Below are 121896 nucleotides of genomic sequence, written 5' to 3'. Positions count from 1 at the left end.
CAAATAACACACAAGGGGATTCCCATATGATAACAGCTGATCTTTCTTTAATAGAAACTCTTCAGGGTAGGAGGGAATGGCAGGACATAGTTAAAGTGATGAAAGAAAATAACCCGCAGCCCACATTACTGTTCCCAGCAAGGATCTCATTCAAATATGAAGGAGAAATCAAAATCTTTACAGACAAGAAAAAGCTGAGAGAATTCAGCACCACCAAACTAGCTCTCAAACAAATGCTAAAGGATCTTCTCTAGACAGGAAACACAACAAGGGTGTATAAACTCAAACCCAAAACAATAAAGTAAATGGCAACGGGATCATTAGTTCAGTTCAGTCACTTAGTCGTGTCCGACTCTTTGTGAGCCCATGAATCGCAGCACACCAGGCCTCTCTGTCCATCACCAACTCCCGGAGTTCACTGAGACTCACGTCCATTGAGTCAGTGATGCCATCCAGCCATCTCATAGGGACACAGTCCACCTCACCTCCGTAGGTTGCCCTTCAACACTGTGTTGATCTCTGGCCTGCTATGCGGGCAGCTTAGATTCTAATTTGGTCCTACTCCTGTGTCTGCTTGCTTCCAATGTCCACAGCTATCAGAACTAGCACATTTTCTTATGTAGGAGCTCTCAGGGTCCTTTTATATATTCCATAGACAGAGAATCTGCCTAGTTGATTGTGTGGATTTAATCTGCAGCTTGTACAGCTGGTGGGATGGTTTTGGGTCTTCCTTAGCCACACTGCCCCTGGGTTTCAATTGTGGTTTTATTTCCACCTCTGCAGGTGGGTCGTCCACTGCACTTTACTCCTGAGGCTGCACTGGAGGACTTGGGTCAGCCCCAGTGAGGGCCAGGTATGGAGGTGGTGCAGCTGCTTGGGTCACAGGGGTTCTGGTAGCACCAGATACTCAGGGGAGTTGGCAGCTAGGGCAGCAGGAGGTATAGTACTCTAGAAGACTATGGGGAACCAGTATTGGCCAATACACTCCAGTATTCTTGCCTGGAGAACCCCACTGACAGAGAAACCTGGCAGGCCACAGCCCACAGGGTCTCAAAGAGGTGGACACAACCAAAGTGACACTGTGTGCATAGATGCAGAGCCTGTGGAAGCTCTGCCCCAGTGAGGGTTGAACATGAAGGTGATGCAGCTGCTTGGGTCACGGGGACCCTGATGACACCAAATCTGCAGGGACACAGACTGCCTCAGCCACGGGAGTTATGGCCCTATCAGAGTTTGTTTTTGTTTGTTTGTTTGTTTGTTGAGCCTCTGGTAGCTAGCAATCAGAAGGCCTCTTTGGCTAGTCTTTCTCCATAGCTCTGCGGGTTCAGGCATTTAGACAGTTCCCTTGCCTGGGGTCGTTCTCTGTTGTTCCATGTCAGGCACATAGAGGACCCCCTCCTGCCCCCACTGGGGTCCTACTCTGTGGATCGGCGCGTCAGGCATTTAAAGGGGCATCCTGGGTGGGGTCCTACTTTGTAGATCTGAATGTCAGGCACATAGAGGGTCCCCGCCCCCCTGCTGGGGTCCTACTCTGTGGATCAGCGTGTCAGGCACTTAAAGGGGCACCCTGAGTGGGGTACTACTCTGTACTTCGGTGGGTGATAGGCCAGCCTTGCTATTGTTCAGCTGAACAAGAGGAACTCTCATTCATTGTTAATGGGGATGCAAAATGGTACAGTCATTTTGGAAGCAATGTCTTACTTAGCTAAACACTGTCATACCCTATGACCTAGCAATTTTGCTCCTAGATAGTTCACCAAATGATTTGAAAGCTAATGCCCACACAAAAACATGCACATGAGTTCTCCAGGCCAGAATACTGGAGTGGGTAGCCTTTCCCTTCTCCAGGGGATCTTCCCAAGCCAGGGATCGAACGCAGGTCTCTCAGTCTGGAAAACACTGCATGATACCAATTATACCACATTCTGGAAAAGGTAAAACTGTAGCGCGAAGAAAAAATATCAGAGGCTTTTTTCCTTTTGCTGCAAAATACTTTTATTAGTTTGGATACAGTTTGTCAACACTCAACTATTCTTCTTCTTTGATGCGAAAATCCACTTCATCGGGGGCTCGGGTGTCCCATATCTCATATATCGTAATGTTATTCCATCCGTCAGCAAGAACCTGGATATTGGGACATTGTCGTTGATCACCGGTTGCAGCAGTGAGTTTCAGACTCCGGACCCTGGACACAAGGTTCACCAGTGTCGTCTCGACCTGGGTTAAGGCACCGCACATAGAGTCTTTGTAGGGGGAAGCCCTTATCTTCTTTCTTCCTGGAGAGCCAGATGAACAGCCCTGACAGCCAGGAGGAGTGCCCGCGATACTTTTGTCATCGCCTCCAGGAAACTTCAGGATCACCAAAAACATGAGGAAGATTAACAGCCAGTGCGACTTGCTCCCAAACCAGCCTGGGACATGCTCTGGTTGATTCTGCCGAACGCGGAAGTGCTTTCCACTGGGCATCATCCACGGCAGTTCTTCGGCTTCATCTCTCAGAACATAAAACACATAGGCAAAGACAAATGAGATAAACGTAGGCCAAAAAAATAACCATATTACAGAGCGCATCGTGAGCTGAGACCAAGTGGCTCCTGGTGCGCTGGTCTGCGCTGGCACCTGGAGACTGAGGACCAGGCAGGGCTGGGCCCTTGGTGACATCACAGAGGGCCCCACCCCCACCAGAACCCATGTGGCCAGGGTATGACTTCAGGGCAGAGGGTAAGGAGGCCTGCAGGGGTCAACCGGGAGTAGGGTTTAGAGGGACATGGGGACATTTCCAGTGGGCAATTGAAAACGAGGCGAGGAGTGACAGAGTGCCATCCCCATGCCAGTGTATTCTTTCTGAACCTGGTGTTCTACTGGGAGGGTGGGTCCATCTTCTATTTTTATTTTTCCATTTGTTGAATCCAGACACTGTGGTGAGCAGAGCAGAACCAGGGGCATGTGCCCCTGTGGAGCAGAAAGCCAAGTGGGAAAGAAAGATATTAAACCAGAGGCCACAAACTAGGAGCCACTGATGTTTTGTGCGGCCTACCACTGTCCTAAAAATGATTGTGCTCAGTGCTAAGTCCTGTCTGACTCTTTGCCACCCCATGGACTGTAGCCTGCCAGGTTCCTCTGGAGAAGGAAAGTCAGGGGCATCACCAGTGATGCAGTAGGGGTGGGCAATGAGGTAGGTACTCTCTAAGATCCCTCCCAGATCAGAGGTTCTATGATCCTGCATGGCAATTTCCCAGAGGGCAGGGATGCACCTCCCGGGCAACAAGCAGTGGAACTGGCACATCTCTGGGGAGTTGCTGAGTTGGCAAAACTACACTGTCTCTGATGCACCTGTGGATGAGCAAGTACTGGCTGCACTCCTCCTCCCCGTCTGTGCATGTCTAACTGCCACATGTGTTGGAAGGTGACCTTGCTCTGCAGGTGTGGCTTGAGAGCTGTGTTCCTTCCTTCTCTAGGAAGACGACCCTTCTTTGTGCTGTGCGAGTTGACAGTCCGAATGCATGTGTATGGCTGCAGCACTTGGCACTTTGCCTTTCTGTCTGGGCCGGTTGTTTTCAGACTTGAGTGTGTATCAGGGTCACCTAGAGGGCTTGCAAAGTCCCATTTTGCTGGATCTCAGTCCCCAGTCAGTCCTGGGTGGGACTTGAAGACTGCCACTTCTGCAGGTCTCTGGGCAACACTGAGAACCACCCTCCAGACAATGGCTTCACTCACAAAGACGTGGCTTCCCTCTGACTGCTGTGCACTGAACCTGAGGGGCCAGTGGGAGTGGAGTGGCAGCAAGAGCACCGAACTGGAGCCTGAAGACCAGGGTTCTACATTGCACCTGCCCTCTTGCGAGCTGTGTGACCTTAGGCAAGCCTCAGCACCTCTCTGTGCCTGTAGCTGCCTCACAGGCACAAGGATGCGATGAAGTTGGTGACTGCTACTCTGGATGTTTCTGCAATTCAGAGTTGGTCTGTGACTCTTGTCCTGAGCCTAGTCTTCCCAATTGGGAAGCCAGATACTCCCACAGCACCCCACCCCCAAGCATCCAAGTGCCCACTTCTGTCCACAATCACTCCCAGCTGGAGTGGTCCACTTGCTTGGGGGTCTCCTCCTACAGCCAGCCGTGTATGGAGCCCAAAGGGTGAAACTGGTGTCTCCCTCTTAGAGATCCACGTCTACCACTTGGGGGTATGTGTGTCTTGAGTGTGCTATTTCAAACGCCTTTTAGCACAGAGATAAGGATACAGAATCCTAGAGCTAGTCTCCTGCTGGTAAACTCTGATGCTAACGACTTACTGTGTTACCTTGGGCAAGTTAGTTAACATCTCTGAGCCTCACATACCCAACTTTAAAATGGAAAAACAGTACCTACTTCATGGGATTGCTGTGAGGACTAAATGAGATCATGTACGCCAGGCCTTTACTCCTGGAAGATAGTAAGTGCTTAACATGCTAGCTTTTGTTTCTCTAAATGAAGCTATTGGCCCTCTTTATAACACCAGACATTAAAACTACATTAAACAATGGAAACAATGACAGACTTTATTTTCTTGTGCTCCAAAATCACAGCAGAGGTGACTGCAGGTCAGCTCAGTCGCTCAGTGGTGTCCGACTCTTTGCTACCCCATGAATCGCAGCACGGCAGGCCTCCCTGTCCATCACCAACTCCCGGAGTTCACCCAGACTCACGTCCATTGAGTCAGTGATGCCATCCAGCCATCTCATCCTCTGTCATCCCCTTCTCCTCCTGCCCCCAATCTCTCCCAGCATCAGTCTTTTCCAATGAGTCAACTCTTCGCATGAGGTGGCCAAAGTACTGGAGTTTCAGCTTTAGCATCATTCCTTCCAAAGAAATCCCAGGGCTGATCTCCTTCAGAATGGACTGGTTGGATCTCCTTGCAGTCCAAGGGACTCTCAAGAGTCTTCTCCAACACCACAGTTCAAAAGCATCAATTCTTCGGTGCTCAGCCTTCTTCAAAGTCCAACTCTCACATCCATACATGACCACAGGAAAAACCATAGCCTTGACTAGACGAACCTTTGTTGGCAAAGTAATGTCTCTGTTTTTGAATATGCTATCTAGGTTGGACATAACTTTTCTTCCAAGGAGTTAGCGTCTTTTAAATTCACGGCTGCAGTCACCATCTGTAGTGATTTTGGAGCCCAGAAAAATAAAGTCTGACACTGTTTCCACTATTTCCCCATCTATTTCCCATGAATTGGTGGGACCGGATGCCAAGATCTTCATTTTCTGAATGTTGAGCTTTAAGCCAACTTTTTCACTCTCCACTTTCACCTTCATCAAGAGGCTTTTGAGTTCCTCTTCACTTTCTGCCATAAGGGTGGTGTCATCTGCATATCTGAGGTTATTTATATTTCTCCTGGAAATCTTGATTCCAGCTTGTGTTTCTTCCAGCCCAGCGTTTCTCCTGATGTACTCTGCATAGAAGTTAAATAAGCAGGGTGACAATATACAGCCTTGATGTACTCCTTTTCCTATTTGGAACCAGTCTGTTGTTCCATGTCCAGTTCTAACTGTTGCTTCCTGACCGGCATACAAATTTCGCAAGAGGCAGATCAGGTGGTGTGGTATTCCCATCTCTTTCAGAATTTTCCACAGTTTATTGTGATCCACACAGTTAAAGGCATTGGCAAAGTCAATAAAGCAGAAATAGATGTTTTTCTGGAACTCTCTTGCTTTTTCTATGATCCAGCGGATGTTGGCAATTTGATCTCTGGTTCCTCTGCCTTTTGTAAAACCTGCTTGAACATCAGGAAGTTCACGGTTCACATATTGCTGAAGCCTGGCTTGGAGAATTTTGAGCATTACTTTACTAGCGTGTGAGATGAGTGCAATTGTGCGGTAGTTTGAGCATTCTTTGGCCTTGCCTTTCTCTGGGATTGGAATGAAAACTGACCTTTTCCAGTCCTGTGGCCACTGCTGACTTTTCCAAATTTGCTGGCATATTGAGTGCAACACTTTCACAGCATCATCTTTCAGGATTTGGAATAGCTCAACTGGAATTCCAACACCTCCACTAGCTTTGTTTGTAGTGATGCTTTCTAAGGCCCACTTGACTTCACATTCCTGGATGTCTGGCTCTAGGTCAGTGATCACACCATCGTGATTATCTTGGTCGTGAAGATCTTTTTTGTACAGTTCTTCTGTGTATTGTTGCCATCTTTTCTTAATATCTTCTGCTCCTGTTAGGTCCATACCATTTCTGTCCTTTATCGAGCTCATCTTTGCATGAAATGTTCCTTTGGTATCTCTGATTTTCTTGAAGAGATCCCTAGTCTTTCCCATTCTGTTGTTTTCCTCTATTTCTTTGCATTGATCGCTGAAGAAGGCTTTCTTATCTCTTCTTGCTATTCTTTGGAACTCTGCATTCGGATGCTTATATCTTTCCTTTTCTCCTTTGCTTTTCGCTTCTCTTCTTTTCACAGCTATTTGTAATGGCTCTCTCTCCCCAGAGAGCCATTTTGCTTTTTTGCATTTCTTTTCTATGGGAATGGTCTTGATCCCTGTTTCCTGTACAATGTCATGAACCTCATTCCATAGTTCATCAGGCACTCTATCTATGAGAATTAGGCCCTTAAATCTATTTCTCTCTTGCACTGTATAATCATAAGGGATTTGATTTAGGTCATACCTGAATGGTCTAGTGGTTTTCCCTATTTTCTTCAATTTAAGTCTGAATTTGGCAATAAGGAGTTCATGGTCTGAGCCACAGTCAGTTCCTGGTCTTGTTTTTGCTGACTGTATAGAGCTTCTCCATCTTTGGCTGCAAAGAATATAATCAGTCTGATTTCGGTGTTGACCACCTGGTGATGTCCATGTATAGAGTCTTCTCTTGTGTTGTTGGAAGAGGGTGTTTGTTATGACCAGCACATTTTCTTGGCAAAACTCTATTAGCCTTTGCCCTGCTTCATTCCGTATTCCAAGGCCAAATTTGCCTGTTACTCCAGGTGTTTCTTAACTTCCTACTTTTGCATTCCAGTCCCCTATAATGAAAAGGACATCTTTTTTGGGTTTTATTCTAAAAGGTCTTGTAGGTCTTCATAGAACCGTTCAACTTCAGCTTCTTCAGCATTACTGGTTGGGGCATAGACTTGGATTACTGTAATATTGAATGATTTGCCTTGGAAACGAACAGAGATCATTCTGTTGTTTTTGAGATTGCATCCAAGTACTGCATTTTGGACTCTTTTGTTGACCATGATGGCCACTCCATTTCTTCTGAGGGATTCCTGCCCGCAGTAGTAGATATAATGGTCATCTGAGTTAAATTCACCCATTCCAGTCCATTTCAGTTCACTGATTCCTAGAATGTCGACATTCACTCTTGCCATCTCTTGTTTGACCACTTCCAATTTGCCCTGATTCATGGACCTGACATTCCAGGTTGCTATGCAATTTTGCTCTTTACAGCATCGGCCCTTGCTTCTATCACCAATCACATCCACAGCTGGTTATTGTTTTTGCTTTGGCTCCATCTCTTCATTCTTTCTGGAGTTATTTCTCCACTGATCTCCAGTAGCATATTGGGCACCTACTGACCTTGGGAGTTTCTCTTTCAGTATCCTATCATTTTGCCTTTTCATACTGTTCATGGGATTCTCAAGGCAAGAATACTGAAGTGGTTTGCCATTCCCTTCTCCAGTGGACCACATTCTGTCAAATCTCTCCACCATGACCCACCCATCTTGGGTTGCCCCACGGGCATGGCTTAGTTTCATTGAGTTAGACAAGGCTGTGGTCCTAGTGTGATTAGATTGACTAGTTTTCTGTGAGTATGGTTTCAGTGTGTTTGCCCTCTGATGCCCTCTTGCAACACCTACCGTCTTACTTGGGTTTCTCTTACCTTGGGCGTGGGGTATCTCTTCACGGCTGCTCCAGCAAAGCGCAGCCATTGCTGCTTACCTTGGACGAGGATGTGACTGCAGCCTTGAAATTAAAAGATGCTTGCTTCTTGGAAGAAAAGCTATGACCAACGTAGACAGCATATTAAAAAGCAGAGACATTAGTTTGCCAACAATGGTCCGTCTAGTCAAAGTTATGGTTTTTTCAGTAGTCATGTATGGATGTGAGAGTTGGACTATAAAGAAAGCTGAGCACCAAAGAATTGATGCTTTTGAACTATGATGTTGGAGAAGACTCTTGAGAGTCCCTTGGACTGAAAGGAGATCCAACCAGTCAATCCTAAAGGAAATCAGTCCTGAATATTCGTTGGAAGGACTGATGTTGAAGCTGAAACTCCAATACTTTGGCCACCTAATGCAAGGAACTGACTCATTAGAACAGACCCTGATGCTGGGAAAGATTGAAGGTGGGAGGAGAAGGGGACGACAGAGGATGAGATGGTTGCATGGCATCACCAACTCGATGGACATGAGTTTGAGCAGGCTCTGGGATTTGGTGATGGACAGGGAAGCCTGATGTGCTACAGTCCATGGGGTCGCAAAGAATCAGACATGACTGAGAGACTGAACTGAACTGATTGCATTAGACATGCAGGGAAGCTGAAAACACTATGGCTACAGGTATCCTACTTTCTTAATACCTCCTATGGTACATATTAAAAATGATAAAACACTATGGCTACAAGTGTCCAACTTTCTTAATACCTCCTATGGTACATAATAAAAATGATAATACCTATAGTAACACTAGGGCTTCCCAGGTGACCCTAGTGGTAAAGACACCTGCCAATGCAGGACACATAAGAGACTGGGATGTGACCCCTCAGGATTCGATCCCTGCATCAGGAAGATCTCCTGGAGACGGGAATGGCAACCTACTCCAGTATTCTTGCCTGAAGAATCCGTATGGACAGAGGATCCTGGCAGGCTACAGTCCATGCGGTCGCAAAGTGTCAGACACACATGAGGCGACTTATCCACTGCAAGACATGGATTCATGTACAAGTATTCTCAGTTCAGTTCAGTCACTGATAGTGGCTGGCATGGGGCAGAAGCTGCACTGGCTTGAAGGCTCCAGGTTGCAACAGACTAGATACCACTCCTGTCACCCTTCTGACTTCCAGCTCTCCTAAGGGCAGTCTTTTCCAGGTTCATGTGATAATAGGCCATGGTCCTCTCCAGGACACTCTTCATCCCAACTAAATTGCCTTCTGGTACTTGGTGGCAATAGGATAGTATGAGTAGAAAACTGAAATAGTACCCAGTGGCAGGCGGGAATTGCCATTTACCCTTAAGGGTTCAGGGGATCCCTTTCCAGATTAGTGGAATTCTTTCTTGCCAGACTCCACACAGATGCCCTAGACAGGCAGAAAGAGGCCAAGGAGTTCTCCATTTGTCAAACATTCATTTACCAGTGCGAGTGCTGCTGTGGCAGGTCCACAGCTGCCTGAGCCAAGGATTTGATGGTGTAGAGAAGCAGTAAAGATGAAGCCTGAATACAGGGGGTCTCATGAGATCTGGTTCATCAGCTGTTTGAAAAGCTGTTGTGCAAGCTGCAGGCTGTCATCAGATGCAGGAACTGTCTGAAATAGCGGAGGGTTTTGGTCACCCTCCGAGATTTGATCAGGGGTGTCAGTGACCTGGAAGTCTAACTCTGCATAGCCTTGGATCCCATGGGGCTTTGTCTGGGAAGTTGGGAATTAACAAAATTGAGAACGTTTCCATATGGTTACAGAACTGACACTGCAGACAGAGTTCTGGCAGAATTAGGTGCTTAGTGTTGCAGTTGTATCCGACTCTTTGCGACCCCATGGACGGGGGCCCACCAGTCTCCTCTGTCCATGGAGTTCTCCAGGCAGGAATACTGGAGTGAGTTGCCATTTCCTTCTCTAGGGGATCTTCCCAACCCAGGGATCGAACTTGAGTCTCCTGAATTGGCAGGCAGATTCTTTACCACTGAGCCACCAGAGTCAGAGTTGTTGATTTTTCTTTCTACAAAGACTATTCTTTGTATATATTCTTTGTATACCTTCTGGGGAGGTAGAGGATCTGGTGAAGCTTGGCAAAAACTCATGCTGGAATGTTTGTGGAGGCAAATGTGAGCAAAATCCTGAGATGTACAGGATGCAGTTGCCCTGAGGATGGTAGAAGTTTGGCTTTATAGTCAGAGGAAGTCAGGGATGAAGAAGCAGGGTGGAGCTGAGAGATAAAGTTTGCAAGTGACACGATATCTAGCCAGAACATTTGCATAATGCCACATGTGAACTTTTTCCTATACCTCATGGGAGAAATGATGCTTCAGTCCACCGGGTTCCTCTGTTCATGGGATTCTCCAGTCAAGAATACTGGAGTAGGTTGCCATTTCCTCCTACAGAGGATCTTCCTAACCCAGGCATTGAACCCGCATCTCCTGCTGCTCCTGCATTGCAAGCAGATTCTTTACCACTGAGCCACTGGGCAAGCCCCTTGCTATACCTCAGTGATCCTTATTTTTCTGAATCATAGAGTGGGGTTCACCCACACTGGGGCTGGTTTAAACCATGTGAATTGGCTGGGCAGGGTCCACAGAGTGTTCCAAAACCTTTTAGTCTATCAGAAATTTGGAAGTAGTTACCATATGTCCTGGGATGTGCCAGTGTCTGACACACTGTGACTGAGGGCATAGGGATGCTAGGTCTCTGTTGGCATCCAGAGCTGGATTCGGCTTGGTTAACCCTTTGCCAGCAGGACGGGCTGGTCTTCCTGATGGGCAGACTTGCTACATCTAGGGCACAAGAAAGTTCAACTTCAAAGACTGGAATTTCACATTCAGGAAATCTAGAAATGTCACTGGAAGTTCAGCAGAATCATTTACAGTTTAGTTTTGCTTTTGTTTTAAATTGCATATGAGGTAGACATCATAGTCTTTTGCATGCTTTCAGGTCTCTGAGGGTCCTAAGTGGGCCTGGACAACAAGCCCAACAGCTTGGGAACAGTGACTGTATTAGACTGGATTACAATTATGAAAGCCTTTGGCATGGCAGCCCCTCCTGGCCACCGGCACCTACAATGGTGCCATCTGGTGGCATATGCCGTGCCATGGGGAATGAGTTTGAACCTGCCACAGAGCTGTTCCAGCTTCCTGGAGGAGGGAAGATGGGCTCCTATGGCAACGGTGAGGAGGTGAGGCCTGGCCTTGTGGTGTGGTGGTCAGCTCCACACCTGAGTTTCTATTCTGTTCTGCCTGCAGACTTGTTCCTTTCACAGCATCCCAGCACCCAGCATGAGCCCTAAGCACAGATACATCCATCTAGTTCCTGGGCCAGAGTCACACAGAATTCCTAAGAGCTGGGAGTTTGACTTTGGGGTGCCATGGAAACCTTTAGTAGACCTATGAACCTGACAGAACCTCTGTTTAGAACCATTTTTTAAAGTTTAATTTTATGGAAGTATAGTTGATTTACAATGTTGCATTAGTTTCTACTTTACAGCAGTGATTCAGTTACACACATATTTATGTATGTATATACATTTTTAATATTCTTTTCCACTATGGTTTATTACAAGATATTGAGTATAGTTCCCTGTGCTATATAATAGGACCTGTTGTTTATACATTCTGTGTATAATATTTTTCATCTGCTAATCCCAAACTCCCAGTCCATCCCTTCCCCTACCACCCCCGCCCCCAGCAATCACGAGTCTGTGTCTGTTTCTGTTTCGTAGGTAGGTTCATTTGTGTCATATTTTAGATTCCAAATATAAGTGATATATGATACTTGTCTTTGTCTGACTTACTTCACTTAGTGTGATAATCTCTAGGTCCATGTCGCTGCAGATGGCATTATTTCATTCTTTTTTATGGATGAGTAGTATTTCATTGTATATTTGTACATCTTCTTTATCCATTCATCTGTCAATGGACATTTAGGTTGCTTCCATGTCTTAGCTATTGTGAATAGTGCTGCTATGAACATAGGGGTGCCTATATCTTTTAGAATTAAAGTTTTGTCAGGATATATGCCCAGGAATGGGATGGCAGGATCATATGGCAACTCTATTTTTAGCTTTGTAAGGAAACTCCATACTGTTTTCCATAATGTCTGCACCAATTTACATTCCCACCAACAATGTAGAAAGATAGAACCATGTTTTTAAATGCATAAGACAAACTATATAGAAATAAAAAGAAAACCTATTATACTGAAATACAGTTATAAACTATTGAAAATGAATTTGTGATATACCAATATCTGTGCTTCTTTATGACACATTAAGCAACAAGATCTAGTGGAAGGTCTCGTTACTACCATGTTTTCAAAGCAGTGATGAGCACAAACATTACTTGAAGAGATCTGCAGCTGTTGTAATGCAATATGCAACCATCTGTGACTTCCACTGATGACAAAGTCCCAGGTACTGCTAATACCACTGTGGGTTGTTGCTTATGTTTATAACCGAAGGAAATGCTACGTTGAATTAAAGGAAATTGAAGTTAGAGATTAGTGATGACAAGGATGCATTTTCTGCACCCAAATTATCATATCCTCTCTGTGGATGAATCCCGTGTCTGGAGGCCAGGTTAAGAAGTCATGCACTGGGCTTCCCTGGTGGCTCAGTGGTAAAAAAAAAATCCGTCTGCCAATGCAGGAGATACAGGTTCGATCCCTGATCCGGGAAGATCCCAAGTGCCATGAAGCAACTAAGCCCATGTGCCACACTATTGAGCCTGTGCTCTAGAGCCAGGGAGCTGGTTCTGAGCCCAGGTGCCACAACTACTGAAGCCCATGCATCCTAGAGCAGGTGCTCTGCAACAAGAGAAGCCATCGTGATGAGAAATCTACACACAGCAACTAGAGTGTAGCCCTTGCACACCACAACTAGAGAAAAAGCCTGCACAGCAATGAAGACCCAGAACAGCCCAAAATAAATAAATAAAATAAAATGATAAAAAAAGAAGCCCTGTATTAGAACATCCTGGAGCCAGGAATTGCAGATTGCAGCTCTGGCTAACCCCTCTCAGGCAAGCTCCTAGAAGAGGAGGATCTAGAAATCCACAGAATGCCCTGAAAGGGAGCCGACTGGTTACTAGAACAACACCCACCCTCTGCTTCTTATTCCCCTGTATTCCAGGCTCCTGCACAAAGTGGGAAAGCTGGGGCAGGGGGCCCGATGTTGCTCCAGCTTTAGATTCTCTTTACTTTTTTTTTTCCCCCCTGAGATCACTTCCTCTTTTCTCCAGAGGGTGGCGTGAGGGTGGAGTAAGGGCAAGGTTGAGGTCCCTTGGCGGCTGCACTCTGAGGCGTCACCACCCACAGAGGAGCAGCTCTGGCCAATCTGTGGCCAGCTGAGCTGTTAGGAGGAAGCACCATCAAGAGAAATCGGACTTTTTTTTTTTCTCCCCAGACGGCAGGTGAAAGCTCTGCAAAGCAGCCCAGAGTTGGAGGCAACTTATTCAAGTCCCCATTCTATGGGACTTAGAGGTGGAGACCAGCCCACCCAGGAAGAGGGGAAAGCAGCCCAGGTTTGGTCCTGCAGCCCTGGACGGAGAGTGGCCATTCCTGCTAATACAAGCTGGACCACAAAACTTGGAGAACCACCTGGGAGGGGTTCCTTCGGAGAACAATAAAGGTGGGATACTAGAAAGACTCAGTACCAAACCCAAGTTTAAGGTCCAGAGGTTGCACAAGAAGCCAATCAAGGGATTGAAATGCCAGAAGGCTGTAGCCTGGCAGGGCTGGAGGAGAGCAGTCTGCAGAGCAATTCCCGTGATGCGATCTGGGTCATGCAGCTGGCCGCTGAGTATCAGCAGGCATGTCAGTTGGCCTCAGAGGTTTAGCATGAGGGATTTGTGGGACACAGGAAAGCATTTGGGGTTGACAAAGTTGCTCTGACAGAGGAGGTTCTAGCCAGGACACACCAGCAGTGGTTCTGTGTGAATTCAGCATTTGTGAGGCTCAAAGCTTTAAGACTCTTATTTATGTGCTTCATTGGTGCTAGTGGTAAAGAGCTCACCTGCAATGCAGGAGATGTAAGAGATGTAGGTTCAGTGCCTGGGCTGGGAAAATCCCTTGGAGGAGTGTATGGCAACTCACTCCGGTATTCTTGCCTGGAGAATCTTGTAGACAGAGGAGCCTGGTGGCTATGGTCCATAGGGTTGCAAACAGTCATACGTGGCTGAAGTGATTTAACATGACAGCATATCTTCTTAAGGAGGCCACATGCACTGTGTGTAAGCATGCCAACCCTGAAGCCACTGTGCCCAGCTTTCAATCCTGGCTTTGCTTGTTACCAGCTGTGTGATCTTGGGCAAGTTGCTTAACCTCTCTGTGCCTCTGCTTCTTCATCTACAAATGGAGATTAAAATAATAATACCCATCTCCACAGGTTACGGGCTTCCCTGGTGGCTCAGACAGTAAAAGAATCCACCTGCAATGTGGGAGACCTGGGTTCAATCCCTGGGTTGGGAAGATCCCCTGGAAGAGGACATGGCAACCCACTCCAGTATTCTTGCCTGGAGAATCCCCATGGACAGAGGAGCCTGGTGGGCTACAGTCCATGGGGAAGCAAAGAGTCAAACACAACTGAGCAACTAAGCACAGCTCACCACAGGTTACAGTCAGTTAAAATCAGGCAAAGCACGTAACATGATTATGATAGTGCCTGGCACATAGTGTAAGGGCTCCCCTGGTGGCTCAGTCAGTAAAGAGTTTTCCTGCAATACAGGAGAGCCGTGTTCAATCCCTTAGTTGGGAAAATCCCCTGGAGAAGAAAATGGCAACCCACTACAGTAGTCTTGCCTGGAGAATTCCATGAACAGAGGAGCCCAGTGGGCTACAGACCATGGGGTCACAAAGAGTCAGACATGATTGAGTGACTAACACTGGCACATAGTGTAAATCTGATACATAGTAGCTGTCATGATTTCAGCAAATCAAATTATTTATTCTCTCTTACCCTCTGTTTCCTTATCTGTAACATGGGAATAATAGTATTACCTAACCTCACAGAAAAAGATCTTCACAATCCAGATAATCATGATGGTGTGATCACTCACCTAGAGCCAGATCCTGGAATGTGAAGTCAAGTGGGCCGTAGAAAGCATCACTACAAGCAAAGCTACTGTAGGTGATGGAATTCCAGTTGAGCTATTTCAAATCCCGAAAGATGAGGCTGTGAAAGTGGTGCATCAATATGCCAGCAAATTTGGAAAACTCAGCAGTGGCCACAGGACTGGAAAAGGTCAGTTTTCATTCCAATCCCAAAGAAAGGCAACACCAAAGAATGCTGAAACTACCGCACAATTGCACTCATCTCACACGCTAGTAAAGTAATGCTCAAAATTCTCCAAGCCAGGCTTCAGCAATACATGAACCGTGAACTTCCAGATGTTCAAGCTGGTTTTAGAAAAAGTAAAGGAACCAGAGATCAAATTACCAACATCCACTGGATCATCAAAAAAGCAAGAGAGTTCCAGAAAAACATCTATTTCTGCTTTATTGACTATGCCAAAGCCTTTGACTGTGTGGATCACAATAAACTGTGGAAAATTCTTCAAGAGATGGGAATACCAGACCACCTGACCTGCCTCTTGAACAACCTATATGCAGGTCAGGAAGCAACAGTTAGAACTGGATATGGAACAACAGACTGGTTCCAAATAGGAAAAGGAGTATGTCAAGGCTGTATATTGTCACCCTGCTTATTTAACTTATATGCAGAGTTCATCATGAGAAACGCTGGGGTGGATGAAGCACAAGCTGGAATCAAGATTGCTGGGAGAAATATCAATAACCTCAGATATGCAGATGACACCACCCTTATGGCAGAAATTGAAGAAGAACTAAAGAGCCTCTTGATGAAAGTGAAAGAGGAGAGTGAAAAAGTTGGCTTAAAACTCAACATTCAGAAAACTGAGATCATGGCATCCAGTCCCATCACTTCATGGCAAATAGATGGGGAAATAGTGGAAACAGTGTCAGACTTTATTTTTCTGGGCTCTAGAATCACTGCAGATGGTGATTGCAACCATGAAATTAAATGACACTTGCTCCTTGGAAGGAAAGTTATGACCAACCTAGACAGCATACTAAAAAGCAGAGACATTACCTTGTCAACAAAAGTCCATCTAGTCAAGGCTACGGTTTTTCCAATGGCCGGGTATGGATGTGAGGGTTGGACTATAAAGAAAGCTGAGCACCAAAGAATTGATGCTTTTGAACTGTGGTGTTGGAGAAGACTCTTGAGAGTCCTTGGACTGCAAGGTGATCCAACCTAGTCCATCCTAAAGGAGATCAGTCCTGGGTATTCGTTGGAAGGACTGATGTTGAAGCTGAAACTTCAATCCTTTGCCCACCTGATGGGAAGAGCTAACTCATTTGAAAAGACCCTGATGCTGGGAAAGATTGAAGGCGGGAGGAGAAGGGGATGACAGAGGATGAGATGGCTGGATGGCATCACCGACTCAATGGACATGGTTTTGTGTGGACTCTGGGAGTTGGTGATGGACAGGGAGGCCTGGCATGCTGCGGTTCATTTGGTCACAAAGAGTCGGACACAACTGAGCAACTGAACTGAACTGATCTGATGTATAAATTTATATTATAAATTGAGTCCTATAGCAGAAAAATTTTGGTTTTATTTTTTTTGTTTGTTTTAAAGGATGATATTGGCATAATTGATGAAATTTGAAAGAAGGTTTTTGATTACATGATAATGTTATATCAATATTAATTTCCTGATTTTAATAATTTTACAGTGGCTACATAAGAGAATTACCCTTCTTTTGTTTAGAAAATAAACACTGAATTACTTAAGGATAAAGGGGCATGATGCCTGCAACTTACTCTCAAATGGTTCGGAAAAAAATAATTGTGTATGTGAGCATAAATATTCATTAAAAGAGAAAAGGATGAAGCAAATGTTAGAAAATGTTAACATTTGAGGAATCTGAGTGAAAAGTATATGAAAATTCTTTATACTACGCTTCTACACTTTGTATTAGTAGAACTTGAGATGAGAATCACAACCCTGGCTGACACCTTTTCAGCCCAGAGAGACCCTGAGCAGAAGATCCAGGTGTACCATGCCTGGACTTCAGACTCACGCATGGGAACTGTGAGATTATAAATTGTGTGTCTGTGTGTGTGTTTAATTCAATCAACAGGAGGTTTCCCAGGTGGCTCAGTGGTAGAGAATCCATCTGCCACTGCCAGAGACACAGGAGATATGGGTTTGATCCCTGGGTCAGGAAGATCCCCTGGAGAAGCGAATGGCAACCCACTCCAGTATTCTTGCTGGAGGATCCGATGGACAGAGGAGCCTGGCAGCTTACAGTCCATGGGAGTTGCAAAGAGCTGGACATGACTGAGCATGCACACATGTGTAACAAGCATTTGAAATGGAAGAAGGGGTAGACTCAAGAGACAGTGTAGATAGGAAATCACCACAATTTGGTGCCTGAACACATGAGGTCAGAGAGAGTAGTTGGAGAGAATCCTGAAGGTAGGAGCTTGGGAATGGGGATTAACTGACAGAAAGAGGCAAATTGAGATGGAGAGCTGGTTGGTGAAAAAATAACCTCTTGGCATGTTAAGTTTGAGTAACTAGGCGACATGAGTGGAAAGGAACTATCCAGTAGAAAGGAGTTAGTTAAGACTGACACCAAATAGGTCAAGGCTGGAGCCAGAGATGTGGGAGTCATCACAATGATTCTGGATACATCTCATGTGAAGGGAAGAAAGGCTGAAAACAAGGGTGTTCCCACGTCTAGCATGGCACACTCAACTGATTATGAGTACTTGCTCTGATATCAGACAGGTATGGGTTTAAAACCCCAGCTTTGCTCACTGCTAGCTGTGGGCCCTCAAACAAGTTCCTTCATGTCTCTGAGCCTCATTTTTTGCAACTATGAAACAGTGATCTGCACCACACCTGCCTTCCTATGAGAGTTAATCTGTTTAGAGCTCTTAGCCCTGTGCTTGGCACATGGTTGGAGCTGGAGAAACCAGACCTACAATTGTTATTGATTGATATTTCCTTTCCTGTGCTTGTCCTCATTAAGTAACCCTTCTCCTCAAAGGCCTGTACAGATCAGTTCAGGTTGCTGTGGTTTGCTGACTAGAAAGAGGCAAAGGTAAACCAGCCTGGTGTCTTCTGCTTATGGGAGCCAGGTCTACAACCTGTCACTGCAGAAGGCAGACTGCTTTTCTCTTCTGGAAATATGGACAAATTAAGAAAAAGGTGCAAGAGACTCTAGGAAGTAAGTGTCCGAGCTGATGGAGCAAGGGCAGGCCCCGAAGACTTATCCATAAAGATGTTATGGAAAAGCACAAACGAACCTTTGGCCAACCCAGTACTTGGCTCACCATGAGTGATTAGTTCTTCAAGAGTCTTCCCTAAGCCATCTGGAGAAAGGGCTATTTGGAGGAAAGGATAGTCTGATCGAATCTGAAGAATGGGCGCAGTGTGCAAGGGGGTAATTTAATGAAAGCTATCTGGTGCCTACTGGTAAAGAGCCCACCTGTCAGTGCAGGACTTGTAAAAGATGTGGGTTCGATCCCTGGGTTGGGAAGATCCCCTGGAGGAGGGCATGGCAACCCACTCCAGTATTCTTGCCTGGAGAACATTCTTCCCTACGGACAGAAGAGCCTGGTGAGCTCCATGGAGCCAGAGGAGTCCATGGGGTTGCAAAGAGTCAGACATGACTGAAATGATTTAGCATGGAGCATAGATGACCTGATACACTTCTAGGGAGGAAGTGGGTTCTAAGGGAGTGTGACTGGCTCAGAAATGAAGAGATCTGGCTTCATCTACTGGCATTAATTCTCCCTATGGAAGATGTCTGGCTTTGTGACCCCATGGACTGTAGCTCGCCAGGCTCCTCTGTCCATGGGATTTCCCAGACAAGAATGTTGGAGTGGGTTGCCATTTCCTTCTCCAGGGGATCTTCCCAACCCAGGGAGCAAACTCGCATCTCCTGAGTCTCCTGCACTGGCAGGTGGATTCTTTATCAGCTGAGCCACTGGCTTGAAGGCTAGTGGGCATTAGGAAGATGGAGCTCTGGGCATTAGACTTCCAGGTTCATTCCCCCTCCCTGCTGCTGTAACACTGATCAATCTGTAGTCTTCTGCTACTGGATGTTAATGCAATCAAAGAGATCACAGTGACCTTAAGATTTCCTGATTAATCCCCCTGCCCCAGTCAACATTACTTTCTTTAATTTCTCAGTGCTAGACTCATTTTCTCAGCTCACTTGGCTCTGCTCCACATACCTTTCTCCTGTCACGGGGAGAGGGTTAGGGTGAAGCTGTGAAACTCTGGGCGATTTCTTGGTGGCAGCAGATGGAGAATCCTTGTCCTTGAATGAAGGTGTATGCCCCAAAGTGGAAGGTTTTCAGGTCATGACAAAGAGTGATCAGATAAAAAGCAACATTGGGAAATGATAAATGTGTGTGTGTGTGTGTGTGAGCACGCACGTGAGCATGTGCATGTATGTGAGAGAGACTGAGAAGTATCAGGATCCTGTAAATAAATGAAGAATCTTGGAAAACTGGTAGGAACAAACTGAAATCATTATTTCATCTTCGGCCAAAGGAGGCACAAAAAGAAACCTGCTGAGCCAAAGATAAGGAGCAGGGATTACCAATTTTCCAGAGGCCCCTCATGCTTTGAGATCCTCAGTGGGAAGGAACTTAAGATACAGAAACTGACAGATCAGCTGCTTACCTGGGCAGCCAGAGTCGATGCACTGTTCAAAGTACGACTTATAATTTTTCGCCTACAATGTTCCTCTTCCTCTCAGCCACACATAGTGTATTGACCCTTTGCTTGAAATCTTCCATTTATTTCCCAGTGTTCTTAGGATGAAGATAAAACTCCTCACCTGGCCTGAAAGGCTCTACTGATCTGGCCCCTGCCTTCCTCTGCAGTCTCATCTCACACCGCCCTTTTCCCATGCCCCAACCCCCACCCCAGCCTTACTGGCTTTAGATCTCCGGATCATGAGAGCTCATCCCTGTCTCATTCATTGTATTTCTTGTCTGCATACCGTGCACCCCCTCCGACCCTTCTAGAGTGTTTACACTATGAAGCAAGGACTTTATCTTGTTCACTAGTATCTCATCACCTAGTACAGTGCCTGCCGTGTAATAGGTGGTCAATAAATATTTGCTGAGTGAATAAACAGCAGGGCAGCAACTGGAAAATGGGCAGCTTCAACCCACCCAAATGGCTCCAAGATGCACTTCAGCTCAACCTCATCGCTAGTGTGCTTTTAGATCCTCTGGTGAAATGAGAGGGCTTCCCTGGTGGATCAGTTGGTAAAGAATCTGCATACACTGTGGGGGACCTGGGTTGGAAGATCCCTTGGAGAAAGGAACAGCTACCCACTCCAGTATTCTATCCTGGAGAATTCCATGGGCTATTCCATGGGGTCGCAAATAGTCAGACACAACTGAGTGACTTTCACTCAGGTGAAATGAGATGACCAGAAAATGCTGGTTAGAGACTGGTTTGGCCAAGAGAAATTATAATAGTCAGCATAACTGCAGTTATTGAGGCATTAGCATGTGGTGGGGCATTGCTTTAGGCACTTTACCCATTTACTCTCCACAATAACCTTTGGAGGTATTATTAATATTATTCCCATTTGACGATGAGCAACCTGAGACCCAGGAGAGTCCGTAACTTGATTCAAATGGTGGCGGTTTGACTGAAGTGCATCTGCTGTACTGTGGAAGGGTGAGAGTATTTTTATTTCCTCTGTTTTTTTTTTTTAAATGCCCTGGAACTGTTTCCCTTATGCAATCTCATCATCTTGAACCCAGCCCCAGGAAGCAGGTGGGAGAGGTGCCCATGCTGTGTTGGCAAAACCGCAGCAAGTGCTGATCTAGTTAGCATCCCCTTGGGGAAGGAGCCACTTTGGTGATTGACAATGTAAATTAAAAAGCTGAGATCTTTTCTACTTTCTTGATATTGAAATCTATAAAACCATCAAATCCTAAGCCAGCCTCCCCCAACTAAAAAGGAGTTGCAATCACAAAGCAAATTTAACACCTCTTCCAATTTTTCTGACATCAAGTGGAGTGCTTCTGTGGAGGTGAGACTGGCATTAACTTGAAGCTCTGCGTGGCTGTAACCTCGGCTATTACAGGGCCAGATTGCTCCCTGCACCTTCACCTGGGATGTGAAACTGACACACAGGGAAGAGGCAACTGACTAGGCAGGCTTTGCAACCACGTGTAGAGAGAACAAAAAGTAAAGCAAGAGACAGAAAAAAGGGAGTGACCTTCGTTGTTAGGATGTTAGCCCGATCATGGGCATGGTAGAAATGTTTCTTTTTTTTCTTTATCCCACCTTTTGGACCCCCTTTAACAAAAGACAACTGTTTAAAACACAATTTGAAATCAGTTTGCCCCTCCCTGCTCAGATCCTGAGTCACATTTGTGGGCTATATGTAGGGCTTTACCTACATACTTTATCCGCACCCTAGAACTAGAGAAGGGACCTAACAGACCATTTGGTTTAACTCATTGACTTTATGTGGGCTTCCCAGGTGGTGCATGGTAAAGAGCCTGCCTGCCAGTGCAGGAGACACAGGAAACTCGGGTTCGATCCCTGGGTCGGGAAGATCCCCTAGAGAAGGAAATGACAACCCACTCCAGTATTCTTGTCTGGAGAATCCCATGGACAGAGGAGCCTGGCGGGGTATAGTCCAGCCTGGCGGGTTACAGAGTCGAACATGACTTAGCTGCTAAGCAACAATAATTGACTTTAGAGATGGGGAGACGGAGGCCAAGAGAAGGATGGCTTGCTTTTATTTTCACCAAATAGTGTGTGTGTTAGATGATCCTTGGGATTTGTTAAGGGGAGAGAGGGAACAACCTGCATGGTGAAGGGGAAGGAGTGAAGAAAAATGTTAGAATCAATAAGAGTGTTTGATAAAGAGCTAGTCATGTGTCACATAAATGTATACACATTGCGAACAACACCCCTTTCTGTGGCAGAAACAGAAGGGATGTTCTCAACAGAGGAAGGGTCTCAGCCAAGGAAGCTAAATGGGGGTCATTCATCCCTCCAGCCCCTTTCTGCCATCACAGAGATTGATCCACTCCACCGCCTTGGCTTTCTGTGGGCTCACAACATTTTGCTCGGCAGTGACTTCCAACCACTGCCTCACTCTTGGCTGGTGGCATTTACCTTGTGTGGGAGGGATAATGCCTTTTCCTTTCATCCTTGAATCCATTAGTTTTCTTTGAAGCATGGTGCAGAGTTTTCTGTTTCCAAATTATATGGCAAAAACAGAAATACTGCCAGTTTTCAGTACAGCCTTGTGTAGGCGGTTTGGGGCAACCTGTCCCTCAGGCAGTGTGTATACAGAGTGTGCTCATTTCAGAAGTTGATAGTAAATCCTGTAAAGAGGGAGGCAGAAAGTACCAGGTCTTCTTCCTTTTCTACTTTAAAGGGAGATAGACTTGAAGTGGGGTGGATCTAGAAACCCTGGAGAAAGCCAGCCCAAGAGCAGTAGTAGACCCTGCCTGGGGAGTCGGTAGTAGACCCTGCCTGGGATAGCTTTTCTTTGATTTGCTGTCAGACCTTGGGTAAGTCACTTCCCCTCTTTGTGTCTCTGTATTTTTTTTTTTCTGCCTCTTCTGCCATCTTCCCTGGCGGCTCAGATGGTAAAGAATCTGCCTGCAATGCAGGAGGCCTGGGTTTGATACCTGGGGTGTGAAGATCCTCTGGAGAAGGGAATGGCTACCCACTCCAGTATTCTTACCTGGAGAATTCCATGGACGGAGGAGCCTGGCGGGCTACAGTCCATGGGGTTGCAAAGAGTCAGACACAACTGAGCAGCTAACACTTTGACTAACACTTTCTGCCTCACAGGATACCTGAAAGGAATAAATGTGGAGAAAATAGACACACATATGCTTTGGACAGTCAAAATTCAATATAAGTGCAACTCTTATTGTTTTGTTTTACACCTTTTCTTGCCTTTGTTGGTTGGAACCCTTGGGGTATGGTCTTGAACTTGAATTGGTATAGAACATCTAGCATAGATCCAAGGTCTCTGGAACTACAGAGGGGAGAGGGTGGAGGGATCAGTAAGGATGGAAACAGAGCCCCCATGAATCATAGCCCCACCACTTCCTTGACCTCTCTATCTATGTCTCTGAGCTCAGTTCCTCATCTATAAAGTGGAGACTCTCTGAGCCTCAGTTTCCTCATCTATAAAGTGGAGTTGCTCTGAGGATTTAAGTGAGTCAATGAATGGAAAGTGCTTATGCTGGCAGCACTGGCATGAAGTAGGTGTTTGATAGTAATGACTGTGATTGCTGTTATTTGCTTCTACGTCTTGAGGAGAACTGTGATGTCTTAATGCCAGTGTATGGCTGGTCCTTGGTAAAAGAAAATATAGATTCTTAGGTCTCACGCTGAAGAAATTCTGATTCTGTAGGTTTGGAAGGGAGCAGAAGTATATGTATTTAACAAGGACTCCAAGGGACTCTGATGTGGCACCAGATTTGGGAACCATTAGTCTGAAACAGTGTTTTTCAAGCTGCCAATTATTACCTACAGTTAAGGATATCAATTTAGTGAGTAGTGATCAGGATTAAAAAAAGGAGGGGGGGATGAACTGGGAAATAATAATGCACAATACACACAATAAGGGTAAGGATTGCTTCATGATATGTTTATTGTCTATCTACATATATATATATATATATATATATATATATATATATGTTTAGTAATGTGTGCTATATGAATGACAAACATATTTCTTACTGTAGATCATGACCCAAAATGTTGGAGTGTACTAATGGGTGCTATGTTCCATTTAGAAACACTGGTATCCAGAGAAATCACCTGTCAGGTCCCAGCCCAGACAATAAATGGCCAACAAGAGAATGGAGTAGGATCCATTTCTCCTCTTCACGTCTCTGCCATGCTGTGCTTGGGTTGACAGAGTTGGTTGTTTTCTGATTAGAATGAGTTCTGATACCTTGTAATGGCCCTGGCCTGAGATGTAAGGGCAAGGCAGGATATTGCTACAGGTATCAGGCTAATTGCTTTGACCCCCATTAGACAGAAAATGCATCTGGGTGAATGACAGTGTTTAGTTGCTCTTGATTAGCGAATGCTTTGTAAATACAATTTGCTTGTCTCCTTCTCTCAGACTTTGATACTTATTTTACCACTTGAAACTCTTTTGTTGCCTTTGTGAAATCAAAAAATAAGCTTAAAATTGTGTTTAAATTCACATCAGCCAAGGTCAGTGTCTTCTTACTCCCTACTTGGTATGTGAAGGGCATTAGCACTCCTAAACCTTTCCCTACACGCGCCATCTAAAGGGAGCCGAAACACCTGGACTCCAGCCCACTGTGGTCCTGGGAATAGCTTCCTTTGGCAGTGAGGCTTTCTCAGAGCAGCTTCTGTTAACTGCAGGCCTTGCTGGATTCCCCTGCCCTACTACTTCAGAACTCCCTATCTGCTTTATATTTTCTCTGTGCTACTTATCAAAACCTATCATGTTATATTGTAAAGAATAAACAATGTACAAAAATAATCACGTATATCCAGATATTGTTTTCTAGAAAGACTGGAAATCAAATTTTATGTAAAGTCTTCCACTTTTTTAATGTTGCCAGGTCTTCCTATTTTTTTCTAGAAAGCTTGGAAACTGAATATTTCTATAAAATCTTCTGATTTTTAAGTGTTGCTTACCAGATCAAAACAATTTTAAACAGTATTTGGGCCCAAGAAAATACGTTCCTGGCCCAAATTTGGTTTGTGGATCACCAGTTCGTGGAACACAGGGTCTATGAGAGGCTTTGTCATGGGACATCGACTAGTGAGGAAGGAAGTACAGCCTCAGAGAGGCTGGTCACCTTCCCTGTGGTCACACAGCTAGATAGGATCAGAGCGGGATCTTGAACCCACCTTTCTTGCTTCTTAGTGCTCTCTCTCATTCACCCCGTGCCTGCTGGACTGCCCCACTTCTGCTGAGGATTGAGCCACGCTGGCCTTTGTGGAGGACAACGTTTTGTTCAGTCCCAAGTGTCCTCCTCACAGGGGATATAACACAGTCATCACCACCCATCTGATAAGCACCAGGCACTTCTCGGCACAGAGTGTGTGAATTTACCTGCCTTCCCAATCTCAACCGTGGATATGGCCTCTTGTCACTCTTTATTGCTTTCGCTCCAGTGATAGGATCAAGACAAGGTCTTTATAGGAATGTTATTAGCATTACTCCCAGCCAGCGGTACCTTCCAGTAGAATCAGTGTGTTCTAGGATAAAGAATCTGGGGCTTCGAGTCCAGAGGGCTGGGCTGAATTCTGAGATGTGTGACCTGAGACAGCTTACTTAGCCTCCCTGGCCTTCAACTTACTTTACTGTGAAAATGAGAAAAGTAAAATCTTGTTTGTCTCCTTTGAAGCAAAAGTGAGACAATATGTATGAGACCTATTGGAAAAGACAATGTTTTACAGCTGTGAGGTGAGATTATCATTATGAAATCAGCAAAATAATTACTGAGCACCTACTAAGGGGAAGCTAAGAGACCATTTATTCAGGGCATGCCAAGAAACTCAAGACCTAGCTGCCTCTGTGAGCTCTAGTCTAACTGAGAAAAAGGGACATATGTGAGTTGAAGGAGAGCCAGCACTACCAAGCCAGAGATGATCAGGCTGAATGAAATGTACAGGCTGTATAATAAGAGAGATTGTGGTGGAAAGGGCTGATCACTGAAGGATTCCTGGAGGGAGTTGCATTTGAGCTGTGTTTGGAAAAAAAAATTAGTAGGATTGTGGTGAAAGAGGAAAGAAGGACATTCTAGAAAGGGACAACAGCACAGTTATCTATGTTGGAGACCTAATCTCCATAGAGTGGAGGGTTCAAGTAGTGACTGGCAGATAATCACTTCTTCACTTGGCTGGAATACAGAAGAGACAATCAAGAAAAGTATGATTCTCATGAAATCAAAATAGAGTCCAGGTGGGGCAGTGGACATGGTTGATTACGTTACAGAAGGGGCTGATACTGTACAATGGTCATAATAATAGTTCCCACTTTAAGGGACTGTTCTGAGCATTGAAGGAGGTCATGTTTTGGAAACAGCACAGAACCTTATACAAATAAATGGTAAAGAATCTGCCTGCAGTGTGAGAGACCCGGGTTCAATCCCTGGGGTAAGAAGATCCCCTGGAGAAGGGAATGGCAAGCCACTCCATTATTCTTGCCTGGAGAATCCCATGGACAGAGGAGCCTGGAGAGCTATAGTCCATGGGGTCACAAAGACTCAGACATGACTGAGTGACTAACACATATTATACATGATTAGGACTAAAGAAATGTTAGTTGTCATTCTCATCGTAATCATTTTTCATCTTACATTGATGTCAGGGGGTAAAAACATGGCCTTTGAATTCTGCCTGATATTAGTTGTATCACCTTGGGCAAGTCATATCACCTCCCTGTTTCTCAGTTTCCTGGTCTTTAAAATGGGAGTAATACTAGTGCCAACTGAAAAGGCTATTGTGAGCTTAAATGAATTAATCCAAGTAAAGTGCTTATCCCCATGCCTGGCACAAGGAAAGCACTCAGTAGATGTTAGCTATTACAATGACGATGGCTAGGTAATGCAATATGATTGCATAAAAAAAATTGGGGAAATGGAGAAACAAACAAAATCACCTGGAATCCTACTACTAAGATACAACTGCTTGTTATTATTGTGAGATCTGGTTCTTAAATCTGAAATGTCTTTTATTGAGAAAATTAAAACTTCTGAAAATGATGTCAATTTGGGATGCACTAGTCATTTCGTTCAGAGAAGGCAATGGCACCCCACTCCAGTACTCTTGCCTGGAAAATCCCATGGATGGAGGAGCCTGGTAGGCTGCAGTCCATGGGGTGGCTAAGAGTTGGACACGACTGAGCGACTTCACTTTCACTTTTCACTTTCATGCATTGGAGGAGGAAATGGCAACCCACTCCAGTGTTCTTGCCTGGAGAATCCCAGGGACGGGGGGGCCTGGTGGGCTGCCGTCTATGGGGTCACACAGAGTCGGACACGACTGAAGCGACTTAGCAGCAGCAGCAGCACTCATTTGGTTAAATATTTACTGAGCACCTACCATCTGCTACTGATATTCCAGAGGTTGAGAGTTAGCCAAAAACAGGACATACAGGATCCCTGCTTATACTTATAGCCCATTAGATGAGGATAGGAAACAAAACTAAATAAGTCAAATAAAAATATAAGATAAGCAGTGAGTTTTGCCCACCCAGGTCTTGGATAACAATAAGCAAGAGGGGACAGCCTCAGTAGTTCCTGTCCAGCTGTCCTTACCACTCTGTAGACCACAGAGAGAGGCTCATTGATCCAGGGAGGACATGGCGATCTCATAGGAGAAAGATGTAATCTTTTAAAGCTGAAAGGGCCCTGGTTACTGTGATTCTGCCACTGGGTATCTGTTCATCCATCCTTGTCTTAAAATAACAGTCTTACCAGGCTACTCCACGTCCTGCAGGACCCTCTCAAGGTCAGAAATCCTTTTTTGACAGGTTTACTGAAAAATCTGCCTCCTTGCTACCACTAGGTGGCAGTAGTCCTAGTTCTGTCACCTGAGCAACCCAGTTAAGTACGTATATGGGAATGCTTCCGAGATTTGAAAGCATGCGGGTATCCTATATGGGATGTTTCTCTTTTTTAGACCCTGTGTCTCTGGTCCCTTCAAGAGCCACTCTTGTTATGGGATGGTTTTCAGCTCCTTTGTCAAGTTCGTGACCATCCTCTGGAGATGTTTCCCTTTGTTAATGATCCTCTTGCAATGTGGGGCATAGATTGGAACAGGAGACTCTGGGAGAGAACAGCAGAGACTGAAGTGTGACAATTATATTCTGGGGTCTAGAAACCATACTTTAATTAATACAACCTAAAATGTGCTCCATTTTTAGCAGCTACATAATTTAGTTACATTATGCTATGGGTCAACTTGAACTGCTAGATCTTTTCTGAATTGCCTGTTTTTATGTGACCTGCTGCCAAGCCATGCTTCCCTTATTCTGGCCTCACAAAATAGACTTTTAAATTTTTGAGAATATTTTTCTTTATCTTATAATTTTCACCTTATTTCTTCTTTTAATTTTAGCCCTGTACTCCAGCCATTCTGAGCTCATTTTGAATCTCAGTTCTGTTCTTCAACAAATTTGATATCCCCGCCAGTTTTGGGTCATCTTCAGACGTGGTAAGTACGTTTTCTGTGTCATCTAAGTCTGGGATCCCCAGCCTCTGGGCCACAGACTGGTACCTCCTGTCAGATCAGCAGCACCATTACATTAGAAATAAAGTGCACAATAAATGTTATGCGCGTGCTTCATCCTGAAACTATTTCGCCCCCCAACTCCCTAGTCCATGGAAGAATGGTCTTCTGGGAAATCAGTCCCTGGTGCCAAAAAGGTTGGGGATCACTGATCTAAGTTACTAGTAAAAGTGGAAAAGCCCTGTGGCCTTTCTCTGGTGACTTTTCTCCTGCTTGCTACCTATGTTTTGTGTAAAATTTTTGATCAATTGCCAGTCTATTTCACCTGTGTTATAACCTGGTTAATATATCGCTGTCTTGTCTTAAGTCATTTGTGGGAAAGTGGTAGGATATAATTTCAGATGCACTGCTGAACCTAAGATATGTTGTAGTTACAAAAGTCAGGATGGATGGAAGGTGATCCAAGAAAGTTTCTTTTGTTTTGTAAAATGGAAACTATTGTACTTTTTCCAATGATAAAAGTAATATAAGCATGTAAAGGTCAGCAGCATTCAAAAGTATATGAATTAGAAAGTCCTTCTGTAATTCTTTGTGATGACCAACTTCTGGATAACTGTGGTTCGTGGTTTTGTGTATTCATAAACACAGATCTGTGATATAAATCGAATCATGCTACAGAGAATGTTGTGTGACCTACTTTTTTACCTTATAAGCTTTTGGAAATGTCTTTCTTTGTCAGAATATATAGTTTCACTTCATCCTTTTGAACAACACAGTGTTCTTTTCTGCAGATGCATCCTAACTTAACTCATCAATCCCATATTGATGGAGGTTTACATCACTGGCAAATTTTTGCTGTTGTGTAAGCAGTGATGCATGATGAACTTTCTTTGCTGGCTTGAGATGTGGTGTTGGTTGCTGGGTTTTGCCTCCCCTGGATTCCCTGTCCGTCTGGGATCTTGTTTTCAATGTTATGAATGTCAAAGGCTGCTTCTACCGAAGACATAAACTAAAGAAGGGTCTGCCAACTCCTTGCTCATCATGTTTTGAGTTTGCAAATCTAAACCTTATCCTTCTTTGAAGGGTAGTTAAAGATGTTTGAACTCTCTGGGGCCTTAGGAGAACCAAGAACCAAGGTACCCCAAGACCAAGTCTGGAGTGATAGGTTCTCCCCATCACATACCGCCAGCTCTGCCAAGTGAGGCCAGTTGCCAGGCCCTGTATAGTTTCTTTCCTTCTCATCTTCACACTTTCTCTCTTCCATGGAGTCTTCCTCCCTATACACATGTACCTCCCAGACTAAGTTAGAAGCCACCTGCTCTGAACTTCCAGAACATGTTAAGAGTGTGGGCTTGAGAGTCAAACCTGTGTTTGAATATCACAGCTGTACCTTCCCAGTTCTGTTATCTTATATAAGTCACCTATCCTTTCAGGGCCTGATTATCCTCATCTGTAGAATGGAAATAAAACTATATAAGATATTTCAAAACACCTAACCCAATGCCTGGCTGATATAAAGCACTTAATAAATGTTAGCTGCTATTATAGCATCATGGGTGATCATATTACCTATTCCATAGACTTATGACTATTACAGGAGAATGTATGTAAAACTTAACACAGTGCTTCACATACATTGAGTGTTAAATAAATGACAATTATTTATTGTATTTCTATCTCCCTTTGGATACTTAACCTCAATATATTTTGTGTGATTTCTGTTTGTGTTCATGTCTTGATCTCCTCCTCTAATGTATAAGCTCCCTTGTGAGCTGAGTTCTCTCTCTCCCATTCTCTCTTTCTTCTCCTCCCTAGCACCTAGCACCCTACCAACTAGAAAGCATAAAAGACCCAGTGCTGGGGATTAGTGGGGCTCTTTAAAATTTCGATGAATGAATGCTGCTATCACATCTTAAAATCTCTTTATCACTGTATTGTGTTCTTGTTAGTAACCATCTTTCCCATTAACTGATCAAGGGGGCCTTACTGATCAAGGGGGCCTTGTCCGTAGGGCTGGACATGGCATACATATTCCAACCACTGAGCCACTGGTCACAGAGCTAGCAATCTATGGAATCATAGCTTTGGGAAGGTTTCCAGAAAACAGTGGCCTTGAGTCTGTGTTTATCTGGGCAGAATTTGTATTTTGCTCTCAGGTTTCTGTCTAAATGGAAAGGGACATCAGGCACCAGCTTAGTTTAGGTCACCCTGAAGTTGTTTCTCTTCTTTCACTCATGCCCTCCACATAGCAGCAAGAGCTATATTCAGTTCAGTTCAGTTCAGGTGCTCAGTCGTGTCCGATTTTTGCAACCCCATGAATCGCAGCACGCCAGGCCTCCCTGTCCATCACCAACTCCTGGAGTCCACTCAGACTCACGTCCATCAAGTCAGTGATGCCATCTAGCCATCTCATCCTCTGTCATCCCCTTCTCCTCCTGCCCCCAATCCCTCCCAGCACCAGAGTCTTTTCCAATGAGTCAACTCTTCGCATGAGGTGGCCAAAGTACTGGAGTTTCAGCTTTAGCATCATTCCTTCCAAAGAAATCCCAGGGCTGATCTCCTTCAGAATGGACTGGTTGGATCTCCTTGCAGTCCAAGGGACTCTCAAGAGTCTTCTCCAACACCACAGTTCAAAAGCATCAATTCTTCGGCGCTCAGCCTTCTTCACAGTCCAAATTTCACATCCATACATGACCACTGGAAAAACCATAGCCTTGACTACACGGACCTTTGTTGGCAAAGTAATGGCTCTGCTTTTCAATATGCTATCTAGGTAGGTCATAACTTTCCTTCCAAGGAGTAAGCGTCTTTTAATTTCATGGCTGCAGTAACCATCTGCAGTGATTTTGGAGCCCCCAAAAATAAAGTCTGACACTGTTTCCACTGTTTCCCCATCTATTTCCCATGAAGCAATGGGACCAGATGCCATGGTCTTCATTTTCTGAATGTTGAGCTTTAAGCCAACTTTTTCACTCTCCTCTTTCACCTTCATCAAGAGGCTTTTTAGTTCCCCTTCACTTTCTGCCATAAGGGTGGTGTCATCTGCATATCTGAGGTTATTGATATTAGACAATAGTAAATCAGATCATCTTGGAAGAAAAGCTATGATGAACCTAGACAGCATATTCAAAAGCAAAGATATCACTTTGCCGACAAAGTTCCGTATACTCAAACTATGGTTTTGCCAGTAGTCATGTATGGATGTGAGAGTTGGACCATAAAGAAGACTGAGCATCGAAGAATTGATACTTTTGAACTGTGGTGCTGGAGGATACTTTTGAGAGTCCATTGGATAGCCAGGAGATCAAACCAGTCAATCCTAAAGGAAATCAACCCTGCATATTCATTGGATAGACTGATGCTGAAGCTGAAGCTCCAATACTTTGGCCACCTGATATAAAAAACTGACTCACTTTCAGTTAGGTGTTTTGAAATATCTTATATAGTTTTATTTCCATTCTACAGATAAGGATAATCAGGCCCTGAAAAGATCGGTGACTTATTTAAGATCACAGAACTGGGAGGGTACAGCTGTGATATTCAAACACAGGTTTGACTCTCAAGCCCCGACTCTTAACAAGTTCTGGAAGTTCAGAGCAGGTGGCTTCTAACTTAGTCTGGGAGGTACATGTGTACAGGGGGGAAGACTCCATGGAAGAGGGAAAAGAGCCTGATGCTGGGAAAGATTGAGGGCAGGAGAAGCAGGGGGCAACAGAGGATGAGGTGATTGAATGGCATCATCAACTTAATAGACATGAGTTTGAGCAAACTCCAGGAGATAATGAAGGACAGGGAAGCCTGGCATGCTGCATTCTATCATGCTGGAAAGAGTTGGACATGACTGAGCAACTAAACAACAAGAAGGAGGGGGAGGAGAGAACTTGGAGACAATAAGTATAAACAGCTGCTTCAAGGTTTTAATATAAGGAGCAGGGCAGCAGTGGGGCAGTAGTAGTATCTGGAGGTGGGGTTAGAGTTGAAGAGAAATAAATAATATGAATGATCTAGTCTCAGACCTCAGAATGTAAGTTCCTTGAGGGCAGGGATTTTGTCTCATGTGTCTGTGCCACCTCCCACAGTGCCTAGCACGGAGTTGGAATTCCATAACTGTTGTTGAGACATAGAGAGAGACTTGTGGTTGTTGAAGGGAGGGAATGAGGAAGGGACACATTAGGAGTTTGGAATTAGCAGATGTAAGCTCTAATATATAGGATGGGTCAACAACAAGGTCCTACTGTATAGCACAGGGAACTATATCCAATATCCTGTAATAAGCCATAATGGAAAAGAAGATGAAAAAGAACATACATATCTATATATAACTGAATCACTTTGCTGTACACCAGAAACTAACACAACATGGTAAATCAACTACATACTTCAATGACAATGAACATTTTAAAATCTTGTTGATTAAGTGAATGATCAAATGTTTGAAAGAATTAATGGAACTAGGGACTTCTCTGGTGATCTGGTGACTATGACTCTTTGCTCCCAAATGCAGGGATCCAGGTTTGATCCCTGGTCAGGGAACTAGATACTGCATGCCTGAACTAAGATCCCACATGATGCAATTAAGACCCAATGCAGCCAAACAAATAGTAAACAGAAAAAATCAACGGAAGTAAATGTTAAAGCATTGAATAAGAAGTAATAGCAGGATAAAGTGGCAGGTGAATTGCATAGAACCTTGGCTTGAGTCCCAGTCATTCCTGCCACACTCCTGGCACACCAAGCTTACCTAAGAGCCAGACAGCCTAGACATGGGTTGGCATGACACAACTCCCTTTGCTGAGAGGGCATGCTGTATCTCTGCAATCCTCTGCTCCACGAAGCAGACAGGCTTTGGGACTGTAAGAACTGGGTGCAGCCAGATGAGACAGCAAAGCTCAGGAGCGTGCCAGAAGAGAAACCCCTGTGCTTCATCACCATTCTCTGGGCGTGGTCAATCTGTAGCACAGGGCACATTTGAGACATGGGTCGCAGTGCTATCCCAGTCTGCCCCTCCTGGCTGGAGGGTGATTCATAACCTCCTGTTGCTCATGCCAAGGAATAGCTAAACCAGAGTCCAAGGAGAAGCCGATGGCCAAGCAGCCACCAGAAGCCTTGGACCTGGCTCCTCCCAGTTGCCACATTGCATAATCCTCACAGAGTAAGGTGATGGTCAGCGCACTGGGGCTTCCCCCAGGGTTCTTGTGACTCAGCCGTTGCTGGAAAGATGGCATGGCCCAGTATCGGACTAGCACACAGGAGGCACTTTTGAATGAATGGACCCTTTGGGACTCTGGGAACTAATACGAATGGTGAGGAAAGAGTGCTTCTTTATCCATGCCTTCCCTGTCATCTCACTCAGTGCCCAGACATAGTCCTGTGCAGCGATACAGCCACAGGCAAGAGCATGTCCTGGGCTGGGAAGAAAGGATGTAGTTAGTTGGCAGTACCCCCAGACAGACCTTTTCCATCTCCCCACCTGGCACCTGAAGAGTCCACTATCGTGTCAGGTCTTAGGAGTCCAAAGAGTTTATTTCAACCCGCATTGACCTAACACTTAATCTGAATCACATCCTGTGTATTTTCTCAAAGTTGTTACTATAATAATAAAACAACAACAACAACTAATAATAATAATTGCAGCTGACACACATTGAACACCTACTATGGGCCAGCCACTGGACTAAGCACTTTATATATATTATCTGTTGTACTCCTTACGGCACACATGTGAGGTAAATGCTATTTTTAAAAATTGAACTGTAAATTGATTTACAATGTTGTATTAGTTTCAAGTATAAGGTAAAGTTAATCAGTTATAGAGATATATAATATATAGTCACTCTTTTTTAGATTGTTTCCTCATATAGGTTATTACAGATTATTGAGTATAGTTCCCTGTGCTATACAGGAGGTCCTTATTGGTTGTTTAATTTATATACAACAGTGTGTACATGTCAATCCCATCCTCCTAATACTATTATTGTCTCTGTTACACAGAAAAAGTTCAATCTATGAAGGGAAAGAGTTGAAATTCAAGTCCAGGTCTGTCTCACGACAGAATCAGTTCTGCATGGTTCTCTACTATAGCGTCAAAGTGCTCTTTCAAAAGTAAATCAGATAAAATAATTCCTTGGCTTGACAGCCTCCAGTGGTTTCCCATCACATGTAGAACCAAAGCCGACTTTCTTCCTGGGCCATCAAGGCCTGGCAGAACCCAGGCTGTACCTTCCTCCCCAGCCTCTGCCTCCTTTCCCCACCCCTGTAAAAAACTGTGTTCCAGGAACCGCATCAGTAGCCAGGCTCTGTACCAGCAGCCGTGATCTGCTATGAGTATGTTTGGTAGGCTGGCTTGGGTGCCTACCCTTGCTCACAGTGTTACCTCCCTTGGAAAATACCTCCCATGGTTCAAACAACCATCCCAGAAGCCCTGTCGGTATAAGGTGGAAACTGCCTATGGTTGTCAGTATGACCACTGTTCCGTGGAGAGTTGCTGGGCTATCTTAGAACGCTTGTTCTCTCTTTCTCACTTGTGCTGGAAGATTCTAGAAGGTTGAGAGTATCCCAGATCCTCTCCAGTACCAAGAAGAGTGTGATGCTAAGAGATAAATCTAAACAGCACTGGACTAGGAAAGATATGACCTATATCTTACTCCAGCTTTCTCGCTCAGTAGCTTAGGAGGCCTAAGGTGAATCTTCACTTTTCTAAGCCTCAATTTCTTTCTTCTTCTTCTTCTTTTTTTTTCTGTTGTTTTTTATTTTTTGGCCATGCCATGCAGCTCGTGGGATTGTAGTTCCCTGATCAGGGATTGAACCCTGGGTCACAGCAATGAAAGCACTGAATTCTAACCACTGGACCCCAGGGAACTCCCTAATGCTCAATTTCTTTATTGGTCAATGAAAGTCATAATATCTGCTCTTGAGGGGTTGCTCTGAATATCTAATAAGATGACTTATTGGATAGTGTTCTGGAAAGTTGAGTGCTTACTATGTTTCAGATATGGCTCCAAGCTTCTTGCTCCAAATACCCAACCTTAATTTAACCATGAGATAACATCAGACAGGGCTTCGCAGGTGGCGCTGTGCTGTGTTGTGCTTAGTCTCTCCGTCGTGTCTGACTCTTTGTGACCCCATGGACTGTAACCCACCAGGCTCCTTTGTCCACAGGGATTTTCCAGGCAAGAATACTGGAGTGGGTCAGGTGGTGCTAGTGGTAAACAACTTGCCTGTCAATGCAAGAGACGCAAGAGACACGGATTTGATCCCTGGGTTGGGAAGATCCCCTGGAGTAGGAAAAGGCAACCCACTCCAGTATTGTTGCCTGAAAAACACCATAGACCAGAGCCTGGAGGGCTACAGTTCACGGGGTCACAAAACATTGGACACGATTGAAGCAGCTGAACACATTAAGCTGCTCACCTGTATTACCTCCATCATTCCCCAGAAAAACACTACTGTATTACTAGTAATCGTATGTCCACTTTGCAGATGAGGAAAATGAGGCACAGAGAGGTTAAGAGGTTTGTTCATCATTACCTAGCTAGTAAGTGTCAGAGCCAAATTGAGAATCCACCAATCTGACTTCAGAACCTGTGGCCTGAGCCATTTACTTTCACATGAAAGGTAAAATGTTTTGTTTGGGTGAATGTTTTATCTGTTCTGGTGGCTCCAATGGAATACTGTAGACTGAGTGACTTATAAACAACAGAAATTTATTTTTTGTAGTATAAAGTTCAAGGTACCAGCAAATTTAGTGAGGCCACTCCTTGGTTGTGGATGACCATCTTCTCGCTATAATCTCACGTGGCAGAGGGAGACAAAGGAGCTCTGTGGGCCTTTTCTTATAAGGGCACTGTCCCATTTATCAGGTTTCCATCCTCATTGCCTGATTACCTCTCAAAGACCCACATTCAAATACCACCACATTGGGGATTAAATTTCAACATACCGATTTTGAGGGGATACAAACCTTCAGTCTATAGTAGGTGGGAGGTTATTATTATTTTTTTAAAGTAGCAATACTTTTTCTATCATTTTCTCTAAGTGTTATAGCATTTTTCCTCTCACTGGGCCCTATGCTATTTGGGTTCCTTCACCTGTTGTTGTTTAACTTTGTGGTAGGGAACCTTCTCCCTACCCAGTTTGCTTACTTCCTTCTTCCTCAAAGGTATAAGAGGTTCCCAACGAATGTGATGTTCCAAGAACATAATCTTCCCATGGTCAGAAAGGAGTGCAAGTGCCTGGGGTCTGATTCCTTTGTGTCTTCACGAGTACTGAGCACCTCCCATATGTCAGGGCCTGATCTAGTCAACTGGGGCTACGGCAAGGAACAATCAAAATACCCCACCCTGCACAACTTCACTTCAGTGGTATTCTTGCTTCAAATACCCAACCTTAATTTAACCATGAAATAACATCAGACAGGGCTTCCCAGGTGACTCCATGGTAAAGAATCCACCCTCTAGTGCAGGGGGTGTAAGATATGCAGGTTCGATCCCTGGGTTGAGAAGATCCCCTGGAGGAGGGCATGGCAACCCACTCCAGTGTTCTTGCCTGGAGAATCCCATGGACCGAGGAGCCTGGAGGGCTACAGTCCAGGGGGTTGCAAAGAGTCAGACACGACTAAAGCGACTTAGCATGCACACAGAGGACCTGCCATTGACCTCTGTTTCCAGCTGAGTCAGTGACGGCAGAAGCATGAAGGGAAGGAAAAGAGCAGGGAAGTGAAATCACTGAAATCTAGAATCCTTATCCAATTTCTGGTGAGGAAACAAATCATTATTAAGCACCATAATGAGTTTCTGAATCTCCTGTGCTTGATTCCTCACAAATCAGTGAACTCTAATTAATGCTGAGTGTGGTGGTAACACCACAGCCAGAGCCATCTTCATGATTTTGCCTTAATAAGTGTCATTGGCAGCATAGAAGGGTGGTCTGATTTTTCTTGTCCTAATAAGTGGAACTGAAAAAGTCCAGAGCATTATTCTGGTTTCATTTATGTGTAGTATCAGAAGTCCCCGAGTCATCCAATTAGCATCATTTGGATATTTGGGGCCTAGTAGTGCATGCAGAACGGAGAAGGCGATGGCACCCCACTCCAGTACTCTTGACTGGAAAATCCCATGGACGGAGGAGCCTGGTAGGCTGCAGTCCATGGGGTCGAGAAGAGTCGGACACAATTGAGCGACTTCACTTTCACTTTCATGCATTGGAGAAGGAAATGGCAACCCACTCCACTGTTCTTGTCTGGAGAATCCCAGGGATGGGGGAGCCTGGTGGGCTGCTGTCTATGGAGTCACACAGTCAGACATGACTGAAGTGACTTAGCAGCAGCAGCAGCAGCAAGGCATGCAGTAAACAGAGCGTGAGCAATCTTGCCACATGGGAAGCAGCCTCTAGGCCTGATGTGTACCTGAGAAAAACGGGCTGAGTACCAGATGGGGTCCCTGGAGCCTCCCCAGCTGGCAGCCATGGCCCAGGATGCTCTCTCGCCCATGCAGGAGCAGAAATCCACATAGGGAAAAGCAGCCTACTGATGGGAGGCTTGTAGACAGCAGTGTTTTCAGAACATCTCAGCTCATCCTGAGATCCACACCAATGTGGTGGCCTTGTTCTTACAGTGTGATAAAGATGGAATGAGAGGATCTAGTGGATAGTGTTCTCAAAAATGTGAAATATCCATTTCTGTAAGGTATTGCTATGCACGCATGCTAAGTTACTTCAGTCGGGTTTGACTCTTTGCAGTCCTATGGATGGTAGCCCGCCAGGCTCCTCTGTCTATGAGATTTTCCAAGCAAGAATACTGGAGTGGGTTGCCATTCCCTTCTCCAGAGGATCTTCTCAACCCACAGATTGAATCCTGTGGGGTCGAATTCCAGCCTCTTACATGTCCTGCATCGGCAGGCAGGTTCGCTACCACTAGAACCGCCTGGGAAGCCCTAGTGTCACTACATATGTATTACCATTATTGTTCTTATGCACCATGGGAGGAATTAAGAAAGTAGGACATCTGCAACCATAGTGTTTTCAGCATTCCTGCATCTCTAATGTTATAGAGGAGGCCATTATCCTCTTTTTGAGAAACAACAGCTACCATGTTAAGCACTTACTATGTGCCAGGAGTAAAGGCTTGCATACATGATCTCATTTAGTCCTCACAGCAATCCCATGAAGTAGGTACTGCTTCTCCATTTTAAAGTCGGGTATGTGAGGCTCAGAGATGTTAACTAACTTGCCCAAGGTAACACAATAAGTCGTTAGCATCAGAGTTTACCGGCAGGAGACTAGCTCTAGGATTCTGTATCCTTATCTCAGTGCTAAAAGGCGTTTGAAATAGCACATGCAAGACACACATACCCCCAAGTGGTAGATGTGGATCTCTAAGAGGAAGACAACAGTTTCACCCTTTGGGCTCCATACAGGGCTGGCTGTAGAAGAAGACCCCCAAGCAAGTGGACCACTCCAGCTGGGAGTGATTGTGGAGAGAAGTGGGCACTTGGATGCTTGGGGGTGGGGTACTGTGGGAGTATCTGGCTTCCCAATTGGGAAGACTAGGCTCAGGACAAGAGTCACAGACCAACTCTGAATTGCAGAAACATCCAGAGTAGCAGTCACCAACTTCATCGCATCCTCGTGCCTGTTGGGCAGCTACAGGCACAGAGAGGTGCTGAGGCTTGCCTAAGGTCACACAGCTCTCAAGAGGGCAGGTGCACTGTAGAACCCTGGTCTTCAGGCTCCAGTTCGGTGCTCTTGCTGCCACTCCACTCCCACTGGCCCCTCAGGTTCAGTGCACAGCAGTCAGAGGGAAGCCACGTCTTTGTGAGTGCAGCCATTGTCTGGATGGTGGTTCTCAGTATTGCTCAGAGACCTGCAGAAGTGGCAGTCTTCAAGTCCCACCCAGGACTGACTGGGGACTGAGATCCAGCAAAATGGGACTTTGCAAGCCCTCTAGGAAACCCTGATACACACTCAAGTGTGAAAACCACCGGCCCAGACAGAAAGGCACAGTGCCGAGTGCTGCAGCCATAGACGTGCATTCGGATCTTCAACTCGCACAGCACAAAGAAGGGTCGTCTTCCTAGAGAAGGACAGTGAAAAGGAACACAGCTCTCAAGCCACACCTGCAGAGCAAGGTCACCTTCCAACACATGTGGCGGTTAGACATGCACAGACGGGGAGGAGGAGTGCAGCCAGTACTTGCTCATCCACACGTGCATCAGAGACAGTGTAGTTTTGCCAACTCAGCAACTCCCCAGAGATGTGCCAGTTCCACTGCTTGTTGCCCAGGAGGTGCATCCCTGCCCTCTGGGAAATTGCCATGCAGGATCATAGAACCTCTGATCTGGGAAGGATCTTAGAGAGTACCTACCTCATTGCCCACCCCTACTGCATCACTGGTGATGCCCCTGACTTTCCTTCTCCAGAGGAACCTGGCAGGCTACAGTCCATGGGGAGGCAAAGAGTCAGACAGGACTTAGCACTGAGCACAATCATTTTTAGGACAGTGGTAGGCCGCACAAAACATCAGTGGCTCCTAGTTTGTGGCCTCTGGTTTAATATCTTTCTTTCCCACTTGGCTGTCTGCTCCACAGGGGCACATGCCCCTGGTTCTGCTCTGCTCACCACAGTGTCTGGATTCAACAAATGGAAAAATAAAAATAGAAAATGGACCCACCCTCCCAGTAGAACACCAGGTTCAGAAAGAATACACTGGCATGGGGATGGCACTCTGTCACTCCTCGCCTCGTTTTCAATTGCCCACTGGAAATGGCCCCATGTCCCTTTAAGCCCTACTCCCGGTTGACCCCTGCAGGCCTCCTTACCCTCTGCCCTGAAGTCATACCCTGGCCACATGGGTTCTGGTGGGGGTGGGGCCCTCTGTGACGTCACCAAGGGCCCAGCCCTGCCTGGTCCTCAGTCTCCAGGTGCCAGCGCAGACCAGCGCACCAGGAGCCACTTGGTCTCAGCTCACGATGCGCTCTGTAATATGGTTATTTTTTTGGCCTACGTTTATCTCGTTTGTCTTTGCCTATGTGTTTTATGTTCTGAGAGATGAAGCCGAAGAACTGCCGAGGATGGTGCCCAGTGGAAGGCACTTCCGCGTTCGGCAGAATCAACCAGAGTATGCCCCAGGCTGGTTTGGGAGCAAGTGGCACTGGCTGTTAATCTTCCTCATGTTTTTGGTGATCCTGAAGTTTCCTGGAGGCGATGATGAAAGTAATGCGGGCACTCCTCCTGGCCGTCAGGGCTGTTCATCTGGCTCTCCAGGAAGAAAAAAGATAAGGGATTCCCCCTACAAAGACTCTATGTGCGGTGCCTTAACCCAGTCCGAGACGTCACTGATGAACCTTATGTCCAGGGTGAAGAATATGAAACTCACTGCGGCAACCGGTGATCAATGCCAATGTCCCAATATCGAGGTTCCTGGTGACGCACGGAATAATGTTACAATACTTGAGGTATGGGACACCGGAGACCCCGATGAAGTGGATTTTCACATCAAAGAAGAAGAGGAGTAGTTGAGTGTTGACAAAGTGTATCCAAACTAATAAAAGTATTTTGCAGCAAAAGGAAAAATGCCTCTGATATTTTTTATTCGTGCTACAATTTTACCTTTTCCAGAATGTGGTATAATTGGTATCATGCAGTGTTTTCCAGACTGAGAAACCTGCGTTCGATCCCTGGCTTGGGAAGATCCCCTGGAGAAGGGAAAGGCTACCCACTCCAGTATTCTGGCCTGGAGAATTCCATTGACTGTACAGTCTATGGAGTCACAAAGAGTCGGACACGACTGAGTGACTTTCACTTTCACAGTGTATACCCTTTCCCAGAGTAGCTTATTATACTTTATAACATTCATTAAGGTATCATCCATTTATTTTTGTGATTTGATAGCCCATTTCTTTTTATTCTTGAATAATATTATGTTATATTGATGTTCTGTAGTTAGTTTAAACATTCTGCTAGTAAAGGACATTGTGGTTGCCTCCAATTTGTGTGTGTGTGTGTGAGAGAGAGAGAGAGAGGGAATGAGTTAAGCTTTATAAAATTCATGTCCATGTTTCTGTGTGGGCATTAGCTTTCAAATCATTTGGTGAACTATCTAGGAGCAAAATTGCTAGATCATAGAGTATGACAATGTTTAGCTATGTTAGACATTCCTTCCAAACTGACTGTACCATTTTGCATTCCCACTAACAACAAATGAGAGTTCCTGTTGTTTCTCATCTTTGCCAGTAACTGGTTTTGTCAGATTTTTGTATTTGGCCATTTCAAAGGGACTAGATCTGATAAATAGAATGCCTGATGAACTATGGACTGAGGTTCGTGATACTGTACAGGAGACAGGGATCAAGACCATCCCCATGGAAAAGAAATGCAAAAAAGCAAAATGGCTGTCTGGGGAGGCCTCACAAATAGCTGTGAAAAGAAGAGAAGCGACAAGCAAAGGAGAAAAGGAAAGATATAAGCATCTGAATGCAGAGTTCCAAAGAATAGCAAGGAGAAATAAGAAAGCCTTCCTCAGAGATCAATGCAAAGAAATAGAGGAAAACAACAGAATGGGAAAGACTAGAGATCTCTTCAAGAAAATCAGAGATACCAAGGGAACATTTCATGCGAAGATGGGCTTGATAAAGGACAGAAATGGTAGGGACCTAACAGAAGCAGAAGATATTAAGAAGAGGTGGCAAGAATACACAGAAAAACTGTGCAAAAAAGATCTTGACGACACAGATAATCTCGATGGTGTGATCACTCACCTAGAGCCAGACATCCTGGAATGTGAAGTCAAGTGGGCCTTAGAAAGCATCACTATGAACAAAGCTAGTGGAGGTGATGGAATTCCAGTTGAGCTATTTCAAATCCTGAAAGATGGTGCTGTGTAAGCGTTGCACTCAATATGCCAGCAAATTTGGAAAACTCAGCAATGGCCACAGGACTGGAAAAGGTCAGTTTTCATTCCAATCCCAAAGAAAGGCAATGCCAAAGAATGCTCAGAGTACCACACAAGTGCACTCATCTCACACGCTAGTAAAGTAATGCTGAAAATTCTCCAAGTCAGGCTTCAGCAGTACATGAGCCATGAATTTCCAGATGTTCAAGCTGGTTTTAGAAAAGGCAGAGGAACCAGAGATCAAATTGCCAACATCTGCTGGATCATAGAAAAAGGAAGAGAGTTCCAGGAAAACATCTACTTCTGCTTTATTAACTATGCCAAAGCCTTTGACTGTGTGGATCACAATAAACTGTGGAAAATTCTGAAAGAGATGGGAATACCAGACCACCTGACCTCCCTCTTGAGAAACCTGTATGCAGATCAGGAAGCAACAGTTAGAACTGGACATGGAACAACAGACATGATCCAAATAAGAAAAGGAGTACATCAAGGCTGTATATTGTCACCCTGCTTATTTAACTTATATGCAGAGTACATCATGAGAAATGCTGGACTGGAAGAAGCACAAGCTGGAATCAAAATTACCGGGAGAAATATCAATAACCTCAGGTATGCAGATGACACCAACCTTATGGCAGAACGTGAAGAGGAACTAAAAAGCCTCTTGATGAAAGTGAAAGAGGAGAGTGAAAAAGTTGGCTTAATGAGGTGGATGAAACTGGAGCCTATTGTACAGAGTGAAGTAAGCCAGAAAGAAAAATACCAATACAGTATACTAACGCATATATATGGAATTTAGAAAGATGGTAACAATAACCCTGTGTACGAGACAGCAAAAGAGACACTGATGTATAGAGCAGTCTTATGGACTCTGTTGGAGAGGGAGAGGGTGGGAAGATTTGGGAGAATGGCAGTGAAACCTGTATAATATCATGTATGAAACGAGTTGCCAGTCCAGGTTCGATGCACGATACTGGATGCTTAGGGCTGGTGCACTGGGACGACCCAGAGGGATGGTATGGGGAGGGAGGAGGGAGGAGGGTTCAGGATGGGGAACACATGTATACCTGTGGTGGATTCATTTCGATATTTGGCAAAACTAATACAATTTTGTAAAGTTTAAAAATAAAGTAAAATTCAAAAAATTTTTCAAAAAAAAAGCTCAACATTCAGAAAACTAAGATCATGGCATCTGGTCCCATCACTTCATGGGAAATAGATGGGGAAACAGTGGAACAGTGTCAGACCTTATTTTTGGGGGCCACAAAATCACTGCAGATGGTGATTGCAGCCATGAAATTAAAAGACGCCTACTCCTTGGAAGAAAAGGTATGACCAATCTAGATAGCATATTCAAAAGCAGAGACATTACTTTGCCAACAAAGGTCCATGTAGTCAAGGCTATGGTTTTTTCTAGTGGTCATGTATGGATGTGAGAGTTGGACTGTGAAGAAAGCTGAGTGCTGAAGAATTGATGCTTTTGAACTGTGGTGTTGGAGAAGACTCTTGAGAGTCCCTTGGACTGCAAGGAGATCCAACCAGTCCATTCTAAAGGAGATCAGTCCTGGGTGTTCTTTCGAAGGACTGATGCTAAAGCTGAAACTCCAGTACTTTGGCCACCTCATGCGAAGAGTTGACTCATTGGAAAAGACTCTGATGCTGGGAGGGATTGGGGACAGGAGGAGAAGGGGATGACAGAGGATGAGATGGCTGGATGGCATCGCTGACTCGATGGACGTGAGTTTGAGTGAACTCCGGGAGTTGGTGATGGACAGGGAGGCTTGGCGTGCTGCAATTCATGGGGTTGCAAAGAATCGGACACGACTGAGCGAGTGAACTGAACTGAACTGAACTGAATTAGTGTGTAATGGTATCTCATTGTTTTGTTTTCACCAGTCTACTCTGAAAAGTTATCTTAATTCCATATTTCCATTGTAGCATTTCCATTGTGTTTTATTACCATAAATTCTTCAGGTGTTTTATCTTTAATCTGAGGTTTCAATAGATCATCTGCTCAGGGAAACTTCTGCTGCTGTTTATACCATCAGTTATTACTTTGCTAAATTAGTCCTCTAATAATTTTTTCATGAACGACTCATAACTTTAAATCATGTATATTGGAAAATACTTATTTTTAATTGACAATACTGACTACATTTTCTTTTCTTGAGTATTGCTTTGTCCACTAAAGTTTAGTGGCTCCACACAAAAGTTTAAGTTCAGCATTAACTTCTTCCTTTTTTTTTTTTTTTTTGGTTTGATTGTCTTATATACTTGCTAGATGGTAACCAAAGTTATATTAGTACCAGTTGCAGTTGCAGTACTACGTTTACCCTGGAAGTTTTACTTACAAGCATATATGTATTTTATCAGAATATTGACTTTATCTTATGTCTTCTTTGTATGGTTTTGAGAAGCTATATGCTCATTATTCAAGTATTTTTATAGTTTGTGCCTTTTCTCCACTGAGATTCAAATGAATCCATTTATATAATGTTAGATAGAGGGAATAATCATAAAATATGTTGATATAGTTACTAAGGGAGATATATTTTTAAAAGAACAGTAACTAAACTATTTGCTATTTGCTAGCAAAAATAATTTTCTCTCAGTGTATTTTGTAATTATGAAAGTCCAATTATTCTTGCATATAGTCTATATAATCAGAGAAGATATATTAGCAAGGACCTCAATCGAGCATAGATTTATAGAAAATCTAATGTTCGGTTTTAACTAGTCTAACTCAGAGTCTTGTTATGGTTCAGTTATCAACATTCTTGTTTTTCTGTCAGTAAAGAGAATGTGCTAGTTTTCTTGGGGGGAAGACTATTTTAATCAATATTTTCCTATGCTTTTGATTTTCAAGAAAACAGAAATCTTAAGACACTTGTTTTCAAGGGTCTGGTACTGTGCCTAATGAATATTTCTCTAATTAATATGTTATCATTAGTAAAACATACATTCTGTTTACTTCCAACACTGATTTAAAGTGACCTATGATAAAAGATGTATTAAATGTTTGGGATTGACATGTACAGACTGCTATATTTAAAATGGATAACCATCAAAGACCTACTGTATAGCTCAGAGAACTCTGCTGAATACTCTGTAATAACTGAAATGGGAAAAGAATTTGAAAAAGAATAGATATATGTGTAACTGAATCACTTTGCTGTACACCTGAAGCTAATGCAACATTGTTAACTAATTATACTCCAAGATACTACTTTGCCAACAAAGGTCCATCTAGTCAAGGCTATGGTTTTTCCTGTGGTCATGTATGGATGTGAGAGTTGGACTGTGAAGAAGGCTGAGTGCCGAAGAATTGATGCTTTTGAACTGTGGTGTTGGAGAAGACTCTTGAGAGTCCCTTGGACTGCAAGGAGATCCAACCAGTCCATTCTGAAGATCAGCCCTGGGATTTCTTTGGAAGGACTGATGCTAAAGCTGAAACTCCAGTACTTTGGCCACCTCATGCAAAGTGTTGACTCATTGGAAAAGACTCTGATGCAGAGAGGGATTGGGGACAGGAGGAGAAGGGGACGACAGAGGATGAGATGGCTGGATGGCATCACTGACTCGATGGACGTGAGTCTCAGTGAACTCTGGGAGTTGGTGTTGAACAGGGAGGCCTGGCGTGCTGCAATTCATGGGGTCGCAAAGAGTCGGACACGACTGAGCGACTGACCTGATCTGATAAAATTAAAAATTTTTAAAAAGAAAATAAACTTTCATAGAAGACAAAGATAGCAATATAAACTAAAAAACATTGAGAATGAGGCAAAATATTATTGTACTTCACGGTATACTAGCTTTATCAATATAAATATAGTCATTATTTGAAATGGAAGGAAATTAACTCAGCATTGCTCTTTCACATAAAGGCATATAAATGCATATTCAGATATAGATACAAACAATAATGGCATTTTTATCAACCATTCATCTCCTTGTATGTTGTCCATTATAATAGAATCTGTTTGTTGTCTCTCTTAATATAGTGGTATCCTCTTTCATATATCAGATGTTTGTTAAGCACCTACTATGTGTCAGAGTGTTTCAGGCACTGGAGATACAGTGGTAAAAAAATTCCTTGTCCTCATGGAATTTATATTTTATTCTCAATTTAGGTAGAGATAAGCAAAGAAGCCAAATATATCATGTAATCACTAAGGACTATGGAGATAAAACAGGCAGAGGGAAAAAGAACTCAGTTAACTAAACATACATGGAATTAGAAAGAACACTAACTTGTTCTATATTTTTCATTTTTGTCACTAATATAAGAAATCTAAGACTCTGTGGAACTGACATTGAGAAAATCATGCCCAGAATTATATCTTGTTATTAGTCAATGCAGTGTTTAAAGTGGACATGGTGAGTTTTTAGCCACATCTTCAAAATATACATTCTTCATGTATTTTACAGGCAATCTTCTTTTTTAAAGTTGAAATACAGTCCATGGGGTCGGAAAGAGTTGGACATGACTGAGGAACTAAGCACAGCACATAGTTGATTTACAATGTTGTTTTTTTAACTGTTTATATGCAATCTTAACCCTGTTATTGATGACGGATTTCTTTTGCCCTGATGGCTATCTCTTTGTAGAATCTTAATAAGTTTGAGATTAGAAACAAAGACTTTCCTGCAATGCATGTGGTCTTAGTTCTTTTACACATTTCTTATTGGATGTTTTAAGTTATAAAAAAAATAGCACATTAATTTTTTGAAAATGACAACATATCTTATTCAGGAATAACTCTGGAACTTCATGAAAGAAGCTTATTTTCCCACTGTTAATTTTGCATGCCAAAATGCTCATATCATTAGTCATTTCTCCCAAATATATCCTTGCAATTTTTAACTGAACTGAGCCTATGAATTTAGTAATTTTCTAGTAGCAAATAAGATCCTACGGGAATGAGACACCAAGAAAAAGGTGGGGTTGGAGATAGTTTTGAGTATAGGTATAGGCCTAGGATTCAGGATGTTCCATTGTATTTCAAAAATATGTGGGAGATACCAGTTTTGGAAGAACAAGCCTTGTGCACTTTTAAAGTTTGTTTAGTGTTGGCTCGTTTCTGGCTATGCAGTGAAAGTAAAAGTATTAGTCACTCAGTCATGGCCAACTCTTTGTGACCCCATGGACTATAGCCCACCAGGCTCCTCTGTCAATGGAATTCTCCAGGCAAGGATACTGGTTGGGTTTACCATTTACTTCTCCAGGGGATACATACAATGTATATATTTAATATACATATTAAGTAACCAGAAAATGAAAATTCATGGTTGGAGAGAATATTAACCAAGTTTTAATAGTTCTAATGTGAAAGACAATGCCTTTGCTAGCTTGCATTAAGCGATGTGAAATATACTCTATGAAAACATTTCCCAAAGCTGGCCTTTTGTTACAAAAATTTGAGATATGTGCAATTCACACATCTTTGATCAATTTAAGCACATTCTGTCTTACTGGCAGGGACCAAAATCTGTAATCAGACAAGGAGTCCTCTGATGGGGGAGATGATAGAAATGGCAATGATAGTGCACACGGGGTCCTAATTGAGGAATTTTCTAACGGTTATCTAGTAATACGGGGTGCCCTCCATTTGGACTCTGGCAGTAAGTTGAGTATTCTTTGGATCCCAATCAGTGAAGTGAAAAATCATCCAGTTGTGTTTGACTCTTTGAGACTCCATGGACTATACAGTCCATGGAATTCTCCAGGCCAGAATACTAGAGTGGGTAGCCATTCTCCAGGGAATCTTCCCAACCCAGGGATCAAACTCAGGTCTCCCTCATTGCAGGCGGATTCTTTACCAGCTGAGCCACCAGGGAATCCCAGTCAGGATGAGCACAATTCAAAATGTTCTCAAGTCCTGGGCCAGGGGGAATGATCTCATTTGGGACATTATTAAGTTCCTGTGAAGAGGAAAGACATTAACCACTCACAAATATTTTGTCATTGACTAAACTGCAAAGATGTATCTGTTAAAGCCATCCATCTGAGTAGACTAGTTCTCTCAAATAGTAAAGACTGTCAATACATCCTAAAAGCGAGTCGATATGTCAGGCATTGACAGAGCTGCTTTGAAGCCAAATGATCTGCTTTGTGCATTCACCTTTCTTCCAAAATATATTCACCAACACATGCAAATCTGGACTCGGCCTCCTCTGATGGAGCCTTTTCAAAGTAAACTGAGTTTCTTTGGCTGCAGTGACACAGACGTTTGGGTGGGAGGAGGGGTGGAGGTGATGGTGGCCATGCTATTTCAAGGCTGGGGAAATGGGTGACCCAGCTAACTAAATGACATGAACTCCCTCACAGACATGCCAGGCTTCCCCTTCATCTGCTCATGGCTGGAAACAGAAGAGCTCCATTGAATCAATTAAAGCAACAAGTTAGATTGACCCAAATTCTTTCAGGAAATGCAAAAGCCTGCTGGCTCCTGGGATTAGCTGGAGTTTCCCAATTGCTCCCCATCTGTACATCACCTTTGGGTCCACTCTAGCTGTGGATGGCTACATCTGCTCACCTCAGTGGCTTGTTTTCCAAACCAAGGTAATTTGAGAACCGCCTAGTTCTAATCAAGCTTCTTTGAACTCTGGAGAAACTTTGTGGCCAGCCCAAAGAGAAATTTGGCCTTCTTCTGAATTGATTTGCTGCATCTCTGGCATTCTTTTCCACCACCTGCCCTTGCTCTTCTGTAATTCCAGGTGTTGTAGCCAACTTGTTAGACGCAGCTTTGTGGAGAACACAGCCCAGAGCAGGTACCATTCAAGGCTTCATTTCTTATAAAGAAAGAAGGATGGGGCCAAGTGGCTGTAGGGGAAATAGCAGCATGGAAAAATAACTGTTTTTTTCCCATCAGGGTAGTGGCATCAGAAGAAGTGAAGAAAGGTCCAAGAACCTTATAGGCAATGACTGATGGCAGAACTCAGATTAAAGGAGACATGGGGCTTAGACAAATTATACTCAGGGCTCACTCTTTCAGCAACGGTTCCTACCCCTGTGATCTCTAGGGACCACAGAAAAAGCCTATGGCACACAGGTTCTTAAACCTGGCTGCACATTAGAATCTCCTGGAAAGCCTAAAACTGTATAGCACAGGGAGCTCAGCTCAGTGCTGTGATGACCTAGGTGGGTGGGATGTGGGGAGGTGGGAAGGAGGTTCTAGAGGGAGGGGGTATGTGTGTATATATATAGCTGCTTCACATTGTCGTACAGCAGAAACTAACACAACATTGTAAAGCAATTATATTCCAATGAAAATTTATTATAGGCACAAGCCCCTCCCTCAGAGAATTGTTCTTAATCAGTGTGGGGATAGGACCATGGCATCGGCACTTTAAAAGCTCTCCAGATGAAAACCAGAATTGCCATAAAGGACATCATTGAGCTGATTGACCACATTTGAGTATGGACGTTTTATTAGATCATATTGCTGTGTCAATGTTAAAACTCCTGAACTTGATAACTAGATTGTGGTTACCTAAGAGGATGTTCTTGTTCTTTTTTTTTTTTTTTTATTGAAGGATGTTCTTGTTCTTAGGAAATACATGCTACCATATTTAGGAGTGAAGAACATGATGTCTGCAATTTAGGTGAATGGATTAAAGGGGGAAATACCATGTAGAAACATAACAAGGGATGGATACAGTAAGTGGCAAAATGCTAACATTTGGCAAATCTGGGTGAGGGCTTACCCTGCTGGCAAGGGTTCCTTGTACTATTCTTAGAACTCTTCTGTTAGTTTAAAATGATTTCCAAAAAAAAAAACAAAACAATTCTAAAAAGTACCCCAGATGAAATAATGTACAACAACATTTAGAAACTACTAGATTCAGAAAAACAGAGAATGAGTACCTATTAAACAGCGGTTACAGTGCAAGCCTTTCTGAGTCACTGTCCTACACCAGTTCATCTCTCTTCTTTAATGGTCATGTAAATCTTCTGGGAGTCTGGTTAAAAACTGTTTCTGATTCAGAAAGTCTGAGCTGAGGCCTGAGATTCTGCATTTTTAATAGACTCTCTGGTGATGCCAGTGCCTCTGGTCCATGGGCCACACCTAGAATAGCAAAGCTCTACGATTGAATCACCCTGCCATCCACCTGTCAATCAATCAACATGTTTTTTTGGAACCATCTCCTCTGGGCTCAGCAGTGTAGGAGAATCCCAAGCTCTGGGATCTAACCCCTGATGATCTGAAGTGGAACTGATGTAATAATAATAATAGAAAGAAACTGTACCACTAATGTAATATGTAATGTACTTGAATCATCCAGAAACTGTTCCCCCCACCCCCCAGTCCATGGAAAAAATTATCTTCCACGAAACAGGTCCCTGGTGCCAAAAAGGTTGGGGACTGCTGCTCCAAGTGAAGTAGGGTGGGCCTGCAGAGCTCTGTGGATAGGTAGTCCATCCATCTTGACCCCTGGACTATGGCATCACCCTGTGAGCCATGTGGCTTGGCCCTGTCAGAGTCACTCTGATCCCCAGAACAGAATGGAGCCCAGCGGAAGAAGCTGAAACAAAGGCTGGCAGCACATGGAAGGGGGGTAAGAAGCAAAACAGCCCATGATACAGGTCACAGGGGAAGTTCAGCCCCTCCTGGTGGGTGGCAGTTGGGGCCAAGCTGAGGCTCCAGCAGAGAGCAGCATAATTCTGATGAGGTGTCTGGGTACAGGCTGCCTGAATCTGGCTGCCTCCTCCAGCGTGGAGAGTCATTTCTTAGAGTTAGATGTCCAAGGAAGATTCTCGTTTCATGCTGACTGTGGCATGCTTCGAGTTTGTTGCTTTTGCTGTAAGAGGAGCCAAAATGTCTCTCCCCTGGTGGGAGCAGATGGAGCATAGCCCCTGCCTCCATCAGAATTTTCCAGGCCTTGCCTCCCTCCTTTCCCTCATGGCAGCGCCCTTCCCCTCTGCCTGCCTGCTGTGATCATGTTTTCCATGCATTGAATTAGAGGCCAGTCTGTTATTTGTATCTCCCCTGCTTACATCCAAATCAAGGCCAACTAACGGGTGCACAGAAGGACCCAGCTGGGCTTTACTGAGCAGGCAGCCCCAGAGAAGTTTCTGGAAGACAACTGAGAAAGACCTGGCTGACAGGTCTGAGTTTGGATCAGAGTGTTGCCATCGAAGAGCTGTATAAACTTGAGCAAGTTATTTAACATCTCTGAGGTTTAGGTTCCTCATCTGTAAAGTGGGGCTGATGATAGCATTAAATTCATAGGGCACTGAACATCAAATGAGTTAGAGAGCTGAGCAGGAGCTTACTAGATGGAAGACAGGCATTCATTTGATGGGGATTTATTGAGTTTCTTCTTTGTATAGACATATGTGTGTGTTAGTCGCTCAGTCATGTCCGACTCTTTGTGACTCCATGGACTGTAGCCCACCAGGCTCTTCTGTCCATGGGATTCTCCAGGCAAGAATACTGGAGTGGGTTGACATTTCTTTCTCCAGAAGATCTTCCTGACCCAGGGATCAAGCCCAGGTCTCCTGCATTGCAGGCAGATTCTTTACTGTCTGAGCCACCAGGGAAGACCCATATGAATAAACATACTTTATACTGTTCTGAACCTGAAAGAGTGTAGGTGTTTGGTGCAGGAAGTGGAGAGCTTCAGTGCCTGGCTTTGGGTTTGAACCTGTACACTTCACTTACTAGGTGACTTTGTAGCAACTCCTGAACCTTTCTGGGGCTCCATTCTCTCATCTGTAAAATGGGTATGATAATAGTCCCTACCTCTGAGGATTGCTGTGAGGATTAAAGATGGGCTTAGAATGGGAGTTTAACAAGGATTAAGTGTTATTTGCAAAAGTTCCTGCAGTCGAGAGTCATAGGAGCTGCTTTGAGAAACCACACACACACTCATACACACGCATACACTATCACCACACGAGTGGGCAGCCCAGAGAGGACAGGTTACAGGAGAGACACAAATAGGCATTCATTGCCTGTTGGAGGCTCTTTGAACCTCAGGCCAGGGCCCATTTCTGCAAAAAATTCTCTCTGGGACTGTGGTGCCGTGAGCCCCTGGATTTTTTTTTATATGGAAGTAAAATCCACATAACATGTAATTAACCATTTTTTTTTGGCCATGTTGTGCGACCTGTGGGGTCTTAGTTCCCTGACCAGCAATCAAACCCGTGCCCTCTGCATTGGGAGTTCAGAGTCTTAACCACCAGCAAAGTTCCTGCAAGTGACCATTCGAAAGTGAACAGTTCAGTGGCATTTAGTACAGTCACCGTGTTGGCTGCCCCCTGCCCCCTGAGTTCTTTAGAGTTGGTTTCCCCTTTCAACTGGCTGTATCCAGAGGAGGCAGCCCTCATTTGTTTTTGTCAGTCTTCCTGTCACTGTACCATACCTGTCTCCATTCCCACCTGGTTCCTCCCCCTCCATTTTTCCAATGGGCCTGTCTCTCTGCACCCTTCTACCTTTTAGGGAGACAGGAGTAGGTGTCTCTGGCTGACATCTACATTTAGGGAGAGGGAGGGAGTATGTTGACCCACTGGAAAGGTGCCAGCTCTGAAGGGTGGCACCAACAGAGTTCAGGTTGGAGCTGGTAAAGCCACTTTTTGATACGGATGAAAACAGGCACAACCCATTGTCGCTTCGCCCTCCAGTGGCCCCAGGGACAGCAGACAATGCAAAAGGGATTACTACAAACTATTCAGTCCTGAATATTCATTGGCAGGACTGATGCTGAAGCTGAAATTCCAATACTTTGGCCACCTGATGTGAAGAACTGACTCCTTGGAAAAGACCCTGATGCTGGGAAAGTTTGAAGGCAGGAGGAGAAGGGGACGACAGAGGATGAGATGGTTGGATGGCATCGCCGACTCAATGGACATGAGTTTGAGCAAGGTCCAGGTGTTGGTGATGGACAGGGAGGCCTGGGGTGCTGCAGTCCATGGCGTCGCAAAGAGTCAGACATGACTGAGCGACTGAACTGAACTGAACTTCTCTGAACTCCCTTCCATGTCTTTCATCAAGTATAGTTGGGAGAGCACTAGGGGACTCCTCAGGGTTTGGTACAGCAAAGGATTAAATAAAGGCGGTTGAAGTCTTTTAAAGATGGATCTGGCCTAGTCCATTTTCCTAAAATCACAGCCTATCTATCACAGGGGTTGTCAAGCACATTAACTTGACATGATATGGCTGACAATCCCTTGCATGGTGTCAGTGCTGGCCTCACAGCACACGCTCAAAGGGTGATGACTCTTTTTGTGACTTGTTTTTCTTGGAGGGAAGGCAGAATGCAAAAGGAAGAGGGAGGTAGCAGCCAGGGGCAGGCAGTTTGGGCTGTTGGGCCTCCTGGACCACAAGGTTTGCCAATTCCCCCATTTCCTTGAAATGAAGGTGTGACTTTGAAACTCAGTTGCTTCCTTTTTAAAGAATTAATTAATTTATTGTAATTGGAGGATAATTACTTTACAATATTGTGAAGGTTTTTGCCATACATAGATATGAATCACCCATGGGTGCACATGTGTCTCCCCACCCTGAACCCCCCTCCCACATCCCTCCCCATCCTATCCCTGTGGGTTGTCCTGGAGCACCAGCTTTGAGTGCCCTACTTCATGCATCAAACTTGCACTGGTCATCTGTTTTACATGTGGTAATATACATGTTTCACTGCTATACTCTCAAATCATCCCACCCTTGCCTTTTCCCACATAGCCCCAAAGTCTGTTCTTTACATCTGTGTCTCCTTTGCTGTCCTGCCTGTAGGATCGTTGTTACCTTATTTCTAAATTCCATATATATGGGTTAATATACACTATTTGGGAGAAGGCAATGGTGCCCCACTCCAGTACTCTTGCCTGGAAAATCCCATGGACAGAGGAGCCTGGTGGGCTGCACTCCATGGGGTCGCTAAGAGTCGGACACGACTGAGCGACTTCACTTTCACTTTTCACTTTCATGCATTGGAGAAGGAAATGGCAACCCACTCCAGTGTTCTTGCCTGGAGAATCCCAGGGACGGGGGAGCCTGGTGGGCTGCCGTCTATGGGGCCACACAGAGTCGGACACGACTGAAGCGACTTAGCAGCAGCAGCAGCAGCATACAGTATTTGTCTTTTTCTTTCTAACTTAATTCACTCTGTATGATAGGCTCCACTTTCATCCACCTCATTAGATCAGTTGCTTCCTTTTAAAATTTGTTTATTTCAGTGCTTCAGGTCTTAGTTTCTGCACATAGGATCTTCTATCTTCATTGTGGCATTTGAGCTCTTTAGATGCAGCATTTGAACTCTTAGTCATGGCATGTGGGATCTAGTTCCCTGACCCCCTGGCCCTCTGCATTGGGAGTGTGGGAGTCTTAGCCGCTGGAGTACCAGGGTAGTCGCCCCAAACACAGTTGCTTCTTATTCACTCTGGAACAGTTTATGCACCAGGCTGTGTCTGACTTTCCATGTAGCTTATTTCTGTTTCCCAGGAATGTTGGCAAGGGGATGAAGCCTAGTTAAAGCTCTCCCCACTCCCTCACCCTTCACCTTTCACCTCTCCTGATATACAAATGCTTCAGCAGCAAAGGAGGCAAGACTCTCCAAGCAAGAAATAACTTCTCTTGTCCCTAACTGTAGACATGAAAGACAGGGGAGAAGAGAAGCCGGGGATGCAGTGGAGGGGAGAGGAGTCCTCTAAGACCCATGAAAGTTTTCTTTTTTCTTAATAGGAATTGAATTCAACGTTTTCAGAAATTATAAACATTCCACACCTTCAGTGCAACCAGTGAAACAATACACAGGCATATGAAGCAAAATAAGCAATGTGCTCCCCTCTCCTTTTCCTCTCTACAGAATAAGCAATAGTAACAGCCTGCGTCTGAATCCTCCCTCTGCCTTCCTGTGCACATGCGAAGGCATGCAGGCACAGAGCCTGTGGTTGGAGATTTTGGTGTTTGTACTAGAATGGGATCATGAGATACACATTGCTCTGCAGCCTGGTTTATGCACTGAAGTACATCACATATATGTGTTAGTATGTGATATTTTTCTCTTTCTGACTTATACTCTGTATGATGGGCTCTGGTTCCACCCATGTCTCTACAAATGACCCAATTTCATTCCTCTTTATGGTTGAGTAATATTCCATTGCACCACGTTTTTATCCATTCCTGTGTTGATGGACATTTAGGTTGCTTCTATGTCCTGGCTATTGTAAATAGTGCTGCAGTGAATATCGGGGTGTATGTGTCTTTTGGAATTAGGGTTGTCTCAGGGTATATATGCCTAGTAGTGTGATTGCCAGGCCATATGGTAGTTCTGTTTTTAGTGGAATCCAGGAAAATGGTACAGATGAACCTATTTGCAGGGCAGGAAGACAGATGTGGATATAGAGGACGGATGTGTGTACATGGGGGAGGAGGGGAGGGTGGAACAAATTGGGAGAGTAGGATTGACACATATGCACACACATAGACACTGCCATTTGTGAAATAGGCAGCTAGTGGGAACCTCCTATATAGTTCAGGGGGCTCAGCACAGTGCTCTGTGATGACTTTGATGGGTAGGATGGGGGCTGGAGGGAGGTCCAAGAGGGAGGGGATATATGTATGCATATAGCTGATTCACTTTGTTGTACAGCAGAAATGAATACAACGTTGTAAAGCAACTAGACCCCAATAAAAACAAACAACAATGACCAAAAAAAAAAAAAAATGAGTACATCACAGACCTCCCAGCATACCAGTAGTCATAGATCTGGCTCATCTCTTCAAATAGCTACATAATACTCCATAACATGATTCTACTAGGATTTATTCAGCCATTTGTCTACTGAGGAGGGCTCAAGTTGTCTAGAACTTTGTGGTCATTCCTGTGAAAAAGGTCACAATCCCCACTCATCTCAGCATATTTACCAAGGCTGGTTAAGAAGATTGCTGGGTTTCAGAGGGCTTTAATTTACCTATGGCGAGATTGCTTGGCTGGTTTTCATAAACAGAATTCTGATTCTCTCCTTTTATTATCAAAAATTTTATTGTTCATCTGTTAAGCAGATCTCACTTGCCTTCTCAGTAATCCATGTATTGCCCCATAGTAGAGGGTGTGAACTGAAAAGAACTTTTGTAAGGAATGGACATCCAAAGATAGCATCTTCTTTCCTGTGTGATCCCAGGAAGAGGTGGATTACAATTTATCCAACTGGACCACATCTTCCTGATGCCTTCCTTCACTGATCTAGTCCAGTTATTCTCCTGCCTTTTCTAGCCATGAGCATTCTAGGCGCAACCTTGATAAGCAAAGAGAAACTACATTTTGTTGGGAGCAAACACATTCTGGCTTCTCCCCCAGGTAAAGATTCCTTTGCAAGACAATGCAAAAGGGCTAGAGTGGCCACACTAGGAAGATGAGCACAAATTACAGAAAATGATGAATATCAATCTGCTTAGCTGGTTTCTTTTGCAAAACTATCGTTGAACAGTGCCTTTAAAAATCAAGGACATGGTGGGGACATGGGTGTCCACTGTAAAGTTCTTCCAAACTTGTATAACAAAGTGTTAAAATATTGATATGTGGTTTGAGTTACAAAAATTCTGGTCACATACCATTATCTGGGCATATAAGATCCATATCAAAATACTTTACTGTGTATATACTTGATGCTTTTTAAAGCACTTTAAAACTCAAATTCCACTCTTACAGCAGCCTTGTGTGTCAGAAATCACTCTCACTGGACAACAGAGAGAATGAGGGCTGGAGAAGTAAATGATTTGTCCAAAGTCTCATATATAATTGGCTTCCCTGGTGGCTCAGTGGTAAAGAATTTTCCTGTGATGCACGAGATGCAGGTTCGATCCCTGGGTCAGGAAGATCCCCTAGAAAAGGAAATGGCAACCCACTCCAGGATTCTTGCTTGGGAAATCCCATGGAGAGAGGAACCGGGCAGATTGTAGCGCACTGGGTCACCAAAGAGCTGGACACAACTTACTGACTAAACAACAACACCGTATACATGATTGGCAACAGTGTGAAGCTTTGACTATGGGATCCTGAATCCAGTGTTCATTTCACTTGTAGGAAAGGGGTATAAAATGATATCTTCATTCCATTTTTCATTAGGCCTCTGTTTGAGTCTCATTTGGCTTAACCCAATTTCTCTTAGTCTAGGCATACAGATCTATGCTTCTTTCCATGACTGACTGAACACTGATGGAGCAGCAGTAATGTACTAGGTGTTCCAGAGACTGTAGAATTAGATCTGGCTGCTGCCCTATAGCTCCCAATCTCAGTTTGTTGAAGCCAATCTAAAATAGTTCTTGCTCTGAATAGACAGTACAGGTTTATAGGAACATGTCTCCTCTCTAAGCTTGTTTCTCACCAGTATGGACTCCTAAGGGAATCTCTTGTCAGACAGGAATATCTGGTAACTGGTGTTTGAGTAGTCCTGAAAAATCACCCTCATTTTGCCCAATTCAGTCTTAAAGATAGATGAACATGTCCGTTTGTTTTCCAGAAAAACAAATAGAGGCTAGTTTTCTCTTCTGAGGGGTCAGAAGTACATCTCACCCAAAATGTTATAGTGTGAAGCACATTGGAATGGTCTCTTTGATCCTAAATATTTTCTTTATCAGCAAAAATATCCCTTTTAGAGATATTACTCCTTTCTGACTGGGCTTCCCTCGTGGCTCAGTTGGTAAAGAATCTGCCTGCAATGCAAGAGGCCTGGGTTCCATCCCCAAGTAGGGAAGATCCCCTGGAGAAGGAAATGGCAACCCACTCCAGTATTCTTGCCTGGAGAATTCCATGGAGAGAACAACCAGGCAGGTTATAGTTCATGGGGTCGCAAAGAGTCGGACACGACTGTGTGACTTACACTTTCATAGATACTATTTCTTTCCTTTAGGGACTTCCTATAGCTCAGACAGTAAAGAATCTGCCTGCAATGCAGGAGACCCAGGTTTGATCCCTGGGTCAGGAAGACCCTCTGGAGAAGGAAACGGCAATCCACTCCAGTATTCTTGCCTGGAAAATCCTATGGAGAGAGGAGCCTGGTGGGCTACAGCCCATGGGGTCACAAAGAGTGGGACACGACTGAATGACTAACACTACTCCTCCCCCTCCTTTCTGACTCTCACATCCTGTTAGTTAGCATACTATATCAACCATGCTCTGTGAATATCTTTTGCAATGTTGTGGACATCTATCCCTTTTCTAATCATTCCCACTGCCCCTGGCCTGATCAACTTCAACAGTTACCACAAGGTCCCAACAGGTCCCTCTACTTATTATCGATATCCTGTGGTTCACCCTGCATTCTACCAGCAGGATTCTATTTCTAAAACACCATTCTGGTTATGTCATACCCTTGGTCAAAAACCGTAGCTGGCTTTCCATTGCCTGGAGTTGTAGTTTTCAAAGTCTGTTTATTCATTCGTTCATTCTTTGGTTTCCAGTTACCAGGGGATGCTTTTTTCATGCAAAATACTAGGTATCTGAAACCTCCAAGTGAAAAGCAGATAAAAAAAGTGACATGCTCCAAAAAAAGGAGCTGTGCTTTAGTTGAAGCGAGGAGGGAGGACACAGGGCCTCCTTTTTTCCCTTGGCCTCAGGGAACACAGTGTGGAGACCACTGACTTACTCCTGAGATTCAAAGGGCTTAACTTGGTATTCAAGAATGCACTACCCTGGCCCTAACATGCATCTCCTGTTGGGCTTCCAACTTTCTCCCAAAGGAATTTGCTTCAGCAGTTTGGTCTCCACACAGCTGGAGCTTTCTCCACATTTTTTTTTTTAACCAAAACTTTCTCTTTTTTTTAAAGCCACCCTTTAAAAAATATTTATTTAGTTTTGGCTGTGCTGGATCTCCGTTGCTGTGTGTGGGCTTTCTCTAGTTGCAGTGAGTAGGGGCGACTCTCCAGTGGCGATGCTCTGACTTCGCATTGTGGTAGCTTCTTGTGTTGCAGAACAGGGACTCTGGGCACCCAGGCTTCAGTAGTTGTGGCCCACAGGCTCAGGAGTTGCAGCTTGTGGGCTTAGTTGCCAGGAGGCATGTAGAATCTCTCCAGACCAGGAATCAAACTGGGGTCCCTTGCATTGAAAAGTGGATTCTTTACTACTAGACCACCAGGGAAGCCCAGCATTCCCCACTTTTTACCTTTTCCTGACATATGCATTGCTGTTCTCTCTTCCTTCATTGCACTCACCCTTCAAGGACAACTACTTCAAGAAAGCTTCTCTGACTACCTTGCTTCACAGACTACTCGATTCTCAGGGCTATGATGACTTTATCTTCCAAATAACAACAAAAAAAATGGAGACAGAAGCTGTTCAGCGAAGAGATTGCCACAGAGACTGTTTTTATGTTCTCCTTCTAGCTAAAGAAGTCTCATGGTGTGAACTGTGAGGCCAAGGTTCCATGAGTTTGTGTCCCAGCCCTGCTACTTGTTAGCCATGTGACTCTAATTACTGTGCTTCAGGTCTCTTATCTGTAAAATGAGGACAATAATAGTACTCATCTCAAAGATTTATGTGAAGATTAAATTGTGTCAAGCTCTTAGAACACTGTTTGGCACTTAGTAAGCAGCTGATTGGAGAAGGAAATGGAACCCACTCCAATGTTCTTGCTTGGGAAACCCCATGGACAGAGGAGCCTGGTAGGCTACAGTCCATGGGGTCGCAGTGTCGGATACGGCTTAGCCACTAAACCACCACCACATGCAGTTGATAAAAGTTAACTATTATTAGGATAGCTCAGACATGAGGTCATGAAAGTCTGAGCTAAGGCAGAGGCCGTGGGGTGTCTATCAAGGGCAGAATTGTTGGGAGATCTAAAGGTAGGGAATTGTGGAAAGAGTAAGATAAAGAGAGGGTTTCCCCAGTGGCTCAGTGGTAAAGAATTCACCTGCAGTGCAGGAGTTGAAGGAGATGCAGGTTTGATCCCTGGGTTGGGAAGATCCCCTGGAGGAAGGTACGGCAACCCATTCCAGTATTCTGGCCTGAACAATTCCATGGACAGAGGAGCCTGGTAGGCCACAGTCCTCGGGGTCACTAAGAGTCAGACGCTACTGAGGCAACTTCTCATGCATGGCATGCAAGATAAAAAGACTAGTACACAACCAATGAAGGGTGAAACGGGTTGCTCTGTCATCAGAGGAAGGAAGTGCCCTGATAGTTGGTTTCTGCCCAGGCTGCTATCAGCAAGGCTGTATTCTCATGGAGCATGTGCTCAATAAGAGAATGATAACTATCATATTCCAATGCATATATATGGAATCTAGAAAAATGGTACTGAAGAATTCATTTACAGGGCAGCAATGGAGAAACAGACATAGAAAACAGACTCATGGACATGGGGAGAGGGGAGGAGAGGGTGAGAGGTATGGAAAGAGTAACATGGAAACTTACATTACCATCTGTAAAATAGATAGCCAATGGCAATTTGCTGTATGGCTCAGGAAACTCAAACAGGGGCTCTGGATCAACCTAGAGGGGTGGGATGGGGAGAGAGTTGGCAGGGAGGTTCAAAAGGGAGGGGATATATGTATACCTATGGCTGATTCATGTTGAGGTTTGACAGAAAACAACAAAATTCTGTAAAGCAATTATTCTTCAATTAAAAAATAATGAAATTGATCAACCGTAAGTACCGTAGCAAAATTCTATTTTTCAGTTAACTGGAAGCTAAGAGTATAGCCATTTGGAATTGGGCCCTAAGACAGAAGGTGTTGGGAGATGTGAAAAGAGAGCACAGGACACTGTCAGGAAGAGGTGGCTACATGGGAGCAGGTGGGAGCATTGTGCCAGATAGCATAAACTCTCTAAAATGTTAGCTGGTAGGATTAAAAGTGCACTAGCTGCCTGGGGCAGGAAGAGACAGTCCCAGAATAACTGAATGGAGACATGGAAAATCCCAAAGAGAAATTTTGATAGCTTGCCTACTTCAAATGGAGAAGGAAATGGCAACCCACTCCAGTATTCTTGCCTGGAGAATCCCAGGGACAGAGGAGCCTAGTGGGCTGCTGTCTATGGGGTCACACAGAGTCGGACACGACTGAAGTGACTTAGCTACTTCAAAACGTGCGTGTGTCCTAGAGTGTACATGGAGAGATCACAAGGTCCAAATTGTTTTGTTCAAGTATAATTGGGTTAACAATATTATGTTAGTTTCAAGTGTACATCATAGTGATTGGATACTTTATTACATTGCAAAATGATCACCACAGTAAGTCTAGTTACCATCTGTCACCCTACAAAGTTATTACAGCATTATTGACTATATTTCTTATGCTGTACATCCCTATGACTTATTTTAGAAGTGGAAATTTGTGCCTCTTAATCATGCTCACCAATTTGACTCATCCCATTCCCCACCCCCAATCCCTTCTCCTCTGGCAACCACCACTGTGTTCTTTGTATCTCTGACACCATTTCTGTTTCCGCTATTTTTTAAATTTTTAAAAAACAAGTTGTTTTAATTTGCTTATTTATTTATTTTGGCCACGCCTCTCAGCTTGTGGGATCTTAGTTTCCCAACCAGGGACTGAACCCCAGCCCTCGGCGGTGAAAGTGCAGAGTCCTAACCAGTGGACCACCAGGGGATTTTCTGTTTTTGTTATTTTCATTCATTTGTTTTATTAGATCCCACAGGTAACTGAAACCAAACAGTATTTTTCGTTCTCTGTCTGACTTATTTCACTTAGCATAATACCCTATAGGTCCATCTATATTGTTGCAAATGGGAAGATTTCATTCTTTTTATGGCTGAGTAAAATTCCATTGTATATGTGTATATATTTATCCATTTATTTATCATTGGCCACAAATTTCTGCCATATCTTGGCTGTTGTGAATGATGATGCAATGAACATAAGGGTGCATTTATCTTTTCAAATTAGTGTTTTTGTTTTCTTTGGAAAAACACCCAGAGGTGGAATTGCCAGATTGTATGTTAGTTCTAGTTTTAATTATTTGAGGAATCTCCACAGTGTTTTCCATAGTGGCCACACCAGTTTATATTCCCACCAACAGCACACAAGGATTCCTTTTACTCCACGTTCTCTCTAACTTTTATTATTTGTTGTCTTTTTGCTAATAGCCATGTGACAGATGTGAGGTGATATCCCATTGTGGTTTTCATTTTCATCTTCATAATAATTAGCGATATTGATCTTTTCTTCATGTGCCTGCTGGCTTTCTGTGTGTCTTCTTTGGAAAAATGTTTATTCAGATCCGTGTGCATCTTTCGATCTGCATTAAGTGCCATATATTCATATATACAGCATACATATGGGTCTTGTGTTTTATATCCACTTAGCCACTCTGTGTCTTTTGATTAGAGCATATAGTCCACTTACATTTAAAGTAATTGTTGATAGGTATGTACTTATTGCCATTTTGTTCATTGTTTTCTTCCTTTGATCTCTTAAGTTGCTCTTTGATGACTATCTTTAGTGTTATGCTTGGATGTTTTTCTCTTTTTGTGTGTGTAGCTACTACAGATTTTTGGTTTGTGGTTTCATATATATATATATGTATATATGTATTATTGTTTTAAGTTGATGATCTCTTAAGTTTGGATGAATTCTAACAACCCTGCATTTTCACTCCCTCCCATCTTTAATGTTTGTGACATCACATTTTACATATAATTGTTTTGTGTGTCCCTTTAACTGTTGTGGATATAGGTGATTTTACTACTTTTCTTTTTCAGCCTTTCTACTAGCTTTATAAATGGTTAGTCCACTATCTTTACTGTACATGTGCCTTTACCAATTAAATTTTTCCTTTTATAATTTTTATATTTATAGTTGCGGTCTTTTCTGCTTAGGGAAGTCCCTTTAACATTTCTTGTAAAGCTGGTTTAGTGGTACTGAACTCTTTTAGCTTTTGTTTGTCTGTAAAACTTTTTATCTCTCCTTCAGATCTGAATGGATTCCCTGGTGGCTCAGAGCATAAAGAGCCTGTCTGCAATGTGGGAGACCCATGTATCCCTGGATCAGGAAGATCCCCTGGAGAAGGAAATAGCAGTCCCCTCCAGTATTCTTGGGCTTCCCTGGTGGCTCAGAGGTTAAAGCATCTGCCTCCAATGCGGGAGACCCGGGTTTGATCCCTGGGTCAGGAAGATCCCCTGGAGAAGGAAATGGTAACCCACTCTAGTATTCTTGCCTGGAAAATCCCATGGATGGAGAAGCCTGGTAGGCTACAGTCCATGGGGTCACAAAGAGTCGGACACGACTGAGCGACTTCACCTTCACCTTCACCAGTATTCTTGCCTGAGAAATCCCATGGACAGAGAAGCCTGGCAGGCTACAGTCCATGGGGTCTCAAAGAGTCGGACACGACTTTCTTTCACAGATCTGAATGATAGCCTTGCCATGTAGAGTATTCTTGGGTTTAGGTTTTTTTCCTTTCATTATTTGGAATATATCATTCCACTCTTTGTGGCCTGCAAAATTTTCCGTAAAAGTCAGCTGAATTCCTTATGGGAATTCCCTTGCACTTGCTTTTCTCTCGTCACTTTTAAGACTCTCCTTATCATTCATTTTCGCCAATTTAATTACAATGGGTCTAGGTGGGGACCTCTTTGGGTTCATCTTGTTTGGGACTCTCTGTGCTTCCTATACCTCGATATCGTTTCCTTCCCTAGGTTAGGGAAGTTTTCAGCCACTATTTCTTCAAATATGTTCTCTGCCCCTTTGTCTTTTCCTTCTGGTACCCCTATAATGCCAATGCTGGTATGCCTGATGTAATTCTAGAGAGCTCTTAAACTATCCTCATTTGCCTAATTCCTTTTTTTCTGTTCAACTTGGGTGATTTCCTCTACTTTGTCTTACAGTTTGCTGATTCATTCCACTGTATCATCTAGTCTACTGTTGATTCCCTCCAATGAACTTTCAATTTCAGTTATTGTATTTTTCAGGCCCTGTTTGGTTCTTCTTTATATTTTCTAGCTGTTAAACTTCACTGTGTTCTTCAGTTCTTCTCCTGAGTTTGTTGAGCATTTTTATGATCATTACCATGAGTCTTTGTCAGGCAGATTGCCTAGCTCCACTTCATTTTATTCTTCTCCTGAGGTTTTGTCTTGTTCCTGCCTTTGGAACATATTTATCTGTCTCCTCATTTTGCCTAATTTTCTGTATTTATTTCTAAGGATGAGGTAGGTTGGTTACACTTCCTGTTCTTGGAGAAGTGGGCTTATGCAGGAGACATTCAATCGGGCCCAGCAGCAAACTCCTCTCTGGTCACCAGAGCTATATTCTCTAGGATTGTCCCCTCTGTGGGCTATGTGGGCCTTTCTCTTGTGGCAGAGCTGACTACTGTGGGCACAGTTGTAGGTAGGATTGGCCCCCAGTCTGGTTGGCTGCTGCCTGCTGGTGGCCTGGGTCACAGCTTGACTGGTTGCATGGTTCAAAATGTCCCAGGGCTGGTGCCAGCTGGCTGGTGGGCAGGTTGGGTCCTGGGTTGGCTGGCCATTGTGTCAGGGGGGATCCATAAGCTGGTGCTGACCTACTAGTGGGTGGGGTCGGGCCCCAAGTTGGCTGATTTGGGGAGCCAGGGGGCCTGGGTCTTGTCCCAGCCTGATGTTGGGCAGGGCTAGGTCCTGGGATCCCTGGCTATGGGGCAGGATGGTGGTCTAAGACTGATGCCAGCCCACTGGTGGGCAGATAAGACCCTGGCACTAATAGGCTAGAAGGAGGACTTGAAAATGGCACTTTCCAGTGTCCTTATGGTAAACAAGCTCCAAAAAGTGGCTGCTATCAGTATTTGTGTCCCTGGGGAGAGTCCTAGTTGCTTTCTGCCTCTCCAGGTCATTCTCTGAGATCAGCAAGTGAATCTGACCCAGGTTCCTTTCAAATTACTGCCTCTGCACTGGGACTTGAAACATGTGAGATATTGTGCAAACTGTTAAAGAGCAGAGTCTCTGTTTTCTACAGCCCTCAGTCTCTCCTGTATGCAAGTTCTGCTGACCTTCAAAGCTGGATGTTCTGGGCACTTGTCCTGCTGGGGAAGAACCCTCAGGCTGGGGTGCCCACTGTGGGGCTTGGACCCCTCACTCCTTGGAGAGAACCTCTGCAATTGTGATTATTCTCCTGTTTGTGAGTCAGCTACCCAGGGATGTGGGTCTTGACTATACTCTGTCCCAATTCTTCTTACCCATCTCATTGTGATTCCTTTATATCTTTAGCTGTGGAAGATAATTTTTGTTAATCTTCAGGTTCTGGTGGTAGTGATGGCCTTTTTTTTTTTCATTTCTGAAATCAGTAATTTGTGCCTTCGTTTTTAGTTAATCTGACTAGAGGTTTATCTATTTTATTGATCTTTTCAAAGAACCAGACTTCGGTTTCATTGATTTTTCTTTTTTGTTTTCCTGGTATAACTTTCATTGATTTCTGCTTTAATTTTTTAATATTTCTTTTCTTCTGCTTACTTTGGGTTTGATTTACTCTTCTTTTTCTAGTTTCCTAAGGTGGAAGCTGAGATTATTGATATCAGGTCTTTTTTTCTAATATATTAATTCTATGCTATAAATTTCCCTCTAAGCACTGCTTAGAATTTTTATAAATTATATTTTTATTTTCATATAATCCAAAATGTGTTTAAACTTCACTTGAGACTTCTTTGGCCTATGTGCTATTTGGAAGTATACTGTTTAATCTCTAAATATTTTGATATTTTTACAGGTATCTTTCTGCTATTGATTTTTTTAGTCTAATTCTACTATGTTCTGAGAGCATACTGATATAATTTATATTCTTATAAGTTTTGTTAAGATCTGTTTTATGACCCATGATGTGGTCCATCTTGGTGAATGTTCCATTGAGCTGGAGAAGAATGTGTATTCTGCTATTGTTGGATGAAATACTCTGCAGATGACAATTAGATCCTGTTGACTGCTGGTGTGGTTCAGTTCAACTATACCATTATTAACTTTCTGCCTGCTGGATCTGTTCATTACTAATAGAGGGGTTTTAAACTCTCTAATTAAAATAGTGGACTTGTCTGTATCTTCTTCAGGTACTATCCATTTTCGTATCATGTATTTTGATGCTCTGTTAAATATACACATAATTTCCTTCCTCTAAAATCTGCTTTGTCTAAAACTAATATAGTTACTCCCACTTTCATCTGATTAGTGTGTTAGCATGTTATATCTTTCTCCATCTATTTACTTTTTAAAATTTGTTTATTTTTAATTGGAGGATATCTTTTAGCATCCTTTTACTTTTAATCTATATGTATCTTTACATTTAAAGTGTGTAGATAACATATAGTTGAGTCTTGTTTTTTTTTATAATCCACTTGGATAGTCTGTCTTTTAATTGGTGTATATAGACCATTCACATTTAAAGTGATTATTGATAGAGCTGGGTTAATACTGACAATATCTGTAATCATTTTCTATTCATTTTCCTTGATTTTTTACTTACGTGTGTGTATTCCACTCTTCCACTGCTTTCTATGGCTTTTTTTGAGCATTTACTATTATTCTATTTTCTCTCTTTCTTAGTATATTAATTATACTCATCTTTTTAATTAGTAGTAGTCATAGAGCTTACAATACACATTTACACAAATATAAATAAACTTTTAAATAACACTATACTGCTTCACAGGCACTGCAGGAACTTTGTAGTAGAATACATCCTTTATAAAATCACTGTCATTCATTTCACTTTTCCATAAACTATAATTATTCAATCAGTTCAGTTCAGTCAGTTCAGTCGCTCAGTCATGTCCGACTCTTTGCGACCCCATGAATCGCAGCACGCCAGGCCTCCCTGTCCATCACAAACTCCCGGAGTTCACCCAGACTCAAGTCCATCGAGTCAGTGATGCCATCCAGCCATCTCATCCTCTGTCGTCCCCTTCTCCTCCTGCCCCCAATCCCTCCCAGCATCAGAGTCTTTTCCAATGAGTCAACTCTTCGCATGAGGTGGCCAGAGTACTGGAGTTTCAGCTTTAGCATCATTCCTTCCAAAGAAATCCCAGGGCTGATCTCCTTCAGAATGGACTGGTTGGATCTCCTTGCAGTCCAAGGGACTCTCAAGAGTCTTCTCCAACACCACAGTTCAAAAGCATCAATTCTTCGGCACTCAGCCTTCTTCACAGTCCAACTCTCACATCCATACATGACCAATGGAAAAACCATAGCCTTGGCTAGACGGACCTTTGTTGGCAAAGTAATGTCTCTGCTTTTGAATATGCTATTTAGGTTGGTCATAACTTTCCTTCCAAGGAGTAAGCATCTTTTAATTTCATGGCTGCAGTCACCATCTGCAGTGATTTTGGAGCCCTAAAAAATAAAGTTTGACACTGTTTGCACTGTTTCCCTATCTATTTCCCATGAAGTGATGGGACCAGATGCCATGATTTTCATTTCCTGAATGTTGAGTTTTAAGCCAACTTTTTCACTCTCCACGTTCACTTTCATCAAGAGGATCTTTAGTTCCTCTTCACTTTCTGCCATAAGGGTGATGTCATCTGCATATCTGAGGTTATTGATATTTCTCCTGGCAATCTTGATTCCAGCTTGTGTTTCTTCCAGTCCAGCATTTCTCATGATGTACTCTGCATATAAGTTAAATAAGCAGGGTGACAATATATAGCCTTGACGTACTCCTTTTCCTATTTGGAACCAGTCTGTTTTTCCATGTCCAGTTCTAACTGTTGCTTCCTGACCTGCATACAGGTTTCTCAAGAGGCAGGTCAGGTGGTCTGGTATTCCCATCTCTTTCAGAATTTTCCACAGTTTATTGTGATCCACACAGTCAAAGGCTTTGGCATAGTCAATAAAGCAGAAATAGATGTTTTTCTGGAACTCTCTTGCTTTTTCCATGATCCAGCGGATCATGTAATTATTCAGTACACTGTTGCTATTATTATTTTGAGCAAACTTTATTCTGTTAGGTTAATAATAAGAAAAATAAATGATTTCACTTTACCTTCCTTTATTCCTTCTTTAACACTCTTCCCTTCTTTATATAGATCTGAGTTTCTGACGTTATTTCCATTTTTCTTAAAAAATTTAACATTTCTTGTGAGGCAGGTCAATTGGTGAAAAATTCCTTCAATTTCTGTTTGTCTGAGAAAATATTTCTCATTCACTTTTGAAGCATAGTTTTGCTGGATACAGAATTGTAGTTTGCTGGATTTTTTTCTTTCAACAATTTAAGTGCTTCATTCCTCTCTCTTACTGCTTGCATGGTTTCTGAAGAGAAATCATATGCAATTCTTATCCTTGTTCCTCTATATGTAATGTGTTTTTCCTCTTTCAAGATGTTCTCTTTGTCTTTGATTTTATGTAGTTTAAATATGATATGCCTAGGTGTAAGTTTTCTCACATGTACCTGCTTTGTGTTCTCTGGGCTTCTTGGATTTGTGCTTTGGTGTTTGTCATTGCTTTTGGAAAATTCTCAGCCATTATTACTTCATTCATTAATTCTTTTTCCTTTCTTTCATCTCCTTCTGTCATTCCTATTACATACGTGTTACACTTTTTGTAATTTTCCCACAGTTCTTGAATATTCTATTGAATTTGATCACATTTTCAGTTTGGGACATTTCTCTTGGCATGCTTTATTTATTTATTTATCTATGGCCGTGCTAGGTCTTCATTGCTGCATGCACTTTTTTCTAATTGTGACAAGCAGGGAGCTATTCTTTGTTGCAATACGCGGGCTTCTCATTGCTGTGGCTTCTATCGCTGTAAAGCATGGGCCCTAGGGCATATGGGCTTCAGTAGCTGTGGCATATGGGCTCAGTAGCTGCAGTTTCCAGGCTCTAGAACAGAGACTCAATAGTTGTGACACATTGGCTTAGTTGCTTGCTCTGCAGTGTTTTCCCAGATGCTGGAAAAAAAATCTGTGGGATTTTCCCATATCAGGGATTAAACCTGTGTCTCCTGGATCGGCAGGCAGATTCTTTGCCACTGAGCCACGAGGGAAGCCACTTGCCGTATCTTTAGATGACTTACTCTTTCTTCAATCATGTCCAGTGTGCTGATGAGTTCATCAAAAGCATTCTTCATTTTTGTTACAGTGTTTTTGATTCCTCACATTTCCTTTTGATTCTTATTTTACATCTCTCTTTACATTGCCCATATATGCTTACATTTTGCCTCCTTTTTTCACTAGAGTTCTCCACACATTAATCTTATTTATTTTAAATTCCAAGTCTGATAATTTCAAAATATCTGCCATACCTGAGCCTGGTTCTGATGCATGATTTGTCTCTTCAGATTGATTTTTTTTTTTTTTCTGCCTTTTAGAATGCCCAGTACTTTTTTGTTGAAACTCAGACATGATGTACTGAGTAAAAGTAACTGAGGTAAATGGAGCATTAGTGTGAGGTCTTATGTTAAGCTCTCTAGGAGTTAGGCTAGTTTTACTGTTTTTTGTAGCCATGGGGTCAGAGGCTAAAATCTGCCTAGTGTCTTTCTTTATCCTCTCCATTGTTATTGGGTTTCCCTAGATTCTTCTTCTTAAACAGTGTCTAAGGCTTGCAGGTCTTTCAATCTCCTGTTATTATATAGGATCCCAATTGATGTGTAGCAAATTGTAGGGGAAGGAGAAATGTTCTATAATCATATAATTAGCTCTCAGTTTTTAGTGATCCATGTCCCTGAGTTGTGACCTTCAAAAGCACTAATTAACATTGCTCCTGCCCACCAGTGTAGGTGAGACAGGAAAGCTAGTGGAGTTGGGCATATATTCCTTCTTCCAGGGTGGTTCCACTTCACTGTAGCCCACCAGGCTCCTCTGCCCTGGAATTCTCCAGGAAAGAATACTGGAGTGGGTTCCCATTTCCTTCTCCAGGGGATCTTCCTGACCCAGGGATCGAACCCATGTGTCTGGAATTGCAGGCAGACTCTATACTGACTGAGCCACCAGTGAAGACATTCCAGGGTGGTTAGACTCTGATAAAACCCAAATTAGTTAGTCTAAGATAAAATCATTTCCCTTGGTTTTTCCAGTAGTCATGTATGGATGTGAGAGTTGGACTATAAAGAAAGCTGAGCGCCGAAGAATTGATGCTTTTGAACTGTGGTGTTGGAGAAGACTCTTGAGAGTCCTTTGGACTGCAAGGAGATCCAACCAGTCCATCCTAAAGGAGATCAGTCCTGGGTGTTCATTGGAAGGACTGATGTTGAAGCTGAAACTGCAATCCTTTGGCCACCTGATGTGAAGAGCTGACTCATTTGAAAAGACCCTGATGCTGGGAAAGATTGAGGGCAGGAGGAGAAGGGGACCAAAGAGGATGAGATGGTTGGATGGCACCACCGACTCAATGGACATGAGCTTGAGTAAACTCTGGGAGTTGGTGATGGACAGGGAGGCCTGGCGTGGTGCGGTTCACGGGGTCGCAAAGAGTCAGACACGACTGAGTGACTGAACTGAACTGAACTGAGGCCAGGCCTTAGTTAATGAGAATAAAGAACTCTAGGCTTATTTTAAATGGTTACATTTCCCCCTCCTCTACCTATAACAATTATAAGTTTTTCACCAAACCTGAGAACCTGGTGGGGATCCTAAAGGTAAAAACTCACAAAAAGGAGTTTTTCTCTCTGAAGCTAGAACATGCTCCTTCTCCAGCAATTAGTCGATTACCTGATTACCCATTAAGTGCTCCAACCAGGATCCAGCAGTGGTGATTGTATTCACCTGTCTTTCCAGTTTTCAAGGTAAAAACCACAAGGCAGTTTGCCCTGTGACCTCAATTTTCTGTGATTTTAAGAGGACTTGCTGATTTTCATTTCCTTAAGCCTTTGTTCTTGTGACAATAGGAGTGACAACTTCTAAGCTTTTTACATGTTAAGAAACTACAAGCTCTTTCTAGTCTCTCTTCTGTGCATAAAGGTATATAAAGTTTTCTATTTATATAATTAACATATAACAATATACATTTTATAAACTACTTCTAAAGTTAACACATTGTGTACATTTTTGTGCCATTAAATATTCCCCCTATACTACATGCCTAGTGACATGATTTTTCATTAACACAGTTGAAACATAATTTCTTTATCCAATCCCCTATTTGAGGGTTCAAATTGTGTCCTTTTCTTTGTTTTAAAAAAATTCCATGATAAATATCCCTGTATATAGGGGCTTCCCTGGCTGTCCAGTAGTTAAGACTCTGTGCTTCTACTGCAGGAGACAGTAGAAGATCCATGGTCGAGGAACTAAGATCCCATATGCCTCTGCTGCTGCTGCTGCTGCTGCGTCACTTTAGTCGAGTCCAACTCTGTGCGACCCCATAGACGGCAGCCTACCAGGCTCCCCCATCCCTGGGATTCTCCAGGCAAGAACACTGGAGTGGGTTGCCATTTCCTTCTCCAATGCATGAAAGTGAAAAGTGAAAGTGAATTCGCTCAGTCGTGTCTGACTCTTAGCGACCCCATGGACTGCAGCCTATCAGGCTCCTCCATCCATGGGATTTTCCAGGCAAGAGTACTGGAGTGGGTTGCCATTGCCTTCTCCGCCATATGCCTCTAGGTGTGGCCAAAAAATAAACAAAAAATAAATATCCTTGCATATACACTAATGTATGTAATACTGGTTATTTACTAAATATAAATTCTTAGAGGTAGATTTATTGAGTCAAAGGTAATGAACGCTTTTAAATTCCCAATCTATACTGTCAAGCTGCCTTCCAGAAAAGCTGCACTAATTTACTTCCCAATTGCAGTGTGTGAAAATGTCCAACACTGGATATTTTAATTGCTTAAAACTTCGCAAATTTGGTGAGGGAAAATGGAAACAATATATATTTTTTTTATCAGTAACTTTTAATTTTTCTTTTTATGATATTACGATTATTATTGTTAATATTATTATCCTAAGCTACATTCTGGACTAAATGTAAGTGCTCAAGACCATTTATTGATTAAAAGAACTCCGAAAAATCAAAATTACTTTGTAGGCAAAAGTTATATATTTTTCACCCAAGTCTCAGGAATACAATTTTTTTGGTAAATACACAAATTAGACCTCTGCTCCACAGTGTTATAGAATGAAGTAGGAAATATTTTTAACAATCCCTGCATGTTTAACTGAAGACAGACAAATCATGAATTTCCCAAAATAAACATAAATTAGGCACCTTTTGCAAACTTCCACATACTGGTGAGAAGAGAATGACCGTTTCTCTAAAATAAATTTGATAAATTCATAATCTTTAAAACACCTAAGTTATTTGCCTTTCATATCAACAACTTACCTAGACATTTCAGAAAAATCTGAGTATACACTTAGAAGGAAATCCATGAAGGAGGCTATTTAGGTGGTATTATTAGGCTGGCATAAATTGCCTTGTATGGTTCTTCAATTGCTAATACTTGGATGGAGGTAAGCTGGAAATTACTTTGTTGATTTAAATTCACATTGCAAAGTAAGATGGAACCTGTGTATTCCATATTTGATTCTGGATTATTTTGCCAGAAATAATCAGCTCCCTCAGAGGCTGACATGAGAACTACCTACTTCAAATATGAAACTGGATGAGCTTTCATTATTAGCAATGTGATCTGCATGGTTGGGTGATTTATTCCTTTCTGGATGATAAAGAGATGGGATAATAAAAGATAAGGACCCACCCCTGAAAGACTAAGCAAGCACCAAAATAAGGCAAGCTATCAAAATGTGGGTTTCATGTGCATTTACATATTTTAAAACTCATTTCCAAATTGCTAAGATTCTAACTTACAGGCAAGTCAATTTCCAAAGGAATGGTATACACCAATGCCGCAAGGAGGGTATTCTTTATCTACAGCTGTTAAACAAGTTGCTATCACCTCTCTAAAATATCTTTAAGATAGATTTCTTTACAGAAACTCTTGAATGGATCCTTTCAATATATCTGAGCTCACCACTATTCATGACAACCACAGATGATCCAAATAACTTGTTTCAGCCAACAGATTCTGTTTGCCCCAAATTCAGCCTCTAGACAGAGTATTGTTAGACAATGTGTGAAACTGACTGATCTGAATTTGCCTGCTCCAAATTTGGCTCAAGGATAAGGAGGTAGAAGATAAAGGTAAAAAGAGGCCAAGAAACCAGGTCCTGAAGAACACTGAGCCATTTGAGCATGATGATAACAGTAATAAGAAAAATAACAACAAAATTTGTTGAACATGTCTTATAAGCTAAGGGTTTTACATCCATGAATTCAAAAATTCTTACCACAACCCTACAAGCTAGATCCCATTATTAGCCCCATTTTAGACATGAGGCACAGGGAGGTTTGGTAACTTGCCTAAGTTGACCTAAGTAGTCAAGGTATGGAGGTGGGATTCAAATCTAAGAAGGCTGGCCTCAGAACCAAGGACTGAAACCACAGTAGCATTTTGCCTGTCCTGCTACATGAGTGTAAAGTGCATGTCACCCACTTTTAGAACTTAAAAAATAAAGGGCTTCCACACATTCTTGCCTAACTTTTTCTCAAGCCACCCTTCCCACCCTACCTGGAAACACAGCTTTGCTCACCTTTTAAAGAATCAGGTGTTGTCTGTAGTGAAGCCAAGTCATACTCAAATGACTATAGGAAACGATACAACTGGAAGACTTCATTTTGCATTTTTTGGTATTTATCTCAAGGATAGACTATAAAGTATGAAATAGTGCCTACGCTTCCAAGAGCTATGAAATAGAGATGGGAAGAGAAGAGTAACTCAGCTAAAAGTTCTTTTTCATTCTCTTTATACACATCAGCATTTTTCTCACAATACATGGCATTTATCTCACATTACAATACTAGGTCAAGGTCTAAGTTGCTTCAGTGTCCAACTCTGTGCGACCCTGTGGACTATATCCCGCCAGGCTCCACTGTCCATGGGATTCTCCAGGCAAGAATACTGGAGTGGGTTGCCATGCTCTCCTCCAGGGGATCTTCCTGACCCAGGGATTGAACCTACATCTCTTACGTCTCCTGCATTGGCAGGCGGGTTCTTTACCACTAGCGCCATACTAGTGTCTTCCCAACTATGCATCTTGAGGATGAAAACATCGTACTCAAAAACTAACTATGCATCAAAACCTGACCATAAATGCAAACATAGTGGTTTGCATCAAGTACTCTGGTCCCATTACCTCAGCAACATGGGATTTGGCTAATTATGCTCCAAAGAGAAATCCACAAATTCCTGGAAGGAGCAAATTCAGGAACTGAAGGCAGAGACAAGGAGCTAAACGGTAATATCACTGGTGCTATAAAACAACACTTCTGCAATTACTGACACTGATTTCAACTACATAGCAAAAGTAAACACTACACTTTTTTTTTAACTATAATCTTTAAGACATGTTTTACCATGGTTGTCCAAGATTGGGTGCTTAGCTGAATTACAGCTGATTTTTCCATGAGTACATGGAACAATGCTCAATTTTCAGAAACTATGATAAAGTCCATTTCAGCACATTCTTGTAAGTCTGAACTTTAAAAAACTTTCATGAGTTACACAGCAACATTGACCACACCTCAAGTTCCAGTATATTATCTTGGACAAGAAGCACAAGTGAGTTGATTTTATTGAAACAGTGATACCTCACCAACTTGAAGGAGACGCAAGTAAGCAAAGTAAACTTATCACTTGCCAGTACCTGAGCGATACCATCTGGAGACTTCAAGTGCTCAGTCTCTCAGTCATGTCCAACTCTTTGTGACTCCATGGACTGTAGCCTGCTGAGTTCCTTTGCCCATGGGATTTCCCAGGCAAGAATACTGGAGTGGGTTGCCATATTCCATCTCCAAGGGATTTTCCCAACCCAGGCATTGAACCCTTGTCTCCTGTGGCTCCTGCACTGGCAGATTCTTTACCACTGAGCCACCTTCGAAGTCCAGAGACTTCATAACTTACCACTGACTCATGGTATCTGTAGAGTAGAACTTGGTCCCAAGGGAATTTCAATGAACATTTGAGATGGACCTTCAACCTGTAGCATCACAGCTATTTTTCAAATGGGTTCATGTGGCCCTAATTGAAAGTGATAATCCCTGATACATTAAGGGCCCCTGTTAACAGAAATGATGACAAAAAGTAAACAACAAAGATGTGCTTCTATGCCATCAATGTTTTCCCCAACCATTACTGTCTAGCACCGAGCACCAGGTCAAAAGTTCAATAACTTCATCACCAGTCTAAAGGCAAGAAACATTCCCATGAACAGTTTTCGATAAGAGCTATTACTGTAGACACATCATCATGTTAAGTACTACAATAATATTTATTTTATTATAACACATACAGTCAGTGGACAGGGAGAGATGAATCTTTGCTGTTCATTATATAAGAGGACAAATCAAGTAAACAAATTCCTTTTGGAGTATTTTTTTAAAGGCTACTATAATAGTGAAGAAAAAATTAAAAGCATAAGTACTTCTCTTCAGACATTTATCTAACTTGAAGCAGGACAAAGGGCATGATGTAGCAGTCATTACAGAAAAAAAATGTCCTATTTCTCTGGAAATTGGGTTTCTAGAACTGAAGTCTCAGTCAGAATTCCTCAGGGCTTTAAGATGTCATTTTCAGGCTACCGAAGCCAGTGAAAGCAGAAAGTCAAGAAAAACCCAAGTCCTTCACTTTTGAGTATACAGCTTATTTCTCTTTATCTGGTAGTTAATTATCTTATTCCTACTTGTTGGATCATTTGTCCAAAATTAATTCAACTTAATATATATTGAGTGACCTATGCACAGCCTGGGCTTCCCACTACCTGCCTTTGCTACTAGCTTTTCTACTAGCAGGTGGGCAAACTCAATGAGAAGAAAAGGTCCATATTTCGAAGAGGTTTGAGAGTTGAGCAAGGCAACATCATTGGCTAAGTTGAGAAATGAAGATTTTCCATGAAATTTCACTTCATTGTGCCCTTCTATCTCCCATTAACATGGATAACTGAGACTTGGTGGTATTCTCAAGGCCATGGGAAATACTTTTACAGAAAGGCTGCTCAACTGGTGAAACCTGATCTGAATAATTTTTCTGGCTAAAATAATCTCTTGTCATCTGGCATAGGACTTTGGGCAAAAAATTAAATCTCTTGTCTGAAAAAAACAAATTGTTCTTTCTATCAGCACCTCAGCTGCACAAATCTCTGCTAAAGGAGGTTTACTTACTATTTGGTCAAGAATTAGTTGTGCTCTTGAACTTTTCACAACAGAATCAACTTTGTGTGCCCCACAACTGATATCTAACTTATCCAGTTTTCACTTCAGACAACATAGGCTAAATCTCCACTACAGGTGCACTTTAGAGAATCCATGATGAATCAGTGCTTCATTTAAAATTTTTTTAATAGGAGGATAATTGCTTTACAATGCTGTGTTGATTTCTGCCATTCACCAGTGTGAATCAGCCATAAATATACATACGTCCCCTCCTCTTGAGCCTCCCTCCCACCCCTCTAAGTCGTCACAGAGCACTGGGTTGAGCTCCCCATGTTATACAGCAACTTCCACCTAGTTGGCTTATTTATATATGGTAATGTATATATTTCAACAGTATTTTATCAGTGCATTCCACGCTCTCCTTCCCCTGCTCTGTCCACAAGTATGCTCTCTAAGTCTGCATCTCTATTCCTGCCCTGCAGATAGGTTAATCAGTATTATTTTCTAGATTCTATACATATGCATTAATATATGATATTTCTTTTTCTCTTTCTGACTTACTTCACTCTGTGTAACAGGCTCTAGGTTCATCCACCTCACTAGAACTGACTCAAGCTTGCTCCTTTTTATGTCTGAGTAATATTCCATTGTACATATGTACCACAACTTCTTTATCCATTCATCTGTCAATGTACATCTAGGTTGATTCCATGTCCTGGCAATTGTAAATAGTGCTGCAATGAACACTGGGGTACATGTGTCTTTTTGAATTATGGCTCATGCAGCTCAATATCAGAAAAACAAACAACTCAATCAAAAAATGAGGAGAAGACCTAAACACATACTTCTCCAAAGAGGACACCCAGATAGCCAATAAACACATGGAAAAATGCTTAACACTGCTCATTAGTAGAGAAATGCAAATCAAAACTACAGTGATGTATCATCTCACTCCAATCAGAATGGGCATCATAAAAAAAAATCTATAAACAATAAATGCTGCAGAGGATGTGGAGGAAAGGGAGCCCCCCTGTACTGTTAGTGGTAATGTAAACTGGCACAGCCACTATGGAGAACAGTATAGAGATTCTTTTCAAAACACTAGAAATAAACTACCATATGACCCAGTAATCCCACTACTGGGCACATACCGTGCCTGAGTGCTTCATTTTTATAAAATAATATATATGTGTTGTTGTTGTCATTTAGCTGCTAAGTCATGTCCAACTCTTTTGTGACCCCCATAGACTGTAGCCCACCAGGCTCCTCTATCCATGGGATTTCCCAGACAAGAATACTGGAGTGGGTTGCTATTTCTTTTTCCAGGGGATCTTCCCAACCCAGGGATCTAACTTGGGTCTCTGGCATTGCAGGCAGATTCTTTACCATCTGAGCCACCATGGAGGTTCACATATGTGTGTGTGTGTGTGTAGCTGCAAAAAAAAAAAAAAAAAAGACTCTAAGTCTATATACCAATTAACCATGATTAACATAAATGTTGAGATTACCAATGACTTTTGTTTCTCTAATACTTTTATTTTCTTCTGAATGTTGAAAAATGACATCTATTTTTAAATAGAAAAAAATCACGTTGATGTAAACTTTGCTTAGGGCATCTGATAATTGACAATGCAGTCTACTAGACATATTAGACAACCATATGTATAACATTTCCGCGTTCTAGCCTTCGATTAGCTTATATCATTCAAAGTTAAACTATCTGGACTACATTAACTTAGCACTTATAAAAAAACTTATATTGAGCTATAATTTAATGTTTGCCCTATTCCTTTACAGAGGGTTAATAGAGAAATGCCAAATATGATTCTTTTTTCTTCTATGAAACCAAGATTATTTTGTACCACCCAAAATGTACTTTCTGCAAACATCCCATCATGAATACCATTTGAATAAGTGGGAGGTAGATGAAATTGTACCTTTCTCTTGCCAACCAATGGAAAGCTTCTCTTTTTATCTTTTCAGGAAGCATACACCAACTTAGAAACGTGAATACTGTAATGTATCAACCTTTGTGCATGCTCAGTCACTCAATTGTATCTGACTCTCTGAGACCCCATAAACTATAGCCCACCAGGCCCCTCTGTCGATGGAATTTTCCAGCCAAGAACACTGGAGTGGGTTGCCATTTCCTTCTCCAGGGGATCTTCCTGACCCAGGGATGGAACCCACATCTCTTGTATCTCCTGCATTGCAGGTGGATTCTTTACCACTGAGCCACCTGGAAAGCCTCATGATACCAAATCAGGTGTTAAAAATATCTACCCTTTCTACTTTGGTCAGATGGCCTCTATTTTTTGCTTCAGCTTTTAAAAAGTTATCTTGCAACTATTCTTTCATATATGCTGTGATGCGCTGGGCTTAGTCACTCAGTGGTGTCCGACTCTTTGTGACCCCATGGACTGTAGCCTGCCAGGTGCCTTTGTCCATGGGGATTCTCCTGGCAAGAATGCTGGAGTAGGTTCCCATGCCCTCCTCCAGGGGATCTTCCCAACCCAGGGATTGATCCCAGGTCTCTCACACTGCAGGTGGATTCTTTACCATCTGAGTCACCAGGGAAGCCCAAGAATACTGTAGTGGGTAGCCTATCACTTCCCCAGGGGATCTTCCCAACCCAGGAATTGAACCAGGGTCTCCTGCATTGCAGGTGGATTCCTTACCAGCTGATCTACCAGGGAATCCCATTCTTTCATATATAACCTATATCTACTCTTTTGGGAAGTAGCACGCTATAAATCTTAAATGAGTAAAACGCTTTTTGCAAAGACCTTGTGACAATGATAAAAGTCCAGGTGTGCTCCAAATACTAAAGACAGAGCCTTGGTTTCCCTGATGCCTCAGACAGTAACGAATGTGCCTGCAATTCAGGAGACAGGTTCAATCCCTGGGTCGGGAAGATCCCCTGGAGGAGGAAATGGCAACCCATTCCAGTATTCTTGCCTGGAGAATCCCATGGACAGAAGAGCCTTGCAGACTACAGTCTATGGGGTCCAAAGAGTTGGACGTGACTGAGGGACTAACACTTCCACTTTCATTTTTCTGGTTTCCCCTGCCCTCCCCGCTGCACAACCCCTTATTCTCCCATCCTTTAGTTTGCTGTCCAGAAGGGAAGAATTCCTCTCAGAGAGTAGAGAATCTTTAGTTCAGACAGAGCGTGAATGACTCAACCAACACCACACAGTGAGCAATAGAACTGACCAGAAGCCAGGTCTCCTGACTTAGAGCACAGTTCACTCTCCATTAGACTATGAGGGCATTCCAATCCTTCTGATAAGTCAGGGAAATCTAAGAAGCATGCACATAAAGGCACATATTTTTAGCCTTCCTCACACATTTCCTTTGGCTTAGCTTATTTAGGTTCCAGAATAACTTTAGTCCTAGACTCTATCTTTTAACTCCCAAATAGTATACTGCCTGTCTTTGGAATTCTGATTACAAAGTTCTTTATTCATCTACTCAGATCATCTCACACGTTAAGTGGCTGCCATGTGCAAAGCTGTGCATGCCATGCTAAGTCTCTTCAGTTGTGTCCGACTCTTTGGGACCCCATGGACTGTAGCCTGTCAGGATCCTCTGTCCATGGGATTCGCCAGGGTAGAATACAGGAGTAGGTTACTATTTCCTTCTCCACATGTGCAAAGCACTGGGCTTCTATTCAAGAGAAGGCACTGGCTTCCTCAAAGAACTGCTAGACACAAACTGGTATTGTGAACAGAACAGCGGATCTGGAAACCTGGGTTTTCATTCCGGTGCTGCCCTGGATTTGCTGTCTGGCTTTGTACAAAGTCACTTGGCCTCACTCAGTTTCAAGTTTCTCATTTGAAAATTAAGGTAATAATATCATTGGGCCTGTAAGAGAGTTACTTTAATTGCTGTGTGTGTGTATGTTAGTCACTCAGTCGTGTCTGACTCTGCAACCCCATGGACTGTAGCCTGCCAGGCTCCCCTGTCCATGGAATCTCCAAGCAAGAATACTGGAGTGGGTTGACATTCCCTTTTCCAGGGGATCCTTCTGACCTGAGAATCAAACCCGGGTCTCCTGCACTAGAGGCAGATTCTTTACTGTCTGAGCCATCAGGGAAGCTACCATTCATTAAAAACTGTGTGCCAGCCACTGTCACACAGCCCTCTGTGTGCACAATATCATCGAGTCTTTAGATGACCATGTTTACAATCAATACACTATTATTTCCCCTACTGTACTGATAAGAGCACTAAAGCTGGAGAGATTAAGCAACATTCCCAAAGTAAGTAAGGAGGATCTGGGGTTTGGATCAAAGTGGACTCCAGAGTTTCCATAGCCAACACCACTGGTCCCTCCCAACATAAAAAATAATTAAGAATATACCTTGAAAGGCATTAAGCTAATTTTAAAGCATTCTCATTTACTCTACTTCTACCTATCTGAACTTCTAAGACGTGAATACATCTATTCTTCTGCTCATTTCTTTGTCTTGTCAAATAATCACCTTGAATGTCCAAGTGATAACCTGGAGGTGAAGGACTCAAGCCCTTGACTTTCACAATAAAGAGGCTCTGGGTAGGCTCCATAAGACCATGCTTCCTGTGTCTCAAAATTTCACTATCTTCTCCCTTCTCTGCAATCTTTTGGGGACTCATCCTTCCTGGGAAGTTCAGAGGCCCATTTTCAGCCAAATACAAATGTTAGAAGCTTTTCTCCAAAGGAGAAAAATGAGTGAGAATCTAGTCTCTTGGAAGATCCAGCTAACCCATCTTATAAAGCAGGCACAGAAGCCATGAAATACACCAACCATTTCTCTCCCAAGGACTTTTGCCAGCCTTGGCACAGGCTGGTTCATTTGAAATATATAATTAAATATTCTTAACAACTCAATTATTCTACCTCACTTTGATCAATAGTTCATTACCTAAGTCAGATGTGCCAAAAGAGGCAAACTCTTCAGCTCATTTTGTCCTACATTTGCATGAATATTATGCACTGAATATTATGCTTCTTTGAACTTCAAAAGAACTTCCTGGACTCTTTTGACTACAACTTTAACAATTGAGCATAATGGAATTATAGAAAGACACTTTCCCAGCTAAAGATCTCCATCCTCGCTGCTTTTGGACAGGAACAAACTTTTATATAAGCCATAAATGGCTCATTCATTCACTATGATGGCACTGTCCATATTTCCCGGGTTCCTGAGCGGGTTTTCCCTCCTGTGAGAGCAAGGTAACTCTGGCTAATTAGCTACTAGCAAGTGACAGCACCCACTTCTACTTTTCCTTGTGCAAACAGCTTTCTGCTATGAAAGCATTTCCTCCAGACCTCCTCAGATTCTACACCAGTTGAGTGAGTGTCTTTAACCATAATAGCATCGCCCCTCATTCCATCCTGATGCCTAAAATGGGAGAGCAAACAGGCTACCGAGCATCTGCCTTGACCAACATGCTTATACTCAAACCAGCCCATGAGTGAGAAAAAACCTTGGCTTCCTTGGGTACAACAGTATCAGGCAGCAAGGAGCGACATGAAACTTTATGATCCTTACACATTTCTTGAAGTTTTCTGTTATTTTTTCCCCTCATTTTGCTTCTTCCATTCCTATACCTACTCTTCTCTAGAACTCACAGCACAATATGGGAATCCTGGTTTCCTTTTACTTCAAAGGACTTTTTCCTGTTGTCAAAGTAATATTGCCAATTGTGAAATCTTTGGAATAAACAGAAGTATAAAAATGAACAAAAATAACAGTCATGAAACTACTACCCAGAGATAAAAAATTAGTTCCCTCTTGCACACCATGTGTGTGCGTGCATGCTCAGTCGTGTCTGACTCTTTGTGTCCCCATCGACTGTAGTCTGCCAGGCTGGCTCCTCTGTCCATGGGGTTTTCCAGGCAAGAATACTGGAGTGGGGCTGCCATGCCCTTCTCCAGGGGATATTCCTGACCCAGGGATTGGACCTTTTTCTCCTTCATTGGCAGGTGGATTCTCTACCACCGAGCCACCTGGGAAGCCTCACTGTGCACCAAGCATGAATATAAAGTTCAGGTAGAAGAGAGAACTATGGGTAAAACCCCAAACTATAGAAGCAGTAGAAAAAATATAAGAATATGGAGTAGGAAAGACCTTCTTAGGAATAAGAAGAAATCCACAAGCCATAAAGGAAATGAGTGACAGATCTGACTACACAAAAATTTAAAACTTCTATATGGGAAAATATGGCTTATACAAAGTTTGAGTGAAATGGCAGACTGGGAAAACAATACGTGAAATACAAAAGGTTAATAACAACATTTGAAATAACAAAATGTTAATAAATAAGCTTTTGCAAATCAATAAGACAAGCAACCCAACTGAAAAATAGCCAATTCACTGGAGAAATACAATTGAATTAAAAGTAATTGAAAATACACTCCAGTAACAGGAAACTCTCACAGCACAACTGAAATAGGATTTCCTCTAGTAAACTGGCCCATGAATACAGCGATTAATAATACTTTTAGTGAAGGAATTAGAAATGGACATGCATACATATATGGTGGAAGTGTAAACTGATACTTTTTTTGGAAGGACAATTTGACAGTTTTTGCCAAGATTAAAACTGAGCATACACTTTGACCTGACAATTACTCACAAACACTTGCTTAAGTGCTTTCAGGCATTCACTAATGCCTTACTTATAGTAATAACAAAACTGGAAACAATCTAAATATCTACAAATAGGGACTATCTAAACAATCCATGGCACACTCATATAACCGGGTACTATGTAGGCATTAGAATGAACATGGTACTGTTACACTGAAATGTTCTGACATGGAAGGATGTCCTGGACACACTGCTGAATAAAGCAAGTTATAAGGAAAAAAAAATATATATATATATATAAAATATCCAATTTTTATAAAAGAAAAATCCCTATAGATATGTATGTTTTGATAACACAGAGAGAAAACAGCATGGAAGAAACAGAAAACTATTACTATTATTAATAGTAACAGTCATCCCTGAGGTGCGGGAATGGGAGTTGAGAGAAACAGGTTCTTTATGAAGTTCAGATACTTTCACATCATTTTGTTCAGTGAGTAGTATTCATTTCACAATTTAAGAAATTTCAAAATAAGCTAATATAAGCATTTTCCAGGGCTATCATTTGCAATAAGGAGTGTTTGGTAGCATGAGAATGCATTACAAGGATCATTTATGCAACCGTTTCCTACTGTTTCTAATGTCTTGTAGAGCTGCAATATAAATTTCGGTGCATGCAGTGTATGTGTGTGTGCAGTGTATGGGTGTGTGAGTGTGTATGTGTGCCAAGGCAACATACCTAAGGCATAGACTTTTAGAGTCTCCTTTTAGTGGAGATAACTTTGCACATATCTTTGAGACAGTTAGCTTGGGTCAGGCCCCAAAGAATGATGCTGAGGGCTCATTTAGGGAATGACGATGACCTAAGCCTCATTATCTGACTATAAGCTGGAAACACTAGCCCAGAACTGGTCCCTTAGGCCATCTGTTACATAATCATTTTGACACCAATTGAATATCCAAAGGGCTTGGGACAGACTCACAGGCAGTAGGAAATGTTAGAGTGATAGTTTGGGGTCTGTCAATCAGTTTTCAATCACATTTTTTCTTTGGTTTGTCAATTAAGCTCTAATTGTCTATTTCTATGGACAATATTACTCAATTCTTCATTAATATGGAAGGCTTCCCAGAGAAGATTGTCTCCTAAGAGTTGCAAGCTTCCCCATGCTGCCACAAGGCCATAAGGGAAGTTTCTCCCTAAGAAACAAAGGAGTTTTAAGTCCAGCTGCTTGTGAGCTTAGCTGAGAATGGACTGGACTTTTCTCTCACATCCACTTAAATCAAGGCAAACTTCTGGAAGACGAGGGTTCTGAGGTGGATTACGTATTCAAGCAGAAGAAGGTCGGTTGAGGACTACAAGAGAAGAGGCTGATTTAAGCTCTCTTGCTCCTACTGTGCCCTGCTCAAACTTCCTTTTTTGTGTCTCAATCATACGAGATTACAATGGATCACTCATGTTTAAAAGCCTAATCAAAAGCCCCATTTCTCCCAGGAAGGAGACTCACTTTACTATGAAAACCATAGTGAAGCAGAAAGACAGGTAACAGTGGAACAGATTCGGCACTGTTCTCCCTAACAGAGAGCCTCATGCCCAATATATTTAACTTAAGCTGATAAAGGGGATACGTGTTGAAGTGATGGGCTTCAGATGCTGTTTCAGTTCCTACCAGGCATACTTACACACTTCCTTCTCATGAATAAGTTCAGTGGAGCAGAGAATGCCCCGTCTTGGACCAGTTCCACATTGTGCTTCTTTTGATGCAGCCAAAAAGGGGAACTAGAGAGAGGGCTTTTCCTTCAAATGCAGAGCCAGGGTCCACCTTGGAGGTGGCTGCAAATGGCCCAAAGAAGGTGAGGCTCACAGTGGGCAAAGGCAGGCAGACAGCTCCTAACAAGGGCAGAGATGTCAATGGTTACTCATAAATGTCCCAAATGTGGCCGCAAGGAGGGTTAATTACCCCCCTTTCCTGCCACTCGGCTTTCTCCAATGTGTCAGCCCATGACACGGATCGCTGATTTTCTAGAAATATTCCCTGGCTTTGCAGGGACGTTCTGTTCAACAAATGGCATCCAATTTGCTCACGGTCCCTGGAATCTCAATTTCCTCAAAGGATTTTTCATCTCAATCCAGTTCGTGTGAAGGTTTTTTCCTTCTTCATTTTTCAGCAGAAGAGAATAGGCAGAGCCTGCTTTACTTTTTTTTTTCTTTTTCTTTTCTGTGTTATTCTTTTTCATAAAGTGAAATCCTTTGCTGAAGAGTCTGAAATTTGGGAAAAAATCCAGCTCATCTGTCAGGTATTTCTAGAATTACGTAAAATGGAATGAAATTTGTACAGTTCAGAACAGGAAATGGAAAATAACTAATGTGTCATGTGTTCTATGAGATGAAAACTACATGATAATCAGAAAAACAGCCCCAAATTCATTGGCCTGATTCAAAGCTCTCCTTCTTTTATCAACTCACACATAAACCAGTAACATTTACTTTCTTAGATTCGTGGCAGGGCCACATTTGGGCTAACTCGCAATCTCTTCAGATTATAAGCACCTTCTGAAAGAAATGACAAAAAAGTATCTTGTTTTTTTTTTTTTTAAACTCAAGACACTTATGTTTTACTTGCTCTGTTCTGCTTCCTTCTAGGAAAAGAAAGAACAGCAACAAGGAAAAGATGTATCTCATGCCTCCCATGCAGCCCATCTTCCACTTTTTTCTCATTCCAGCCAGTGCAAAAGGCAACTTGAAACTTTCAGGGCCCCGTGTACTCAAGCTGTTGGGAAGAAAGCAGACAAAAAGAACAGATCTACTGGAACTGATGGAGACCTCTTATCTCAGGCTTCTAACCTACTGGGGGGCGGGAAGGGCTGGGGGAATTTACATGTGTAATAAGCACTGTTTTCCTGCAAAGAAAGAGAACTTGCCTCTCCTGCCTTGCAAAGACTGTGGGGGAAAATTTAAGTGGACGAACATACATTCCTATCCAACGCTAAGGCTAAATCCTTACAGGCAAGTCATAGGAAAGAAAAAATAAATTTTGAAATCCTCATTTCTAAGGGAATTAAAGTTGACTTCTCAAGAGATTTTCTTTGGGAGAAAAGGGAAACTGGGGTTTGCAAAATGGCCATTTTGGCAAACAAGATAAAAATAATAGGCAGTGACCCAAACAATTTCTGAAACCAAAGTCAACTGATCTTAGCTTCAAGACTACCATTATTTTTAATCCTTCAGGGATGGGGCAAGCATTGATCAGTGTTTTGCCTGTGTCTCTTATGAGATCTATAAGGATTTTCAGTTTGGCTACTTATGTTGGAAAAGACAGATGTGATTAGCAAATGGATGTGATGTAAGCACCTGAATGGTTCAGACATATTCCTCTCACATGAAGTCCCCTGTGAAATGGAAATTTTAAATGGACCATTTAAGGAATATCGGGCAAACTTAAGTAGGTAATATGTTCACATTGCATCACCACGCAAAAGACCACCCCGAAAGCACCTACCATTCCTAAAAATAGGAGAACTGCATTTCCAGTCTCAGGAGTGGAAAGCTTTTTGAGGCTTAGAACACAGAAGGTTTGCTATCGATTATATCCAGCCACAGGTCATTTCCATCGACTTTAGAGCTGGCAAAACTCTTCCAAAGCGGGATTTGAAAATATTTAAATAACTCAAGAAACACCATATTTTAGTCTGGGATTAACATTGGATGGGAAGTGTGTTCAACAATCTTTTCAGCAGGTGTAACCTAAATATTGAGTATAGAGAGCTGGATGGAATACAAGATGATCATTCTGGAGAACTGAATTGTCTTTGGGCCACGATGTGAATGCCACCACTCTTACTTTAAATATTATGAAGTTGGCCAGATAATTTAAAATCCATGGTTTCAAATTAAGAGTATGTAACCAAAGCAGAACTGGTCATAGAGAATAATTTATGGTATCAGCCAGGATTTGCAGCACCGATTTGCCTCTCTACCTCCTTCCTGCTCCTTAAACAACGACTAAATTTTCCTGGGACATGTTCATAGCCTTCAAAAGACCTGGGTTCTGATGACCATATCCCTTCTGGGAGTTTCTGCCCTCCTTCAATCACTCAGAATGTCCAGCTCTGTCCTCTTAGAGTTACCAGGTTCCCTTGAAGCAAATCATTTCCATGAACAGCTTTAACACAGTGACTCACCCCAGTGAGGTTCTTCCCGAGCCTTCTTTAATAAGCTTATTCCCCAAGTCTCCAAAGGAGAAAGATTTTTTTTAAACCACTGAAATCTAATTTATCATAATCACATATGGCTCTCAGGGGGGATTTTTGAAGCCGTGGTTTTCGGGTCTCCCCATGCAAGAACCAACGGGATTGTTTTTCTTGTACAATGTTTGGGTGATTTGGTGAACTGTAGCATTGCCTCATAACTCAAGCTGGCAAGAAAACGGCTCTTAGGTTTTGGTTTTTGTTTTTTCTTTTTTTGCTTTTCTTGGGTCTCAACTAATGGTATGAGCAAAGAGAAAAGCTGGCGACTAGAGAGCAATTAATCTCTTTTGGCATTCCTGTCATCCCTGTGGCCTCCCTGGCTGGGCTGAAGAACATCAGAAAATGAATCTCTTTATAAATAATCACTTTCGCTTTACAAGATCCTGAAGTCCTGCCTTTATGTTCTGTATGGTGCTATAAACTTAGAAATGTTCCCTCCCCATGTCTCTGTTAAATTTCTCTTTATCCCTTTAACTTTTTCTTTTGGGGGGAGGAGAACAGTTCAAGACATTTGTTGGGGCTGCAACAATAAACACGAGTGAGCATTGCTCAGCAAATGTGCCGATTCTTACACTTGCAAAGAGCCAAACTGTCCTTAATTTTTCAAATTATACTTTGATCCAGTTAACTGGCGTTATTTCGGCACTAACTCTCTGCTTCACACAGGCCGTTGTGCCATGGAACTTGCACTGGCTCTTTTACAGGTTACTTAGAAATGTAGCCATTGACATATCTGGGGGAAAGCCAGGCCCCAACAAGAAAACAACAAAGAAAACAAAAATTCTGAGACCAACGCTGCGGAGCTGGGGAGGGTGAGTGGGCTTTACAGGAGTCTAAGAAACACGTAAGATCCTAAAGAAATGTACCCATTAAGGTGCCTTCGTGTAACAAGCATTCACCAAGTTCATTTGCAACGAGCCAGGGGACCAAAGGCTCCTTGCCTGGCTGTGACTGCAAGGGATCTGGGCGGCCAAGTGCCAAGGCTCTGTCCGTTCTCAGAAGAGGTCTCCTGGGTAGAATAGAATCAGAGACATTCCCAAAGGAAGGCTAAAGGATGGGCAGGTCAGCCAGCTCTTCATGCCCCCTGCTGCTGCTGCTGCTAAGTCGCTTCAGTCGTGTCCGACTCTGTGAGACCCCAGAGACGGCAGCCCACCAGGCTCCCCCGTCCCTGGGATTCTCCTGGCAAGAACACTGGAGTGGGTTGCCATTTCCTTCTCCAATGCAGGAAAGTGAAAAGTCAAAGTGAAGTCGCTCAGTCGTGTCCCACTCTTAGCGACCCCATGGACTGTAGCCCACCAGGCTCCTCCATCCATGGGATTTTCCAGGCAAGAGTACTGGAGTGGGGTGCCATTGCCTTCTTTGTCATGCCCCACAGTGTTCCTTTAATCCTTCCTAGAGGCTTCACTACCCTTGTAATCTTACATGCACTATTGTCTGTGGGACATCCTCCAGGGTAACAATTCTCTTTTGGACAAACAGTAAGAAGACACTGGAGTCGCAGGCCAGAGTCCCTCAGCTAAAATCCTCTCCCCAGTCTACCACCCAACAAGAAAAGCTCCATTCACTGGCAGTGGGCTGGCCCTGAAAAATGGCAGCTTCAGGCCAGGGTGTCTCTGGTCTGAGTTGAGATGCCTTCGTCGCTGCTATGATGGACAAACGACTGGAGTTTGGTTTGCAAAACACCGTGCTATCTATCATTTCCTTTTGATTCCCCACAACAACTCCACCTTCAAAATGGGCATCCTGGAGCCCAGAGAACTCAACTGCCCATTCTCATAAAGTTAGTGGCAGGGCCGGCAGGAACTAGAAGGCAGGCTTTCCAGGCCCTGAGTTCTGGCAATACTGCGTTGTACCCTGAGCTTAGCGGGTCCAACTCTGACCCCAGTGGTCCAGGCCAGAAAATGAGGCAGATGTCCACAAGGAGGACAGAGGCGCCTCCAACCCCTTCTGCTCTGTTTCCTTAACTTGAGTACGTCGGAACCATTTACTGGTCCAGGGCACTTCAGCAAGCAAGCAAAAAAGACTCGGGACACAGGCAATCACTAAGGTGACTTCAGAACCTGTTAGATGGCTACCCAAGGGGCCTCCCCGCAGCTCCAGAGCCTGGAACTACGCAGGCCAAGCGGGAGTGGCGAGTTCGAATCCGGAGGGAGCCGACACCCCTCCCCATCCACCCACCTACCTTGGTGCAGCGCCCTGGGCCCCACCTCCAGCCGGGCCACGGGCAGCTGGAGCAGGGAGCCAGCTGAGGTGGCAGGTACAGGGAGGTTGGGGTGCCCTGGGGGAAGACGGCCCACCTGTGCAAACGCTGGAAAGGAAGAGAGGGAAAGCAGGCGCCGGGCACCTCTCACTGACCTGGCCACCGGCCTCCTCCGTGGTCCACGCGTGCAGGCGCTCCGAGCTCTCCGGGGCGCTCCTCCGAGGTCTGGGATTCGCAGGTTGTGGCGAGAGCTAGAGTGCGTGCGAGGGGGGAGGAGGACTCAGAAGTGGGGGGGAGGAAAAACATCACCGCCCTCACACCACGAGGGAACAGCAGCTCGCCCGGCTCCCTGGGGCAGAGCCAAGGCGCGGGTGCGGCGGCCCGGGGCCACCTACCCGCCCGCCGCCCGCCCCCTACTCGGCCCGTGAGGCCGGCGGCTCGGGCGGGAAGTCCGCGACCACGCAGCAGCTGCAAGCCCGCACCCCCTCGCCTCCCGGACACCGCCGCTTTCTCCCCTATCCCCCGACCCGAAAGTTAAGAAATCGGGAGAAAGTGTGAGGCTTAGCCGGCGACTTTCCCATCACCCAGCGCCCCCCGCCCCCGCTCCTCTGGCTAAGCGAGCATTGGGGTCTTAAAGGGACCGCACATCTCCTCCGGCCCCTCCTCCCGCTCCGCGCTGGAGGCGCCTAGGAGCTCCCCGCCGCTTGCTCACGGCCTGATGACCCCGGCTGCCCTCCGACTTCCCTGCTGGAAGCCCTCAGCGCCCTCTCTTCCGGCACCACGGCCGCTCTGCGTGCACCTGGTCTGGTCCCCAGCCGGCGCGCGGGACGCGGGATGAATTGGCCTCGAAAATGATGCCCTATAGCAGGCTGCTGATCATTTCGGGGTGTATCTCAAATCCACATCGCGGCTGGTAAAGTGACAAAACGTTGGTGCCCATCAAGGCAGGATGGCGATGAGTGTGTGTTTGTGGAGGGACAAGGGACAACTTAGAAATCTGCTTTCGTTCACCAAGAGAGTTCCTAAGACCCAGGGAAAGGGTCTCCAGTAACTGTTAGGTGTCTTGAAGAAAACTTGGGAGTGGTTCACCAAGAACCCATCCGTGAAATCGCAATATCACTGCTGACCCCTTAGTGAACCCGAGATGGACTAGTCCAGATTTGAGTTTATTCCATGAGCAAGAGGTACAAATTATCAGAATTCTCTAAGGGCCTGAAAGCGGTGCCTTGACAGACAGTACCCATTTATATTTTGAGCTCCTAAATTTAAAGGAGAGCTGCAGGATTTTTTCAAGGTGGAACTGCCTTATATTTGATACTCTTAACATCAACATGCCACTTTATGGTTTACAGAGTACTTTCCTATGCATCATCATTACTTTTTAAACTCTCACAACAAACCGAATGATCTGTCCATGGCCTCAAGTGTTGGAGTTGGCGAGGAACTTCTGGACCATTCATCTCAACCTCTTTCTGTCACAGAAGAAACTGATGGAGGAGGGAGCGGGAGACCTGATGTATGGAAGGCCGCGCTAGATAGATTTGACCTTCCAGTTAGGATTTCCTGACTTTCAACCCGCTGCTCTCTGGCTGTTATCGCCAGTCTATAGATGAGGAAACTGATGCTCAGAGCAATTGTGCTTGCCAAAACCATATCATACATCATGAAGAGAGAACAAAGGAGAATGAAAAGAAAAGTAATTGTCCCTGGAAGTTAACTCTTTTTTTTCCCTTTCTTCACAAGTGTTAATATCATCCAACTAGCCCTGAATTGCTGGGGATGTTTATTTCAGTGTTAACAAAGAAAACTTGGCCCTTTCTAAAATGTTGCCTTCAGGGACCAAAATGTCTAGCTCCATCCTGCCACCTAGGTAGCCATACATTACCACATGCATTCAATTTGTGCTGTACTATATTAGTTTGAGGGAGAAGGCAATGGCACCCCACTCCAGTACTCTTGCCTAGAAAATCCCATGGACGGAGGAGCCTAGAGGGCTGCACTCCATGGGGTCGCTAAGAGTCGGACAGGACTGAGCAACTTCACTTTCACTTTTCACTTTCCTGCATTGGAGGAGGAAATAGCAACCCACTCCAGTGTTCTTGCCTGGAGAATCCCAGGGACCGGGGAGGCTGGTGGGTTGCCGTCTCTGAGGTCGCACAGAGTCGGACACGACTGAAGCGACTTAGCAGCAGTAGCAGCAGCATATTAGTTTGAACTTGCTGATTTGTTGCCTCATAATCATTCTCATGCCACTTAAGGCACTGATGTTTTGTCTCACTATACTGAGTTCCTCAAGGCCAAGGACTGGTTGTTTAATTTCCTTTGTATCTGCATCCCCCAACCCCCATCATCACTCCCAATGTGCTTAGAGAGTATTCAGGAAAATGGGTGTCAGGGAACAGACAGGGACAAGCATAGATCCCAGTATTAAAAATCAGTAGACTCACTGAGATTTAAAAACTCATCTATTTGGCTACAACCACTGGCTCCCCTCGCTTGATGTAGTATTCTGATTACTCCATAACAAACCATCCCCAAACCTAGTGGCTTAAAAGCTTCCAATGATTTATTATGATCAAATGGTTCTTTTCAACTGGGCAGTTTTTGCTCAGGATATCTTGTACACTTGGCAACTGTATAAGGGGGTGCTGGAATGCTCTGAAAGGTTCTTCATTAGTGTAAATGCTGGTGGTCCTTATATTCATTCCAGTCTTGATTTCTGAATTGGGAACTCCAACGTGGGTCCTAACCTAGACTTCGTACCAGGTCTTTTTCAAGCTAAACTGATGATTATCTCTATGCTTTATTTTTCTCTACTTATTAAATGGGGGATCAAGCATAGACCATCTCATAGTCATTCTTAAGAAGTTTTACTTTGAGATAATCATACATTTATATGCAATTGTAAGAAATAATTCACAGGGATCTCAAATACCTTTCATTCCCAATGATAACATCATGTATATCTATAGATGTTGTTTAGTCACTGTCCTGTCCTACTCTTTTGTGACCCCATGGACTGTATGTAGCTCTCCAGGTTCCACTGTCAGTGAGATTTCCCAGGCAAGAATACTGGAGTGGGTTGCCATTTCCTCCTCCAGGGGATCGTCCCAACCCAGAAATCGAATCCATGTCTCCTGCATTGGCAGGTGGATTCTTTACCACAGGGCCACCTGGCAGAGCATATCTACAGTACAATATTACAAACGGGAAATTGACATCAGTACCATCTATCTGCCTTATTCCAATTTCAACAATTCTATATGCACCCATCTGCCTGTGTGTACAGCTCTAAGAAATGTTATCACGTGTAGGTTGATGTGATCACCACCATAGTCAAGATACTAAACAGTGCCAACACCACAAGGGTCTCCACTGTTACTCATCTTCTGTCCCTCTCTTCCTGACAACCACTAAACTGTTCTCCATCTCTGTAATTTTGTCATTTAAGAATATTACATGGAATCATACATAGGTTACCTTTGGAAGTTGGCTTTTTCCACTCAACATAATTCTCCGGAGATCTATTAAAGTTGTTCCAATGTCAAGAGTTTGTTCTTTTTACTGCAGAGTAGTATTCCATGGTATGGAGGTATCACAGCTTGTTTGACCATTCATGTATTGCAGGATATCAGGATTGATTCCAAATTTTGGCAATTACAAATAAAGGGGCGATGAACATTTGTCTACAGATTTTGCATAACCTAAATTTTCATTTCCCCTGAATAAATGCCCAATAGTACAGTTCCTGGATTGTATGGCAAGTGCATGATTAGTTTTGTAAGAACTGCCATATGCTTTTATAGAGTGCCTACACTATTTACATTCCCACCAGAAGTGAATGAGAGATCCAGTTTCTCTACATCCTTGTCAGCATTTGTTGTTGTCATTATTTTTCATTTTAGCCATTGTGATGGGAGTACAGTGATATATATCATTGTGGTTTTAAATGACAGCTGCTATCTTTACTTGTGTGTATTTAACATCTGTATATCCTTTTCAGTGAAATGTTTCTTCATATATCTTGGCATCTTCTAACTGAATAATTTCTTACAGTCAATTTTTAAGAGTTCTTTACTTGGGTACTGATCCTTTGTTGCATACATGGTTTGCAAATATTTTCCCCCAGATTGCATCCTCTTCCCCTGAGCGTTTATAGAACAAACATTTTTAATTTTGATGAGGTCCAATTAGTCAGTTTTTCCTCTTATGGATTGTGTTTTGACAATAAGTCTAAGAATGCTTTCAGTTCAGTTCAGTTCAGTTGCTCAGTCCTGTCTGACTCTTTGTGACCCCATGGACTTCCATCACCAACTCCCGGAGTTTACTCAAACTCATGTCCACTGAGTCAGTGATGCCATCCAACCTATGTCTTCCCCTTCTCCTCGAGCCTTCAATCTTCCCCAGCATCAGGGACTTTTCCAATGAGTCAGCTCTTTGCATCAGGTGGCAAAAGTATTGGAGTTTCAGCTTCAGCATCAGTCCCTCCAATGAATATTCAGGACTGATTTCCTTTAGGATAGACTGGTTGGATCTCCTTGCAGTCCACGGGACTCTCAAGAGTCTTCTCCAACACCACAGTTCAAAAGCATCAATTCTTCGGCGCTCAGCTTTCTTCAGAGTCCAACTCTCACATCCATACATGACTACTGAAAAAACCATAGCCTTGATTAGATGGACCTATGTTGGCAAAGTAATGTTTCTGCTTTTTAATGTGCTGTCTAAGTTTGTCATAACTTTTCTTCCAATGAGCAAGTGTCTTTTAATTTCATATCTGTAGTCACCACCTGCAGTGATTTGGGAGCCAAGAAAATAATCTGTCACTGTTTCCACTGTTTCCCCATCTATTTACGTGAAGTGATGGGACCAGATGCCATGATCTTAGTTTTCTGAATGTTGAGTTTTAAACCAACTTTTTCAGTGTCCTTTTTCACTTTCATCAAGAGGCTCTTTAGTTCTTCTTCGCTTTCTGCCATAAGGATGGTGTCATCTGCATATCTGAGGTTATTGATATTTCTCCCAGTAATCTTGATTCCAGCTTTGCTTCATCCAACCCAACATTTCTCATGATGTACTCTGCATATAAGTTATGCTTTGTTTAGCCTTAGGTCAATTTTTCCCCTATATTTTATAGTGTTATAGTTTTAAGTTTTACATTTAAATCTGTGATTCATTGAGTTAATTTTTATATAAGGCATGAGATTTTGATTGATGCTGGGAGCCGGTGAGGCATTCCGCTCATGACAAAGGTCATGAGGAAGGAGGCTCGGCATACGCAAAGGCGGGATCGAGCCTCAGGAGTCCCCCCGGATATTCTTGAGCATTTTCCCCCAAAAAAACCAGAGTCTGCCTACTTTATTGCTTTGTGCTCTCACCTCTGACTTTACTGGGGGCTGTCCCCTACCACCATCTCGCTCTCTCTCTGTCAAAGAGTTAACTTACAGCTCCAATTAATAAAGTTCCTGGGCAATTAGGAGTGTTTAAATCCAAACCCCTCAGATGGCTCTCTAACTCGCCTGACAAGTTTACCCGGACTCCTGCAGCTATGCATACGATTGTTTACAGTCTCCTAGCCTCCAGAGGCACGGGAAGCTTAAGATATTCAAATAGCTTAGAGCCTCTCAGAGAGTTAAAAACTGTCAGAATAAACTAGTAAAGGATTTCATTGATGAGTCAATGCTTGTTGCCAAGTTTTCACATCCCCTGAATTGTATCCTTGAATGTGTATTAATTAATAGTTGGTATATAGAAAAAAATAAGTAGTGGCCTTGGTGTTATTAACTTTAGACCCTTAAGGTAATAAATTATTTTCTTTGTTGTAAACCCATTACACATCCGCCCTATAGGAATGCAATTTTATCTTTGGAAGATGGCGCCAAACCTTAAAATAATTACTCTTAGAGAAAATAAGTCTTTGTTGATAAGTTCTTGTCAAGAGTCATAAAATGTTAGTAGGCCTTCTGGCCAGAAGATGATGTAAATCACCTAAACCATTTGTATACGATAAATTTGCAGGAAAAAAACCTTGGTTTTTGATAAGAATCAAAGACTGCTGACTTTGCATCCCCTATTATCCTCTATGTGTAACTTAGGGTATAAAAGCCCCTGTTAAAAATAAAGCTACGGGCCTTGCTCCCCAACGCTTGGTCTCCCCATGTCATTCTTCCCTTTAACTTCCAGCTGAGTCTCCATCTGGAGCGCGGAACCCACCACGCTTACTAATTATGCCTGGGCTTCTAAGACCCACTCGAGAAGGTGTCTAGGGTGAGGCACCTTCTGCTATTCGAGAGGGTGCCTGCGGCCTACGTAAGTGGTGCAAACTTCTTGTCTTGAAGTTTTATTGGTCTCCCGCATAAACCAAGCTACTCAGCCTCTTTTCTCCACTGAATTTTCCTACTGAGCTATCCTCATTCTATCATTCTTTATATCTCTAATTAGCATATAAATAGTCGCCTAGGCCCTCTCTTCTTCGAATACCCTGGATCAGCTGGGGCTGGTCCCCAGCAGATTGAGGTTCACTTTTTGCCTGTGGATGTCCAGTTGCTCCAGCATCATTTTAAAAATAACTATCTTTCCTCCATTGAACTGCCTTTACACCTTGGTCAAACATCAGTTGGGTATTGTATGTATTTGGGTATTGTATTGTATTTGTAGACAAGCTCATCTATGTCTACAAAAAACCTTTCTCAGATTTGGCTAGGAATTGCATTAAACCTACAGAACAGTTTAGGAAGAACTGACAGCTTTCATGTGTCTTGTCTTCCAATCCATGAATACAATATGTTTCTCCATTTCTGTAGGTCTTTCTCAATTTCATATATCAATGCTTTTTATATTTAAGCATATAGATCTTGTACACATTTTGTTAGATTCATGCCTACATATTTTATTTTCTTTGGAGCAATTGCAAATGTTATTGTGGTTTTAATTTTGATTTCCAGTGTTCACTGCTAGTATATATAAATGCAATTGATTGTTGTGTGCTAAACTTGTATAAAGTGTGCTGTAGAATACACAGTCACTTTATTTTTTCCCAGCTTTATTGCAATTTAATTGACCTAGAACATTGTGTAAGTCTACGATGTACAACATGATGATCGGTCACGTGTATATATTGTGAAATGATTGCCACAATAATGTTAGTTAACATGTTCATCACCTCACATCACCTCACATAATTACATTTTGGGGGTCTATGGTGAGAACATTTTAAAAATCTACACTCTTAGCAACTTTTAAGTATATAAGAGGGTTATATTACATATTTAATTATATCCTAATTGTAGTCACCATGCTGTGCCTTAGAGTCTGAGAACTTATTTATTTTATAGCTAGAAGCTTGTACCCTGTGACCATCATCTCCCCATTTCCCTCATCCTGCAGCTCTTGGCAGTCACCATTTTACTGTTTCGAAGTTTGGCTTTAAAAAAAATTTATTTTCTGCACTATGTCTCAGTTGTGGCACTGGAGATCTTCATTGCCTCATGTACGATCTTTGTTGTAGCATGTGGGATCTAGTTCCCTGACCAGGGATCCAACCTGGGCCTCCTGCATTGGAAGCCAAGAGTCTTAGCCACTGGACCACCAGGGAAGTCCCAAAGTTTGGCTTTTTTTTCTTTAAAGATACCACAGATAAATGAGATCATACAGTATATGTCTTCTTCTGTCTGATTTATTTCACTTAGCATAATGCCTTCAAGGTCCATCCATGTTGTCAAAAGTAGAAGAAGTGAATGTAAAAATGGAAGCATTATGGAATGAATAATATTGATCAGTGTTCTGAGAATATAGATTTTAGCATTTTAAATCCTTCTCATCCTATCTGAACCTGGAAAATCTGGTTATTTGATGATCTTTCAAAAACTAGCAGGTCATATAGAGATTAAGAAGAAGTATATTATGGCATGGGGCTTCCCAGGTGGCACAGTGAAGAATCAGCCTGCTGATGTAGGAGACACAAGAGACGCAGGTTTGATCCCTGGGTTGGGAAGATGCCCTGGAGAAGGAAATGGCAACACGCTCCAGTATTCTTGCCTGGAAAATTTCATAGATAGAGGAGCCTGAAAGGCTATAATCCAAGGGATCACAAAGAGTTGGACACAGCTGAGTGACTAAGCACAGCACACAGCAAATTGTGGCATATGTTTACTTCTTTATACAGAAAATCAGACCAACCTAAAGTTTGTATTAATCAAATACTTGATTCAGTATCTAGAAGTTGACCTTTGAGGACCCTTAAGCTGCATTTAATATGACCCCATTTATCACTTGTATGTATTCATGTTTGTTACGGAATTTTTGTCTTTGTTATATTTTCTTCTTGCTAGTCATTTCTAAATGACTCTCCACTTTCACTTTCATCAAGAGGCTTTTTAGTTCCTCTTCACTTTCTGCCATAAGGGTGGTGTCATCTGTGTATCTGAGGTTATTGATATTTCTCCCAGCAATCTTGATTCCAGCTTGTGTTTCTTCCAGTCCAGCGTTTTTCATGATGTACTCTAAGTGCTAGAACACAGAATTGGCTGTCAATAGTGTGGTTCACCTAATATTTCCATCTTTCTTTCTTTAAGATTCATGTAGAACTTTACCCTCACCTCCTACTATGAGCACCACCATCTGATTTGCTTTGTTGTTCAGTCACTGAGTTGTGTCCAACTCTTTGCAACCTCATGGACTGTAGCATGCCAAGCTTCCCTGTCCTTCACTATCTCCTGGAATTTGCTCAAACTTATGTCCATTGAGTTGATAATGCTATCTAACCATCTCATCCTCTGCTGCCCCCTTCTCCTTTTGCTGTCAATCTTTCCCAGCATCAGGGTCTTTTCCAATGAGTTGGCTCTTCGCATCAGGTGGCCAAAGGACTGGAGCTTCAGCATCAGTCCTTCCAATGAATATTCAGGGTTGATTTCCTTTAGGATTGACTGCTTTGATCTCCTTGCAGTCCAAGGGACTCTCAAGAGTCTTCTCGAGCACAATTCAAAAGCATCAGTTATTCACCACTCAGCCTTCCTTATGGTCCAACTCTCATATCTGTATATGACTACTGGGAAAACCATAGCTTGCTGTGGTCATTGAAATCTTAGGAGAAGTGATGTGTGGGAATAAAGAGTTAGTGCATGATTTGTCCCATTCCCTTCCCACTACCACAGGAATCATGAATGCATATTTTGAAATGAAGCCTGAGTTTCAGAGTGACTAAGATGAGCAAAGATCCCAGCAGAATTATTTTGGAAATCAAAAGTGTGTGATACATGGAGCTTTGTGCAGCACAGCTTCTGAGATTTGGAGGTTGCTTCTTTTTGCAGCGTAATCTGCCCAATTCTGACTGATACCACCAGTAAAAACAATTCTGTTTCCTTGTATTTTGTGAAAACCAGAGAAGTAAACAGAGCAGCCTATAGAATCCTGGAAACAGAGTTAATAGAAGTCATTGTTTTTTGGTTCTGTGTGTTCTTTTTAGCTAAGCTGTCATTTTCCATTTATGCCTTTCAGTTACTGTATCAAACAACAATTACCCAAGGAATTTTTTGATTTGTGCTTTGTGTTATATCTGAATAGCATTTTATAGAAATGCTTTTCCTTTTAACTGACTTTAAGAGAATTATGGGAGAATTTTACATCATTCTCTTCCCAAAGAAGCACATCTCCAGATTTATCATAAAGCCACTGAAAAAGCAAGATTTGGTTTATAGGAAATTTCAGGAACATATGTATTTTAAACTCATCACACTGTGCAGGATTATAGTAAATATGTAAAAGATGAAAGGGAGTGTATTCTTGACTCAAAATCATAGCATGCCCACAATCACCATGAGTGAGTCAAATGGGTAGAGCATAAAATACATTCACTTCTGGTTGAGGATTCTTCACGTAGTTTAATTACATTTTCAAGCAGTCTCATAAAGGTATGCAAACTTTGTTCACTAGGGACATCATAAAAATAAACTGAAGATCAAGTGTGTGCAAGTGTTATACTGTGTATAGAAAAATGCAATCTGGTGGAATAAAAATTGCCTCCCTAGTAGCTTTATTGCTATAAAGCATTTAATCACTTTAAATTGTCTTTGCTTAAATAGCTTACAATAGGATCTCAAGGTACCCACAGTTCTTTAGAACTGCCATGAACTGCTCACAGTATTTGTGTTTATTACAAAGCTAGGGAGCAGAAAGTCAAGTCGCTCAGTTGTGTCCAACTCTTTGCGGCCCCATGGACTGTAGCCTACAAGGTTCCTCCATCCATGGGATTTTCCAGGCAAGAATAGAGTGATCCACTATTATTCTTCAGTAGAACCCACAGAAGTGACTGTTTCATTGTCTTTGGTGCTTTGCGTGTTAAGTCACTTCAGTCATGTCCAACTCTTTGTGACCCCGTGGACTGTAGTCCACCAGGATCCTCTATCCATGGAATTCTCCAGGCAAGAGCACTGAAGTGGGTTGCCATCCCCTTTTCCAGAAGATCTTTGCATGGTTTTAGAATCAAGCATTTCTGAGTTTGAGTCCCAACAAGTCATATAACTTTTCTGAGTCTGTTTCCTTTTATGTAAAAAGAAGATGATATTATTGCTGCTATGGAGGTTCAGTGGCCTAATGTATGAGGAGGGCCTGGCACAATGCCTTACATAATGCCCGTTAGTTCTTTCCATCCCCACTTTTCTTCCCCGCCCCCATTCCTTAGGCCAAATGTGAGAGCTATTCCACACTAAGTAAAGTCCTTTATTAGCTACTTAAGATTTAGTTCCCTGTCTGTAGAAGAGAGTGGGGATAAAAGCAGGAAGAATACATCAATAATTAGTCCAACTTTCCACCTTCTTCTTACAGGCAGGGAGTGAGTTGGGGAGTAGAATGCCAACATGCCTTCAAGTGGAATAGTCAAGAGACATGCCAAAATGGAAGTCACTCTGTCTTCACACACAGGTGCATCAGCACTGGGTATCGTCCTGGTGCTGGGAGAACATCATAAAATATTCGATGCAGATTTGGGCCTAACATCCTTTTCTCTGGCTTCATGGCACATGGACTAGAAAACAAGACACAGGCCAGAGTAGAATCATGAGAAGCCACCTGCATATCCTCACATCCGAATTCCCTGTTCTTCCAGTTCTCAAGGAAAGAAAGTTTGTTTCTCATTAGGAAATGATGCTGACAACTCAGCATCAGTTATAACCCAGGGAATAAGGGCAGGAAACAGAAGATCTAAAGAGCAAAGATGGCAAAATGCTGACCCAAAGGCTGACGAGAGCCTGCACAGATATTTTGCTTGGACTGAACAGAGATTTTTTTTTTTCAAAATTTGAATTGGTTCCAAACAATCTTTAGTGTTTATTATTAGGATATTTCACATAAAACCTTGATCTCAACTTCCTCTTGAAAAATTAGAATTGCTGGCAACAATGGGCCGATATCTCTGCCTAGTAACATACTCTGGAACAGAGGAGTGGCTGCTACTTTCACATAGCATATGTGCTCATCAACTACCACAGTCTCTACCCGTCCCATTGTGTCCCTTTTGTTACCTTCAGGCCTGCTTTATTCATTCAGATTACTTTTCTAGTCTCTAGAGCCATTTGGAGTTTTTAAACTTTATTTATTTATTTTTGGCTGCTTTGGGTCTTCATTGTTGCATAGGCTTTCTCTAGTTGCTGTGAGTGGGGGCTACTCTTCTTTGCAGTCTGCAGGCTTCTCATTGCAGTGGCTTCGGTCTTGTTGTGGAGCACGGGCTCTAGGGCACGTGGGCTTCAGTATTTGTGGCACATGGGTTTAGTTGCTCTGCAGCGTGTGGCCTCTTCCCAGACCAGGAATCAAACCTGTGTCTCCTGCGTTGGCAGGCAGATTCTTAACCAATGGGCCATCAGGGAAGGCCAACAGTCATTCAAACTTGAACCATGGTGTACAGTGATAACTGTTTAACAAGTGACTCTCTAGGGAGAAAAACTGACAATTTCCGATTTCTGTTATATAAATATCCCCAATATGGTCGATTTCAAACTACCAATGTTTTGTCATTTAACACAGAGCGGTTAAGAGATGCACATAATTGCCCCTCCCAAGCTGATGGGAGCTGGCATCAGAATACCACGGGCTCGAACCCACTCAAAAAAGCTTCAGCAAAACAAGTGGGATGACCAGGGTGTGAGCTAGGAATTCTTATTCACAGGCTAAGAGTCAGAAATCAACCAGAAAAAGTCAGGTTCAACACCTGACATGGAACCCATCATTAAGTCAACACTTCTTCCTTGTTCCCTACCTCTTTTTAAAAATCCCACAGGCAAATTATCCAGTTTGGGAGCATGGGTAATATGCAAGGGAGGTATGGACTGATGAAGGGTTGGCACTAGCTTGATGAGGTCAGATGACAAAATACAGGCCCCCTGACAGTGCTGCTGAGTCGTTCTTTTCAGCTGAATATTACACTGCTTTTCTCCTTATGAGAAGGAGACTAAGGGAGGGGACCAGGGAGGGCAGTGAGCTACCCATTTAGAAGCCAAGTTGGCAGTGAAAGGGAAATAGGCTGTGAATTACATCCAGAAACCTCTTCTCACACCAGAACTGCAGGGCTGCTGACCTCAAATGCAGAGGGCAAAGACCACAAATAGGGACATCCTCTTCTCACACCCCATGCATAGTACAGTATTCTAGAAGGTGAAAACTCTACACACCTTCAAGGCAACTTAATCCAAATCTGATTAACCTACATGTGGAGAAACTGAGGCCCAGGGAGGAGGCAGAGAGTGGGTAGGTGGCTCAGCTGGGTCTGGAAGCCTGGTTTTCTGACCACCAGGCTCAGACCTTTTTTTCTACCAAACACTGTCTCTCAAGGAGTTAAAAAGTGAAAGATTCAGTCCAGAAATGGGTGGTGTTGCCAAACCAGCAACATGAATAATATTTTTTGACTGAATCAACTGTCTGTTTAGGCATCATGTAGACACAGTCAAGCACTCATCTCCAGTTTTCCCTGTGTTTGGATGGTTTTAAAACCTAGCAGAGAAGCTGCATGTCCAGGGAGTTTTGCCAAGAAAATCTGAAAATCTAAACAGCCACTCTCACATTGGCCCTATAACCAAGTGTCCAAGTCTTTTTTTTTTTTTTTCTTTCCTTTTTCATATTAGAGAAAATATGTTCTTGCTACAAGAGAAGAAGCATCAGAACCTGGATGGATCCTTGAACTGAGATCAGGATTCTGGGCTCCAGTCCTGACTTTGCTTTGGATGGGTCATATCCTGACCTTCCTGTGGACCTCAGTTTCCCCATCTGTTCCTTCAAGCTCTTTGATTGTAAAATCATATTCTGGGTGCCCAGTCACTCAGCCTGTTGGCCTCTTCCAACCTGTGTTTCTTGGCCACAGAGCATTCTAGAAGCCAAGTGCCAGATATATGGCTGAACCTCTGAAATTCTGCTTGTTGGGCTTATTCTCCACAGCAGCTAATTTATACAGACAGGCCCCAAATGTCTGTACTCATGACAGACCTCTCCTCTCACTGCCTTTGAATTTTCCTGGTAACCTCTCAGTCATAAAAGCCGCCTGTAATCAAAAAAAAAAAAATTCTCCAAGAATCATATCTTTAAAAATAAAAAAGCCTAAGCCCAAATGAACCTTTTACTAGATTATGGGCTCCAGTGCTTATTCCTCAGGGGAGTCTTATGAAATCAGAGACAAAAACTTGAGAACAATCAGACAAAGAGATGTCAAGCGAAGGTTTGGGTTTATTTAATTTTAATGTTTTCAAATCCACCCTGAGTTGGGAGGGAGGGTGGAAAAAACACAGAGAAACCCCCCTCCCAGCTGCAAAGCCCACGTGCTCAGCCATGCTTTTCTGTCATTTAGATTTCAGCTTTCCCCAATATTAACGGAACTTAAGCCAAACAAGAGTTCCTTTTATTCCTTCTACCCCTCTGCTCCATGCTTGCTAAGTCCTGTGCAAACTTGCCACAGTTCCTAAGCACATGGCTGTGAAATTATCAAGGCTGGACGAATGCCAGTACAAACCAATTTATTGGGGTCCTGAAATTAACTAAAACCTAGAAAGCCTGATTAATTGTGGCACAGCACAGCGAGGAGCATTCAGGGCGGGGGAAAGGGGCAGCAGGCCAGAGCACACGCAGGGCCTCTGTCCTGCCTCTTGATTTACAGGACACATAAAGAAGAGTTCCTTCTGTGCACAGGGTTGTGCTGCTCTTACTACGTATTCATCCCTAACCAAAATGTCACTGTGTCCAGCAGGGAAAATGGTAGTCAGTGTGTCTTAGCTACCTATGGAATCAGCCAATCCCATAATGGTAGTGCTTGGGATTAATTTAATTTAATTTGGGCTTCAGGCCCCCCATTTGGAGTGTCATCTTGGAGAGCCAGTGCTATTGTGGTTTCTTGGGGCACCTTACCACATAAGAGGAGGAATAGAGTGACTCTAGGGTAAATTGTTGGGGTCAAAAAAGATACTGGGGATTTCTCTGGTGGTCCAGTGGCTAAGACTCCCCACTCCCAACATGGGGAGGGGCTGGTTCGATCCCTGGTCAGGGAACTAGATCCTTCATGCCACAACTAAGAGTTTCCATGGTGCAACTAGAGACCCCGCATGCCACAGCTAGGGATCCCTCCTGTCACAACTAAGACCCAGTGCAGCCAAATAAATATTAAAAACAAGAAGATATTGGTGTCCCCCACAGACCAGTACCTTCTCAGTTCCTGTTCAAAACCATGCCAGACCAATCCACTGCAAAAAACACTCCTCATCTCCTGGGGCGGGCTCAGGGATGAATTAAAAGTTAGGCATTAGCAGATACAAACTACTATATATCAAATAAATAAACAACAATGTCCTACTGTATAGCATAGTGAACTATATTCAATATCTTGTAATAAAGTACAATGGGAAAGAATCTGAATATATATACATATGTAATAAATGTATATGTAACTGAATCAGTTTGCTATACACCAGAAACTAACACAGTATTGTAAATCAGCTATACTATATAAAAATTAAAAATAAAAAGACTCCTTGTCTATGGTGGGAATGTAAATTGATACAGCCACTACAGAGAACAGTATGGAAATTACTTTAAAAACTAAGAATAAACTACCATATGACCCAGCAATCACACTACTGGGTGTATACTCCCAGAAAACCATAATTCAAAAAGCACATGTACTCCAATGTTCACTGCAGCACTATTTACAATAGCCAGAACATGAAAGCAACCTAGATGTCCATCAATAGATCAAAGAAGTTATGGTGCATATATACAATGGAATATTACTCAGCCATAAAAAGAAATGAATTTAAGTCAGTTGTAGTGAGGTAGATGTACCTAGAGCCTGTTATACAGAGTGACTTCAGCAAGAGAAAAACAAATATCATATATTAACACCCACATGTATATATGGAATCTAGAAAAATGGTACTGACGAACCTATCTTCAGGGAAAGAATGGAGATGCAGATGTAGAAAACAGACTTGTAGACACAGCGGGGAAAGGAGAGGGTGGGACGAACTGAGAAAGTAGTATTGCCATACATACATCACCAAATGTAAAATAGCTAGCTAGTGGGAAGCTGCTATGTATTAATAGCACAGGGAGCCCAGCCTGGTGCTCTGTGACAAGCTAGTGTGGGGGTGGGATAGGGGAGTGGGAGGGAGGTTCAAGAAGGAGGGGATGTATATATCTATATATATCTATATATAGATATAGATACATATAGATATAGTTATGACTGACTCATGTGGTAGTATGGCAGAAACCAACACAACATTGTAAAGCAATTATCCTCCAGTTAAAAAAAGACTCCTTGTTTAAAAGTATTAAGTACAATGTCTAAAGACTCCCAAAGTGTTTCCCAGTCAACACCCTTGAAGGCAGAGACAGTAGCAGCAAGGAGACTTCTCAAGCTTGGGAACGAGGCATGGCTATAAAGTGCTCAGTTGTCAGCAGGTGGGGGGTTTCCACTTCTACTCAGCTGTCTTAGAGCCCTGGCATGGGCATAGTGGTCTAATATGAAAGCTTCCAGAGTGCCAGACCCACTCTCACTGGTTTTCTTTGTCAGCTCCACATCCAGGCTGACTAAGCAGTATAGAAAGTGAAGCTGCTCAGTCGTGTCTGACTCTTTGCGAACTCAGGGACCATAGCCTACCAGGCTCCTCAGTCCATGGGATTTTCCAGGCAAGAATTCTGGAGTGGGCTGCCATTGCCTTCTCTAGGGGATCAAACCCAGGTCTCCTGCATTGCAGACAGATGCTATACCGTCTGAGCCACCAGGGAAGCCCAACTAAGCAGTATGCTCCTATGTAATTGTACCACTGTTATAGCACTGAAGTATTTCCTAGACGCTGGGTACAGTGCAGCTATCTCAGGCTTCCCCAAGTGTCCCCTGCAGACTCCACTGCTTCTGCCCCTCCTCTGGGACCCTTGAGCATTCTCTATGATCCACAGCTAAAGGGTAAATGGCTGGCACAGCAGAAGGCCTTTAGTATCCTGTACCCATGGTCCTCCAGCATCTTTTCTGGTTGGTTATTGCCCAAGCTGGACCAGAAGGTAAGTATTTTGGAAATCACTTGGTCCCATCACTTCATGGAAAATAGATGGGGGAACAATGGAAACAGTGACAGACTTCATTTTCTTGGGCTCCAAAATCACTGTGGATGGTGACTGCAACCATGAAATTAAGACGCTTGCTCCTTGGAAGAAAAGCTATGACAAACCTAGACAGCATATTAAAAAGCAGAGACATTACTTTGCTGACAAAGGTCCATATAGTCAAAGCTATGGTTTTTCCAGTAGTCATATATGGATGTGAGAGTTGGACCATGAAGAAGGCTGAGCGAGAAGAATTAATGCTTTCGAACTGTGATGTTGGAGAAGACTCTTGAGAGTACCTTGGACTGCAAGAAGATCAAACCAATCAATCTTAAAGGAAATCAGTCCTGAACATTCACTAGAAGGACTGATGCTGAAGCTGAAGCTCCAATCCTTTTGCCCCCTTGATGCAAAGAATTGACTCACTGGAAAAGACCCTGATGCCGGGAGAGATTGAAGGAAGGAGGAGAAGGGGATGACAGAGGATAAGATGGTTGGATGGCATCACTGACTCAATGGGCATAAATTTGAACAAACTCCGGGAGATGGTAAACGACAAGGAAGCCTGGTGTGCTGCAGTCCATGGGGTTGCAAAGAGTCAGACACGACTTTAGCAAATGAACAACAACAACTAAGCACATCACAAAATGATACCTTCATTGCTGGTGGTGATGAGGAGAAACATACTGAGAAAAGCCCCTCAGGATCTTCATGAGAAAAACACCAGGAATCTGTTTCATTCCTCAGGGCAGCCCTGAAGCCATGAGCACTGGCACTGCCACCAGCTCCCTGGGTAGAGAGCATGGCATCTAGTACAAGGGCTGGCCGGAAGTGAGTATGCAGGAAGTGTGCATGCTCCTGCTGCTGTTGCTGCTGCTAAGTCGCTTTAGTCGTGTCCGACTCTGTGAGACCCCATAGACAGCAGCCCACCAGGCTCCCCCGTACCTGGGATTCTCCAGGCAAGAATACTGGAGTGGGTTGCCATTTTCTTCTCCAATGCATGAAAGTGAAAAGTGAAAGTGAAGTCGCTCAGTCGTGCCCAACTCTTAGCGACCCCACGGACTGGAGCCTACCAGGCTCCTCTGTCCATGGGATTTTCCAGGCAAGAGTACTGGAGTGGGGTGCCATTGCCTTCTCCTGAGGTGTGCGTGGTAGCAGGTAATTTCAGCTGCTGAGGAAGCTGCTCTTGCCACTCTCCTCAGCCATGATTTTCCTTAAGTGTAGGCCAGCTCTGGGGGGACTTAAATATATCCCAGATAGGAATCACCTGGGCTTTTGATTGAGACCAGAATGGGGAAAGGATGGGTGGAAGGACATAAAAGACCAAAGTGACCTAATCATGATGCTGTCAAATTATGTATGTGCCTTGGGGTAAAATGTCTTGCGGACCCACATCAGAAGACCAGAACTAGTCCTGGTGCTGTCATTAGCTGTCTGCTTCAGACATGTCCCTTCATCTCCCTGGGTCTTGGCTTCTTCACCTATATCATCAAAGGACTGAGTTAAGTGATATCTGGGGTTCCTTCTGGCTTTGAAATTCTATGGATTAATCATCATAATTAATAATTAGAACACTCAGTCGTGTCCAACTCTTTGTGACCCCATGGACTGGAGCCTGCCAAGCTCCTTCATCCATGGACTCCTCCAGGCAAGAATACTGGAGTGGGTTGCCATTCCCTTCTCCAGGGGATCTTCCAAACCCAGGGGTAGAACCCAGGTGTCCCACATTGCAGGCAGATTCTTTACCATCTGAGCCACCAGGGAAGCCTAATCAGAAGCCTACCTTCAATTTATCAGGTACTCACTGTGTGTTGGGTGTGATGCTAAGCATTGGTTGGCCAAATCTTATGGAAAAACCCAAACGAACATTTTGGCCAACCAAATACTTTTCCATGTGTTCTTTTGAATGTATTCAAAATGCATTTTGAATGACTTACATGGATTCATGGGCTTCCCAGGTGGTGCTAGTGGTAAAGAACTCGCCTGCAAGTGCAGGAGACATGAGACGTGGGTCCAATCCCTAGGCTGGGAAGATCTCCTAGAGGAGGGCACGGCAACCCACACCAGTATTCTTGCCTGGAGAATCTCTATGGACAGTGGAGCCTGGCAGGCTACAGTCCATGCAGTCACAAAGACTCGGACACGACTGAAGTGACTTAGCCTCTGCTGCACAAGGATTCATGTACGTGTATTCTAAATGGCCTCAAAACAACCCTATGCGGTAAGTATTACTGTTGTCATCCGATTTTTTACAAATCTGGATGGTCACATAGGTATAGTAGGAAGTATAACCAGGACTGAAACTCACAGCTGCTGAATCTAAGACCCATGCTCTAACCTCCTCACTTTCCCTCAGCTGTGGCTCCATGTGTCCAAGACTGCAGGCTATGTGTCTACACACGTCTTGGTTTGCACCAATGCCTCTATTTTTCTTTTCCCCACACTCCCTGATAGTGAATTCTCTGGTTCTCCTATCTCAAGATTCCTCACTCACCACCTCCCCATCTTCCTGGTGTTTCACAGGCAAATAAATAGAATAGGCAGGAAGCCAAAAATCATACATTGGCTCCTAAAAAATAGACCCACCTTCTCTCTTTTTAAAGAAAATATAAATTTATTTATTTTAATTTGAGGTCAATTACTTTACAATATTGTATTTGTTTTGCCATACATCAACATGAATCCGCCCACGGGTATACACCTTTTGCCCATCCTGAACCCCCATCCCACCTCCTTCCCCGTACCATCCCTCTGGGTCACCCCAGTGAACCAGCCCCAAGCATCCTGTATCATGCATCGAACCTGGACTGGCGATTCATTTCATATATGATAATATACATGTTTCAATGCCATTCTCCCAAATCATCCCACCCTCTCCCTCTCCCTCTCCCACAGAGTCCAAAAGACTGTTCTATACATCTGTGTCTCTTTTGCTGTCTCGCATACAGGGTTATCATTACCATCTTTCTAAATTCCATATATACGCATTAGTATACTGTATTGGTGTTTTTCATTCTGCCTTACTTCACTCTGTATAATCGGCTCCAGTTTCATCCACCTCATTAGAACTGATTCAAATGTACTCTTTTTAATGGCTGAGTAATACTCCATTGTGTATATGTACCACTGCTTTCTTATCCATTCGTCTGCTGATGGACATCTAGGTTGCTTCCATGTCCTGGCTATTATAAACAGTGCTGTGATGAACATTGGGGTACACGTGTCTCTTTCAGTTCTGGTTTCCTCGGTGTGTATGCCCAGCAGTGGGATTGCTGGGTCGTATAGCAGTTCTATTTCCAGTTTTTTAAGGACTCTCCACACTGTTCTCCATAGTGGCTGTACTAGTTTGCATTCCCACCAACAGTGTAAGAGGGTTCCCTTTTCTCCACACCCTCTCCAGCATTTACTGCTTGTAGACTTTTGGATAGCAGCCATTCTGACAGGGGTGAAATGGTACCTCATTACGGTTTTGATTTGCATTTCTCTGATAATGAGTGATGTTGAGCATCTTTTCATGTGTTTGTTAGCCATCTGTATGTCTTCTTTGGAGAAATTTCTGCTTAGTTCTTTGGCCCATTTTTTGATTGGGTCGTTTATTTTTCTGGAATTGAGCTGCAGGAGTTGCTTGTATATTTTTGAGATTAGTCCTTTGTCAGTTGCTTCATTTGCTATTATTTTCTCCCATTCTGAAGGCTGTCTTTTCACCTTGCTTATAGTTTCCTTTGTTGTGCAGAAGCTTTTAAGTTTAATTAGGTCCCATTTGTTTATTTTTGCTTTTATTTCCAATATTCTGGGAGGTGGGTCATAGAGGATCCTGCTGTGATTTATGTCTGAGAGTGTTTTGCCTATGTTCTCCTATAGGAGTTGTATAGTTTCTGGTCTTACGTTTAGATCTTTAATCCATTTTGAGTTTATTTTTGTGTATGGTGTTAGAAAGTGGTCTAGTTTCATTCTTTTACAAGTGGTTGACCAGATTTCCCAGCACCACTTGTTAAAGAGATTGTCTTTTCTCCATTGTATATTCTTGCCTCTTTTGTCAAACATAAGTTGTCCATAGGTGCATGGGTTTATCTCTGGGCTTTCTATTTTGCTCCATTGATCTATATTTCTGTCTTTGTGCCAGTACCATACTGTCTTGATGACTGTAGCTTTGTAGTAGAGCCTGAAGTCAGGCAGGTTGATTCCTCCAGTTCCATTCTTCTTTCTCAAGATTGCTTTGGCTATTCGAGGTCTTTTGTATTTCCATACAATTTGTGAAATTATTTGTTCTAGCTCTGTGAAAAATACCGTTGGTAGCTTGATAGGGATTGCATTGAATCTATAGATTGCTTTGGGTAGTTTACTCATTTTCACTATATTGATTCTTCCGATCCATGAACATGGTATATTTCTCCATCTATTGGTGTCCTCTTTGATTTCTTTCACCAGTGTTTTATAGTTTTCTATATATAGGTCTTTAGTTTCTTTAGGTAGATATGTTCCTAAGTATTTTGTTCTTTTCTTTGCAATGGTGAATTGAATTGTTTCCTTAATTTCTCTTTCTGTTTTCTCACTGTTAGTGTATAGGAATGCAAGGGATTTCTGTGTGTTGATTTTATATCCTGAAACTTTACTATATTCAATGATTAGTTCTAGTAATTTTCTGGTGGAGTCTTTAGGGTTTTCTATGTAGAGGATCATGTCATCTGCAAACAGTGAGAGTTTTACTTCTTCTTTTCCAATTTGGATTCCTTTTATTTCTTTTTCTGCTCTGATTGCTGTGGCCAAAACTTCCAAAACTATTTTGAAGAGTAGTGGTGAGAGTGGGCACCCTTGTCTTGTTCCTGACTTCAGGGGAAATGCTTTCAATTTTTCACCATTGAGGATAATGTTTGCTGTAGATTTGTCATATATAGCATTTATTATGTTGAGGAATGTTCCTTCTATTCCTGCTTTCTGGAGAGTTTTTTTTTTTATCATAAATGGATGTTGAATTTTGTCAAAAGCTTTCTCTGCATCTATTGAGATAATCATATGGCTTTTATGTTTCAATTTGTTAATGTGTATTACATTGATTGATTTGCAGATATTGAAGGATCCTTGCATCCCTGGGATAGAGCCCACTTGGTCATGGTGTATGATCTTTTTAATTTGTCACTGGATTCTGATCGTTAGAATTTTGTTAAGGATTTTTGCATTTATGTTGATCAGTGATATTGGCCTGTAGTTTTCTTTTTTTGTGGCATCTTTGTCAGGTTTTGGTATTAGGGTGATGGTGGCCTCATAGAATGAGTTTGGAAGTTTACCTTCTTCTGCAATTTCTGGAAGAGTTTGAGTAGGATAGATGTTAGCTCTTCTCTAAAGTTTTGGTAGAATTCAGCTGTGAAGCCAACTGGACCTGGGCTTTTGTTTGCTGGAAGATTTCTGATTACAGTTTCAATTTCCGTGCTTGTGATGGGTCTGTTAAGATTTTCTATTTCTTGCTGGTTCAGTTTTGGAAAGTTGTACTTTTCTAAGAATTTGTCCATTTCTTCCAAGTTGTCCATTTTATTGGCATATAATTGCTCATAGTAGTCTCTTATGATCCTTTGTATTTCTGTGTTGTCTGTTGTCATCTCTCCATTTTCATTTCTAATTTTATTGATTTGATTTTTCTCCTTTTGTTTGTTGAGGAGTCTGGCCAATGGTTTATCAATTTTATTTATTCTCTCAAAGAACCAGCTTTTGGCTTTGTTGATTTTTGCTCTGGTCTCTTTTGTTTCTTTTGCATTTATTTCTGCTTTAATTTTTAAGATTTCTTTCCTTCTACTAGCCCTGAGGTTCTTCATTTCTTCCTTTTCTAGTTGCTTTAGGTGTAGAGTTAGGTTATTTATTTGACTTTTTTCTTGTTTCTTGAGGTATGCCTGTATTGCTATGAACCTTCCCCTTAGCACTGCTTTTACAGTGTCCCACAGGTTTTGGGTTGTTGTGTTTTCATTTTCATTCGTCTATGCATATTTTGATTTCTTTTTTTATTTCTTCTGTGATTTGTTGGTTATTCAGCAGCGTGTTGTTCAGCCTCCATATGTTGGAATTTTTAATAGTTTTTCTCCTGTAATTAAGATCTAATCTTACTGCATTGTGGTCAGAAAAGATGCCTGGAATTATTTCAATTTTTTTGAATTTACCAAGGCTAGATTTATGGCCTAGGATATGATCTATCCTGGAGAAGATTCCATATGCACTTGAGAAAAAGGTGAAATTCATTATTTTGGGGTGAAATGTCCTATAGATATCAATTAGGTCTAACGGGTCTATTGTATCATTTAAAGTTTGTGTTTCCTTGTTAATTTTCTGTTTAGTTTATCTATCCATATGTGTGAGTGGGGTATTAAAGTCTCCCACTATTATTGTGTTATTGTTAATTTCCTCTTTCATACTTGTTAGCATTTGTCTTACATATTGTGGTGCTATGTTGGGTGCATATATATATTTATAATTGTTATATCTTCTTCTTGGATTGATCCTTTGATCATGATGTAGTGTCCTTCTTTGTCTCTTTTCACAGCCTTTGTTTTAAAGTCTATTTTATCTGATATGAGTATTGCTACTCCTGCTTTCTTTTGGTCTCTATTTGTGTGGAATATCTTTTTCCAGCCCTCACTTTCAGTCTGTAGGTGTCCCGTGTTTTGAGGTGGGTCTCTTGTAGACAACATATATAGGGGTCTTGTTTTTGTATCCATTCAGCCAGTCTTTGTCTTTGGTTGGGGCATTCAACCCATTAACATTTAAGGTAATTATTGATAAGTATGATCCCGTTGCCATTTACTTTATTATTTTGGGTTCGAGTTTATACACCCTTTTTGTGTGTCCTGTCTAGAGAAGATCCTTTAGCATTTGTTGGAGAGCTGGTTTGGTGGTGCTGAATTCTCTCAGCTTTTGCTTTTCTGTAAAGCTTTTGATTTCTCCTTCATATTTGAATGAGATCCTTGCTGGGTGCGGTAATCTGGGCTGTATGTTATTTTCTTTCATCACTTTAAGTTTGTCTTGCCACTCCCTCCTGGCCTGAAGAGTTTCTATTGAAAGATCAGCTGTTATCCTTATGGGAATCCCCTTGTGTGTTATTTGTTGTTTTTCCCTTGCTGATTTTAATATTTGTTCTTTGTGTTTGATCTTTGTTAATTTGATTAATATGTGTCTTGGGGTGTTTCACCTTAGGTTTATCCAGTTTGGGACACTCTGGGTTTCTTGAACTTGGGTGATTATTTCCTTCCCCATTTTAGGGAAGTTTTCAGCTATTATCTCCTCAAGTATTTTCTCATGGTCTTTCTTTTTATCTTCTTCTTCTGGGACTCTTATGATTTGAATGTTGGGGCGTTTAACATGGTCCTTGAGGTCTCTGAGATTGTCCTCATTTCTTTTAATTCATTTTTCTTTTTTCCTCTCTGATTCATTTATTTCTACTATTCTGTCTTCTACTTTACTAATCCTATCCTCTGCCTCCATTATTCTACTATTTGTTCCCTCCAGAGTGTTTTTGATCTCATTTATTGCATTATTCATGATATATTGACTCTTTTTTTATTTCTTCTAGGTCCTTGTTAAACCTTTCTTTCATCTTCTCAATCCTTGTCTCCAGGCTGTTTATCTGTGATTCCATTTTGATTTCAAGATTTTGGATCATTTTCACTATCATCATTCGGAATTCTTTATCAGGCAGATTCCCTCTCTTCCTCTTTTGTTTGGTTTGGTGGCCATTTATCCTGTTCCTTTACCTGCTGGGTATTCCTCTGTCTCTTCATCCTATTTATATTGCTGTGTTTGGGGTGGACTTTCTGTATTCTGGCAGTTTGTGGAGTTCTCTTTATTGTGGAGGTTCCTCACTGTGGGTGGGATTGGACGGGAGGCTTGTCAAGGTTTCCTGGTTAGGGAAGCTTGTGTCGGTGTTCTGGTGGGTGGAGCTGGATTTCTTCTCTATGGAGTGCAATGAAGTGTCCAGTAATGAGTTATGAGACGTCAGTGGGTTTGGATTGACATTGGGCAGCCTGTATATTGAAGCTCAGGGCTGTGTTCCTATGTTGTTGGAGAATTTGTATGGTATGTCTTGCTCTGGAGCTTGTTGGCCCTTGGGTGGTGCTTGGTTTCAGTGTAGGTATGGAGGCGTTTGATGAGCTCCTGTCGATTAATGTTCCCTGGAGTCAAGAGTTCTCTGGTGTTCTCAGGATTTGGACTTAAGCCTCCTGCTTCTGGTTTTCAGTCTTATTTTTATAGTAGCCTCCAGACTTCTCCACCTGTACAGCACCGTTGATAAAACATCTCCTTTCAAAGACAATGGGCTGCTTTTCTGGGTGCCTGATGTCCTCTGCCAGCATTCAAAAGTTGTTTTGTGGAATTTACTCAGCGTTGAAATGTTCTTTCGATGAATTTGTTGGGGAGAAAGTGGTTCCCCGTCCTTTTCCTCTGCCATCTTAGGACCACCTCCTACCTTCTCTCTTTAGAGGTTGGGTTAGAAGAAGAGGGATGTCTGATTATATTCATCATCCAGAAACCATTCTCAAGCAGAGACAGCCAAACCAGTAATATTTAGAAAAATAACCAAAAAATGACTGCATTTAGCTCTGCAATAGAACCCTGCTGCCTGTTCATGGCTAAATATTAATATCTCAGCTGTTTCTAGCCATCTGAGTGACAGGCTATAGATATGAATAAATGACCTTCCATAAACTCAGTTTGGCTGTCTGCTTCTTAGAAGGAAAAAAAAAGGAGTTATCTTCATATTAAGAGTTAGTGAAACCAGGGTTTTTTAGCTGTATCTAGTGCATTCAAAGTCCAAAGAAGCCTATATGAAATTTAAGTTCTAGATGGTTGCAGCTAAAAGGAACATATAGTTTTCACCTCTTTCCCTTGTATTACAGATGAGGAACTGGAGAACCCAGAGAAGGAAAGAGACACATCCAAAGTCACACAGTTGAGCCACTGACAGAGTCAGACCTTGACCTGAATTGCAGCCATCACCCTTATTTTAAATTAAATTATTTGTATTTCTAAATTAATTTTTATTAGAGTTTAGTAACTTTACCACCCTTGTTTTATGTGAATGAGGCTGAGGCCCAGAGATTTGTCAAAGGTCACAAGGCCAGAGATGGTAAAAAGGCTGGGTTGATATGTATGCTTTGCCTCCATAGCTATATTCCCAGGTAGCCAAAGGAATTGACTAGATAACGTATACATGCAGGGGTTTCTTATCTCAGGTCACAAGCTCAGTTGTGTGAAAGTAAAAGTGAAGTCACTCAGTTGTGTCTGACTCTTTGAGACCCCATGGACTGTAGCCTGCCAGGCTCCTCCATCCATGGGATTTTCCAGGCAAGAATACTGGAGTGGGTAGCCATTTCCTCTCCAGGGGATTTTCCTGACCCAGAGGTCAAACCTGGATCTCCCACATTGCAGGTAGACTCTTTACCATCTGAGCCACCAAGGAATCCCCGTTGTGTAGGAAAAGTAATTTTCTTAAATCTCCCATGCATGCATGTATGCTAAGTCACTTCAGTCATGTCCAACTCTGTGACCCCATGGACTGTAGCCTGCCAGCCTCCTCCATCCATGTGATTTTCCAGGCAAGAATGCAGGAGTGGGTAGTCATGCCCTCCTTCAAGGCATCTTCCCGACCTAGGGATTGAATCCATGTCTACTTACATCTCCTAAAATTTCCATAATGAAACCTAATTTTTATATCAAAAGTTCCTTCAGGCCAGTAGTAGACTCTCAATCTTAGTCACTTCTGGTTCTCTCAGTCATTTCCAGCCCTCTTCTTCCTCCTGAGTTGTATGAAAGTTCAGAGGATTTTCAGAGTTTGCCCAGAATGGGGCTGGGGAGATGTGTGGGCTGGGGGGTAGGGGTGGAGATTCTAGCTTCTACTCACATGTGCAGCATCCTTTCTGGTCCTTGACTGTGGATTCAAGGCGACTGTTGCACTGGCCTTTCTTCTCCACCACCAGGATCCCCCAGGTCCAGCTCTCTCAGCTACTTCCATATCCCTCGGGCCCATGGGACACAGGATGTCCCCCTTTGTCTCTTCGGAGCTGCAAGAAATTCAGAGAGGCTGCCTCAGACCCATTTGGAGACATTTCTTCCAATTCCACATAATGTGGACTATGGCAAACTACTACTCTTATGCCCTTCCCAGACCCACAGGACCAGTTTCCTCTTGGGTTCCCTAAACTAGTGGGGAAGTTCATGGCTCCTCCTGCCCCCAGGATCCCTCTCAGTGAAGTGTCAGACACAAGATCCTCATGCAGGGCTTGCTATGCTGACTCACTACCAGTCTCTTCACTGCATCTCTGACTCCCCCATTTGGAAGATCTTTACATTGATGTGGGAGGACAGAAGAGTCTTGCCCCCATATCCTCTGTTTAATGTCCAAAGTCTCAGCCCAAGGGATAAGGAAATTCAAGACATTTTGCTCTCATTCAGACTTAGAAGAGCTTATGGCTGCTGGTGTTGGGGTTGGGGGAAGGCTGGGGGGAGGGGATAGTTAGGGAATTTGGGGAGGTCATGTACACTCTGCTATATTTAAAATGGATAACCAACAAGGACCTACAGTATAGCACAGACAACCCTGCTCAATGTCATGTGGTAGCCTGGATGGGAGGGGGGTTGGGGGGCAGAATGGATTCGTGCGGCTGAATCCCTTCGCTGTTCACCTGAAACTATATCAGCATTGTTGTGATTAATAAGCTATACCCCAATACAAAATAAAAAGGTTTTTTTAGACCTCTTTCTATCAAATGGTTATGTCTTCTGTGAGCTTGTTGCTGTTTAATATTTTTAATGTGTCCTTGCTGCTAAGTCACTTCAATCGTGTCTGACTCTGTGCAACCGCATAGATGGCAGCCCACCAGGCTCCCCTGTCCCTGGGATTCTCCAGGCAAGAACACTGGAGTGGGTTGCCATTTCCTTCTCCAATGAATGAAAGTGAAAAGTGAAAGTGAAGTCATTCAGTCGTGTCTGACCCTCAGCGATCCCATGGACTGCAGCCTTCAAGGCTCCTCCATCCATAGGATTTTCCAGGCAAGATTACTGGAGTGGGGTGCCATTGTCTTCTCTGTGTCCTTAAGTTCACAGAAATGGATTCATCAATATCCTTGCTTTAAGTAACACCTTATCATCATTCCACATGTGACCCTCTTTGATTTAACTAGCTATTTAGTTTTAATAATGGTAATAGACACTCCAAACACCCCCACTCAAAACAAACACTAGAAATTTAGAACCTTAATAATAACCTACATCTAGCCATGTGACCCTCCCCCCATCGTATCCCTGCTTCCCCTTGCCAACCTCACCTGATGTGACCATGATCCTGAATCCCATGCTCATCATGCTTTTGCTTTTTTGTTGATTTAACTTTAATACATTTACATGTATGATAGAAAGTACTTAACCTCTAAAGCCATGACTGTTTTTAATTCTATGAAAAAGGCATCATGTCTTATGAAAATCTTTTTGGACTTCATTTTTTTCACCTAATATATTGCTAACTTCATCGATATTGTTGTGCATGACTCTAGATCATTTATTTTGATAGCTGCACAATGTTCCACCATGTGAAGAATATGACAGCTTACTCATCCAGGCACTACAGTGACAGCCATTTGGTTTGTTTCTATGTGAACTTTAAAAGCCAGGAGTTGCCTCTTTCCCTTCATCTACTATTTATGTTGTGGTGTTCCTACTTGGAAGCAATGGATACTGAGGCTGAGCAAATCAGCATGAATGAGAGAAAGGTAATGGAATAACAGGAAACACCTAGATGGAAAATGCAACTTTGGTTAATACATGCAGATGCAAACGCAAAGTTTTTTTTACCTAATCAAACCCTAAGCATGACATTCACTGGTCAAAAGGAAGAATCTAAGGGGTGGGGGGAGAGGAGGGGGCAGGGATGGTTCCTTGAAGCTGAGCCTGGGTACTGAGAACTTATTTTGTAGGAATAGAATATTTATAGTAAAAATACAGTATATCACTTAGCCAATTTTCTCCTCATCTTTCTTCTCCTGACAATTTTGCTCAGAAGTCAGGTTAGGCGGCTTAGGGAAAATTTAAGAAAGAATGTGGTTCCTGGCTCTCCATTACCATGAGTATCCTTTAGTCATGTTTTAGATTATCTCCCCATTTACTAAAGAACACTGACTCTGCTAAAGTTTTACTATCATTAGTGCCAATGCAACCCAATCTTGATTTCTTAACATATTTCCCTTTCTCTGTCACAATTAAGTACCTCTTGATACTGAAAAGTGTCACTTAGAGTCAAAATACTGAAAATGAAGAATTTTACTGAAGATTCTGTGTGTGAAATATGTTTATAAAAGGAAGGAAGGTGGCTTATATGGTTTACCAAATTAAAGATGGGGTTTGCTGTGAGGATCTTCTGTCCATTTAGTCTATGGCTTATGAACTTGATTCAAGGAAAAGATCAGGCAACTTGTTGGTAGGGAGGGGTGTATGATACTCACTGTGTATCTTCTTCAGCCAGTGCATAGCCAGCTGTTGTTTTCTACTACTTTAATTTAACTTCCAATGTCAATACGAAGCTTATTCTTCAGACTGACACCATGAACTTACAGCTCCAAGAGGCATTTGTTGGCAAATAGGTGCTTCAGAGGAGAAAAAAGGTTAAAAATTATCAGGGGATACTATTTTTTACTCATCCCTCACCAACAAGGAGTTACCAAAAAAGTAGAGGGAGAAGTATTGGGTGAGCCAAAAAGGTTTGTTCAGGTTTTTCAACAACATCTTACAGAAAAACCCAAACAAACTTTTAGGCCAACTCATAGAAATATGCTACTGATAATGATAAATATGTATTATATATATATATATATATATATATGTGTGTGTGTGTGTGTGTGTGTATATACACACACACACACACAGTTCTGGGTGAGAGACGTGTGTGTGTGTGTTCAGTAGTTAAGTTGCGTCTGACTGTTTGCAACCCCATGGATGCCAGGCTTCCCTGTCCTTCACCATCTCCAGGAGCTTACTCAAACTCATGACCATTAAGTTGGTGATGCTATCTAACCATCTCATCCTCTGTCGTCCCCATATGCTCCTGCCTTTAATCTTTCCCAGCATCAGGGTCTTTTCTAACGAGTCAGCTCTTCACATCAAGTGGCCAAAGTATTGGAGCTTCAGCTTCAGCATTAGTGCTTCCAATGAATATTCAGGATTGAATTCCTTTAGGATTGACTGGTTTGATCTCCTTGAAGTCCAAGGGACTCAAAAGTCTTCACCAATGCCACAGTTCAAAAGCATCAATTCTTCAGAGCTCAGCTTTCTTTATGGTCCAACTCTCACATTCATACATGACTACTGGAAAAGCCATAGATTTGACTATATGAACCTTTGTCAGCAGAGTGATAATATATACAGATTAATTTCAAAGTTACTATACCTTTTACAAGTACAGTGTTTTAAACACTTTATATTATTGTAAGTATATTTTAATGCACTTTTTATTTTGGAATAATTTTACATTTACATAAGAGTTCCAAAGACAACACAGTGAGTTCACATAGAGCTTTCACTCAGTTTCTGCTAATGCCAGTATCTTACACAACTATAGCACATTCTCCAAAATGAAGAGATTAATGTTATTGGTATATTACTATTAAATAAACTTCAGCTTTTATTCATATTTCATCAGTTTTTCAGCTAATAGCCTTTTTCAGTTCCAGGCATCCATCCAGGATACGTCACAGTTAGAAATATGTATTTTAAATGGAAAGAACCAACAAATTAGAGAAACAGTTGAGAGAAGGCCCTTCATTCCTAAAGCAAATTACTCATTGGATTTTGCAGTTGTGTGCATTTCTCAGGGAATGACAGTAAGGAAGAGCGGGTGATGGGAGGTTGGGAATAATTAGCTAACTGATTAATTAAAGGAGGCTTTTTTCATATTTTTTAAGGAGCCACAAATGTTATCAAGAATGCAGAAGAATACAAAGAGCCCCAAAATGAATCCAAATTGCACCTGACTCTCAGAGCACCCATCCTCATTTCTGCCTACCCTGACTCTACTGCCATACCAGTTAACAATATTTTGTTAACACCAAGAACAGTTCTTTGGGGGAATTCCCTGGTGGTCCACTGGCTAGGACTACACACTCTGTCTTCCAAGGGCCTGGGTTCAGGGGACTAAAATTCCACAAGTGGTGCAGGAAAAAAAAATTCTTTTGTTGGACTATCTCCATCTTACCTTAGCAGGTAAATAACTATCAGGAAATCTCCATCTCAGTAGCCAAGTGAGAGAGAGAAAAAAATCACCATGAACTCAAGAGTAGGAAACAAAAATATACGAATCTTCCTATCTGTAACGCCCAGATTAGTTGTTCGGTTGCTCAGTCCTGTACTACTTTTTGCGATCCCGTGGACTGCAGCATGCCGGACTTCCCTGTCCTCCACTATCTCCCAGAGTTTGCTCAAGTTCATGTCCATTGAGTCAGTGATGCTATCCTGACACCCCGATTAGACCCCAATGCAAAGTTTCTTCTTTCCTCCCTCCCTCTCTCACCCACCTTCCTTTATTTCCCTCCTTCCCTTCTGTTCTTTTTCTCTTTTTCCTTTTCCTCCATCTCCCATTTTTTCCCTTGCTCTCCTTTTCTATCTTTGTGTATTTAGAGGAGACTTCTAAACGAGTCCGATAATCTTGTATAGTTTTGTCAGAAGGACTTTTTCCCTGAGGATCACCATGCAGGCCAAGCTCAGGAAAATGTGTAAAGTAATCATGGTGTAAGGAGGCACAGTGATTTAGAGGAAAATTTGGACCAGCAGTTAGTGAATTTGAGTTTCAGTCTAAACACTGTTACTTGACACCTATGTGACCTTCTAGAATTCACTCACTGGCTCTCTGCCTCCATTTCATCATCTATAAAATTGGAGAGTTTTACTTAACTTTATTCATCTCAAGGAATTGCTTTGAGAAGCAAATGAGATAATGCATGTGAAGATTCCTTTAGGGGCAAAGGGATGGAAAAGCTATTCTAGGCAAGGTCCACTTATTAATAAGAGTAAGAAGGTGATTGTGTGCCAATCAGACTGAGCTGATTCTCCATCAAGCTTTGTTCTCAAAGCTGAATGTTGGCATTCTTGGTTTCATTCAAAAATGTCTCAAGCTTTCTGTGTTGCTTGTGCTAAGATGACAAATTGATTGTGACCTGTTAAGATTTTAGATGTTTCCATTTCTGAAACAAGGCATCAGATGTATAAAATGAAAAGAAGAGAAAAGCAAATTTGGGCTTTGTCTTCCCATCACCCAAGGAATTGGCTGAGAAGTGAAAAATTAAATCAAATACATGCTTTGACAATGTGTAACCAAACAAATAGCTCTAAGTGACTTTTTCATTGTATTGACTAGATCTTTTGGTTGTTTGGAGGTCATAAGAGCCTATTTGTGTACCAATTCTGTATTAACATAGCCAAGGAGATTGCACCACTAAGAATTCCCATGGAAAATGGACTCCCCCCATCTTCCATTCACAACATATATTTGATGTGAGATAGATTTCAGTTGATTTGAAAATACTCTAATTACAGTAAATAGTTTGGTCTTTATTTGGTATTTCTTATCTCCTTTCCTGAAATGTTAATGATTTGACCCATTTTTCAGCTGCTTCAGTAGCATAAATAAAAATGCTGATTATCCTCACTGATTTCCTATCCCCCAGTGCTCCTGAAAGGTACATTTGGTGTCTGTGTTACAGCTCATAAGTGCAAAAGAAAAAAAAAATTGTTGCTGATGGGCTCTAGATATGTGATAATAAGCAGATCATCTTGGCTCAAATTTGAATTCCTTCATACATTAAATAATATTTATGCATTATCTAATATTTATTAGGCAGTAGGGTTCCAAATAAATGCATATGTGCTAGAATGATTGTTATGGAATAATTATAATTATGATAGTAATATACACCATCACTGAGCTAAGTATGCTTGATTTCATTTACTCTCAAGACACTCCCTCTTTTTCTTTTTGACTACATTGCTCAGCCTGTGGAATCTTAGTTTCCCAACCAGGGACCTAACCCACACCCCATGCATGGAAGTACAGAGTCTTAACCGCTGGGAGGCTAGGGAATTTCCAACTCTCCCCTTTTTATCTCCATTCTACAGATAAGGAAATTAAGTCTCAAATGGGTTAAGTAATAGCTCAATCAAGGTCATATAATGGTAAACCTAAT

General features: G+C 42.8%; 3 long non-coding RNA genes and 2 pseudogenes across 5 annotated transcripts; 2 read left to right on the top strand and 3 right to left on the bottom strand.

Moving 5' to 3' along the window:
• Positions 1–1969: 1969 nt before the first annotated feature.
• LOC147340794 (protein FAM209 pseudogene) lies at positions 1970–10514 on the bottom strand (annotated as a pseudogene). Its single transcript, XR_015159054.1, has one exon. The product of XR_015159054.1 is annotated as a protein FAM209 pseudogene (transcript).
• A 17281-nt stretch (positions 10515–27795) lies between these two features.
• On the top strand, positions 27796–85744 carry LOC147340792 (uncharacterized). The gene is made up of 2 exons (XR_015159056.1): positions 27796–28149; positions 85325–85744. It is a non-coding gene; the product is annotated as an uncharacterized LOC147340792 (long non-coding RNA).
• LOC147340793 (protein FAM209 pseudogene) lies at positions 32966–40731 on the top strand (annotated as a pseudogene). Its single transcript, XR_015159494.1, has 2 exons — positions 32966–33108; positions 39992–40731. The product of XR_015159494.1 is annotated as a protein FAM209 pseudogene (transcript).
• Positions 77621–90025, bottom strand: LOC147340791 (uncharacterized). Its single transcript, XR_015159055.1, has 2 exons — positions 89284–90025; positions 77621–85451 (listed from the first exon to the last, which is right to left on the bottom strand). It is a non-coding gene; the product is annotated as an uncharacterized LOC147340791 (long non-coding RNA).
• Positions 90026–108291: 18266 nt separating this feature from the next.
• LOC147340790 (uncharacterized) lies at positions 108292–118452 on the bottom strand. Its single transcript, XR_015159053.1, has 3 exons — positions 118168–118452; positions 115575–115734; positions 108292–114147 (listed from the first exon to the last, which is right to left on the bottom strand). It is a non-coding gene; the product is annotated as an uncharacterized LOC147340790 (long non-coding RNA).
• Between the last annotated feature and the right edge of the window lie 3444 nt (positions 118453–121896).

This window comes from Bos grunniens, chromosome X, assembly GCF_055505025.1.
Source record: "Bos grunniens cultivar Pamir isolate PY7600 chromosome X, Bosgru_T2T1.0, whole genome shotgun sequence".
In the NCBI taxonomy this organism is placed as follows: Eukaryota; Metazoa; Chordata; class Mammalia; order Artiodactyla; family Bovidae; genus Bos; species Bos grunniens.
This window is presented reverse-complemented; position numbering and strand designations above follow the sequence as displayed.